At 48.6% G+C, this 120198-nt stretch overlaps 3 protein-coding genes and 1 non-coding gene across 5 annotated transcripts; 3 read left to right on the top strand and 1 right to left on the bottom strand.

Moving 5' to 3' along the window:
* The first annotated feature begins 20367 nt into the window (after positions 1 to 20367).
* On the top strand, positions 20368 to 70049 carry ZCCHC14 (zinc finger CCHC-type containing 14). Its single transcript, XM_058034292.1, has 13 exons — positions 20368 to 20944; positions 33632 to 33755; positions 54068 to 54141; positions 57240 to 57311; positions 57516 to 57625; positions 59562 to 59656; positions 59747 to 59801; positions 60262 to 60535; positions 61792 to 61883; positions 62844 to 62971; positions 63265 to 63405; positions 63475 to 64941; positions 65969 to 70049. The coding sequence occupies exons 1-13, from the start codon at positions 20381 to 20383 to the stop codon at positions 66022 to 66024; spliced, it is 3252 nt and encodes a 1083-aa protein (XP_057890275.1). The 5' UTR covers positions 20368 to 20380; the 3' UTR covers positions 66025 to 70049.
* A 145-nt stretch (positions 70050 to 70194) lies between these two features.
* On the bottom strand, positions 70195 to 78861 carry MAP1LC3B (microtubule associated protein 1 light chain 3 beta). The gene is made up of 4 exons (XM_058034396.1): positions 78746 to 78861; positions 76249 to 76304; positions 73870 to 73976; positions 70195 to 71679 (listed from the first exon to the last, which is right to left on the bottom strand). The coding sequence occupies exons 1-4, from the start codon at positions 78783 to 78785 to the stop codon at positions 71505 to 71507; spliced, it is 378 nt and encodes a 125-aa protein (XP_057890379.1). The 5' UTR covers positions 78786 to 78861; the 3' UTR covers positions 70195 to 71504.
* Positions 78862 to 87354: 8493 nt separating this feature from the next.
* TRNAM-CAU (transfer RNA methionine (anticodon CAU)) lies at positions 87355 to 87427 on the top strand. The gene has a single exon. It is a non-coding gene; the product is annotated as a tRNA-Met (tRNA).
* Positions 87428 to 87863: 436 nt separating this feature from the next.
* On the top strand, positions 87864 to 112679 carry FBXO31 (F-box protein 31). Of its 2 annotated transcripts, XM_058034229.1 has the most exons (10): positions 87864 to 88242; positions 95699 to 95770; positions 97570 to 97656; positions 101342 to 101418; positions 102773 to 102940; positions 103555 to 103629; positions 104913 to 105022; positions 105688 to 105841; positions 106395 to 106756; positions 108004 to 112679. In XM_058034229.1, the coding sequence occupies exons 1-10, from the start codon at positions 87864 to 87866 to the stop codon at positions 108224 to 108226; spliced, it is 1707 nt and encodes a 568-aa protein (XP_057890212.1). In that variant the 3' UTR covers positions 108227 to 112679. The 2 variants fall into 2 exon arrangements, with proteins under 2 accessions (XP_057890212.1, XP_057890211.1); XM_058034228.1 differs by lacking the exon at positions 97570 to 97656.
* Positions 112680 to 120198: the final 7519 nt, after the last annotated feature.

The following is a 120198-nucleotide window of genomic DNA, read 5'->3' as shown; positions in this document are numbered from 1 at the left end:
GAAGAGATGCAACTGGAGTGGGTGGAAATTTTCCCACTGAAGCATTTCTTTCCAGTAGAAAATGTCTTTGCAAACTACACCGAGTCCTGAATGCAAGAACTGTGCTCATTATACATTGGGGGGCTTTATTGTTTCCTTCCCCAAAAATCCCACACGCCAGGTGCTGCATTTTTTGGCAACTGCAAACTCACTCTTTTTTTTCCCCCCCACAGAGGGAGAATTTGGGTGGGAACCCCCAAAGTTTCCAAGAAAAAACACCAGAACTGAAGTTGCTTAAACACATATAAAAATTTTGGCAGGGAACAAAAGAAATTCCAGTCCCCTTCTGTTGCTTTCTCAGTAGTTTTAGACAGTCATAGTTGTTTTACATGTTAATTATCCAACTAATTATTGTCCAGCTGTTCTTTTGGGGGGGATTTGATGGGATCTGAGGCAGGCACCAAGGTGTGACACCCCTCTGACCAACGTGGGATGCTACTCCTCATAAAGCAGGTGCTTGAAATAACAGCAAGTTTAATGGCGCCTGGTGAAAAAGAAACTCCCAACAATCCTGCATTTCCACCATGGACAGAAAACACCCATTGCTCCCACTGCCCAATCCTCCTTTTCCTTCCCCCATCCATGCCCAGTGATTTATTATAAGCTGTTTTGCCTTTTATTGTATTTTTTCATCATTATTTTTTTCATCCCAAACTTCATCTCGCTCATCTCCTCATCCACACATGCACCAGGGATTTAAAGAATGAACCTGTCAGCCCTATCTGACACCATCTGTGTCCCTGCAATGGGTCACATCTCCTGGGGGAATCCTGCAGCCCAGCTTTCCTGACCTGCCGTGGCAGGAGGGAAAAGCCTGCTGGCACTCAGGGCTGCTGTGAAATCCAATCTGGAATCTCCCTCAGCCTCCTGCACACCAGCAGCGCTGAGGAAATGTGAACTGGTGTGCAGAGGACTCCCAGGGCTGCTCACTGGGGCCTCACCTTCTTGGTATCCCATCCTAATTAGGGATTCCCTCCCAAAATCCCATCCAACCCTTCCCTCCTTCAGTCTGAAGCTGTTCCTCTCCTGTCCATGTCCTGTACTCCATCACCTCTGGGATCACTGAGCCATTAAATCCACACCCTAACCCAGCTCCCAGTGCCTCAGGGTGCCAGGGAATTTTCCTGCTGCAGCCCTGTGTTCTATCCACCCTCTCCATCTGATTTCCACTCGTGCTTGTGGGTCCTGACCTGCCAGTCCTGCCTGGAATCCCACTGGGACTGGCTGGGAGCAGCTCTGAGTCGTTAACAACAAGGAAATAAATGGTCCACAGAGTTTCTGGATCAATATCCTGGGAAATAAAGCACGAGGCAAGAAGGGTCTGCAGCAGGGACTCGACATATTCTCGTTCTTTAAGCAGCCACATCCTTAATATCTAATAAAAACCATCCATGATATCTAATAAAATCCTTGGGATCCCTGGGGAATTCTGGCTGAGCAGTGGATGCTGGAGGTCCTGAACTGCCAATATTAAAATATCCTCAGAACTTTGTGGGGAGGAGGAAAGATAATATCCTAATGGAAAAAAATATTATCTCCAGCATGAGGGAATTCCAGATTTATCCTCACTCCAGCAGGTGAGGGTGGATTTCTCACTGTGCCAGGCATGGGCCTTTGTGGCTTGATTCTATTATATGCAAATAAAGTAAAGCTTCATGCAGTAATGTATAAAAATCTGTATATTTCCTTGCCACTTTAAAAGTGAATCAGAAAATAATTACAAGTCAGATGAATTCAGAGAAGGACTTTAAGTGAAAAATTTGTTGAAAAGGGAAAAACCTTTAAGAATATTTTACCCAAAAAACCAGCAACACAGGCAGGAATCTTTGTTAAAATAACCAACACAACTTGGAAAGGAAGGGAAAGAGCTGCCAAGACTGACACACAAAACATAAACACACAAAAGGAAGAAAAGGGAAACTGGTTGTAATTAATAAACCTCAGAAGCTGAGGAAATTAAAGACAGGAGGATATTTTCCATGAGTTCTGAGCAGTGGGGCGATCCCACAGGGAAATGGGAGGTTTATCAATGACACAGCCATGGCAGGAATGCTCAGTGAGGGATTTATCCTGGTGTTTGGTGGGAAAAAACACAACATAAGCTAAGGAAATACTGCCCAGGAGAGCCCAGGAGCATCCAGGTGATGGAACTGAGTGGTTTTAAACCAGCACATCCAAATAACTCGAGATGATTGCGAAGGAGGTGGCCAAGGAGCTGTGGGGACAAATGATGGTGGTGTCCAGGAGGTCTTGGAAGAGGCACTGGAATGCCAGAGGGCTGGGAAAGTTCAGGACTGGGAAAGTTGAGAGAATTGGGAAAGTCCAGAACTGGGAAAGTCCAGAGGACTGGGAAAGTTCAGGACTGGGAAAGTTCAGAGAATTGGGAAAGTTCAGAGCATTGGGAAAGTTCAGAGAATTGGGAAAAATCCAGCACCACACTCCAAGGGGACAGGACACCACAGGATTGAAGTGTTTAAGGCTGGGAGGTTTCTTGGACAATTATGGAACCACAAAAGCTGAGCTGGGTAATTAAAAGAGGCCAGTATAACTGGTAATTAGAGAGGGTGCTGTAGTGAGTGGCAAAGAGGATGTGAGGGAAAAGGCAGTGGAGAGCTCTGGCTTTCACCTGTGGAGTGATGGGGGTGTGAGGCAGAGATAATCACACCATGGAATTCCTCAGCCTTGCACCCAGCCCTGGGCTTGGTCCCTGCCATGGAGGGATTGGGAAAAACACCAAATCAACAGTGCATGAAATAAATTGAACTGCAAAAGTGAGAGGGCTCAAGGCTCAGCTGCAAACAGGGAGGGAGGCACCGAGCAGGACAGGTCTGGGATGGAGTGACAGGACAAGGGGGAATGGTTTTAAACCCAAAGAGGAGAGGTTTAGATCTGATATTAGGAGGAAATTCTCCCTGTGAGGGTGCTGAGACCCTGGCACAGGTGCCCAGAGCAGTAACCCTTGTGGGGATTGCTCACCTTCCACTCCACTCCTGGATTACACAGCTGGTGCAGCCACCACCAAGCACAAGAGCCAAAATATTCCCGAGGTCTCCCACCACTAGATTGAAATGTGCAGCTTTGGAAAGCAGAATGATTTTCATTTTTCCTTCCTGCTCCATCCCTCCCCCAGTGAATTGAATTCCAGGGGTGCAGCATCACCTGATGTTGCCCCTGAGTTTTCTTTTCTTCACTTGGTTTCTGGCTAAATGACCCCCAAACCAATTAAAGCCCAGAAGGATGTTGCAGCAAGCAGAACTGCTGCTAATCTTCCAGAAGATTGGAACTTATGGAAGTGATTGAGATGGTGGGAAATGACATTACTTGGACAAGGTCAGCCTTGGAGTTGTAAGCAGCATTTTTCTTTTTTAACGTGTGGCTGCTTCAATGCTAATAATCTCACAGGTCAGGAGAAGCCAAGACCTGGGTTAACCAGAAAGGAAAACTCCTGTGTGTCCTTGGGTTTTTCTGTGCAAAAAGAAGAAGAGCTGAGGAGAAAAGGATGAAACGTTTGGCTCTGTGCAGCAAGGGGAAATGGGTTTGCAAGGAGAGGAAGGATGGGGCTGGATAATGGGCATGTTCCAGGCATGTGGGCAATAAATTTCCTCAATTGTGCTCCCCGTGCTGGGCATGGGCTGAGTGCATGCCCTGGTCACTGCCTGTGCAGCATTAACCTGCTGCACAGGACGTGGCTGTTTATCCTGCCAATTACTGCCAATCTAATCAGCTTCAGCCGGGTAAAAATAGAGCCAGTTTCCGTGTGGAAATCAAGAGGCACAAAAACAGCAGCAAAGAAGCTGATCCTGATCAGCCAAGCACATGGGAGGGAAAGGTTTGCAGCAGGAAATGGGTTGGGATGGTTTCTCCTTGTGGGCAGGTGGATCTTTTCCCTCAGGGCTGGGTTTTCCCCAGCATCCATCAGGCATGAAGGAAGGGGCTTGGGAGTGTGGGAATCACTCACAGGCAGGCTGGGAGCTCCTCAGAGCAGGGATGTGCTCTCAGGAGGGAAGGAACAGGGCTGGAATCAGCTGGAAGGGACACAGAAAAGGAGGCTGATGGATGGAATGCCACCCTGGAATGGTTTGGGTTGGAAGGGATCTTAAAACTCATCCCATCCCATGGCAGGGACACCTTCCACTGTCCCAGGCTGCTCCAATGTCCAACCTGGCCTTGGATCCAGGGGCAGCCCCAGCTGCTCTGCTCTCACCACCCTCACAGAATCCTTTCCTAAAATCTCATCTAAACCTGCTCTCCATCAGCTAAAAGCCATTCCATGAGGATGGATGGATGGATGGATGGGGGATTGATGGATGGATGGATGGATGATGGATGGATGGATGGATGGATGGATGGATGGATGGATGGATGGATGGATGGATGGATGATGGATGATGGATGGATGGATGATGGATGGATGGATGGATGGATGGATGGATGGATGGATGGATGATGGATGGATGGATGGATGGATGGATGGATGGATGGATGGATGGAGGGATGGATGGATGGATGGATGGATGGATGGATGGATGGATGATGGATGGATGGATGGATGGATGGATGGATGGATGGATGGATGGATGATGGATGGATGGATGGATGGATGGAAGGATGGATGGATGGATGGATGGATGGATGGACAACGGACTTGAGTTCCTGTGTGCTGTGGACACACCCAGCAGCTGTGCTCAATAAGATGAAGCTGCTCTCCCATGTAAGGGCCTGCTGAAGGAAGTATCAGCCAAGGAGAAGAGGAGCAGGACATGGCTCTGCAGGGGCTGGGATCCCATCCTCCTTCCCTCCTTCCCTCCATCCTTTTCTCATGTTTGCTGAGGGCCAGGGGTACATTTTTTGTAATCTTGGAAGGTACAAAATTAAACCAAGGGACAACAATGGGATTTCCCCCCAACACACTTAATTTGCCCTTTTACTTTACTGGATCACCCTACAAAAAATGAGTGTTGAGCTGTCTGTCTATTAGACACCCCAGATCCATCTCAAGGAGGACACAGGGAGTGGCCCTTTGCCCTTCTCACCCCAGCTGGAAAATCCCTTTATTTACAGGGACGTGGCTTTTCCAGCCACTCCCATTCCCTGGATTTCCCACCCTCTTCCCCTGCCTGGAGCTCTGGGCCACCCTTGGCAGGGCACAAACCCCAGGGTGACCAATTTCCCACAGCTGAAAGGTGCCTGTGGATAAACCTGGGGTGGCCAGGCTTGCCCAGACCGAGGAGGGCCCTCATCTCAGGGCTCAGGATGCTCTGTCTGAGCCCGAGGAGCGGCAACGCTGCCGATAATTAAGGGACATCTGTCGCCCTGTGCTCCTGCTGGGATTGTCAGGAAATGCTGACATCATGTGAGGAGAAGAAAGCTGCTCTGGAGCAGGGCTTGGCATGCTGGCTTCCAGCTCCAGCCCTGCCACGGGCAAAGGCTGCTCCTGCCCAGGGCTGGGGGAGCTGCTGTGGGGCTCAGCCTGCCCTCCCAGGAAGGGACACGTCCCAAAGCTTTGCCAAATCTGGAGAAAAAGCCATTTCTGCTCCCTCTGCCCCTCCTCAGCCTGAAGACAGGGTTCAAGCTGCTTGAGGTTAAAAAATAAGCAGTTTGGAGGGTTTTTTTTTTTTGCTTTGAGGGCATTTGGGGTATTTCTTGCCAAGAGCTTGGAGTTTTTTTCTGGCTTAACAGATACAGGAAGTTGGGTTTTAAAATTCTGAGTGTTTTTATAATCCAGAGAAGTTGAGGTTGTGGCTGCCTTATCCCTGGCAGCGTCCAAGGCCAGGCTGGACAGGGCTTGGAGCACCCTGGGATAGTGGAAGGTGTCCCTGCCATGGCAGGGGTAAAATGGGATCTTTAGGGTCCTTTCCAATGCAAACCATTCCAGGATTCTGTGATCCCTAAGAACTCCTGGACTGTGAGAGCTGGGATTTACAAGTATTGGGCAATTGGATTTTTTAAAATTTTTATTATTTCCTCAAGCTCCCAGTGGGCTGAATCCTCAAATGTGGCATCACTGATGGGGAAACTGAGGCAGGGACCATGGACTCACTCACTCCTCGGCTGTAACCCTTTGCAAAAGGTGCTGCTCTGACCCTTGGGATTAGAATCTGCTCTCAGAGGAAGAAATAAACCTCAACCAAGTATTTTGGCACCTGATGAGAAAGCAGGGCTCCCTCTCTCAGTTTAATGGAGCTGCTGATGGACGAATTCCTGTGTGAATAATGAATGTTTGGAAATGCTCTGAGCACTGCAAATGCAAAGGACACTGTGATTTCCCTGGGCTCTGAGAGCCAGTGGCAGAAGTTCCCAGAATTGTTTGGACTGTAGCAATAGGGATTTATAATTCATAACAAAGAAGAAATGTCTCTCAGTGAACCAAGAAGACACGGGGATGTAAAAAAGTTGAGGTTACTCATATTCTTTTCTTATGAAATTCTGTCACACAAGAGTGGTCAAGGATCTTTTTTTCTGGGCAGATAAATACCTATGGAGGGATTTATTCCATATTTGATGTAGGTTTTCAAACAAGGTTTCCTCCTTGCAGTCTGTTTTGTAGGGATTTAAACAGATGCACACTTCAATCTGGAATATCATGTCTGGGCTATCCAAACATGAGAAATTCCTTTGCTTCCCAAAAGCCAGAGCAGAAAGTTATCCTACACATTTCACGCATTGGGTTTAAAGGGAAAAAAAAATAATAATAAAAAAAAAAGCAAAGCACAAAACAAACCCTCAGACAACTGCAAGGCAGATTCAGATTCGCAGGGTTTTGAGATCTGCTTAAGGAATCAGCAAGCAGGATTCAGGAGCAGTTAATAACAGCCTGTATTACATGGCACTATTAACATGGGATAATCCATGGAAAAGAAAGGGTGAGGGATAAAGGAACGTCACCCTACAACAGTGAGACCTGCAGAAATGAAGCCATGAGAATTCTAAACCAGATTAACTCAGCTGTCACTGTCAGGCACAAAGCAGGAGCAGCAGGGATGGGGAGAGGAGGGTGTTTGGATTTTCCCTGGGACGGGATGCACACCTTGGTCCTGCTGAAACAGAGGAGCCCAGGTGCTGATAAATCCCTGTGGTGAAGTGAGGGAACTTTGGGGTTTGGACTGAAATCCCTCCCAGACATGATGGGATGAACAGAGTTCCCCAAAAGGAGCAGAGCTGGAGGCTGCATTCCCTGTCCTCATCCACTTCATACCCAGCTTCACTTCCAGCCAGGAAAACAATCTTCCCTGGGTTTCCACCTCCTGGAGAACCACTTCTCACAACCACCCCAAGCTCCTCTTTTACCCTCTGCTCATATTTCCAGCATTGCTTGACCTTCCCTTCAAACTTCCTTCATGGTTTGACAGCATTTCCAAGACCCTGTGAATTTTGGCTGGTTAATTCTGGAGATCTCAGGGTGAAAGCTGGTGCCACATGAAAACCTCTTCCAATTTGCCACTTACCTTGAATGCCCCATCTTCATCAGGAGACAGGAGGACACAGGGGGATGAAATTCTAAAGTAAGGGGCCCAAGTCAAACTTTGGAGTGAAAACCCTCCAGGTTATTTGTTGGAAGAGCAAATTTGGAAGGAACTGGCTTTCAATCTGCCTGCAGGTACCCAACTGATTAGCAGAGCTGCTGAGCACTCAGATTTGGCCTTCAGCTCTGGATTTATTGACCCTGAGTGCTCACACAGAGCTCTGGAGTGCTGCAGAGCAGCCTCTGCTCCTCCTGACGTGCTGGCAGCACCATCCACCCCTAAATCTCTGTTCAAGCCTCCAAAATTCCTGTGGGGCTGAGGGATACATCCCAAAATGAGGAAATCACATCCTGGGGAAAAGCAGAACCATCTGAAATGAAACCCTGGCCCAGCTGAAGTCAATGAGAGTTTGAACAGGGCTGAGCTCTGCAACAGGAGCCTGCTGCAGTGTCCCAAAAAATCCTCCTGAAACAAGAGCAGGCTGCCCGTGGTTCTCATCAGTCTCAAGCACTTCCTATGTTTATTTTCTTGGCCCAGCCCCAGCTTTGCCAGTTGCTGCTCTGTGCTCTCTGCTGGCCTGTGCTCCCTCCCATGTCCTCACACGTCCTGTCTTCCCTTCCCTTCCCATCCCAAACTGCTCAGCTGTGCCTCTCTGAGCCCTGATCCCACCCCGGGTACCTCAGTATTTATATTTACTCCCCAGAATGCCTTGGGATCATTTTGGGAAGGGCTCCCCAGCAGTGGAAGATGAGACCATCCATTGGTGGCTCTTCCCAAGAGGATGTGGCTGCAGCCCCAGGTCCTGCTGCTCCCACCCTGGGTGCTCACAGGGATCAGGGACCACAGACAGGGTTTGTTCTTGTCCCTTGGCCACAGCAGCAAGGAAACAGCCAGGCATGGACAGCCTGTGGTCTGTCCAAGCTCCACATGGGATGCACTAAATCCCTCCTTGTGACACCAGGGATGCCACCAGGACCAAAAGGTGGCCACAGCCAACAGCAGCCAAGAGTGGTTTTATTGGAAAACTGCTGTCCCACACAAACCTCTTGCTCCTTTAGCACCCCTGGTTTTCCGTCTGTCGGCCAGAAATTATTGCCAACGCATGATTCTGACTTCTGAGTTCAGAAGCACCAAAAAAGCAGGGAAAGAGGTGGCTGTGCGTGGACACAGCCCTGACCCACCTGCTCAGGACACTGCTGCTCCTGCTTTGCCCTGAATTCCCAGTCAGGAGGGTGAGCTCAGCCCTGCTGGTGTGGCTCAGGGTCAGCCCCGGTCCCATCTGCTCTGAGTCCCCACTGGGAGCAGGGACAGGAGCAGACGGCTCCAAAGCTGAGCCACCTTGGCTGGAATCCACAGGGAAAGCTGTCAGGATGTGCTGCAGAGTCAGGCAGAGCTGGGTTTTGGGATTTAGCCATGTTCCCTTCCCCTCCCTCGCTGCTGGCACCTGTAGCTTTCCAACACTCATCCCAGGGAGGTTCCTGAGCCCTCATCAAGCAGAAATCCACATTCTCCACAAGATCCCATGCTGGACAGGCAGGAAAGGGATGCACAAGGATGGATATGCCCAGAGCAGGGCAGGGACACAGATGTCTCATCATGGTTGATGAGACTTCAGAGTTTCCCTTTGCAGCACAGAGGAACCACTGTCCACGCTGCTGGGAGGGACAGGACACAGGGAATGGCTCCCACTGCCAGAGGGCAGGGATAGGTGGGATATTGGGAAGGAATTCCTCCCTGTGAGGGTGCTGAGACCCTGGGATTTTTTGCCCAGAGCAGCTGTGACTGTCCCTGGATCCCTGGCAGTGCCCAAGGCCAGGCTGGAGCACCCTGGGACAGTGGAAGGTGTCCCTGCCATGGCAGGGGGTGAATGAGGTGAGTTTGAAGTCCCTTCCAACCCAAACCACTTCTGTGATTTGTGATTTCAGTGATTCTATGACTGACTTGTCATTTGTGGTTTCAGTGATCCTATGGCTGATCCAAATAGTTTCACTAACCCTGTCACAAAATTACAGAACTTTGTTTCTCCAAAGCTTCCAAACCAAGCAGGACACTTTAAAATCTGCTGTGCCTGCTGCAAGCAGCCAGACCTGAGGATATTCTGCTCCTCCAAAGGGGCTCCTCTGGGATGGAGATGAAAATCCATTCCATAACTGGGCTGTTTCCCGGTGTTGGGTGATTTTTGGCAGACTTGGAGTAAAAGAATGGGGCCCATCCTTTCCTGAGTGTCCTCACCACTACACCTCGAGCACAACCAGTGACAGCCATACAAACTATTGCTTTCCACCAGAACCACCACTTTTTTTGTGGATAAATCTTGTTTTCTTTAAATGAAGATTTCCTATTCACATCCAAACAGTGCCCAAAATTCCTTGGGAATGTTGAGATCTCCACATCCACTTCTTGAAATCACATCTCTGCCTGCAAAATACCCCCAGTAAAGTTTGGACAAAGCTCCCAGGCACATGGTAGGATTCTTGGAAATACCCTCTGCAAATCCAAGGGTTGGACTTGATGATGCTTTTGTGTCCCTCCCAACTCAGAGCATTCTGTCATTCCCCGGTTCTACTCTAGAAAGGGCAGAAAAATGAGAAAAATTGTCAAAAAAACGAGTATATGGCTTTGCCCAGCCCCGAAACACACGGCCCAAAGTTGTGTTTTCCACGATTCCTGGGCTCTGTAGCAACAGTAGGTTCCTGGCACCCTCTAATGGAAAAGCTCCGTCACTGAATCACCGTCTCGGGCTGCGACTCTCGGCTCCTGCCGTTCTATTTTTAATCCAATATCACAGGAATAACTAACTGCGAGCCAGGCACGATGCACGGCGTGCCAGGGAGGACCTGGAGAACGAGCAGAGCAAATGTCAGGGCTGCTCCTGGGGAAGGAGAGGCTGCCTGGGGCTCCCGGGGATTGCTGCTTTGCTTATGGAAATGCAAGGGAAGAGCTCACCAGCGCTGACATTTGGGCTTTGTTTGTGAATTTAAGGCACCTGCTCCGAGGTTAATCGTGTTGCATTGCCTGTCCTTCCCTTTCTCCCTCTTCTCCCTGGGCTGCGTTGATAGGGTGGAATTTTTTACGATATTTTTCCAAGTTTGGCATCCTGGCAGTTGCTCCAATCTCAGGTCGTGTTGTATTCATATTGCTGTATATCATATTTCTAGAGTCTCATACCTTCTCTCGGTGTTTTGGCTGCTTCTCCTCAGCTCTCAGGCTTCAGATCTCTATCACGTCGGGGTCACCAGTGGTTGTAATCATATTGTTGTTATTATATTAACTAGAATCAGGGCAGGGTCACTTATACAATGCAGAGATCTTTTACTGCAATACATACATTTACTCAGGCCCCTATAAGGTTGGACTTGGCTCTGGAGCTATTTGTAAACAGAATTCCTGGTTGGATTATGAGGTGTTTTTAAAGCTAGAAAGTGACACCCATAGCCAGGGAAGCTCTCCAAGGGTTTGTCCCCAGCTGGGGGGGACACCTGACATTTGGAGGCACAGAAAAACCGGGGTGGTGCCAAGCCCAGGGTTCCTGTCAGCCTCAAACATCCATGGCCAGGAAAAGGGGGCAGGACACAGCAGAAGCTGGGATCCAGTCTGGGGATCCCTGGGTGGATCAGGAGAAAGAATTGGATTTTCCATTGGTGGCTCAGCGAGAACCCTGCCCAGGAAAAACAAGGAATTTCTGCCAATGGAGAGTCTGGCCCTTGCTGAGCTGGGTTGAAGCAGGACCCAGCCCATCAATCTCACCCTTGTCCTTTACACTCTACACCCAGAGACAAATAAAATCATTTAAATAACTGTTTAATACAGGAAAATCCAATTTCCAGCAAACGCTGCTCCATGCCAGTCTCAAAGCTGTGGAGGGGAGCTCGGAGTCCTTAGAGAGGGGCTCTTCATCAGGACACAGGGAATGGCTTCAAAATGGGAGAGGGCAGGGTTAGATGGGATATTGGGAAGGAATTCCTGGCTGTGAGGGTGCTGAGGCCCTGGCACAGGTGCCCAGAGCAGCTGTGGCTGCCCCTGCATCCCTGGCAGTGCCCAAGGCCAGGCTGGAGCACCCTGGGACAGTGGAAGGTGTCCCTGCCATGGCAGGGATGGGAATGGGATTAATCTCAAGCTCCTTTCCAACCCAAACCATTCCATGATTCAGTGGTTGGCTGCAGTGGGCAGGAGGTTCCAGTGGCATTTCCCTTGGGAAAAGGCTGCCAAAAACCAACAAAAGCTAAAGAAGAAAGCAACCTGCCCAGAGCCTGGCAAATGTGCCATTGGTGACACCGAGGGTTTGACACTCCCATGGCCACCTGTGCATCCTTTGTCTCACCACAGAGAGCAAAAACCAGGCTGTGATGTGCCAGACCAGAAAAACCACAGGGCCAGAACTCCCCAGTGTCCCCTGAGGGTTACCTGAGCCCCTCAGGTGAATTTTACCTGTGAGTTTGAGGCATGGTGGAACACAGACCTCTGGAAGTGAAAGCCAGTCCCGAAATTCAGCAGGTCCCTTCTCAAATCCCTTCAAAACCCTTTTTACTTTTAGAATCTCAGTTTCCACAGCAACAAGACACACAGCTCTCTGCGGAGTTTGGGGCTATAAATAACCCCAAGATCCATAGTTGTGATATTAGCTATGAGGGCTTTAAAAAAAAAAAATAAAAATTGCATGTGGTAATGAAAGGAAAGGCTCAGTGCTGAAAGGAAACAAATTTAATGAGGAAAAGATGGTTCCTAACTCGCTTTAGAGAGCAGCTCTGAACAAAGGAAAGCTGCTCCTGGTAAGATCCTGCCTTTTCTGACAGTCAGATTCATTTCAGTTGGATTTTTGGGAGTGGTGCTTTACAATCTCCCTTTTACCTGTGTTGAAACGCTGAGCTGTTTAAAAAAAAAAAAAAAAAGAAGGAAAAAAAGGAAATTAGGTGTTGTTTTCCCAGCCCTGCTCGTTGAGGGGAGGCAATCAGAAGGTGACACTGAGCTGGGTTTCAGCACAGCCCGACCCCTGGCTGCCACAGCAGCCACTCCATCCCTCTTTGGGGAAAGGATGTCTCCGTGTGCTAACTTTAAACACATCTTTTAATCCCAATTGCTGCTCTGATCCGGGAGGGAAGCTGCTATTCCTCGGGATGCAGTCAGAGGGCAGGAATTCGGTCTGCTGGCCCCGGAGAAGTGCTGGCCTTCCCCCCTGACATCAGCCTGTAAACAAAGGCACAATCCCACGAGGGAAGATAAATATTGGCCGTGTTGGAAGCAAAAGAGGAAATTAAATAACCATCACATGGCATGAAAAGCAGCTCATCAGGGGAGGGGGGACTGGTGGCTTGGAGCTGGCAGAACAGATTTGTATACAGTAGTGAGGAGGAGGAGATGAGGAAGGAGAAGAAAGGAAACACAAATCAAAGAGTTATTTGGAGTTTCCTCTCTCACAAACAGAAGGTCCATGTTATTCAAACAGATGCACTGCGTGTCACCAGTTTGCTGGTGTTTGTTATTTTAAGGATGGTCTCAGGAAGAAAATAAATTCCACGCCGAGGCTCCTTTATACCCATTTTAGGCAGTCTGTGGAGAGGAGCCCAAAGAGTGGGGTTGTGGAGATTCCTCCAGGCTGAGCTGCTGCTACATCCTCTGCTCTGTCTCTCCAGGAGGGAATTTTAGTGAATTTAGTGCTGGGAAGGAATCCCAGAGCAGCTCCAGCTTGGGGCAGGCTGGGGCAGAACCCACCAGCAGCACTGTGGGGATGCAATGCTGCTGATCCTTCCCAGGGGACACAAAAACTGGGAGGAAAAAGGTGCATGGTACAGGATGGACAGGCAAAACCCAGCAAAACATGGCACTGTTGCTGCTCCTCTGCAGGGGACACAAAAACTGGGAGGGAAAAGGTTTCTGGTACAAGATGGGCGGGCAAAACCCAGCAAAATATGGAAAATGGAAGTTCTTCTCTGGCCAGACATTCCCTACACAGTCCTGAGTGCCTTGGGCTGGGGGGACAGAGGGGAATATTCATTGAAATGTGATCCCTTCAATTCCAGCTGGGATCTGAGCACCCATTGGGATCCTCTCAGGCCTCAGCACCAGCTGGAAAATCCCTGTGGATGGTGATCTGCTGTGGTGGCTCTCCAAAGGAATTGGTTTTGTAACGAAAACCAGGGAGCAGAACAACACTCTGAGCCACACAAAAATCAGGGTTTGTTTCTCCTGAAGGTGTTGGTTTGTCCATGGGGAGAAAAGTGAGATATAAACCACATTATTCTGGCCCCCAGCAAGTGGTCTGGTGGAGATCTGTTGATGTGACACAGGCACAATGAGAGAGCTTGGTGGTTTTACCTAACACTGCCACACTCAGAGCTGTAGGAATTTAGGAATTTTTGGTGGGAAAGAACCAGCGCAAACATTATCCATATACAGAAAAAAAAATTTAAAATAAAATTAAATGCCCAACTGAAATTTCTGAGCTCAGAGTGCAAACATTTAATTCAGCACCTCCTGCCCTGGTGACATTTCTGGATGGATTGTGTTTTCTGAAAGGTTTTCAAGCTTCTCTCCTCCTCTGGATAAAAGCAAAGCAAGAGGAGACATGAAAAACCTTTCCCTTCAGAGAACACATCAGGCACAGGACACGCCATGGGACTGAGGGAACATTTCTGTCCCTGTGATTAACTGATCACCACGCAGGACACCTCAGAAGCTTTTTTATTAAAGACACAATAGATTGGAATCAGTAAGAAATAGTAAAAGGAAAGGAAAACATGAGGCATTGCGGAGGGAGCAGGCACCAGGCCCATCCTCTGAGGGCTCTGTCCTGCTCCCACTGAAATCAAAAGGAGTTTCAGAGTTGGCTGCAGTGGGAACAGGAACAGTCCTTAAGGCACTAATTAGTACAGCTGGCTGAATAATGCATAATGAACAGTTCATTCAGCTAATTTCATCTCTTTTTCTATTCATGACTTGCCTGTGAACCAATCCCAATTTTCTCATTTTGGTTGTCATTCAGGAGCTATTTGTGGGTTTCTTCAGGAAATCATCCCCAGTGTGTGATTCCAGCGTGCATCCCAACATGTAAATATTGGGGATTTGCACAGAAGGGTCCAAGTGTGGGACCTGCAGGTGGCACAGGTGATATCAGCTCCCCAAAGGTGGGCTGGGAGAGCTGGGGCTGCTCAGTCTGGAGAGGAGAAGGATCCAGGGAGAGCTCAGAGCCCCTTCCAGGGACTAAAGGGGCTCCAGGAGGGACTTTGGACAGGGATATGGGATGGGGAATGGCTTCCCACTGCCAGAGGGCAGGGATGATGGATATTGGGAAGGAATTGTTACCTGGGAGGGTGCTGAGGTCCTGGCACAGGTGCCTAGAGAAGCTGTGGCTGCCCCTGGATCCCTAGAAATGCCCAAGGCCAGGTTGGAGCACCCTGGGATAGTGGAAGGTGTCCCTGCCCTGGGAATGGATTTTAAGGTCCTTTCCAACCCACACCATTGTTTCATTTCTACCCAAGCTGATTTTCCATAACCAAGAATTTCAAATGTTGCAAAGAAACACTGAACTTCACACCCACATTCAGCACACACTTGGGCACTTTCCTTTTCTTCCCCATCCTTTCTCCTCCAGCCCTTTAAAAGGATCTAGCTGGTCGTTGGAATACTGACCCAAGGCAGGGAGAGAAGGGATAGGATGTGAAAACACCCCAAGGAATGTCACTGGAATAATCAAGTAAATACTTCCAGATTTTCCTTTCCAGCTCTGAAGTGTTTTGGCCTTAGCAAGGACTAAATTAACATTGTGTAATGGACGAGGGCTGGAATCAGCCTGTGCATCACAGAGGACAACTCTGGGCTGTGCACATCCCTAATTTGGTAAAGTCACCCAAAATGTGACTTTGGTGGGGCAAGATTTAAGAAAGGGAATATTCCAAGCGGGAGTGCAAAGGAAATTGCTGCCTGTGCTGGGGCAGGGCTGAGGGACAGGGAACCCAGGGAAACCCAGGGAAAGCCAGGAGTGCTCTCTGTGGCAGCAGCTCCCCAGAGAGACGAGGAGCAGGGGAAGGGAGCTGGGCAGAGGAATGGGCAGCCAGGCCCTGTGGATTTTCACTCTGACGGAAATCCCACAGGGATTTTGGCTCTGAAGGAAGTCCCCCAGGGAACCACACAAAGCCAGAAGGGCATCCTGGCTTCTGGGGCCAGGGAGGGACATGCCAGCACTGCTGGAAGGGACACACAGGGGGCACACAGGGCAAGGGATGCTCACGCTTTGAATTTTGAAAGGTGGCAGATAAAGCAGAGAGTGATTGAGAAGGGATCTTCGCTGAGGGAGAGGTGAGCCTCTCTTTTATGCCTCCAGCTGGGAAAAATCCCTGGAAAATGCGAATTTGCAGGCAGCTGTGAGCGTGGCGGAGCCATCGGCAGAGGGCAGTGACACTCGCAGGCACAGCTCAGCCCTGGCAGCCCTCAATCCATCCATCCATCCCCTGTCACAGCAAGGACACCTTCCCCACCCCGCCCAAACCAAACCAAACCCGCCTTAATCCTTGAAAATCAGACTCCAAGCGATGCTGCAGACCCGACAGCTGGCCGCTTTTTGGTTTGAGGGTTTTTTTTTGTTTTTTTTCCCCCCTCTCTTCCCAAATCCCACGTGATATTTTTCTCTGCGCTTCAAAGCCGGGGTTTTGTTTGTTTTTTCAAGCCCGAGAGCTCCAATTCCAGCATCTGCGTGGAAGCCGACAGGAAATAACCCGTGGGCTCAGGAGTAGTTGAGAGAACATGCAAGGGCAATATTTATCTTTCTTTTCCGCGGCTCGGAGCGCAGACACGCAAGGCTCCCGCTCCTGCCTCCCACCGCAGCCCGCCTGGATTACAGGGAGGAGCCGCAGGATCACAGCATTTCGGGGAGGGTTGGGAGAGCTGCCAGGGCAGAACGGCCACGAGGAGCGAGGTTTGGAACAAAACAGCCAGGATGGGATGAGGAGAATGGGGATCAGCATTTCCCGATGATCAGCATCGCGAAATTTGGTGTGATAAGACAAGGAGTGACTCCAAAGGAGGCAGCAGCTGTGGGGTGAAAAGCACAGAGATCCCACTCTGAACACCCTTTGTCAGGTTTTATGCTCACCCATGTAGAGAGTGGGCTTTCAGATTGGATCTCCCTGGGAAGGCAGTTCAGTCCCAAAAAGAGGGAAAGCTGTTTTGGCACTGGAGGAAAGGCTGCCCATCCCAGCTGACTCACACCCCACACAGCAGTGGGTCCATCTCGGGTTTAAGAGTAATTTGGGGAGAAGGTTTGGGATCTCCAGGCTGGATTTCTGGCAGAAGTGTTGAGTTTTAAGCCACATTTAGGAGGTTTAAAATGTCAAACCTGTCATTAAATGGGCAGAGGATTTTGCAAGTGTTGAACAGCCTCCAAAAGTCTCTGAAATGTGATGGGGGAAAGCTCTGAGAAGGTCCCTGTGGAGTTCTGTGGGCTGGGAGCACTGGGCACTTGATGGATCTGGGTAATTCAACTGGTCTTTTATCCAGCAGCCTCCCAAATAAATCTCCTCCTTTTCCATGGTAGAGATTCTCATTCCCATTGTCTCTGTGGATGGACACAGAAGTGAATAATCTCCTTTCACACGGGACACAGCCACCTGCCTCACACTGAATTATTTCAGTTAATTTTTATAGGCTTTTGGCCATTCTGTGTTGCATGGAGTGAAACTCACAGGAAGGAATTATCTGTGATAATTAGGATATGACAAATCAATCCTGTGATAAAGCGTTTGGCTACAATGGCTCTGAGGTGCTGCTTGGAGGGAAAGAGGTACTTAAGCCAAGCTCCTTGTTTTAACAGGATTGAGGAAATCCAGACAGGAGAATTCAGATCTTAAAACAGCAGGGAAAACTGAGGTGTTGAAGGGCTGGACCCTCTCTCAGTCCTCAGCTGACTGCAACATCCAACAGCAGCCTCTGCACGCTCTGAAAACACAAAAAGAGGAAAATGAGTTATTGCTTACTGATTACTCCAGCAAGGAATCTTCCCCAGCTGTGCCAAGCATGCACAAAGAGAATTTTTGGGGAGAACAGGCAGGAAATGGGATGATGTGGGATAAATGAGGAGTTCTGTGCTCGCAGGAGGGACAGGGCAGCACAGGCACCCCAGAACGACCTTCACTCCCAGCCACTGCCTGGACAGGTGGAACTCGAGCTCCTTCTCAGTTGATTTATCTCCCTGAAAGCAGTTCCTGGCTCTGCCCCTGCACAGCCAGGAATTCTTGGTGACAGAATTATGTCACGCCCCTTTTGGTTTCCTCAGGCTTCACCCAAAGCCATTCTTATCAGAGAAAGGCTCCCAGTTCATCTATTACCATTCAGGTTAGGCTTTGTTTTGCTATCTGGCATCAAAGAAAAAAAAATTCTGTCTGTAAACAACACAATCACTCTTATGCAACAAAATTCTCATTCAAACATTTATTTAGACTCAGTCTTAGATGTGGTTCCCAAGCAGAAAATTTCAACCTGCTTCACCTTGCTACAGAAACCTGACTTTGAGCACAGCTTGGTGCTTTCAGGATGGATTAGTGGGTAAAGGACATGCTTTAAGGATGGATAAAAACATCAATATAAGCAGAAAGGCCACCAAAGAACTCATCATGCCCATGCCAACGGCCTGGCCCGGGGTAGAACTCAAGGCAGACCCTTCCTAAGGGAGTGAGAGCACTTCCTCTGTTTTCCACACATCCCTTCCTCCCACGGACAATGCCGGGCACGGCAGGAAAAGGAAGCACATATGGTTTGCACTCCATGAGGGATCTCTGCAAGGAAAGGACACACAGAGAGGCTCTGGGGCTGTCAAGGACCCTCTCACAGCAGGAGCTTCAACAGAAGCAGGGCTGTGTCTCTTTACAATAAATGGCATTATGCAGCCCCAGCCAGTGCTCCCTGCCTGCTGACTCCTGCATTTCACTGGGGCTCCAATAAATGCGGTCCATGGCCTGTGATATTCCACAGGGAAATAAAAAAGGATAAACTACCAGCGTTTGGAATGTTTGTGGTGCAGCAGTTCGTCTTAGCAAGGTGCATAATGAGATTTCCAATAAAGCACCACCCAGAGGAACCAGACTTTTTCTCGTCTGTGATACCAGCACAAGGGGTCACACAACTCATGTGAGAGCCCACATTTGGGCATCCCATAAAGATCAGCTCCAGACAAAATGCAGTTTTGCCTTTAAAAGCATCAATGTTGGGTCTTTTGTTTATCTGCGGCACAGCAACATTGCACTTGTGAAAACAAAACCCACGGTCCATCTTCCAAGATTACCATCACATAAAAACCAAGCCTGGATTCATTCACTGCCTGCCTGGGGCTGCATTTAAAAATGTTATTCCTGGCTTGTCCCAGCTAAATGTCTTCACCCATGTCATTTATCCAGCTGATGCACAGTCTGGCTACTGGGCTACCACAGCCAAACCGCTGAGTCTCATGGAAAAACACCACGAAAAACAAAAATTGTGTCCACCCAATGCCGTCTGTGCAAACCTGCAGCCACAATCCTGCTAGAAAATGTGCATTGCTACAGCACTGTCAATCAGAATCATGGTTTAGAATGGAGAATGGGACTGTGGGGGCCAAAACAATGATCATTTTGAGAGGTGTTTGGTGTCTCTTTTGTTTCCACACTGTATTTAAAGACCATCTGGAGTCAGGTGCCAAACTGGCAGCGGGTTGGGCTGGTGGCGGCTCAGGCAAGCGCCGCTGCCAAAGCTTTATCGGGGTTTTGGCATCACCAGGCAGCCAAAGCTTCATCGGGGTTTTGGCATCACCAGGCAGCGGCAGCAGCTCGGGCTGCATCCCCGGGGCTCTTTGTCAGCCTAAAAACAACCCTGAGGAGGGAGAGCATCGCAGCCATTCCCGCTCCTACTCCACAGGCTCCTCGTGGCTGGAATGAGGCGCTTGGACAGAAAAGGCAGGGAAATCTGCCCACCCTGGGAGCAGCAAACAGCACGGGCAGCACTCGGGCCCGGGGGACAGACTCAAAAGGCGCCGGCCATGAAGGACAGAATGAAGGAAGGAAGGTGCAAACACACGATTTGGGCAGCCAGGCTGCACGCCGAGCCTCCTCTCAAGCCTGTGGGGAGGACAGGAGCGCCAGGCCCAAACCCTTTAGCTGTGTGGGGTCAGCGGGAGCAGGGCGAGGCACAGCTGTGCCCGGAGCGGGGTCAGCGCCCCTCAGAGCCCCCCGGGCAGCGCCGGCCGCAGCCGCGGCCCCTGCGCACCCGCGGGCGGCCACACACAAAAGGCGCTTCGTCTCGCCCCTCTCCTATTTAAGGACTCCTCGACCAATCAGCGTCAGGGGCGGGGCTAAACAGGGAGGATTGACAAGCCCCCGAGACCCCGCTCCAGAGAGAGCGGAAGGGGGCGGAGAGAAGCGACCGCAGCCAATCGGCACGGGCGAGCTGGCGGCTCGGCCAATCAGCGGCGCAGGGGGCGTGTCCCGCCGCGGGGTCAGGCCGGGAGCGAAGGCGCCCGTCGCTCCCTGTTCCTCCCGCTCCGCTCGCGGCCGAGCCTCCTCACCGCGGGATCCCTCCGCCTGCGCGCAGCGGCCGGCGGGGTGTGCGCGCCGCTCCGTGCCCCTCCGCCCGGGAGGGATTATTTCCCGCGGTCGCGGCGGCGGGGCGGCCCCGGCGGGGCCGGGGGATGGAGGCACCGGGCGCCCGCCGGAGGGACGGAGGAGCCGCCCCGTGAGGGAGGAACGGGAGCGCAGCGGCCTCCTCGGGGCCGCCGGCGGGCGGGGACCCCGCGGCCAGGCCGCGCCTCAGCGCTCGGGCCTGCGCCGCCCTCAGCGGGGCCCGGCCCGGCCCTGCCCGCCCGGGGCTGCCCCAGGCCGGGTGTGCGAGCCCCGGCCGGGGCGTGCTCGGCGCGGGGCACCATGGTGGAGAAGCGGTGCCCGCGGCTGCAGCGGGACGGCGTGTACCGCTGGTTCTCCGAGCTGCCCTCCCCGCAGCGCGTGGAGTTCCTGTGCGGCCTCCTGGACCTGTGCATCCCGCTGGAGCTGCGCTTCCTGGGCGCCTGCCTGGAGGACCTGGCCCGCAAGGATTATCACTCCCTGCGCGACTCCGAGATCAAGGCCAACAACCCCGCCGACCTGGGCAGCCTCACCAACCTGACGGACGAGGTGGTGCGCAGCAAACTGCTGGTGTCCCTCGCCCTGCTGGGCTCTGCCCACCGCGAGGCCGCCGGGGTCCTGTTCCGCACCCTCACCCACATCGACTCGGTCATCAACAACTACGGGCTGCAGCTCAACGAGGGCCGCACGGGGGATGAGTTCCTGTTGCTCTTCACCATGGCATCCAACCACCCGGCGTTCAGCTTCCACCAGAAGCAGGTGCTGAGGCAGGAGCTCACCCAGATCCAGAGTCTCATGGCCAGCACCAGCAAGAATCCCAGCACCTCTACCCTCAACACCATGGCAACCTATCCTGGCTGCCATAAGGTGGGTATCCTGCTTTCTGCGCGCTGGAATGGCACCGGGCTGTGCCTCCGGCTCTCATTTTAAACCGTGCTTTAGCACAGGGCTAAATGGCAGCTACAGAAGCATTGGTTGGTGATGGGGATGGTCAGCTGAGGGCACAGGGAGAGGATGGATGGAGTTTTTTTACGAGCTTGTGGCATTTAAATGAGAAGGGGTTGACGAGCAGATCACCAGCAGCAATATAAACCCTCCCTGATTGCTTCTCAGAGCATCTGCTGGGGGAACAGTCCTGCCAGCTGCGTGGAAAACCGTGATTTAGGAAGGGGAATAAAAGCATCTCCAGATAAAAGCATCTGTTTGAAAGTTCCCCCTGAAGAAGTTGGAAAGGAGCAGTAGCTGTCCAGTGTCCAAAGCAGCTTGGTGAGACTGGGTTTTATTTAGAAGAATGTGATGGCAAACGTTTGGAGTTGCTGGTGTGGAGCTCAAAGAAATGTTGTCGTTTTGTGTCACTCTGCATCCCTCGGGTATTGATCCTGGTGTCGGGGTTCACCGTCATTAACTTGCTGTTCTTTCATTCAGTTAGGCCAGACAGGGCCGTTTTAGGATGTGCTGGAAGTCATTAGATGTGTGACTGCTTAATTGCTCTCAGCCCGCCGCAAATTAGGGAGTCAGAGTGTCTGTGCCTGATTTTAACCCGCTTGAAAGTTCAACCTGAGCCCCAGCTTAGAGGGTGCCTGTGAGAAGTGAACAGGCTGCAGCCTTTGAGGGTGAGTGCATGATTTGTTACCCTGCTCCTGGGAAAGGTGAGGAATACCCAAAAGCTGTGCAAACCCCTGGATTGGAGTAATTCCCTAAATAAAGCTGGTTCTCAGGGCTCAGTAGAGATTTCACTGAGTTGAGTGTTGAATTCCAGGCTGAGACAGAAATCTGTGCAGAGTCTTGCCCTGAATACAAATTCCCTTCCCATTTCATGTTTCTTTAAACACCTCTGCTTTGAAAATTGTGTTCAGCTTCATATTTTTCTTATCCTTCCTTTTCTATCTTGTTCCTAATCTCCTGTAGTAAGGGGGAAGGAACAAGGCATGGGAGAGCCTCTTCATTCAGCTGAGACTCCATGTGGATAAAATATAGCTGGAAAGAATATTTCACCCAGGATGTAGAAGGATATAATTCAAACCAGAAAAAAAAAAAAATCTTCTTTTCAGGTACTTCACTACTTGCAGCTCCCCTTATCCAAATGATGCAGCGACCCTGGCTTGGAAAGGAAACACTGTAAATCATATCCAAGATAAGACAAGCAAAAAATAGAGGTAAAATCAGGCAGGCAGGAAGGTTTTTGAGAGTCTTCTTTCTGAGCTGCAGGATTTATGGAGCTGAGGAACTCCAGCACTATTTCTGTCAGTCTAAGATGGACGGAGAATCCATCCTGCCATTTTTCCTGCCAGGAATGAGGCAGCCAGGATCGTTTGATTTTTTTTTTTTCTTTTCTTCTGAGCTCACTGAAGGGTTGTCTCTTTGAAAAGCACATTTTTATAGATTCTGTGTTGAAGAATCTTGGTTGCTAAGTACAGAGTAGTGAGAGGGAACACAAAGGTGACTTTGCCTTCACAGTCTCTGAATGTGCATTTTGTTTGAAGTGATGCACATTTCCTAAGGATTATTTTTTTGTTGTTGTTCTTAACTGGGTAATTCTGTTACTTTTAGAGTGAGCAGTTGGCTTAAACCAGGAGTTGGATGAAGCAAGTGGAAAAAACAATCTCTCTCTCCATTCAGCCCTGTTCTGTTTAACTATACACAAATAAATTCCAACGCCGAGTCCTTGAGGTGTTACCAAGTGATGTTGTGACAATCCTTGTGCTGTAACATCACCTGGATAAAAACAGTGTGGCTGTGGAGAGAAACTGAGTGCCCTGGGCTGCTCCTCCTGCTTGGAATTGGAGAATTCCCTCCCTGGTGCCAGCACTTTCTCCTGGCTCCTGTTGCTTTACTCCAGGGTTGGCCATGCTGAGCTGGTGCTGGGTGTTAAATGGGGGATTCTGCTTCTCTCTGAGCTCATCCTTGAGGAGCTGGAGAGCCCCCCTTCACTATTTGAGGTGCTGAAAAACTTCAGGGAGCTGGGATGGTGTGGATGTGAGGGGGGTTGCAGACAGGGAGTGTTTGTGAGCTGAGTTATCCTCAGCTTCCCCCTGGGGAGAGGGGAATTGGGTGTAACTCTTGTGTAACTGTACCTGCCCTGCTGCTACAATTTCTGATTCATGGTTAACTTGTTTAGTCAGGGAGATGCAACAGGAATCTGAGCAGTGCTCTTTGTTCTCCTTGCAGAAACCAATGACAATGTGCTGCTTCTGCCTATTGAAATATGCCCCAACCTGATATTTGCAATAACTTTTTCCAGAGGATTGGACCTTGCATTCCTTTTTCCTCTTAGTGAAATATCTCAAAATCAAATTGTGTTTAACAGTTGATACAAATTTGCTGTAACTATTTCATGATTCCTCAAGTAGCTCTGGGGTAGGTGAACACAGCTGAAGGTGGTCAGTGATACAAACTGCTTTTTGCTGTTTCCTTTTACTGCCTGCAGTTGCTGACTGTGAGATGGCTTAAAACAGCTGCCCATGTATTTTTTGTGCTTTTTCTTGTCTTAATCTGAACCTTAACTTTGCAGGAAAAGGTGGCTGTGGCTGGCTTTAAGTAGGTCAGTAATTATTAGGTTGATGGTTTCTACCTGATGGTATAAAATGAACATTTTATGAACAGGAGGGAAAATGCTGCCCTCTCTACATTGCCTTGGACTCTGTGAGGATGGAATTAAGGAATATCCTGAGTGCAGCTCCTGGTGCTGCCCAGGACATCCCAGCAATCCCTCCTGGCTCTGCACAGCTCCTGCCAGGAGGGGACAGGAACAGGGACAGGAGCAGAGGGAACAGCTCAGGCTGGGCCAGGGCAGGCTCAGCTCGGACAGCAGCAGGAATTTCCCCATGGAAAGGGGGGTCAGGGATGGGAACTGCCCAGGGAGGGCTGCAGTGCCCATCCCTGGAGGTGTCCCAGCAATTCCTGAGGTGCTCTGGGCTGGGGACAAGGTGGGGATGGGGCACAGGTTGGATTTGATCACCCTGGAGGTCTTTTGCAAGCTCAGTGGTTCTGTGATTCTCTGCTGGAGTGGATAACAGATGGGAACACAAATCTGAGCTTGAATTCTGTGATCTACATGGATGCTGGGCATCTTAATATGAATCTCTGCATGGACTTTCCCTCTCAACAACTCCACTGCCAGTAACTCTAAGGACAGAACTGCAGAGCTGGGGAAGTTATTCATGAATCTGTCACTCTGTTTCCTGGAGTTCTTTCATCTCCTCATTAAAATTGTGCTCTAAAACCAGGGAAATAAGAGAATGCTTTGGGTGCTCAGCACCTGCTCTGCTGTGACAAGAGCTCTTCAGTGCAGCCAGGGTGATGAGCTGCAGGTTTAGATCAGATATTAGGAAAGAATTCTTCCCCATGAGGGTGGGCAGGCCCTGGCACAGGTGCCCAGAGCAGCTGTGGCTGCCCCTGGATCCCTGGCAGTGCCCAAGGCCGGGCTGGCAGGGGCTGAAATGAGATGAGCCTTAAGGTCCTGTTCCACCCAAACCATTCCCTGATTCTGTGGTGATGATTCTGCTCTGGTTGTGGCCTCAGGGCTTGGAGCAGCCATGGCAGGGCCTGGAGTGAGATGAGGTTTGAGGTCCCTTCCCACCCAAACCATTCCCTGATTCTGTGGTGGTGATTCTGCTCTGGTTGTGGGCCCAGCTGCAGAGCCAGGCTCAGGAACAGCCACCCTGAGTGCAGTTTGTTTGCAGCTGAAGAGAAATAAGGGGCAGTGACCCCATAGTCATGTGCTTGTTTCAGGCTGGAATCTTGTGAATGGGAAGGAGGGTTCCTGCCCAGTCAGCTTCCAAATACTGCCCCAATGGCTATTTCAAGTTTATAGCATAAGGGACTATTTTTCACTCATGCTAATTCCATAGGCTGCTCTAAAACCTCCAAAGAACTCCAGGCTGTGCTTTGGGAGCTGTGGGGTTGCTCTGAGGGATCCATTTCAAACACTTTCACCTGTCTGCACTGTTTGCCCAGGAGCATGAATGGACAGAACTCCATTGAGAAATATTCTGATATTTTTATTTCACCAATGGAGGGATGAGTTATAAAAAAACATCTCTTGCTGGTTGGAACTGAGTTGTCAAGCCCTCCCAGAGACAGCAGTGCAGCCATTAAGTGATCTATGGCAGCTGCCTTTAGGGCTGCTTTTTGAGCTTTGTAGGGATGGAATAAATAATGACAAACTTAATTTTTAGCCTCTTTGGGGGTATTTCATGGATTTAGCAGATCCATGTTGAGAGCAGTTGCTGGCTGGGATTGGAGTGTTTACTCCCTGGTATCAGGAGCTGCTGTCTCAGAATGATCTCACTTTGCAAACCACATCAATCCAACCTCAGGAGCTGTAGGGACAGGTCTTGTAGCTTCCAGCTGGTGACATTGCCAAGCCCTGCATGTCTTTTGCGTGTCCTTTGAGAATTTTGGGTACTCCAGGCAACATGGATTGCACACACCTCTTGATATTCTACTTTAGAAATGTGAGGCTTCCCCTTCTGGCTCTTTTCTTACTCATGGTTTCATTTGAAATGTGATTAAAATGGTTCAGTCTCAAACCTGCAATATTTTCAGAGCTTTACATATAAAAGAATCCTTGGCCAGTAACAATATTAATTAGCACCAAATTCACTTTGCCTAATTGTATGTTACATGATGAACTTGAGTTTAGGAACCTGAAGGAGTTTGCTTGGGACATGCACTGTGCACCCAAACATCAGGAACAGAGCAGCCAAAAAAAGTGTGTTGAGCTAATGATGATGGTGTTTTTTCCATGAACTGTTTTCCCATTTATTTTTGCACGGGCTGAATGAAGTTTTTGTTTTAAGAGTGCATTCCACTTCACTTTTTAAAATTTGCTTATTTTTCTACCAGTTGCCTCAGAACTGTTAGTTGTCAGTGCAGAAACACTGAAGTGAGGCTCCTTCTTGTGGGACAGAGATAAAGATGTTGGATGTTTTGGACTGTACCAGATCCAAAGTGTTTTAATGGAATCTGCAGGAGCTGGAGGAGATCCTACAGCAGATCCTGAGAGGAGAAGCAGAGCCAGCAGAAGTTTAACCACACCTCACAGGCATTCCAGGGCTGACTTCAAAGGTGCTGAACAGCAGCCTTGTTTGGAAGTGTTTAACCATTTGGTTTGGTGGGTTTGGAAATGTTTGAGTTGCTAAAAAGGAGGTGCTGTCACCTTCAGTGCCAGTGGGCACAGCCCTGGCAGGCAGAGCTTGGCTTCTCCTGGCATCTTTCATATTCAAATACTCCACTCTCCATTTATTTGCTCTGCAGTGCTTTTTATCCCTAAGAAAAGCAAACGTAGTCCCAAGAACATAGATAAGATTTCTCAGAGCCCAAAGAATTTTATCATAGAAATGCTGGATATAACTTGTCTGTGGAAACAAGAACCATTGTCATACTTCCACTTGAATTTGACTTCAGTTTTGGAGGCAGTTGAATTGAAGCTGTTTCTTCCTGAGGTTTGAGATGGGCATTAACTCAAGCAAAAGGATGTTGGTATGGCTCAGATCTGTGTTGCTGTGAGTGAGCAAATTTCTAAATTCCTTGCTCTTCCATCATGCTGAACCCGAATTTTTCCACTGATTCCATTGGGATAATTATCCAGTAATCAGCATTGGGAGGGATAAACCTTTTAACAGGTGTTCAGACTATAGAGAGTTTCAGGGGTTTTGTGAATAGCTGAAGCGATCCAGAAATAATCAGATCAGTTACTTAAGAGCAAGGTCTTAATTTTAATTACAGACCTGCCAAGTCCTAATGATAAATAGTGAAAGTGAACTTTCCATGTGTATTATGAATTCTTCTCCAATGCTGCCTTCTTTTATCACCATAAGAGGAAGAAAGAAGGACATTGAGAGGCTGGAGGGTGTCCAGGGAAGGGAATGGAGCTGGGAAGGGTCTGGAGCCCCAGGAGAGGCTGAGGGAGCTGGGAAAGGGCTGGAGAATCCTGAGGGAGCTGGGAAAGGGCTGGAGAATCCTGAGGGAGCTGGGAAGGGAATGGAGAATCCTGAGGGAGCTGGGAAGGGAATGGAGAATCCTGAGGGAGCTGGGAAAGGGAATGGGGAATCCTGAGGGAACTGAGAAAGGGAATGGGGAATCCTGAGGGAGCTGGGAAGGGCTCAGCCTGGAGAAGAGCAGGCCCAGGGGGGCCCTTGTGGCTCTGCACAGCTCCTGCCAGGAGGGAACAGGAGGAGAGGGAACAGCCTCAAGCTGCTCCTGGGCAGGTTTAGGATGGATATTGGGAAAAATTGCTTCATTGTAAGGGTGTTCAGGCACTGGAATGGGCTGCCAGGGAAGTGGTGGGATCACCATCCAAGGAAGTGCTCAGAAAATGTGTGAATGTGGCACTGGGGATATGGTTTGGTGGTGATCATGGTTGGACTTGGTGTCTCAGAGGTCCTTTCCAACCTTAGTGACTCTGCTTCCATCATTCTGTGGAGTTTTATTACACTCAAGCCATGAATTTAGTGAATGTTGAGGAGGGGAAGGAGGGAGAGCTGGAATTCAGTGGATTTGTGATCTGTCAGTTGTTGCAGGACAGACAGGGCTGGTTGGCTTTTGGTGGCATCAGGTTTGTGCATCAGTGCTGGGCTGTAGAGCAGCAGTGTCTGTTCCAAGGTCTGCTTAGAAACAGGGATTTGTTTGGATTTTGAGGTGGTTTAAATGATTGGTTTGTAAAATTCAGATTTGATGAGTCCAGTACCTCTGTGGTAGATTTATGTTCCTGTTATTAACAGTGTTCACCATTCTTTAAGCAAAGGGCTTTTAGTGGGAATTGAGTCTATAAAACCCAGCCCTGACTTATTTTGGTCCATCTGTTCTCCTGAATTCATGAGCAGCCTGGGAGCAGGTGTGTGATTGTCCTGTGGTGTTTAAGTAGCACATGGCTCATTTCATTCCAGAGAGTCTCCCAGGACAGAACATCTGATCAATTATCCATTATCCCATTTCCCTGGGAATTGCCTCTTCACCCTTTGTGCTCCTCCTCCAGGAGAAAAGGTGAATTTTGTAGCTGCTGAAACGTGGAGGCACCTGGCTCTTACAGCTCATCTGGACTGTTGGAACCACTTGAATTTTAACACAAACCAAACACTTCCAGCTGCATCCACATGCCAGCCCAACAAAGCAGCTGAATTTGTGTAAATTCAAGTGCTGAGCACTTCACTGGCTATGTGGAGAGTGGGGATATTTGTGAGCACTTCTGAACCATCCTCATGGAAGAGCCTGAATCTTCCAAAGGAGAAGGTTGGAATTTTCTTCTTCTGCTGGGAGAGCAGTCAGGAGTTTGGGTATGAGTAAATGCAGGAGTGCTGCCTGAGGCTGTGGTTTCACAAGGCTGCCTTGTTACTACCCAGAGGAAGGTGTTGGCTCACTCCTGCCCCTCTGGGCTTGTCTCAGTGCATTTGCAATTCCACAATTCCACATCCCTGCGTTGGTTGCCCTCATCTCCCACTTGGATTTAGCCTGATGAGCAATGGGTGTCAGCAATGCATTTTTATTCAGATTATTTAAAACCCTGAGTTTGTCCCTTTGGTGGGATCAGCCTGAGCTTGCAGGGGCTCTGTCCTGGCCATCAAACCTCTCCTGGAGCACTGCTGCCAACAGGATTGCACCATGTTAAAGGCTTGGTGTTAACCTCAAATAAGCTGCTGTTAATGCTCAGTAATATGAACCTGGCAGCACAGGAGGTGAGTGGTTCTTACCCTGGAGTCACTGTTCCAATTCCTGGCCTCACTCACACATGTTACCTGCTCAGTTTATGGCTAAAAACTCCTTTTTAAAGGAGAATTCAAAAGCCAGTATGGACAGAAGCATTTCTCTGTGGGACTCTCAATTTATCACTGGCCATTGTTGAGAACATGGAAAAGTTTTCCTGTGTGATCAATGAGAGAATTTGTTTGTGTGGCTTGGAGCTGCAGGACCTCACTTAACTCACTCATTGCTCCTATATATTGTTTGCTGTTCCTGTGTAATACATGACCTAAATTTATTACCTAACCAGGTATAGAAATCCATATTTTGTTCCCTCAGATCCTGTATCATTGTTCCTTGTGGTGCTTTGGGTAGTGGCTCTGTTGATTTTTTTTTTTTTTTAATATTTTTGGCTCCACTTCAAACTAAGTCAGCAAATACTTTGCTATTAAACCATGTATTTTCTGTGCTCTGTTTATTTTTCAAAGGAACAGATAATTGCTGTTTTGGTAAAACTCTGACCACATTAAGTTTGACTCCTATCAGTCCTGTTATTTTTATGAAAGGCTTTGCTGTATTCAGTGTTAGCAAAGCTCACAGCTCCCCACATTCCCAGATTTCCCATTTTCCAGTGACTCCCACTATGGAGAACAGTGCCTGAAAGGGCAGCACCACCTGTGGGAAGCACCTGGGTTTATTTTCCTGTGTGCTTTTAATGGATTGAGAGCTTAGGAGAGTTCTAGAGCTGCTTTTGGTGTCCCAAGAAGATCTGACCCTGTCAGGACCTCTCTGGTGCTGGGAAGGAAATCACTGAATTAACAAGGCTGGAAAAGACCTTGGAGATCATCAAGGCCAACCCATCACTGCACTCTGGGGGGAAAAAGGTTTGGTTTGGATGATGACAGGTGAAAATGGGAGAAATGTGACAATGGCAACATTCTAGCAAGGAATTCTGCTCCCTTGGCACGTTTGTCATCAACCCCTGGGTCAGAGCAATTGTTTCTCTTGCTGGTAACTCTTGGGGGTGGAGGACTCCAGGGCAGCATTTAGTGAATATCCTTCTGAATAATCTGTGGTGGGAAGATACAAAAAGATACTTTTCGGTAGCTGGTACCAATTTTGATCCTGTCATCATTGCAATGGAGGGTGAGGCACAGAAGAATTCACTCTGAGCCTCAGCCACTAAGCAGTGATCAATTTTCTTTTTTATTTTCAGTTCTGCCTTTAACTTGAGATGCAGGAGACAGCAGGGTTTGCATCTGGAAAATCAGAAGTCCATCTGTGAGCCAGATGCTCTGCTGTGGAGGGAGCAGATCAAAGGGTCCCAGGGTGATCAAGGTTAGGAGGGACTCAAAGCTCATCTCATTCCAAGCCCCAGCCCTGGGAGCATCTTCCTCTAGACCAGCGTGCTCCAGTGAAAGATGCAACACTAAAGTGGAGTAAAAATAATTTTAAGGATCCTTTCTGCACCCACTTTCAGCTTTTAGAGGTGTTGAAGGAGCCTCCAGGCCACTGAGGTGTGGAAGGAATTCCTGAGCAGAGCAGTGAAGCTCTGGAGAGGTGCAGCACAGGGTTTTCCTTCTCCCTGGGAATGCTGGGCTGGGTACAATCAGGCAGAATATTTAACTGTGCTGCTAGTTTTGATTGCTCTGTATGGACTGTTTCTGCTGAGGCTCTCAAGCAATTTCTGTGGAAAAATCCAGTTTTATTCAAAGGTCTAATGCTGTTTTTTCTTAGACCTTGAATGATTCATGGGGACTTTTCCTGCTTTTATAAAATGTCACTCCTGTGGTTTGTTATGATGTATGGCCTGAACATTCCTGGTTCCCGTGATGCCAACTTATCCATCTTCTCTGTGGCCTGTTAGTGCCTCAGAAAACAAGCCTTGAACAGTTCTGGAGCTGCAGATGTTTATTCCTAAATGGCATCTTGGCTTTCTCAGAGATGTTACAGCTCCTAAAAGGTCCAAAGCAATTTGCTCCCTGCTTCTCCAAACCCTTATCTCCCTGGAATGCCTTGTTCTTTATTCCAAATCCAGTTTGTCCTGAGTGGCTGTGTGTGCTGAGCCTGACCCAGGGGTTCAGGAGTGTTCAGCTATGGAGAACTCTCCTTCCTGAATTTACTTGATGTTGAATTTCTGCAGCTGAATTTGGACAGGTCCTTCCTGTGAAGCTTTTCCCAGTGTTGCTCCCAACCCTCCCAGGACAATATCTCCTGCAGCTCTGAGCTGATGGGTTATTGTTCCTCTGTTTGGCTTGGCCTCAAGTTGGGAAAAAAAAAAATAAAAAGAAAGAAGGAGAAAAAAATTGCTGTTACTATTTTGGAACTTTGATTTGCAAACCACTTTTCATTATTTCACTTTCCCCTAAACAAATCCAAACCCTTGCAGTATCGTGATGTTTAAGTCAGTGGAAAAAATGATTTCAGAATTTGGAATGGAAGCTTTAAGCAGTGGGATTCAGTGGTTCTAACACCATTCAGCTCCCTAACAAAGTGCTCCATTTGGAACTAATCAGAGCTTTGTGATTTTTCTAGGCCAATTTGGAGCTGCTTTGATGTGAGACGGGATCAGATAGTATGAGCTCAGGCAGACAAGACATATGGGCTAAATTAATCCTCAGCAAGTCTAGGAAAATTAAATCTTTATGGCAAAAAAATGGAGGTTATGTATAAACAAAATGCAAATTATAAGCTGCACGCGATGCTTGTTGTAAGGAGAGTGGAGAGGAGGGAATACAAGATAAGAGGCAATAAATTGTAACAAACTGCTTGTTCAGAGATTTTTCTGGAGCTGTGGGGCTGCTCTACCCAGCTTCAATCATTCTGAGTGTTTATATTTCTGATTATTCTGAATATTTGGGACCTGGTTGTCCAGGATAAGGCAGCTCTTTTCCCAGGCTGCTCCTCTGGGCTGTCCCTTTGCCAGGAGGATGGTGCTCAGCCCTCTGGAACTTCCTCCCAGCAGCCCTGGGCTGGAGGGAGAGTTTAATGAGCTCCAGGAGAGAGGCTGTGTGAGATAAGCCCAGCTGAAGACTGACTCTGGCAAAGGAAATTTCAGCTCTTGCCCACCCTCCTGCCAAGCTGGGACTTCAATGGTTGCTCTAAGGAAAAGCTTCGTGTTAAGTTTTGTTAGTGGTGGGAAGCTGTGCTGAAGAAACAATGTATAATTAGATAAATATAACATTTTTGCATTATATATATAAAATAAACTTCATTTTTTTGTCAAGAAGTGCTGAAAAGGAAAGCAGCTCCCTGTAACCCTCTTTTTTCCTGACACTCATCTGCCATCCTGGATTGATTTCTTTACACGTAGAAGCTTTCTTAGGGATGTCAAGTATACAGAGCCTTTCACTTGTTCCACTGCCTTAAGTGTGTATAAATCTATAAATGTCACTCTTAAAATGGAGCTCACAATAGGTAATTGTGTGGAGTGGGGCTGTGCTATTTCTGACTTGCATTGTGTGTGCTGACTGACGGCACCATGGAGCACGAGGGTGTGCAAAGAATTGTTTTCTGCAAAATTGTCCCAGCTCAGGGCACTGTGTCAGGTTAGCAGGGTCTGAGGGAGCCTTTTCCCTACCAGGGACCTGGAGCTGCTGGTTCTGAGCTACCCTGAGTGAAGGAGAACTCATTTTGTTATGGCAAATGCACATTTTCTCCTGTCATTTGTGCCAGGCTAAAAATCCATGTGGAATTCTAATTACAGCTCAGGTTGATTCCAGATGGAACAATTGAATTTCAAGTCACACAGTTCCTCTGAGTAGGTACTGGGAGTGTTTTTGTTGGTCTCAACTCCCTCTTTAAAGCACCTTTCCAAGGTTTTTAAACCCTTTTTTGTTTTGATGTTTCAGCCTTCTGCTTGGGCATTGCTAGTGTCGAAGTTTCCATTGAAATATGATCACGACAGGTTATTACATGGCAAAGACAAGAAAATCAGGGTTTTGCTGAGAATTTTTCATTGCAATTTGTTGTGGAAATGCTTGGGAATGCCTTGAGTCTCATCTCTGGAGAGGTAATGGAGCCCCATGGAGCCACTTCCCTCTTCCCACTCTCTCCCATCCCAATGCCAGGGGAGCAGAACTCCTGGCTTAGGATGAATTTAATAGGGAAGAGAGAAGCCACACATGCAAGCCAAGCAAAGGAACCAATTCCCCATGGATGGGCAGAGTTTAACCATGCCAGGGAATTCTGGAATATCCCCTGGAGCAGCTGTGCTCTGCTGGCTGCCCATGACCTGTCCCAAACCCCTGGTGTCCCCATCCCCAAACCCCTGGTGTCCCCATTCCAAACCCCTCGTGTCCCAAACCTCTGGTGTCCCCCCAGCCTCTGTGCTGCTGGGGTAGAATAAGAACCCCAAAAGGCCTCATCTGTGTCAGCCCTGTTCAGCAGTGACCAAAACATCCCTGAGTTCTCCACAGCTTCCAGCACAAATCCAAACCAGCCTCACACCAGCTACTGTGAGAAAATTAACTCCAGCCCACCCAAAACCAGCACAGTGTCAGAATGTAAAAGTGACATTTTCCAGGAGCCCTTTTCCCCAGTTTTCTTGTGGAAAAGTTAAAATCTGTGGTGTGCAGAGGTTAAAGGTCTTGCAATCTCTCTGCAATTGACTGCTGGGTGAGTATTGTTTCAAAAAGAATTATGCTGTAAGGAGCTTTTTAGATTAGCCAAGATAATCTGACTTTGTGAATAGCTGCTGACTGAAAGCACTTCCCTGAACTGTTACTTGGGGAATATCAGGAGTAACACCCTCAGCTCTGAGAGAAACCAACTTCTCCTGAGTGCCTTCCCAGGGGATCCCTCACTCCAGAGGAGCTGTGATGTTTGTGTGTTCCCTCTGCTTATTTTAATGGATTTTTGTACTTTTCCTTCCAGGTCACTCCAAGGTCAGAGACCCCCATCAACAGTGTCAGTAACAGCTTGGAAAATGTGCTCCACACATCCACACATTCCATGGAGGAGTCACTACCCAAGAGGCCTTCAGGGAAACACTCCAAAGGTTTGTCCTTCTCCTTGTGCTGCTGCCTCAGATCCTTGGTGATGCTCAGTTTTATTTTCATTGGGATTGGAGGCTGGAATTTTGCTGCTTTGCTTCTGGCTTGAGCAGAGTTACACAGAAATTTGTAGGAAGAGTGAGTGTCAGGGAGGAATGGCCAGCAAGAGAGGAGTAACCTGACTTTTCCATTAGGAAATAAACAAGAAGGTTTTTGAGATACCTCCTTTTGAAATGCCAGCCTTGCTTTCAAGAAATATTCTCCAAGAGTGGGTATCTTGGACATTGCACCTCTCAGCAGGTTATTTCTTGGATAAAGCAAGAAATATTTCTTGCTTTATCAAAGGGGAAATGCATTTAAACAGTTTGGCTGCCACTTCCACCTTTCTCCTGCTTTTATAAGTATGAACTGAATGAAGAGAAGTGGAAGAGAGGAGACTTTGCACCTTTCTCTGTTACAAAATAAATCTGATTTTTCTAATGCTGTATTGGATACTGACCTGGCTAAAAACTGGCCTTAGCAAATCAGGGTTAATTATTCCATTTCCACACTCCAGGCTCTCTTTGCAAATATGAAAATGTCCAGGCTAAAATGTGACTAGCAGTATTTTTATTTAATGCATTTTAAAGATCACTGGTAATGAGGCAAGTCTTTGAACTGGGAGCTGCTCTTTGTGCAGAACAGCTTTTGTGAGCCCTGTAGGGCAGAATTAATCAGGGGAAATATCTGCCCTCATATGTTGCCTTCCAATACCATTAAAAATACTGTCAGGCACCATCTAAATTTTTTAATTTGGATTTTGTTCTCTTTTCTTCCACTGGCTTCCTACAGAACTTTGCAAATAGTATTTGATACCACAGAAATTCAGTAATTTCAAAACACATCTTCCCTCAGAAGATCTGATACAGCTCAGGAAGGGTTAAATGTCCCAGGAAATGTTGAGTTGCCTCCTTCTCAGTGACACACTCCCCTGTAATCCCAGAAGTGGAAGGAGCAGTCATTTTTTACAGCCCAGTAATGCTGCAAGGAGCCATTTCTCCAGCTGTAAAAACCATCAGGGTAGAAGAAAACGCAGCACTAAGCAGAAGCATGGCTGGGTTTGTGGCTTTCATCTGATTAAAAATAGGACAGGGTTCAACACTGTTTTCATTTGTACTCAGTGATTGCTATTCCAGTACCATATATGCTAAGATTAGTCATGGTACGCTGTGAAAATTAATTAGGTTTTGCTCTGATCTGTTTTTCTCTTATAGAATACCTGCCTGGTGTTCAGTTGAATTTACAGACTGCCTCAGTGAGGGTTGGGAAAAGGGGGTGTGGAACAAATACTGATATTCTGCTTTCTGCTTCAACAGCAGTGTTGAATTCTCCTTGATGTGTTGGAGTTCTCTTTCTTCAGCTTGGAGTGCAATTTAGGATTATTTGCCACCTGAATGCACTGTTCCTGCCTTATATTCCTCATTTTTCATAGCAAACACAGCTCTTAATTTGGCAGGACCCACCAACTTTTTAACCTGGAGCACATAAAGCTCCTGGAGCGTCGTGGAAGCACGGGATGCTTGGTTTTCATGTTGTTTTTTAGTGAGCCTGGTTTCAGGCAGCTTGACAGGACAGGATTTCTCCCCAGAAGTAATGAGCTGCCCAAGGTCAGCATTCCTCTCCTGGCAAAGCCCTGGAGCTGGAAGTGTCTCAGTTAAAAAGGCTGGAGCTGAAACATGAGAAAGAAAAGAAAAATGAGAAAGGTGCAGTATTTGTTGTGCTTAGCTGGATTAGAGACAGTTTGTATTAACCCAGGGAATGTTTTAATCCTCATTTGGAGACATGTCAGTAATTTAATTTACTCTCCACAGCTGAACAGTGACTGGGGTTGTAGTAGCTTGGGCCTGGAAGCTCTCAGTGACTGTTTTCCTTAATCCACCACTTTTGGCATCAAATGTTGGAGTTCCTGCATGGGAGGGAGGCAGGAAAGGAGAGGAGCACTCTGCTGCATCTCTCAGGGGCAGTGTGTGCTCCTGGATGTGGAGCTGCAATGTTTGTACAGCTCGTGCAGAGACTTGTCAGGTACCTGGCAGGGATTTCAGGACTGTGCTGCCTCAGGACATGAATTTCTAACAGGACTGTCAGCCTGAGAAGTGCACCAACCTTTGCTTTTACCTCAGGGGCCCAGCTCGCTGTGGGAGCACTGTCAGGCATTAAATCAGAAATTGTGGGATGGTTTGGATTGGAAAGGACCTAAAGATTGTGTGATTCCATGGGCAGGGACACCTTCCACTAGCCCAGGTGCTGGATCTGTGCTGCAATACTCAAGTTGTTGAAACCAAAAAACTCTTGGTTTTTTTATCAAAATTCCTCAAATTTTTTCCTGCTCTTTCTCCAGGCTAAACCCCTTTGTCCCTGTGCACATATCTGTGGTAAAATGGGATAAAGCAGGTGGACATTGCTTCCAAATGAAAGTTGTGGCACTGGGAAGTTCTGTGCCTGCTGGCATCAATGTTTTGGGGATCTGTGCTCTATCTGGGCTTTTCTTTTATAAAACAAAGTTTAAAAAATTGCCATATGCAAGTAGAGAAAAAAAATACAGGTGGGTTCTGACAGAAGGATGTGGAGCCCTTGTGAAATCCAGCAGCTGTAACATGCTCTGAATTGTGCTTTTTATTCCTGTTTGGACCAGTGATTAGGGCTGTTCAAAGCTGTTTCCACAGATGAGGAGTTGTTTTAACTGGAGGTACCTTTGGGAAGTGGGGGCTTTCCCTGTCCTCAGGATCTGCTGCTGTGCTGGAAGCTGCACTCAGGCTTGTTCACAGGTATTGAGGCACTGACAGATCTCACTGGTCAGAGATAAACACAGATTCTTGGGTTACATACAATTCAAATTCCAAGAGAGATCTGTTGCTTTCTGTCTCTCTTCCCACTGTTCCTAGAATGCAGTCAGGTTTTAGTAACGGTTTTAACACCGTTTGAACAAAATAAATTAAAATAGAGGTTGGGCATTTTTTATCTCCTGAGCCTTTCCCAATAGAAAGTGGTTAAAAAAGGTCATGAGGTAAAACTGCTTTTCACTGTTTTGTTTTGCTGGCAATCCTCTGCTGGTAGCACAGTGAAATTCAAGAAATTCCATTTTTATTCCAAAGTTCAGGAGGAGCTGTGTGGCCCATGGGAAGCCCTGTGCACAGAGCTAATTTTTAACAAGCCTGTGGATGTAGGGTTGGGGTAATTCCCAAAAGAGAGTAGTTATTGGTTATCACAGCTGACTGAAAAAATCAGCTTATTTTTATTTGTTCAAAAAAGCAGTAGGAATTTTCCATGCTCCAGAGATGTTGTTAATTACTCTTTTGCTGTCAGGTTCCAAGGATTTGGCCATTAGGTGGAGAGCAGTGGAGGCAAGTCCTGCTCTGTGCATGTGACATATTTTAGCAATGTATTAAACATGCTCACTGACCACAGCATATTTTCCAAAAGCACAGAGGAATTAAATGCATTAGACCAGATGTTGAAGTGCAGAACAAAAGCAGCTTTATTATAAAGTCAACATAAGTTACAAACATCCCAGGAAGAGCCTGTGCAGGCTTCATGCTGCCACTGCTCTCAGTAAAATCAGTAAAAATCTCAGTAAATCAATAAAATCCTGATTTGTCACAGCCTCTGGGTGAAGTTTCCTGCTCTGGAGGTTTAGAAGTTGCTCATCCCTGTTCATTTTGCAGGTGGCCCTTGCCCTGTCCCTCCCCAGAGCAGCCTGGACAGTGATTTCCTCAAGTGAACAAGTCTCATTTTCTGCAAAGTGACAGGAACTCTCCTATTCTTGTGTTTCCTGTGTATTTTTCTTGCCTTTTCTCTGTTGCCACACAAAACCCTCCAAATTGTCTCCACGCCAGCCTGATTTCAAATGAGGCAACTGTTGAAATCTGATCCTCCTGGAGTGAAGCTGAATCATAATTCTTGCAACACAGGATCTAAGGATAGGCACAAACTGCTTCTGGAGAGTGAGGAGTAAAGCTTTGAGATGGAAAATGGGGGCAGGAGCCTTTATTCTACAATCTCTTCTCCATTTAGCTCTGCTGAGCACAGGAAAACCAATTGCTTAATTGAAGGGATGCTCTGAGTCCACACTCAGGGTCCTGAAAGCTTTGATGTGTCCCAGGCTTGGACAAACACATGGAACAGCACATGGCTGACTGGATAAAGTCTGTGGGCATGAAGGACAGCAAGCTCTAAATGCATCTTGGGGATCTATTGATTGAGTTTTCAGTCAATATTGGGGTGTAAATCTGTCTAAAGCTTGCAGAATGCTGCTGGGCCCAGGTGGGATCACTGGGAGGTGCCTGTGGTGGCTGTCACCTTAACCAGGGCTGGGATCTGAATTATTTCATGACAATAGGCAGCAGCAATGGGTGATGTCAGCCTCCCAGAACTTCTCAGCACTATTTTTGCTGCTCTGTTTTCCTTGGCAAAATGTGTTTGTACGGTCTTGCACCTTTTTTTTTCTCTCCCACTTCCTTGACTCATTCTTTTTCCATAAGAAACCAGGCTGCAGGAGCTCTCCCAGTTTCATGGTGACCAACAGCCTTTTCCTCTTGAAATGCTTGACACCAGCAGAAAATACAGAGGGAGGAAAAAAAAAAGCTCTGAAATCTATTTTGTTCAGGTCCAGACTTTAGACAGCCTTGTTCTGCATCAGTTGTGGAGCTGGATTATTCTATTTTTAAGTAACTGCATCATCTCCAACAATATTGGGTCAACTACTGGTATGGTACAGCTTAAAGAAATATTTAGGCTATGATAATCCTTCAGGAAAAATCTCCCTCTCCCAACTGTATATAATTTTTCAGCTGTTTGTGTATGTCCTTGTTCATTTTCCTTCTGAAGGGAGAGCTCTGCTTCTAAACTTGAGCAATGTAGGTTGAGCTCACACAGCAGGCAGTGCATTCCTGACCTTCTGTCTGTGCCACATGAGTTGTTTGAGGAGTATCAAGTATTTAAAGTGAATTCTAGAAGTCAAACCCAAGGATTAGCGTGCTCCAAAAAAACATGTTTGGCTGGTGCACATTTTCCCCTGTGGTACAGGATTATTGTATGGTAAGGGATTTTTTTGGTGATGCATAAATCACGTTGCTCAATGTGGAGTTGAGAGTTCAGTTCAGGTTGGAGGTTTGATTTTGCAATGAAGGCAATACTCAAGTTCAGGGTTTTAAAAACCATCAGAAATGTATTTCAGTTCATGTTTTTATTGATAGTTCAGTTGTCCTGTGCTTACAGAAAGCCATTTCATGTCCCCAAAGCCAGGGTGAATGGTGGTTGTAGAGCAGGGAGTGGAGCTCCTCATGCTGGGGCTGCACTTGGACTCTGGCAGATTGATGTTATCAGCTGTTAATAAGATAAAAGTTAATAAGTTAAAATTTTATCTTCTCTCCAGGCTGGAATCAGTATTTTGTCACCCTCATTGCCTCCTCTTCCCTGTAATGAGCCTTGTCAGGAGAGATCTGGGATGGCTGTGATAGGATGGGAATGGAGAGGAGGCAGCACAGACACTGCTCTGATGGGTGGGGAGGAAGAGGAGGCAGCACAGACACTGCTGTGGTGCATGGGGAGGAAGAGGAGGCAGCACAGACACTGCAGTGAAGGATGCTCTGTGGGTTTTCCTGTGGCTCTTTTGGGGTTCATCTCCCAGAGCATTCTTTAATTTCCTCAGAGCAGTTTTAGTTGTGTCCACACCATCTGCCTTGATCCCATATTCCCCTAAAATGATGGATATCAAAATAATGGATATCAAGCATTTAACCTGAGGGCCTTACCCTGAAGCTGCTGAGTGATTCTCTAACTTTGGTTTGGTTTGGATTTCCTGCCTGTTTTTCCTCAGTGAGGAGGTGGAATCACTCTGCTTGGTCCCTACCTAATTAACTGCTGAGCCTGTTGATTAAATTCATTCAAATTTAACAAAGCTATTTAGAGATTTTATTTACAGTGGTGTCTGCATAGAAGAGACTCATTCATGCTTCCTCCAGGAGAAGTGAGAGCAGCTGAGGTACAGCCTGGATCTGTGGGAAATCAGGCTTTGTTTTGCTCCTTGGTAATCCATAAAATCCCAGAATTTGTGTTGGAGGAGACCTTAAAGTTCATCTCATTCTTCCACTAGCCCAGGTTGCTCAGAGCCCCATCATTCATCTTGATTTTATTTATCCTTGTGTTAAAAATAAAGATTTGTGTGCTGGGCAGTACAATTTCCTTATTAAACAGTAGGAAATGAGCAGTTTTCTGCTACAATAGGATTTGACAAAGAACACTTAATTTGGAGGAGTCCATTCAGTTTGGCTTCAGTGGGAGCTGGATGATACTTTTGTTTATAATTAATTTAATCAAGCTACTCAGAAAAAATTAAATTCTAAGAATAGGATGCTGGTAAATCCAGCTGTGCCAAGGATTTTACCTCTCTAATGCAATCCTCAGGCACATTCCTGATCTTTGGTAAGGACTATGTACTCATCAATATCTACTGTGAGATTATCAACTCTTAATTAATATTATTTGCATTTTTCCATGGCTCTCTCAGGAGGCCACACACAGGATGTGCATTCCTAGAAGGATTCTCCCATTTCCATGTCTTTGGAGTCCTGGAAGTGCCTTCAGTGGCACAGGAGTTGTTAATGAAGGTGAAATTATTGGTCATTACCTCAACAGCTCTGGAAGCAGCAGCATGACCTCCTTCCCATAATGGAAACAACAAAGCAACTCCAGCTTTTCATTAAAATCACATTAAATGGTGAAAAACAGTTTTTCTCACATCTTAATGGTAATGGTTTCATACAGCCCATCTTCTGAGGCAGAAAAAAGGTGTTGGGAGAGCTTTTCCTGTGGTGGAACTAATGCTTCAACCTGCATTATTCCTGAAAATCCTTAATTAAAAGCAGGAGATGAAAATTAAAAGTTAAGAAATTAACAAATAGGGAGGGATAACAAATATGTAATTCTAGACTGAGAAAAGAACCAAAAACCCCAAGAAGGGACATTTTAACTGCTGCTTTTTGCCTCCTGGCAGTGGCTCAGTGGGGCTGGACATTGCTGTGTCTGCAGATGGAGAGAGGGGTGTGGGAAATGCTCAGAAATGCTCAGAAATGCTCAGCTGTTCCTGCTGCCTTCAGAATGCAGCACCCTGAACATCTGGGCATTTCTGAAATAGCCCATTCTGCTGCCATCTTAAACAGGGCCGTGCAAAAATTTAGGAAAGAATTTAAGATAAATGCCTTGCTTATCCTATCTAGGCCCACATAGCCCTTAAACAAAATTGGATAAAAATTGGCACTTCAGAGAAGAAAGCAGGAGTGATTCACATGTATTCCTAGAAATGCAGCACATCCCTGCCCATTTTACATCCTGACACCACTGTACTAATGACTAAATGGCAATTTTCTGCTGCATGTCATGCTCAGGAAGCTTTTACAGCTGGTTACTTGTTAGCTGGTAAATGTTCCTTCCCTTAACAGTTTATTCCTAAATCCCCCCATTTTCCAAAGCACATTTTTCATTTCCATCTACCTTTCCATTTAGATGAATTCTTGCCTCCATATCTGAGGGTAATAGGCTTAAAGCACAACAATTTTCTCAATAGGTAGCTGGAGTTTTTAGAGGTATCTGAATATACAAGTTAAAAATGGTATCATCTCTCTCATAGTTTTGGGTCCAGAGCTGCAAATTTCTGGGTATTTAAAATAAATCTGAGGTTTCTTGCTTGCCTTTGATGTCAGCATTAGAATTCTCACTGGGGGCTTTTCTCTGCAGACATGGGAGGCTGTGAGTTTGGAAAGAATCAGACTGCAGCAGGGAAAAGATACCAAATATTGTAGGAGAAATGGGTGATGTTGGGAATTGGAAATAATAAATGAATGAAATTGGGGCTCAATAATAATTGAGCTCAATTGAACTCTTGGGAATTGGAAATAATAAATAAATGAAAATGGGGCTCAATAATAATTGAGCTCAATTGAACTCTTGGGAATTGGAAATAAATGAATGAAATTGGGGCTCAATAATTATTGAGCTCAATTGAACTCTTGGGAATTGGAAATAATAAATAAATGAAAATGGGGCTCAATAATAATTGAGCTCAATTGAACTCTTGAGAACTGGAAATAATAAATAAATGAAATTTGGTTCAGCCTGCCATGGAGCTGGGCAGGGACTCTTCATCAGGAACTGGAGTGACAGGACAGGGGGAATGGCTTCAAACTGAAGGAGAGTTGGTTTGGGGTGGATATTAGGGAGGAATTATTGGTTCTGAGGGTGGGCAGGCCTGGCACAGGTGCCCCTGGATCCCTGGCAGTGCCCAAGGCCAGGCTGGAATGGACTTGGAGCCACCTGGGACAGTAGATGATGTCCCTGCCCATGGCATGGCTGGCACTGGATGAGCTCTAAGGTCCTTTCCCACCAAACCATTCCCTGATATGAAAGAACAAATGTGAGAAGAGTCCAAGCAGTGGAATTGTGTCCATGATTCAGTTATTTTGGGGTTGTTTAAAGGAAGTTGTGTTCTCATGTTTAATGACAGCTTAATGGAGTTGTGATGAATGGTGTCTGTTGGAAAGTGCCAGAGCAGAGCCTGATCCTGGGACCTGCATGCAGACATTGCTGGGGAAGGGAAGCAGCTGGAGCTGTTCTTGGATTGGTTTGAGGGACTGAAATGAGAATGAAATCTCATTTGTGGGTTGCAGACAGTGGGAACTCAAAGTTTGAGGGGCACTGCTGCCCCAAACCCTCTGATTGTGGTCCCTTGTACTCCCTGGAGCCTTCCATGGAATTGTGGATCTCATCTGCTCCTTTGTGCCACACAAGCAGAGGAGACAGACAGTCAACTTTGGCATTGTTTAGGTGCTTGGAATTTTCATTTCTAATTTAATTTTCTTTTGTTCTTTTAAGCTGGAGAGTCACAGGCTGTAATTATGCAAGACAATGCTTTTGATTAAAGTAAATTTTCTTTCTTGGGTGCACAGAAATGCTAAGCTAAAAGGTTAATGTTTCATTTGCTTTCTGCCTTGTTCTTTTATTTCTCCCTGGATAAAAAGAAGGAGAGGGCTTGCTGTGCTGCATGACTTCCCTGCCTGGAGTGGATGCATTTCATCAGTGCAGGGTGTGGGTGCTATTTTTAGCCATCACTCAGAGGGGCAGCCCTGCTAAAATTACATCATTAATATCCCCAGTGAAAGGAAATGGCAGAAAACACCACAGGCCCTTTGGAGTTTCTCTCCCTATTGTGTTTTCCACTCCTGGGGGTGAATTATTCCAGGTGTATCATTCCAGCAGAGTTGTTTACAATCAGTTCTTGTGAAGAGGCCTGAGGAAAAGTGTAATAAGTGAATTTGTCTGCAATACCAGCAGGTATGAAATAGGTCTCAGTGGCCTGGAGAGCTCCTAGTTTGTATTCCTGTTATTAAGGAGTTCAGGGATTGGCTGGATATCCAACTTTTGCTAAAGAAGGTGAGGACCAGGAGCTTTAAACATGAATTTTTCCTACAAGTGGGGTTTGTTTCATTCTGTAGGCCCTGCTAAAGGTCTGCTAGTGAATCTGGAGATTCAGACCTTCAGGACTTGGAGATTTTTAGTGGATGGAGTCTGGTGATTTTTGCATTCTTTTAGCTCAGTTTCTGGGCATTCTTATTGCCCTGGCAATAAAATGTACTGTGGCTTTTCCCTTCCTGCTTCCTAGATGTGTTACAGTTACCCAGTAGTGGTGTGGTGTCTCCAAATCAGTTGAACTGCTGAATTAGAGCTTCTTCTGCCTCTTTGAATCACTGGTCGAGTCTTGTCTGGGATCCAGCAAGAAGGAACAATGAGTTGTACAGAAGGAGAAAAGGGAACAAGAATGTTAAAGCCTGAGAACAGAGACACGAAAATTGCCACAAAAGGGGAAGCTCACAGAAGTGGCTGTGCAGGGATATTTGTTCCTCACTGAGCTGAGCACTGAATGCATTTGTGGCTCTTGGCAAGACTGTCTGTACTCAAGGATTTTCTATTCCACATGAGTCCCTCAGTCTGGTGTTTTTACACAGCGTGCTAAGAGAATTTTTGTTGTTGTTAACAAGGCTATAATTCCTTAGAAAATAAAAATTGAAGCTGCTATAAAATGACTTTGTCCTTGCTGCTCCTGCCTGTTATTGCAGCCTTAGTCATGAGTTTCTAATGCTGAGCCTGGTCTCAAAAAATGCAGCAAACAGCACGTGCTTATTTCCAGGAGCATTAAACCCTGCTGGCCTGGAGCAGCCCTTCCAAAGCAGGCAAGCTGCTTCCTTCATGTGCCTTGGAGGCTGAAATGCTGCATTTCTGTGCACTTGGAATCCCTTAACTCCTCTGGGTAGGGACAGGAATCCTTGGAGCCATCTGATCCCGGGGCTGTGGTGTTTTAGCACCAGATGCCCTTCGAGCCAGGGCACGTTGGCTGAGCAGCTGCAGCCTCCTCCCCTCCCCTCCCTGGGCTCCAGCCATGCCGATATATGGTTACAAACTGCACCCTCAGGCTGCAAAACAAACAGCCCTGTGCTGGAGAAATGTATATTTATATATGGGGCACTCCAAGCTGAAATCCTGCCGGGCAAATCCTCCTCAGGTGCAGCTGGGGTTGGGTTCGTGTGGGGTGTTTTAATAGAGCAACAGAGATTGTGATTAGCTGAGTGGTCTAAAATCTTTATTTAATCATGAAGTGAGTAAAATCTTGGGTGATTTTAGGGAGGGAAGCTAATGGGTAGTAACAGCTTTAGCTCAGTGCCCATTTTCCTCACCTCCAGCCAAGGTGGTTTGTGGTTAGTTCAAGGTGCTTTGTATTTCCCTGGGTGTTGCTGTGAGACTCCATTTGCCCATTGGTATTTAGGACACTGCTCCACACTTCAAAGCAAGCCCCAGCTCATGTCCCCAGCTGTGGGGACCTGCTCAATGTGTCACTTCTTGCCTGGTTTCCTTTCTGAGGCTGGAATCCTCTCTCTGAGCTCAGGAGAAGCAGCTGCTCCGTGCAGAACTCAAACTTCAAAGCCCTCAGCTCAGCTGGGTTGGGATATTTGGGATTTAGGGGAGTCTGGATTTCTGGGCTTTGCTGCACTTTAGCAAAAAAAATGAAAGTTTTCTGTCAGTTTTTCCATGGAAAGTGACTTTGCATGTGTGATTTTGTAGGTGAATACAACTTTCAGATCAGAATTAATCATGAGGCTCGCCTTGGGTTTGAGGGGGCTCAGGGAATTTTATGTGCCAGAGAAAATCCTTTCTGGGGAAAAGCAGGAGATTTCTCTATGATGAGCAAAGCTCCTCTTAAGAATGAGAAACAAAGCCAACATTTTGTTTAAAAGTGCTCTAAGAATAGTAAATAAAATAAGCACTCCATCAGATAAAACCAGACTAAATATACAACTGCAGCTAGCTTACCCAGAAAGTAAAATTATTTATATCCAAAGTTGAACATTTATCTTGATTTCAGAGATGTTTTTGTTAGATAAATTCAACACAGGCAGCCTGCTTATTTAAATTTTCTGTGCAAGGCTGATGTTAATGGTTACTGGAGCTGCCCTTCAGCCCAGGCTCTGGGGCTTTGCTCACTTCTGCAGGAATTCTTTTCCATGTTTCTGAGCTAACTGGGAGAAGAAAATGAGTCAGTGAGCAAATGAAATCCAGAGCTACATCCAAAACTTACACATCTCACTTGTGTGCAAGAAGCTGATCAGCTGCAGTTGCAGTAAATGCAGTGTGCAAATGGAATTCCTGGAGCCCACAAGGCAGAACCTGAGCATGTGTTGATCCCCACTGTGGCTGATCTCTCTGACTTTGTTGTAGAATATCCTTAAACCTTCAGTGTTGCACATATTTACCTAAAATCATGATTTTTTAGGAAATGTTAGGATTGCTGTGATAGGATGGATGGGAGAGGAGGCAGCACAGGCACTGCTGTGGTGGATGGGGGAGGGAGAGGAGGCAGCACACAGGATGTGCATTCCTAGAAGGATTCTCCCATTTCCATGTCTTTGGAGTCCTGGAAGTGCCTTCAGTGGCACAGGAGTTGTTAATGAAGGTGAAATTGTTGGTCATTGCCTCAACAGCTCTGGAAGCAGCAGCATGGCCAGGCTCTGGGGCTTTGCTCACTTCTGCAGGAATTCTTTTCCATGTTTCTGAGCTAACTGGGAGAAGAAAATGAGTCAGTGAGCAAATGAAATCCAGAGCTACATCCAAAACTTACACATCTCACTTGTGTGCAAGAAGCTGATCAGCTGCAGTTGCAGTAAATGCAGTGTGCAAATGGAATTCCTGAGCCCACAAGGCACAGAACCTGAGCACGTGTTGATCCTCACTGTGGCTGATCTCTCTGAATTTGTTGTAGAATATCCTTAAACCTTCAGTGTTGCACATATTTACCTAAAATCATGCTTGAAAATGCCGTGGTATCAAATCCCATCCTTCAGGATTCCTTTTCCCCTCCTTTTGGCCTGATATCCCAAAGAGCTGCATCCATCCTTGGTTAAAGCTGTTGGAATTCAGGAATTTATTGCTGGGTTGTCCCTGATCTAAACTGCTGCAGCCTTTTCTGGCTCTGTACACAATTTTTGCACCCAGAGCACCATTCCACATTTCACAGCAGATCCTGGGGATGTTCCCAGGCCCAGCACCTGCCCAGTGGTTTGTGTTTGTGTTCAAATTCAGGCCAATCCAGCAGCCTTTGCTGGGTACTTTATTCTGCAAAAGCTTTTTCTAGCCTCAGAAAATTAAAAAAAAAAAAAGACAACTCATCAGGCATTTGTGTGCTGAGTGGCCATGGCAGGAGGAGCAGGGATGCAAAGTGGCCTCAAGGATTTGGGCAGAAAACCCTTCAGAACAGTGCTTGAAGCCATTCTCAATTCTTTTCAGAGCAGCTGAGTGGTTCTTCAGGGTTTTACATTTTCCTGTCCAGATGGGAGCTTTCTCCAGCCTCCAGCAGAGGCACTTTGGGGTTTTGGGAAGCTTTTGAATCCAGGGAAGTTGCACAAACCATCTTTAGGTTGATTGACTTTTGTGGTTGGCTGAAGTGCTGACAGGATCATTCAGGATTACTCCAAAAATGCATGAATTCAGTTAAAAGCTGAGCTATATAGGCTTTTTTTTTTTTTTATTTTAAATATCTGTTTTGGAGAAACATAAGAAGGTCACTTAGTTGGCAGCTTAAATCAGCCAAAGTGAGGAAATAGCAGGGACATGAGAACTCCTGGTTTGGTTGGGGTGAGTGATACAATCCCAGCCTGTTATTGCTGCTCTGGGCTGCCAACACTCAGCTCATGGCCTGGGGTTTCAAAAAAGTTTTGAAATTATTATTTCCTGTGGAATATTGCATTTCATAGCCTTGCTCTTCAATTAAAGCAGCATTGATTTGTCACCTGAACCTCCTGGTGGAGGGGGGTGTTGGTTTGGATCTTAAATACTCTGTACATTGGAAGAACCCTTATTTTTCAGAGAAGAAATTTATCTTACACAGGAAAATGCCAGATCTGAGAGCTTTCCTTGCTGACAGAAATTTTTCATTATGTCCATGAAACTTTAATTTCCAGGGTTTTCCTGTTGAGGAGGAGCCAGCCAGAAGATTTTCTTGCTAAGTAGTGAAACTGTTCTGTTTGCTTACAAGGTTTTTCCCAGCTGCACTTTCCTTTTCCATGGAAAAACTGTTGTCTGCTCCTTCCCTTTTAGTTTTAAGGGATAGCAGCACAAAATTGGATGGTGGATGTTGTTTTGAGGCTGAGCAGGATCCAAATGAGTCCAACTCGAATTGTATCTTCCCTTTACTGTAGAACTTCAATAATTTAAAATTTTATTTTTTGTTTTCAATCTAAACATTCAATTTAAGTATTTGACATTAAGTATTTAACATTTAAGTATTTAACACTCAATTTAAGTATTATTTACTTACAGAAAGTATTTGAGATCACTTCATTGTACAAATTAGCCCTCTTCACATAGTGTTTTCTCCATCCATAACCCATGCAGGATGTTAAAGTTAATATCTTTATAGGTTAATATCTTTATAAATGATCCTTCTGGAGAAGTCTGAGATGTCACTAATATAATAACAAAAGGTCATTTTCACGTGACAACTCAATGCAATGAGCAGCAGATAGAATTGCTTCCTACTTTTGACTTTTCTAGAAGTAGCAAAATGAGATGATTTTCAAGAAGAAACATTTGTTTCTTTGCCTGTTTTCCCTCAATATTTGAAATACTTCTCCATGCTGTTGAGTGGGAGCATTTCCCCCTCTGCTGTCTCCACAGACGAGCTCATGGCTTGTCAATGAAGTGAATGATGCTTTAATTGTTTGCTGCAGTTCCATGCCAGGGTGTGTTTGGTGGTTTGGGGCAGTTCCTGTACCTGAGCACCTCCTGTGCTCCTGCTCTGGACTCTGGCCCCTCAGCTGGTGCAGATCAGAGATCTCTGGGGAGTTTGTGCAGCTGTCAGTGTGTCATGGACACACCAAGGGGTGTTTTTGCTGGAGCAGAGTTCAGCTTGAATGGTTTCAGTGCCATCCTCTCCAGATATTGAGCGTTCAGAGCCTGCTGGGTGCAGGGCTGGAAGTTGGAAGTGAAGCTTTGGGAGGCTCTTCCAGGGAAATCTTCCTCTGAAATCACCTCAGGGACGCTCAGCAGTGCCAGCCTTTAGTGACAGATCAGATAATTAGAAGATAATATTAGAAGATCTGTTAGAATATCTGTTAGAAGATAATATTGTCATTCTGTGGTTTGTTAAAGGAGTTTCAGTAAATAAACACAATGATCTGAGCTCCTGGGACAGTCCCCATCCCTGCATGTGGCACTCTGGGCTGGTGACAAGGTGGGATCTGTCACAGCTTGGGTTTGATGGCCTTGGAGCTCTTTTCCAGCCTCAGGGATCTTGGGGATAGCACCCACACCAAGTTCTTGGCACCCTAAAGATGCTGATCACATTTAAATCTCAGTTCTCATCCTACAGATTCAAACCCTAATATTTGATTCTGCAGGTTTTCCTCAGGCCTCCATTATTCTAGTAAAAGAATAATTGAAGTTTTGAGGAGTAGGAGAAAGGGAAATCAAATTTGGTGATGAGAAAACTCAGTCCTTGTGTGTTTGTGCAGAGGAGGATCAGTGTCTGTGCTGGGAACAAGAGGGGATCCTGGGTTTTTATCATAGCCTGGATAAAAAGCATTAGAAAGATTTAAAAAGTGAAAGCAGGAAGTTTTCTGCAAAACAGCCCAAAACCCATCTCTTAAGCTGATACTTATAAGCAGTCAAAAAACCCAAACAAAAAGCCCACAAACCCCTTTAATTTCTGCTCTTTTGTTGCCATGAATGTGCTTTGCATGGAGCAAATAAATTCTTTTCTGTGTTTTCCTTCCTTCCCTCCTGCCTGTGTGTGTGGGAATATAAATCCTGGTGGGTTTGTGGGGAGCCTCTGTGGGATTTTGTTCCCAGATTTTGGCATCTGCTGGGCAGCAGGAATTGGGAAATGCTGCTTTGGAAGCATTGCTTCAGCACAAAGAGGAGATGATGATGCCTTGTGAAAGTGGTGCTGCTGCATTTCTGCCCACTTCTGTGGAAACAGGGATGTGGGAAGGATTTTATGAGGTCCCTTTTGTTCCACTTTTTCAACACAAACTCAGTTGCTTGTCATGGTTTGATGCCTCTTTCCATGAAAGAAAATCTAATAAATCTTTCAGTGCAGAGGTCTCATTTATGATTATGGCCTCCTATAGGAAGGATTTTACCTAGGATTTTTGTTTGTTAGTTTTTGGTGGTTTCTGTTTGTTTTTTGTTTGTTTTGGGGTTTTATTTTTGTTTTGTTGTTGTTGTTGTGTTTTTTTTTACCTAGTTTTTTTTATTATTTACAAATAACTTGCAGCCTTTCTGCTGTTTTTGGTCAAGTACCACAAACCAAAATTTCAGGAGATTCAGATTTTGCCACCTGGGGAGTGGCATTTCCATGGTACATCCCACCCAAACTGACCCTGCATCCTGGGATTTCATCAAAGGAAATCCTCTAGGTATGGAGTGGGGAAATATTGGATTTTCTGGAAAAGGGCTGGGCCGCAATCAACACTCCTGATTTATCTTTAATTACCTTACTTTTTTACTTTACATTTTCAGGAGGAGCACAAAATTCTCAGTTAGGACTGAGGCACTGATCTATCTAATCCTTTTATTAGGATGGATCCAGCAGCTGTAAAGAGGGAATTATTAAAAGATCAATATCTGATTGATGTGGCTTCTCAAAATGTCTCTTCTGCCCTTGCCCACATCCAGAGCAGGTTTTACCCTGACCTTTTCCAGCCAGGAATGGCAAATCCTGAAGGGTTGGAATTGCCCTTTTGCTTTGTGTTGCTGCTGACATTTTGGGAAGGGGAGGAGATCCAAGCTCCTGCTTTTTTTGGAGAGGGAAACCAGAAATCCAGAGGATTTAACACCTGGTGTGAGCAGAGGGAGGGAATTGTGTGTCCCTTCCCAGGAGCACTGAGTGAGCAGATGAGAAATGCTCCAGTATCAGCCAAAGGGGTGAAAATCCCCAGCTGGAAAACAGAATATAGGAAATATGAAAATAGGAAAAAACAGGGAAAAAACAGGGAAAGAGCCACAGGGAATAGGAAAAGTAGGGAAGCAGAGCTGAATACAGTGTCTGCAGGCTCCTGGCTGCTTTCCCTGGCTCTGGGGCAGGGTGGGAGGCAGGGCTGGAGCAGCACACGAGGTGACATCGAGGTGACATCGCTGCTGTCCTGGCTGTGCCTCAGGGCTGGAGGGTTCCACACTCAGCTTTCCATGTGGGTACCCTGAAATGGACTCCAAAACTACATGGAAAATGCTTCTCTTGTGTTCACAGAAAGCAGCAAATAATAATAATAATTTTAAAAAGCCCTTAAGGGATGATGCTGGAAGGTCCTGGCAGGTGCTGCCTCAGCCCTGATGGAGCTTCTGCACCCTGAGCTTCTCCAACCCCCTTTGTTTTCCTGTCCCCCTCTCCTGGGGGTCCCATCCAGCTGTTCCACTCACCTGCTGCAATTTCCCAGATATTTCTGGATAAATCTCCACAGCAGAAAGCCTCGTGTGCCCCTTTGCCAGGGCAAATATACTCTGGGAATCTCCTGAATTGGGAACTTGAACTTTGGGAATCTCCTGAATTAGGAATTTTAACTTTTTGTGTGCCCTGGGTTGGGAAGTTGGAGTTTTCCTGGATTCAGCATCCTGAAAAGCCATCAGTATCGTGTGTCCTTAATTCTGCACAGAGGTTTTTCTGCTCTGGACTCATTTATTGAGGTACTGAGTAGAGTCAGCTCTTTGAGCTTTTGAGAGTAAAAGCAGTAAATAAAAATCTCTTTCTTTTTTTTTTTTTTTCTTCCCTTTGTACTTGGTGGATGGCACCTTTTCTTCTGGAGTTCTGTAGCACTGATTGAATAAAGTAAAGCTTCAGGGCAGGTTTAGGAAGGTTATTTCAATAAAACCAACCAGAAGTTAAACAACACACAGAGTAGGTGAGAGGCCACAGAACACAAACATACAGCTTGATAAATTAAACAAGATTTCTTCAGGCAGATGATGTTTTTCAGGATATTTTAGGTAGCTGAGAGAAAATTCCTGGAGCTCTTAGTGTGATATGAGGAATTATCCAGTTGGTTGTCCCTAAAGCCTGTCCAGGACAGGAGCTGCATTTCCTGCTCTAGAACAGAGCTCATCTTACAGGATCAGTGCAGAAATCTCTACCTAAAGGTCCATTTTCCTAATTGCAGTCCTTTTTCAGGATAAATTCATTGCAGTGGGTTTTATTCACTGGGAGGTTCAGCCCAGACTTTGAGCAGGAAAAGGTTGTGGCACTGTCAGCACCACCAAATCCAGGGGTGATTTAAGGTTTGTCATTAACCCACAGAGTAAAACAGGAATAGCTTGGGTTTATGTCTCTGAGTAATCCAATTCTGCTGCAATTGCTGGAGATGAAAAATGAATGTCTGGAAGAGATGGGCTTTGAATCCTTTAGAAATGCCAAATGATAAGAACAGTTGCAGCAAAGTGATGCTGGGTTTGCTATAAACAACAAATGTTGCATAACACAGGCTGTGTTTTTCAAAACCAGATGTTGCAGCAGTTGACACCAGGATTTCTGCAAGTTATTTGCTCATCCTTCAGCTGCTTCACCACATTCCCCCTCTCAATACCCATTTTACACATTCTTTCTCATTATAATCCTGTAGTACTCACAATTCCAATCAATATTCAGTTTATTTTAGCTGTGATCACAACTCAGGGGGCCCTGAGTTCTCTCAAATAAGTGTACTGAGGTAGATTTTTTTTTAATTAACCTTTTCAAATCTTCATGTTCAAACCTTCATACCACTGAATATTGTGTGGATGGCTCAGCAATGTCTGGTGAGCAGATTTATCCCTGTGGTGCTCAGCATGGGGCACAAAATCATTTCAGAAGCGTGAGAGGAGCCCAGTGAAATCTTTTGAAAGGAACAAACCTCTCCAAAAAGCAGAATGTGCAGGAGAAAGCAGTAAGTAATGAATTGACATTATTCCTAAGCCCAGGGATTGATGTCATTGTAATGGGGAATTACATGGAGGAGGATCAGAACAGGAATCTTCATTTTCTCCATGTAAAAACAGCCACAAACATCTGTAGAGCTGAATTTGGGGGGCTTTCAGAATTTTCACTGTAAATAAAATTTAAATAAGAGATTTTTAAGCAGCCAAGACCCAGGTGACAGCACTAACATTTGTAAATGAGCAGGACCTGCAGAGCTGTGCCCAGCTCTGGGATTGCCAGTCAGGAATGCTGGAATGAGTCCAGAGGAGCCCAGGGAGCTGCTCCAGGACTGGGACACCTGGGGGTGCTCACCTGGAGAGGAGAAGCTCAGAAAGAGCTCAGAGCCCCTGAAGGGGCTCCAGGAGAGCTGGAGAGGGGCTGGGGACAAGGATGGAGGGACAGGATACAGGGAATGGCTCTCAGTGCCACAGGGTGGATTTAATGGGATTTTGGGCAGGAATTGTTCCCTGCAGGGTGGGCAGGCCCTGGCACAGGGTGCCCAGAGCAGCTGAGGCTGCCCCTGGATCCCTGGCAGTGCCCAAGGCCAGGCTGGATGGGGTTTGGAGCACCCTGGGATGGTGAAAGGTGTTGGGGTTGGACCTGGATGGGCTTAAAGGTCCTTTCCCACCCAAACCATTCTGGGATTCTCTGAGGACACAATAAAAGAATTTAAAAGGTCTCAATGAAACCTTCAGGCCACAGCTGTTGGGAAACAGAGGGAACTCGAGCTTGGGTGGAGCCTCCCTGGGGACAGGGACAAGGGAGGTGACACAAGGCAGGTGTTGTAATGGTGCTGCTGTAATTTCACTGCACTGTTTTCTTGGGCACTCAGGAGGGAGTTCCATGTGATAAGCATTGGGTTGAGTCTTCCTGATAACAGAAAGTTAATAATAAATAGTGCTGAAAACAGGGTAACAGCTTGTAAATGGGGATTCTGTGGAAATAGTAACAGAATTGTGGGCTCTGCTTGTGAGGACTGCTCAGTGAACACACAGCAGGCATAGCACCTGTCCCTTTGGGCACTGGCACTCACAGGTGAAATTTTACTGACTTTTGGTTGGGATAATTCTGCTTTTGAAGCTTTAAGCCAATGTAAATTGGCTTTTTGTACGAAAAAATTCATTTATGTATCCCCATGAGTGCAGTCAAAAGGCAGGAGGAATTTATAAGAGAATAGAAAGTTGATGAAATAAAGTTTTTTCGTGGTGAATTCTTATCTGGGTGTCTTGGGAAGTGGCAGTCTCCCAGAACTCAGCACACCAAATATCTGATGTGTAAGGTGACCTGTGCTGGCATTCCATCCTTTCCAAACTCAGATCCTGCTTTTACTTGCACTTTATTCCAAGTGATGTTTTCTGTGAAGCTGCAGGAAGGGAGGAGTCAGGATGTGAACAGAGCCATGAAACCACACTGAACTTGTAAAACCAGGCCCTGAAAACATGGAGAGTTCTTCCTCATGCCAGTTCCCCTGGCAGGGATGGTGTTTGTTCCTTGATGCTATTCAGATAATTCCATGTGTGTTATTACAGAGATGAGTGGGGTGATAAGAGCTTTGCTTGGAGTGGATTATTTGGGTTGAAACAGCTTGGAATGAAACTTTCCCAAGTCTGGAAAACAGCATGAAGTGGTGGTACCAACATTCCTGAGGGAGGAAGTTGGAACTGGGCACCTGGAGCACCTCCACAGGTCATGGGATGCTCTCAAAACAGGGCCTGGCACTTCCCAAAAGTCATCACTTCTGTCTGTATTTAGGAATATCCTCCTCATTCTTCTTCTCTCTTTGTTTTTCCATAGTGAGTGTTGAAAAAGTGGAATTGAAGGGGCTGGCACACAAGAAGAATGAAAGAAATGTTGAGTATTCCTTTGAGGTAAGTTTGGGTTTCCTTTCCTGTGAAAGAAGGGAGGATAAAACCTAAGGAGGAGTTGAGGAAATTTTCAAACTTTATTGTTAGATCCCAAAAATCCTTTGTGAAAGCAGAGCACCTTTGGGACTGATAGCTTTTAATCAATGATTTGAAAGTCATAAATGGCTGTAGATGATGCAGAGGTTGGTAGGTGGGGATTGGCAAAAAAATCCCCAAAAAACATTTTAATGGAGGAAATTTTGGCAGTGTTTGTTTAGGGGGAAATATGATGCCACCCTTACAGGATATTATCCATATCTACATCCAATGTCCATTCTTCTGCTGGAATGCAGAAACCAGAGGGAATTTCAGTCGTAATCTGGACAGAGAACAGTGTGGGCTCTGAGGGCACAGCTGCTGGAAAGGGGCAGGGAGGGAGTCTCTGGTGGGATGTGGCTCCAGAAGGTTGGGGAGTACAGAAAAGCTTTGGGAACTCTTCAGGGCAATGAGTGCTGGGTTTCTCTTGGAGCTCTCATAGGAACCCATCACACCTGAGATAGCCCAGCTACCCCAAACAGCATAAAGTCAGCAGGATGGCTTCTGAGGCAGTGCTGGAAACAGAAAAAGGTTTAATAAAAGGCAAAATAACAAACTCTTACAGAGAAAAACCAAGCTAGGGGCAAGAGGTTCTTGCTCCTGCTAGAACATGCCACAAAAGCAAATATTTCCTTTGTTCTCTTCCTTTTCTAGTGAATTACCTAGGTGGGACGTTTTGGCCTCTGTCCAGTTGGCAGCCCCAGGTTTGAGGTGAAGTCCCAAAGGTGCTGTGAGGTGTCTTTGGGAGAGAAACTTCTGGGCTTTCTGCCTTTTTAAGCAGACAAAGAGTAATTGAATCACTCCATCAACAGGGGGCTCATTCCTACACTTAAGGAAACCTCAGTGGAGCAAGAGCTGGGGGAGCTGACTGGAAGGGGATTTCACCATGGTCTGAAAGTGCTGTGTGAGCTGGAGGCAGCTTGGCCTGGGTGGCACTGGGAGCAGTGCTGTGGCACAGAGAGTGGCACTGACAGTGGCAGTGGGAGAAGTGCTGTGGCACAGAGTGACAGTGACAGTGGGAGCAGTGCTGTGGCACAGAGAGTGGCACTGACAGTGGCAGTGGGAGCAGTGCTGTGGCACTGACAGTGGCAGTGGGAGCAGTGCTGTGGCACACAGAGTGGCACTGACAGTGACAGTGGGAGCAGTGCTGTGGCACAGAGTGACAGTGGCACTGGGAGCAGTGCTGTGACACAGAGTGGCACTGACAGTGGCAATGAGAGCAGTGCTGTGGCACAGAGTGGCAGTGGGGGCAGTGGAATGAGTGTGCCTCAGTTTCCCCCTGCTGCAGCCTGGGTTTGCTCCCATCCCACTGCAGGGATGAGTTCATTGTTCATCCCCTGGAACCTGGGGCATTGGTGCTGCTGAGCAGCTGACAAACTGGAGTAAAGTATTCCAAAATTTGGGATGCACAGCCCAGAAAACAGCTTTGGTTTGTTTGATGAGACAAAGTGAGGGATGAGAAAAGGAGAAACCAGAAGGAACCCAATTATCCACGACTTTCACCAAGTTATTCCTTAAAACTCCTCAGCATCTGTTGGGATTTTGGCAGCATTAACCTCTGCAGGGCTGGATTCATGGAGAATGTCCCAAATTTGCTGAATCCCCCAATTGTTCCAAATGTCATCAATCACAGGATTTTTCCAAGGGCTTTTCAAGCTCTGTATGAAGCTTGCAGTTGTCTCCACTCCAATTAAGATCTCGTGAAACTTCTTTTCCTATTACAAATTTTTCTATAAATAACAGAAATTACTGTACCCAGTGTTTGCCTCAACAGCTTGAACTGAGGGAAGAGCAGAGACTTCAGCTGAGTTGATAAATTGCTGTTTGCTGGGTTAAAAACCCAATTATGGAATGGTTTTGTTTTGTTCAGGAGCTTGGGAATAGCAGGTCAATGGATGGAGCAGTTTAGTGTTTGCAGTGCTATTGTTCCCCCCATTTACAGTTCACATTATTGTTTTATAAGTATTGAAAATTCAAGTTTAAGCAGAAGTCATGACAGTTGTTGAGTTATTACAGAACTAGAAAAAAAGAGAATATTTCCTGTACTTTCTGAAATTCCTTGTGAATTAAAAACAAAAATATTTACCACAAACTTAAAAAAAACCAACCCACAAATTTGGTAAAACTGCTCAAGTTTCTGTCTTCTTTTTCCCCCCTTTTTTTTTGTGTAACAGCTCTGCTGAGAGGAAATTCCTCCCTTATGTAATATATTTTGAAATCCTCTCCTCTCCCCACTCATTTTGGCAGCCTTTGGATGGCTGGAAAAACTTTGTGTATGTTTGGAGTTGTCATTGAAACGAATGTCATGTGAGAGGCTGCTCTGTGATCCCCAAACTCCCACCCAGCTCCTTCCCCCTGGATCCAGCTGCCTCCAGATGCTCCAATGGATATTTTGGATCCATAGGGATTCACCCCTGGCCTGTCTCATGCTGATTTTCCAAAAATCCTGATTTTTGGCTTGATTAAACCTCATCTCCCAAGGAATAAATGCTTCAATATCCAAGGGTGTCATGGCTTGTGTGGGCAGAAATAGTGGATATTCCCTTTTTTTAGAGCATGGACAAGATGGAGTCTGGAGCAGGAGCTGCAGGAGGGTTTTGCCTGGATTTTTGCTGCCATTCTCAATTTTTCTGGCATATGGAGTTGATTAATTAGCAATAGGCAGCTTTGTGTGGGGGGAGCTGTTCCTGTTGGAAAGCAGATCCTACAAACCAGCTGTTTTCTTTAACAATAATGAGGGGAAAAAATTCCATTACTCCGTGGTTGCTTGCTTAACTCTGGATGTCTGCAGGGTGTAAGGGCTGTGTAAACTCTGAGGGGCTTTTCCAAGCACCCAGAGCAGTTGATAAATGCAAAAAACAGCAAGAATTGGGCAGCAATTTTGTCCTTGTGCACATAAAAAATGTGTTTCCTTCTTGCTGTCACCCATCACAACATCTGTGAGGGAGAGTTGATACCAATTAGTGGATTTTGAGGAACCAAATTAAATTAATTACTAAAGCAAATGCTTCTTGCTCCTCCCCAAGGTCCTGTGGTCTGATTCTTCGGTGACGTTGGTAACCAAATCTTCTGCTGAAGTGACTGAATTCATTTCAAAGGTAAAGACAATAAGAAAAACACCTTGAAAAGGAAAAAAATGTTTTGTCCCTCTCTCTAATTTTGTTCAATGATACTTCTCAAAATGTGCCAAGATAATTCAGATTGAATTTCATAAAATATTTGATTTATAACAGGCAATGGCCTGAACCTGATAGAAATAACAAAACTTTTCAAGTTTAATTTGTCATATCCTCCCCCTTTAGCTGTCTCAGCTGTATCCAGAAGAAAACTTGGAGAAATTCATTCCCTGCTTAGCTGGTCCAGATTCCTTTTACCTGGAACGGAACCACATGGACCTGGAATCAGACCTGAGGTATGCTGGGATCTTGTGGGGTTTTTGTCTTGACACTGGGCTTCTTTCACTGAGAAAAAGAAAAAAAACCCAGGAAATAGAAATATTATCTCCATATTCTAAATTACTTCAAAGAAATTAGAGCCTGATCCTAAGCTTTTTTCCTGGATGTTCCATTAATTTCAGTGCATAACAATTTTTCAGGAATTCTTTCTTGAGAAATACAGATGGTAATAATATTCTTTTTTAAGCTGGAGAATTGATATTTCCTCATTCCTTGTGAAGAACAAATAGAGGATCACTGGCTTTGCAAAAGTTTGTTTTGGACTCAAAAATAACCAGAATTGTTTAAAACAACCACTCAAAACTCAGGAAAAAATAGAAGCCTGAATATTCACCCATCTGTACTGAGGAATGGGTTGTGGGGATTTTTTCTCCCCTTTCACAGAGTTTTTATTTTCTCATTTTAGCTTGTCATTTTATTGAGGTGTTTATTTTACTTTAATATTTAAAAGTTAGGTATGTATTTAGCTATTATTAAAAGATTACATTTTTGGAAGCCTTTAACAGCTAAGAAATTTTTTGAAGTCTTACCTTGTACTTCCTCAAATTATCACAAATCATCTGGCCATTATTTAATATAAAGTATATTTTTAGTGTCATAATCTGTGGCAGATCACATCAGGTTTCTCTTTCTAAATATAATTTTCCTAGGAAAATAGGAGTGACTCAAATTCCTTTCAGCTTCTACTGTCTTTATCTACACAAAACAAGATTATTGTAATATTAGTATTATTCTGATCCTAATATGTTATTATTATAAAATTAAATGACACTTTAAAATATTAATTACTTATTATTTCTTAGAGCTTCTCCTTTCCACTTTTTTTTTTCCCTAAGCCATGGTGGATGTTGGTTTTCCATAGGCAGCAGCCAGCAGGTGCAAGGCTGGATTGTTTTCCATGGCAGGCAGCATTCCCAGGGCTTGCTGTGCTCCAAGGAGAGTTTGGGAGGCTGCAGGGAATGTGTGTGCCTGCTTGGGAACAGCAGCCTCTGCAAATCTGGGTTAATGGAGCAGCACCTGCCCTGCCAGGGCTCAGCTGCAGCTCTGGAGCTGGGGAGAGGCTGCTCCAAGGTGCTGCTCTGCTGTGAAATTCAGCCCTGAACTCTGGGGTTTCCAGCTGGGAAACACCTCTGGGTGTGCAAGGTGCGAAGCTTTGGGAAATTGGATTTTTTTGGTGGAATCCAAGAGTGGTTTGGGTTGAAGGGAGCTCAAAGCTCATCCCATCCCACCCCTGCCATGGCAGGGACACCTTTCACTGCCCCAGGCTGCTCCAAGCCCCAGTGTCCAGCCTGGCCTTGGGATCCAGGGGCAGCCACAGCTGCTTTGGGCACCTGTGCCAGGGAAGGATTTCTCCCCAATATTTTATCTAAATCCATCCTCTTCCAGCTCAAAGCTGTCCCTCCTTGTCCTGCCCCTCCATCCCTTGTCCCACAGCTCCCTGGAGGAGCTGGAATGCTGTTAAAGGGCTTTTTTCCCTTAAAAGAGGCACAGGGAAAACGTGACAGAAGTTTTGCCCTAAACTGCCAGACTCTGCATCTGCTGTTTATCTCCAAGAGGAGGAAATTCAATAACAGATCCATCTCTATTTTATATTCCTCAGGTTCCAGCATTTGAAAGGCAATTTTCAAGTTTACATTTGAACATTTTCTGCCTTAGGAATGTTCAGGGTTGCTGAATGAGGGGTCTTTGCTGAAACACTCACCAGAGTGAAAACAACCCCGGGGTAACAGGGTTTGGTATTAAAAATAAGAATATCCATAAATTTCCAGAATTCAGGATTGCATGGTGTGTTTCAGCTTTTCAATTTCCAATCTGATTTCCAAGTGTGTTGTCCAGAGTGCAATCTGATGGATTTGGGAGGCTCTAACAGAGCAGGGCCTTTGTTTGCTGCAGGTACCTGGCCCCGTTCCCTTCCCATGTGGTGAAAAACGACCACGTCAGGAAGTTCTTCAGCACTTCATCTCCCTCACAGCAACTTCAGAGCTCAAGTGAGTTGAAATAAAGTTTAAAAAATATATTTTTTTTTGTACTGCATTTCATAAACTGATGCCATTTGTGACTCTGTTCCTTGTTTGCAGATCCTGGCAACCCCTCCCTGTATAAAGTAGGAACTACGCTGGGAACATCTGGAAGGTGAAATATTTATCTTGTTTAAACTCATTCTCTTAAAAGGCAATTTTCATGTCCTCCAACAAAACCCAGACCCTCTTCAAGGAGCCAGTATTGTGGCTTCCATATGGAAAGATTAAAAATTTCCATGGGATTATATTTGGGCATCTTTACTTCTTTTTAATAATGCAAAGGCTGTTCTGTCAAGCTTTTGTAAATCACAGAGAGGCAGCAGAATATTTCAGATCTGTGATTAGTGAAGGAAATTATTGAGGGAAAATTCTGTTTAGGTGGAGATCAGCTTCACCCTTTGCCAGAAGTGCTCTGTTACTGAGCTGTGGAGCAGGGCAGCTACAAATCCATACCTTGGCTCTAACTGGGGTGGTTTTTCCCAGAATTTCTGTGAATTTTTCCCGATTTCTGTGGCTGATCTCTGGGTGTCACAGCTCATCCAACTAACCCCAGGCCTGTTCCTGTTTTGCAGACCTATATGTGGGGTGGCTGGAATCCAGAGTTCCCAGAGCCACGTGCAGCACGCGGGCGCTGCCCCGGTGTCGCTGGCGCACTGCGCGCACTCCGGCGGCGCCGGCTCCGCGCTGGGCTACCGCTCCCAGCTGGAGAGCTCCTCCCCTGCCATGCTGATGTCTTCCAGCCCCCAAACCCCTCAGACACAGGAGCAAAACGGGATCCTGGACTGGCTCAGGAAGCTGCGCTTGCACAAGTATTACCCCGTCTTCAAACAGCTCACCATGGAGAAGGTAGGGCAGGACATGGAGGGGAGCAGGCAGCTTTGAGTTATCCCCACCTTCTCCAGGCTGGGAAATCTGCACTGAGGGTCACACCAGTTTCTGGCACTTGCTGGGGAGGTTTTCACTTTGTGAAAGCAGTAATGAATTGATGAAAACCTTCTTGCTGTTCTCACTCTGTGTTATGTCCGGGGCTGTCCAACAGCTGCTGCTTCTCCCAGGCTTCCTCAAGGAGTGCTTGGAGATCCAGCTGGGATGCTGCCTCAGGAGCTCTGCTTGGCTCCCTGAACTTCCCTTTGTGTGCTGCAGATACCTAAATATATTGATTTTTCTTGATTTCTGCTTCTTGATTGATGTTTCTCCCAAAATATTTGGTTATCCTCATTTTAAGAACTAAATTTTCAGAGACTCGTGGTATGAATATGAACATGAGTGAGTGAGGTTTGTTTCCTGCAGAAATTCCTGTGGAAAAATCATCTCATGTGTCTTTGCATTGCAAGAGTCCCAGATCACACCTGTGTGTGCTGGATTTGATCTCAATGAGGTTTTGGAGCATTTTCCCTGCTCCAGTGGGAGATTCCTTGTCCTCTGTCTTTTGGCCTGGAACGCCCTCCAGTGGAGGGAGGGCTTGGGCTCAGCTTTGTGCTGCTTTGGAATATTTTATGGATTTAATTTCAGCCTCTTACCAGAGGCTTCTGATTTAATTTTCTTCATTATAAGAAGTGAAATATACTGTGGTTCTTTTTTCTTTAATAAAGTAGTAAAACTCTATATATTCCACTGTATTTTTAAAAAGCAAATATTACTATGCATACTTCACTGGCTTTCATTTTAATTACATTATAATATAAATGTCTGTATCTATCTCTATATTTTATTATTAAATTTACTATTGGTGTATATTTTTACTCCACTTCCGTGGTAAATGACACACTGGGAAAACTGGAGTGATTTTCTAAGGTCCTTAAATTCACTGATAGCACCAAGTTCTGTTTTAATTTAATTCTATTTGAATATGTACACGAGTTATTTCATCTTTATTGTGACTGGTTAATACAAGCACACACCTAATTAAATTAAATCTGCAGGTTTCTTCCTTTCATGTCTGTCCCCCACACTTTCCTTTTACACTATAATTGAAAACTGGAGTAGAGACTTTCTTTGAATTTAAAAATGGTTTTAAAGTTGGCTTTTGGAATTTCTCTTCACTAAAAATGGGAACAAGAATATTTCAGGGTATAAAACTGAACATATTTTTTCTTTCCAAGTTTCTGAGTCTTACTGAGGAAGATCTGAATAAGTTTGAGTCCCTCACCATGGGAGCAAAGAAGAAGCTCAAGACCCAACTAGAGCTGGAGAAGTAAGTGAGGGCTGGCTGAACTTCTTTTATGGTCAAAAAATGCTAATTTTACTTCCCAGAGCACAAACCTGCTATGATTCCCATGGAGATATGGATGATTATTATCTCCATTACTAAACAATATTTAGCACTTTCTGGTTTACTGCTGCCTGGTCAGGGTTGTGATAAGAATACCAAATCTTTAAATTACAAAATACACACATTGTGTTTAGGTGTTTTTAAACTTATATCACATTTCTTGCAAAGATTTTGGGCTTCCCATCCACTTGACATTGGTGGGAGCTGTTGGGTTTGCAAGCCCAGGGGATGCATTCCCAAAGTCAGGGCTTTATTTCCTAGCAAGTGACAATTTTCTGGCTCCCATCCATGTGGATGGAGCACAGCTACTTCAGGAGCTGCCTCAGTGTCCCACAGTGACCCCGGGCAGCTGTGACAGCCCTTTGGGGACACTGATGCAACAGATTGTCCTGGTTTTTGCATCTCCACTTACAGGAAAGTGTTTATTCTGCAGCTACTGCTGTTCCTTCAAAAGCAATTAGAAATCCAAATCTCTGCCCATTTTTCAGAGCTCCTTGGCAGCGTTTATCAGCAATCTTAGTTTTTCCAGAGTTTGTTTGGAAAAGGAGAACTTGGGGCTGTGTTTGTTTTCTCTTTGGGTTTGGGATGTGCTGACATAATATGTGACAGAATTTTAGAGTTTAGTCAGGGTTTGATGATGTTTTACCCTGGACAAATAAGAGCATAGTGTTGTAATCAGATGGCAAATAGTCCAGCCCTAACTGCTGGCAGTTCTGGTCAGCACTGCTGTGATTTCCAAGTGTTTCCATTTGAAATGGGCACAGCAGCAGTGGATTGTTCAATGGGCTTTGTCTGCTCTGGGTTCATTCAGAAATGGATTTATTTATTTGTGTTTAGCCAGTTTCTGTCTCTTCATGCTTCTCTCCATCCATCACCCTGTAGGGAGAAGTCAGAGAAACGGTGCCTAAACCCCTCCACACCTTCCTCAGTGACCAGCAGTGGGGTGGCCAGGGTTCCCCCCACTTCCCACGTGGGGCCCATCCAGAGTCTCCGGGGCAACCACGCTGCAGGTGAGGGGAGCAGGGGACACTGCTGTGCCCATGAGGTGACAAGGCTCACCTCATTCCTCTGCTGCTGCTTCCCCAAGCTTGATCTCCCAAAAGCCATTGGCTTAATGGGGAGCAAGCAAACTGTCTGATTTTGGTGATTACTGGGGGTAATAAAATGCGATTTTCCCATGGCTCTGGTGGGAACGGGCAGCCGCTCTGCTCCACCTGTGATGTGTCCCTGTAAATGCTGAGCATGGCCTCAGTGTCCTGCTGAAGTGCTGTCAGTGTCACCTCCGTGTCCCCTGTCCCCGCAGAGCTGCGAGTGGACGTGGATCAGGCAGCCCACCCCCTGCCCAGGGAGGGCAGCTCCTCCGAGTACTCCAGCTCCAGCTCCAGCCCCATGGGGATCCAGGCGCGGGAGGAGAGCTCGGACAGCGCCGAGGAGAACGAGAGACGTAAGCTGAGCCCCGCGGCCGCGCCCCCTGCCCCGCCCAGGGCTGTCCTCACCGCCCCTCTCCCCGCAGGCCTGGAGCTCCACCTGGACGCCTCGGACAAGGAGAAGCCGGTGATGCTGCTGAACCATTTCCCCTCGAGCTCTGCCAGGCCCACGGCCCAGGTGCTGCCCGTGCAGAACGACGCTGGCTCGGGCCCTGGCGGGCACCACGCGCTGCCCATGCAGATGCTGTCCCCGAGCCCCTCACACATGGCCCCCATCCGCATGCTCGGCTCCGTGCACAAACCCGAGCGCGGCTCTGCCGACATGAAGCTGCTCTCGTCCTCCGTGCACTCCCTCTTGTCTTTGGAGGAAAGGAATAAAGTGTCTCCCGGCTCGAGGGGCAGCATCAAGATGGAGAAGGGCTTTGGGAACGCCGTGGTGGATGTCATGTCCGCGTCCTCGCCGCACCAGCCCCTGCAGGTGCTGTCGGGGGGTGCCGAGAGCAGCTCCCCAACGTCCACCATGAACTTTGGGCCTCGCACCAAAGTCGTCCACGCTTCCGCTCTGGACAGAGTGATCAAACCAGCCCAGCAGCCAGGACTCATAGTGGAGACGAGCACTGCTGCCACGGTGACGTCCAGCACAGTCTTCCACGTGGCTCGTCCGCCCATCAAACTCCTGGTGTCGTCGTCTCTTCCCACCGACTCCTCCATGGCCGGACAGACTTCCTGCTCCAGTAATATGCAAATAACGGTGTCCCCTGCAATAATCAACCCCCGGACTGCTCTGTACACAGCCAACACCAAAGTTGCCTTTTCTGCCATGAGCAGCGTGCCCGTGGCGCCCATGCAGGGCAGCTTCTGCGCCAACAGCAACGCGGCCTCCTCCAGCAGCCACCCGTCCCCGTCCTTCACCACCATGGCCAACCTGCCCAGCTGCCCCGCGCCCAGCTCCAGCCCCACGCTCTCCTCTGGCGCCGACAACAACTTCTACAGCAGCAGCAGCAGCAGCAGTAGCAGCAGCAGCAGCAGCGGCTCGGCCGGGAGCGTGCCCGTCCCCAACCAGAACCACCATCACCACCACCACCAGCAGCCGCCGCCGCAGCCCCCCGGCTGCATGGTGTGCAGCTCCTGCGGCTGCAGCGGCAACTGCGGCTCCAGCGGCATGACCGTCAGCTACGCCAACTATTTCCAGCACCCCTTTTCAGGACCTTCCATGTTTACTTTCCCTTTCCTGCCCTTCAACCCCCTGTGTAGCAACGGCTACATCAACACGCAGCAGTACAACAGCAGCACCACGTTCCCCGTGGTGCACACGGCCTACAACAGCGGCCTGGCCCCCGACTCCGTCATGGCCGGCCAGTCCACCTTCGCCGTGCCCCCCATGCAGAACTTTATGGCGGGCACGGCCGGGGTGTACCAGGCACAGGGGATGATGGGCAACGGCAACGGGTCAAGCCACAAAAAGAACGGGAACCTCTCCTGTTACAACTGCGGGGCCAGCGGGCACAGAGCTCAGGACTGCAAACAGCCACCCATGGATTTCAATCGGCAAGGTAAGGGCTGGGGGGACACACGGGGTCCTTCCCTGCCTGTAGAGTTCAGGCTGATGTTTCCAGCCTTTCATTCCTTTCTTCGGGATTGTTTCCTTTGTGTCAAGTTACGGCTGATGTTTCTTCAAGTGGCTCATGGCTGCATTTGGATGACCCTTTGGAATGCTTGTCTCTGGGTTTAGAGTAGGATCCAATCCAGAGTGTGGCCTTGAGACCAGCTCCTGGGGTCTGATGGTGTCTTGGAGTCTCTGGCTTGTAAAAATATTTTGTTATTAAAAGTTGATGGTCTGAGCTATTGGCAGATTTTAGGCAGTCCCATGAGGAGGACTCAGACGAGGCCCTCAGGTGTGCTCTGTGGGGTTGGCACTGTTTTTTAGGGAGGGAAGAAACCTCAAGGAAGGGAGGGAGCTGCTGTGGACAGGTTGCAGCAGAACTGCTGTAGCTGCCTCTGCATTGTCAGCCAGATCAGCTTTGGTCATTATTGCAAGTTCCCCTGGAATTTTAGAAACTGAAATCTCTGATCCTCTTCCCTTCCTCCCAACACAATAACCTAAATGAAGAATTGCTGTTCAAACCCTCCTGTGAGGGTAGTCAGGCCCTGGCACAGGTGCCCAGGGAAGCTGTGGCTGCCCCTGGTTCCCTGGAAGTGTCCAAAGCCAGGTTGGACATTGGGGGAGCACCCTGTGCTAGTGGAAGGTGTCAGAGTTAGAACTGGACGGGCTTTAAGGTCCTTTCCCACCCAAACCATTGTGGGATCCTGTGATTCCATAAAACAAAATTGTGCCAGCCCTAAAATTGCACACTCAAGCTCCAGCAATTCATCGCACGGCTAGGAGGTTGGTTTGGGAGGCTATAGGAGGAGGCAGCAGGTTGGTTTGGGAGGCCGTGGGAGGAGGCAGCAGGTTGGTTTGGGAAGCTATAGGAGGAGGCAGCAGGTTGGTTTGGGAGGCCGTGGGAGGAGGCAGCAGGTTGGTTTGGGAGGCCAGGGGAGGGACTGCTGTGTAACCCTGTGTCCCTGTCCCTGTCCCAGGTACGTTCAGGCTGAAGTACGCCCCTCCCTCGGAAAGCCTGGACTCCACAGACTGAGCTTCCCCAGCTGGCCCCACGATGCTGTAAAGCCATGGAGAGCGACGGAGATCGAACTGCAAAACTGAGACGTCCAGTTGCTGTTAAGCTTAATGTATTTTTTAATCCAAAGGTGCTTTACTTTATTAGACTAGGTAGAAAATCTAGCGTAGGGGTGCAGCCAACCCAGTTTTGATTGCCAAATTCAAGCTTTGTTGTTGGAACTCCTGACTCGGTGTCCTCGGAGCGATGGATGGACAGATGGATGGATGGATGGATGGTGGAGCTGGCCAGCTGCAGTTCCTGCTGGAAGTACAACATCCCCTGTACTTTTTTGGCTGGAGAATGTTGCCACAAATGGACTTTTCCAAGGTGAAAGGCCTGACTCCAGGGCAGCTGTGTTCTGAGGTGGAAGGTAGGAGTGGCCAGAAGGACTTTGGCACCCCTGGGCTAGGTAAAATGTCTACTTTTTTTCAAAAGTGATCAGGCACTAATCTCTGGGATTTTTAAGGATTGCACTACAGAAGAATGTAAAACTCTTCAAGCTTTCTGCACTTTTAGCAGACAGTGTCACTCTGAGACCAGTGCAAGAGGCAAAGAAGTTCCAACCTTTACAAATTGGCACCAGCAGGCTTACGGGACTTAATTCCACAATAAAAATCCTAAAAAGTCTCTTTTTTTCCCTTCCAAAAGAACACACACGGCAGTTTCGGTTCCTTCTGGAAACAAACTCGTGCTTCATTGTCTCACCTATTACTAGCTAGTGCTGGCTTCCCAGCACTGGAATAAACTTAGTTTCCAAGGGTCCAAGTCCCAGAGACTCCAGTCATAAAAGCTTCAAGGATATTTTCCTGTAATACACAAAACCTTTACGTCCTGTTACTGTATATAGGTCTCTTTCACAGAAACCTTATTATTCTGCTTTTGTAAATGAATTTTAAACCATCCTAAAAAAAAAAAAAATCAAACTAAGAACTCTGGCAGCAGAGTTGATAAGCTTTTGCTTTACTTTATATAAAATACCCTTTGGCTCCTACCCCAGGATTCAGGAGTGGTGGGAGTCAAACATGTAAAAGGTAGTAAAAACTTCATTATTATCAAGACTTGGAAGGATTTCTTGTCGGCCTCCTTCGTTGCAGTAGGTTGTAGATGAGTAGCTTTGGTGTTAACTACTTAGTCCATCATTTGTGGGTGACAAATCTAAATTAGGACTCGAGAGGAAGCCAAACCCATCTCGAACTGCTAATTTGAAACACTTTGGTCCTGTCTGGTTGAAAGAAGATCCTAATCCTCATGGCTCTCCCCCCTGGGAATATGACAGCATTAAATGGGTGAGGCCTCCTCTGTAAAAGTGTCTGACAGAGAGAAATTTGCATCCTGTAATTTGGGAGACACCTTTAAAGTCTGAAGCCTTGTTTACACTCGGAGGAATTCCTCACGGCAGGATGAATCCATAGGATTGGCTTGGGAAGTCCTCTGGCAGCAGGAGGGTGTGGAGCTGCCCCCAGGAGCTGGGGCTGTGTCAGGGGGGAGCTCAGCCCTGCCTGGGCCCTGCTCATAGGAAAGGGACATTCTGGGCCATCCCTGTGTCCCTGCCTCTCCCAGGGCAGCCTCAGCCTGGTGGCATCACGAGCAGCAGGAGAGCCTCGGGAATGTGGGTGGGCAGAACCCAGCTGGGCCAGGGAGGGATCCAGAACCTCAATTTGCAGAACAAACAAACAAACAAACAAAAGATACTTTTATTGCTATGCAATAAGAACCCCCTGATTTGTGTATCCCCAGCCCAGCTCCCTGTTGGCTCTGCCTGCGTTTGAGGACGTTCCCTGTGTTCCCATGAACAACCTTCAGACCTACAACACTAAAGGGATGAAAACTGACAATGCAATTTACTTTGCCTTAATGAGCTCAAGACAATGGTAGGAACAGTCTGTCCCACTGCATCATGCCCAAGGAAAACGTGCAGTTCCATGTTTACTATTTGCAGCTTTGAGGGTCTCTCCAGTGGCCTGGAACATGTGCTGAAAGCCAAACTTAGTGTTATTATTATTATTATTGTTGTTGTTATTATTTTTTTCACTTTTTTTAAACAGTATTTTAAAATTGTATTTAAAGAAACTGTATTTCAACACACATGTGAGTGTTCAAAAAACCCTCTTGAAACAGCAAAAAACAGCAGCAGCAGCAAAAAAAAAAAGTCATTTCTGTACCAGTTGTGTTTTGTTTTACTGCCCAGGGCTGGGCACAGTTGTGTCTGATCTTCCTCACAGAAAAAAAATCATATCAAAAGGACTGTAAAACTGAATGTCTGTCCAGCAAATTGTTTCATTCCTTTCTCCAGAGCTTTCTTTAGGATCCTTTCCTGTGTGTAGAGTTCAGGCTGATGTTTCCAGCAAACTGTTTCATTCCTTTCTTTGGGATTGTTTCCCTTTGTGTCAAGTTCTGGCTGATGTTTCTTCAAGTGGCTCGTGGCTGCGTTTGGGTGGCGCTTTGGAACGGTTGGGTCTGGGTTTGGAGTAGGATCCAATCCAGAAGGACCTGGAGGCAACACGAGTGTCCTGAGAGGAAAATCTGGTGAGCCAGCAGCAACCTCAGAGCCTTCCCCAAATCCCAGCGAGCTGGGGCTTCAGACCTGCCAGTGAACACCCTCCACTCTGAACCCACAACAACCAAAGTTGGTAAGTCCGAACAGAGCACCTTAACTCCATAAAATTATCCTTAATCTCTTCTTCAAAGGCACAAATCCATCTTTTTACCCCTAAAAAGCAAGGCAGCTTGGGTGGGAATAGTAGAGTTCCAGCTGCCCTGCCTGAAGGAACCAGTTCTTAAACCCTATTTTTGTACATTGAAAGATGGAGATTTCAAAGAATGTTATTTAGCCCTATCTTTGTCCTGCAAGTATAAAAAGAATTAGTTCTCCAGATGGATTTCACTGTGGAATGGGAATAATTTTTCAGTGTAAGAGGGAAGGGAATCCCCAGTGATCTCCCTGCAGGGGCAGGAGAATCAGTGAGGAGCCTTTCCCAGGGGAGGGAGCAGTGGGTGGGGCAGTTCCAGCTGCATTTTCCATTTGATGATGGAAAGACTCGAAATAGGATGGAATTTCCAGTGAACTCCTCCTCACCCTGCAAATTAAGCATTAATAAATATTCTGGGCTCGACCCTAACAGGGAGTGCAGAGAGGGAGGAGAGGGAAGTGAGATACTGATCAGAGGGTTCCACCTGACTTTTATTGAAAACCACATATGAACCAATACTAAAGTTTATCAGAACTGGTTTTTATCCAAACCAGCTCTGTCACACTCAGTTTTTTGTGAAAAATTTTCATTAAATCTTCATTAAATCTTGGCAAATTAAGCACCAGACTTCCCAAAGGAAGAGTCCAGCACCAGGCCATGGCCATGTCCCCAAATCCCAGAGAAATCCTGGGATGAGCCAGGCTGGGGCACCAGGCACAGCAAAGCTCCTCCCAAAGTCCTGCAGGGGAGCAGAGCTGTGCCAGGGGGACCCTGGGAGCGCTGGACTGGGGCTAGTCTGGAACACCTGGAAATGGGATGAATATGGGCAAATCTGGACAAAAATCCACATATTGGAGTTTGTGAGAGTAGGAATCACTTTGGCTGGTTGAGGCCCACAGCTCTTGTAATAAACCCTTGGAATTACCCATTTGTTCCCTGAAATTTTCCTGATGTACACAAGAACTGTGTTGGTACTGAAGCAGAAAGCAAATCCCGTGTGTTTTCAAGTGCAGATTAACAGCTTCTCTTGGACATAACTTTCCATTAGGAATGAAGGAAATTCCTGCTCCATTTGAGCCATTTCTTTTACTTCGATCACTTCTAGTATTACAAATTCTGCATGTAACTTTATAAATATTTTAAATAGTTTTGTAAATATTTAATATTCAGCTAATTTGATTTTGAATTGTAAATGTCAAGTATTCTGGTATTGGGATTTTTATGTTTTATTATACTTTGTTAAAAGTTAAATTGTACATTTTTAGAATGTTTTTATCTGAGTAAATTTAATGTATGGAAAATAAAGAGTTAAACAGAATCCCTTGCTATTGGCTTTCCTTTTAAAGGGATTCAGCTGTGTGGGGGCTTCTCCAGCTTGGCAGTAGCAGAGAATTATTTTTAATTCCTTTAATTATTTTGCTGTGAAAACGCCTAGGAATAACCACATGAGCCGGAATTAAGTTGGGATGTAATCCATCCATATCAGCACTGTATTAATTTTAAAAAAGCAACATTTGTATCAGTCGATCACGTCGTAATTACAAGTACAGTTGTCAGTTATGAGTTAAACGAGTTCTTACACGAACAGAACTAAACAGAGAACAAGCTGCATCGAAAAGTTCACGTCGGAGTAAAAACACAAAGGACAATAAAAAACGGGCAGGGGGCCCCGGGAAAAGGAGATGCATGCAAAGAGTGGAGGAGGTACGAGGTGGAGGAGGTACAACGCGTGCACCCCGCGCAGTGCCAGGCGCTGTAGTATTGCTTCTGTCCCCGCCAGAGCCGGTGACACCGGGGACACACGGACACCGCGGGGATCCCGCCACGCCTCGCTGACAGCACTAGAGAAACACAGGTTATCCCACGGGAGAGCTCCCCTCTGCACAGCCTGCTCCCTGCCCGGGACACAGGAGCCTCCAGCCGTGCCACAAATCGTTTGTTCGGCAGCTCTGGGCAGCCGCTCCCGGCCCTGAGCTGCTCCTCCCGACTGCCGACCTCCGGGCCAGGGGCAGGATCCTATGGATCACTGGAAGCCAGCTCAGATGAACACACAGGGATTGGGAATTCATAACAGACTGGAGTTTATTTCAGTGTTACCTGTCTGGGTGTGCATTTTACAGTTAGACACTTCCTAAATCTACGATAAAGCTGTGGTGTTTGGTATGAGTATTCCAGAAAGCGGCGCCGCCCCTGAGCGTGCGGCGCCCAAAAACCGGAGACGCAAAGAGTTGTCCTTCCCCAGCTCACCCCGAGCACTTGCCTTAACTCCCTGCAGCACTGACACGAGTCTGATGGAGCTGCAGAAGAAAAAGCTCCCCTTTGGACCATTAAAATGCATTTGCTCTCATGAGAAACCTTCCCATTTAAAACCAAAACATTTAAGGAATTGTAGGGAGAATTTCCAGCAAACTCACGGGAAACACTTTAGTTCCTCCCTGGTGCCTGTTTGCTCGTTAAAAGTAAATCGAGTGTCCCTTTCTCTGCAAGTGTCACATGCACAACTGGGCTCCTTTCATCAGGTCCAGACCTGTAAATGTGCCTGTGTGGAATAATATTAGGGCAGGTTTCAAAGCTGGAGGTGCTCGTCTGTACTGTTTAATAGTCACAAACAAGGCAAGGTGAGATGAGACACCTGCTAAAGCAAGACTATGCTAAGGACTGAGAGCGTAGGTGACATCCGGTTCTTTCCCTGGGGGGTGTGTGGGGAAGAGTGGGGGTGATGGCCAAGGCTCAACCCAAACCCTGGGCCAGGCCCAGCGGCGTGTCCTAGGCGGAGGCCGGCGCTCCAAAGGTCTCCTGGGAGGCGTAGACCATGTAGAGGAATCCATCCTCATCCTTCTCGCTCTCGTACACCTCGGAGATGGGCGTGGACACGCTCACCATGCTGTGCCCGTTCACCAGCAGGAAGAAGGCCTGGTTGGAGTTCAGCTGCAGGCGCCGCCTGGGGAGGGGTGAGGGGAAAGGGGGACAAAGGACAGATGGCAACTGTCACAGACATCTTTCATGAAAAATCCTTTCCTTAGGATTTTTCCTCCTGAGAAGCTGGAGGCCTCAGGAACAAAATGTAAACAATGGAATGCAACAGGTGGATCTTTGATTGGCTCATGTTGGTTGTTTCTAATTAATGGCCAATCACAGTCAGCTGGTTTGGACACAGGGCCCGAGCCACAAGCCTTTGTTATCATTCTTTCCTATGCTATTCTTAGCCAGCCTTCTGATGAAGCCCTTTCTTCTATTCTTTTAGTATAGTTTTAATATAATATATCATAAAATAATAAATCAAGCCTTCTGAAACATGGAGTCAGATCCTCATCTCTTCCCTCATCCTCAGACCCCTGTAAACACTGTCAAAGGCAATGGACAGTCCTCAGCAGCAAGGTCAGAGCAGAGAGTCAGGGAATGGTTTGGGGTGGAAGGATTTCAATAAAGCTCATCTCATTCCAGCCTCTGTCATGGGCACCTTTCCCTGCATGTCCCCACCAGCCCTGTCCCTCAAAACTGGGCTGAACTGCTAAATCCAGGCAGGTGCATCCCCTGGCAGAGCCCTCACTCAGGGGCAAGGCTGCACTCCAGAAGGGCACTGAACTGGAGGGACTGGGAAGAAGCACCCCTGGCATAACCAGGGACCTTTGGCTGGCAGCTCACTGGGATGAAAACCCAGAGATCCTTGGGGAGATTGGGAAAGAAAGGCAGAGCTTCCTTGCAAAACCTGGGCAAGTTTTAAACTCACTTTGTCACCAGCTCTGTAATGGCCTGGCTTTAACCTTGGAGCATCTTGCTCCCTCTCCTCCTCCTCCCTTCCCAAGAGAAGCACGGTGGGAAGGGCAGGGAGCCACAGGCTGCACAAAGTGCCTGGCACAGGAAACAGCTGATTTCTGATTTCCCTTGGATCATTCCAGCTCGGGGAAATGGGTGTTCCTGCTAAACTGCCTCCTGCAGAGCAGGTCTGCAGAGAGCAGCTCTTCCCACTGGATAAACCAAGTGAGAACAGCAGCTCAGGAGTGTGCAGCTGCCACCAAAGCAAGGAAAGAATAGATCAGAAGAGTTTCCTGCTGCTTCTACTCGCTGCTGAGGGGCAGCAGCAGCTGGAAACAAGGATTTATTTAGCTCCCTGGACAGGGACCCTCCCAAAGCCGCACTAATCACTCCAGAGACAGCAGGCTGAGGGAAGGCAGCAGCTCTCCAAGGTTTGGGAAAGATGGGCTTTGCTGTGCATCACTGGAGCTGGCTGAGGCCCAAGTCTGGCCAGTACCAAATTATTTATTAACAGTAAAGCCAGAGAAAAAAGGTGAGAAAATCCTTCAGCCTGCAGTTAACCTCTTTGCCCAGGGGCTTTCATGTTCCTGAGAAACTCTGCAAGACTTGAGCAACCTGGTTCCTGTCTCCAGAGCCCTCTCTGCCTTTCTGCCTCCTGCAGGAGCTGGGATTTGCCTGTGATAGTTTTTGTTTGGACACCCTGGACAACTCCACAGCCCGTGGCCTCCACAAACCAGCTCCTGCTGCAGCCTGACCAGCACAAAACAAGCTCTGGTTTTCTGCTCACTTCTGGAGAACCCTTCCTGAGCCAGCAGAGATGCACTTCTAGCAGAATTTCTGACCACACAACTTCCACTCGGGGCTGTTCCCCTCTGCCTTTCCTGTAAGCTGAGCAAGCAGCCAGGGCAGAAACACTCTGGCCTGAGCTGGGGTTTCCCAGGCCTCAGTGCTGTCACTGAGGGAAACCTCAATTCCCAAAGGATGCCAGGACATCCCAGCTCTGGCTCTGAGCCCAAACTCCCCTTCCCAGTGGGTGGCAAGAGGCAGCCACTCCCGAGGGGGACTCCATGGCAGAAGAGAGGAGGAATCCCAAAATAGCCAAGGCAGAAGGACCCACGGCAGCCAGGGATTCACAGCCCCACACTCCTCCTACAGCTCTGGGAATGTGATTTCTCGTGGAGGCAGACTACCAGCCCAGCTCTCTTCAGAGTGGGGTTTTTCCAGCAAAGCAAAAGGAAAAGCACCTTCTCCTGATTTGTCCTAGTGCTCATTAGATGGATTTTCCATTTAGACCTCCCAAGTGCATCAGGGGGGAATTAACAGAGCATCACAGACCGAGGTTGGTCAGTTCACACTGGAATCCCAGCAATACTACCTGATAATTTTGATTAGCTCGCTCATGTTGACATGATCTGGCACCAGGAACTTGGTCTTATCCAAAACTGGAAGCTGCTTCTCCCCCTTGTACCTTTCAATGATCACCTGAGAAGAAACACAAAGAGCAGAAGATGTGAAAGGCAGGAACAGTGTCTGGTGCCCCCATCTCCCCCTCCCAGCTCCATTTCCCTTCATCTGTGAATGCAGCATCTCCAGTCTGAGAAGCAGCAATCCATGGGTGGGTGCAGTTATCGTAAAGGTCTTTTCCAACCCAAACAACTCTGTATTTCCATGAGAATTAATTACCTTCACGTGCTCCTCTGTTCTGTTTGCTAGAGCCACTGCACAGAGGGGTAACACACAGGGATTTTACAGCACACATCCACAGCTTCAGTGCAATTTTAAGAGAGTTCCTTTGCTGCAGTCATTTAACCCAGCAACAAGAAAATCCAAGGAAAGACCAAGCCCACTCCCCTCTAACACACTGAGAGGCTGCCCAGGGCTTTGTGCTGCTGTACAAGTCTGCCAGATCAAGCAGTTGTCTCTGGAATTTCTCCAGTTTCAGGCCATCTCTCCAAGATCCACCACTCCAGATGACTCTGCTGTTCCATTCACCTCCCATGGTTCCTTCTAATACATGAGAAAAAGCTACTTTGGAAGAGTATAAACCCTCCAATTTCCAAATTAAGGAGAAAATTTCCTCAAGCACGCTCAGGAACCAGTAACTCTGCCAGGACTGCTGTGCAATAACCACTTAATTCACAGAGAAACTGCAGATTTCCCAATTTAAGGAACACCCTGCCCAGCAACTGAGGGTAGTTCCTGCTTTAGAGAAGTGATCTCAGAACTCGTGTGCTCCTGTTTCCAGGGCCATGTGGGGTTTGTTGATTTCCAGTCACCAGGAGCTACGTGACACCAGTGCCTTGGATCCTCTCCATGCTCATGGGGTCTGGCTCTGTTGATCCTAAAAAGCTGCACAGGTGAAGAGATGCTGATTGAATTCTACCAGAGAAAGAGCCTTACATCACTCTAAATAAATGCTGGCTCATTCTGGGTAACAAAGCCCCACTATTTTTAAGCAGTAGATATTTCTAACAGCAGAATGGAGGATGTTGACAGCACAGGAGGGATTTATTATCTGGTGTGACATTGCCACCTTATCTCATGCAGAACTGCAGATGACAATAACGAGGCAATGACTGGCCCAGCAAGACTCCAGGGAGGGAGAGCTGGGAGTTTGCATCACCACATCTCCAGCAAGTTCCTTAGGTACCTCTGAATTTTTGGTTGGAACCTGGCCATGGCTGATTTAAAGTGAGGGTTTTGCCATAAATCCCTGGCTTTCAATCTGTGATCACAGAGCTTGGGGACTATGGCTAAGTGGTCTCTGAAAGGTGAGGGAAAAAGCAATATTTGTCAGGAAACAGATTTGCAAGGAAAGCACCTTTTGGGAAAATGAAACATTCCAAAAAAGTCAGAAAATCTCTGCTGTGAAGTATTCCTTGTTCCAGTGCCCAGCTGCACAGGGAAGCAGCAGTGGCAGCTCCAAAGTGAAGGAAGGAGTTTAAAGCCCAAGAAAAGCTGAAAACCTTTCAGTTTCTGTTTCTACAGCAGCTTCTGTCAGTGAGCTTGCTCGGGGAGTGGGGACAGTTTGCAGCAGTTGGTTCACAGCAGAATTTCCACACACTGGGGTCACCAAATCCCAACACAGAGCCCAAGGCTGAGGGTCCCATTCAGTTCCCTCTGCTGAAAAACTCATCAGTGACAGGACACAATCCATGCCTTTTGCTTGAAGGATATTCTCTGCATTTTAACTTTGAGGATGCAGTGAATAAAATAAAATACAAACTTGGGCAGCATTTGGAGCTGAGCAGCTGAGGAGTGACAGGGTGAGGGGTGACATCCAGTGTGAGCTGGACAGCCCAGCAGCATTCCTGGAGACCTAAGCACTGGCCCATCCCAGGAGAAAAGGATTTTTTCTGATAAACAAATCCATCTCTGCCTCTGCACTCCTGTCCACTCTTCTTGCTGAGCCTCTGAAGACTCTTAATTCAGAGAAGAAAACCACAGAGAGAGGAGCTGAGTGCTCAGGAGGACCTCAGGGTGCTCAGCTGGGGTGTGGTTCTGTTCCAAGTTACAAAACACAAGTGCCGAACTCCGGAAATGCCACTTCCTGCAGCCCCTGAGAGCACCTTGCTGCACCACACCAACCGTGAGAATTGCTGCTTGAGAATGCTCCTGAAATCCAGGCTGAGCCACCCTCAGCTGCCAGGTTCTCGTGTGGTCTCCTCAGGACAGCTCTTTCACAGCTTTCTAACTGCAAAAAAGACCATCAGGCTGGAAACTGAAATAAAAAAATTAAAAGAACTGGACTTACTGGTATTTTAGTGGGATGCTGATCCCGAATCAGTCGTACATCTTCCACTCTTTGTTCTGCAAGGGATTAAAAAAAAATCTGTTTAAACATTCACAGTTAATGCTGTTATTTCCTTATTTCTCCACCAGTGAACAGAGGGACCATGTGTCAGGAAAAGCCAGAAGAGGAAATTCAGGCAAAGCAATTTCCAAATGGGCCAGCATTATCAGGAGTACAACCTCTCCTGTGACAGCTGATCCCCTGCTCCTTAAGCCAAGGTGACAAGCGCTGTGTGCACCTGCCTGGCACTCCTAGAAAGTGTTAAAGGAGATCCTTTCCTGCCCACACCCCTCACTTGCTGCCCACTGAAGCACACATTTCACCTCACACAGCTAAGGCCTCAAATTACACCACCCAAATGAACAACTAAATACCCTGTGCTATTTCTGTCGGGTCCCAGAAGAGGAAATGGTCAACAATTATTTGAGCCCCGGGACTGGCCCAAGCCTGGCAGCATCAGCTTTCCTTGTGTGCTCTCCTGTTACCGAATTCCAGGTTTTATTTTGACTCGGCCTCACCCATTGTTGCAGGAGCTGCTGGACCTACACATATTCCCCCTCTCTGTGCCAGTTTTCGGGATAAAGTTCAGCTGTCCTCAGACAGGAATATTAATAGAACAGATATCATGAACCTGGCTAAAGTACACGAGGCAGAGTAAACAGCCCAGCTGCTTTCAGGGGCTGCCTCGTTTGTCTGTCCCCTGCCTACTTTCACATTCAGTGAACTCAATTTTAAGCCTCTGTTCTGCAGCAGGACGGGGCTTCCCAGGCTGTTTTCAGGTTCCAAACAACTCCGAGAGAGATGATTTAGTGTTGCATCACGGCTTGAAGGCACACCTGCCCGGGGAGAGGAGCACTCAGGCCAGCTCCTGTTGGAATGCTAATGGCAGGACACTCAGCAATAACATCCCCGTGTCCGTGTTTGTGCCCATGGAGCACATCCTGCTCGGGAGCCCGGCAAGGAATGCAGCTCCCTGAATCACCGTGGGGAGCTGCAGGTGAATCAGGCAGAGCTCAGGCAAGGAGCATGCAAAGCCTTCACCTGAAACCACCTCACATCCCGAGCCACATTCCCACAGCAGGAGCGCTGCAAGGGCACAGAGCTCCACCTCGTTAAAACACTTCTTAAGATTAACCAAAAACACAAAAGGTGCGTGGAGAGAGTGAGACCAACCATCCACCTGGCGAACACTGACTTTTCAGCTGGAACAGGTTTGTTCACAGCAATGTTATTCAGCAGAACTCCCCGGAGCAGAAGGAACATAAACCGGGCAAATCATGGAGATTATTGTGTGTGGCGTGTTCAAAACCAGGCCCCAGTCAGGCACAGATAAACACTGTTCTCTGACGACAGTAGTTGCAGTGGCAACTGCTTGGCTGCCATCCTAGCTGAACTTAATACCTGCAACAGAGGCTGCTGACAGCCGATGGGGTCAACAACAGTTTTGGAAGGCTCTGAGAAAAGGGGTGGCATAAACACAGACTTTTGTCAGACCCACATCCTCCCCTCTTCCCTGCAGGGAACTGCTCACATTTAGCACAACAGCCAAGGCAAGGGTGGGCACATCACAAAGCTCTCTTAAGCAGCTTGACTCTAACCCAAAGGCAGGAAGAAAGGAAAATCTGGATCAATTACTTCCACCAATTCCATCTCACGTACGGGATTTTATAGTTCATGCAGAAATAGGTTACGCTGCCAGTTCGCGTTACCCTCGCAGCGCTTGAGCCTCCCTCCCTGACACACATGGGCAGATCCCGAGCCCTTTGATTGCTCCGGATCCATCCTGAGCGCACACACACAAGCGTGCCACGGCTCTATCGAGCCTGCTCCTTCTCCAAAGGCACTAATCTCATTTTCCCAGCCATCATTACACAGCTCTTTTCGATGCCCTGCTCGTTTTCTGAGCCAAACAGAGACAGGAGCCACACGCCCCGGTGGAGAATTGCCCTCCCCGCGCCAGGCACCGGCTGCCAGCGGAGCTTTAACGCCGCTGCCACTGGCGCAGAGGCCGCCGGACACTGAGCAGACACCGGAGGGAAGGGCAGGCCCGGCTCCTGGCACACACACCGAGGATGTTTTCCAGGCTCCTGGGAGTTTTGCAGTCGATAACAGATGATGCCATGAAGAGATCTCCCCACCGATCTCCTCAGCCGGGCACAGCACATCTCGCCACACCACAAAACCCCCATGTCCCGAACAAACAACCCGGGTAAACAACCCCGGAGCACGGGCCGGGCTTTGACTCCGCCGCGGCCCGGAGCAGGCCGGGGCACCGGGGCAGCCCCGGGCCCGCTCCGCCCGCGGGTCCCCGCTGTCAGCAGGAGCCGCCCGCGGACCCTCGCTGCTCCCACCGCCCTCGGCCCCCTCCCCTCCCCGCCGCGGCGATCCCCCCGCAGCCCAACGGCACTGGCAGCTCCGGCTGGGCCGCACCCGCCGCGTCCCTCCCCGGGGCGCTCACCGAAGGTGCGGCGCTGCTTGAAGCTCTTCTCCGAGGGCATGGCGGCGTTCGCTCGGCCCGGGCCCGGCGGCGGCTCTGCGCGGCGGCAGCGGACACCTCCGAGTGCCGGCGCCCGCCCCCCGCGCCGCCGCGGCCGCTCGGCCGTCAGCTGACAGCGCGTCAGCCGGGCCCCGCCTCGCCCCGCCGGCATCTTGAGTGTGGCACGGGCCCCCGCCGGCATGGCCGCCCGGTGACACACAGCCATGGTGCTGGGGGAATGTCACGGTGCCCTGGCGGTGTTCCTGCTCTGCGACACACGGCCATGGCCGCCTCGGTGCCAGGCTGTGTTGTGTTTAGTGACACAGCCATGGCCGCCTCGGTGCCAGGCCGTTTCCCTCAGTGACGCACAGCCATGGCCACCTCGGTGCCCGGCAGTGTTCTCAGTGACACAGAGCCATGACTGCCTCGGTGCCAGGCTGTGTTGTGTTTAGTGACACAGCCATGGCCACCTCGGTGCCCGGCAGTGTTCTCCTCAGTGACACAGAGCCATGACTGCCTCGTTGCCAGGCTGTGTTCCTCATTCAGTGACATGGCCATGGCTGCCTCGGTGCCAGGCCATGTTCCTCATTAAGTGACACAGCCATGACCACTTTGGTCCCAGGCCGTGTTCTCCTCCATGAGGCCATGTTCTCCTCAGTGACACAGCCATGGCTGCTTCAGTGCCAGGCAGTGTTCCTCATTCAGTGACACACAGCTATGGCCACCTCAGTGCCAGGCCGTGTTCTCCTCAGTGACACAGCCGTGGCCACCTTGGTGCCAGGCAGTTTTTCCTCAGTGACACAGCCGTGGCCACCTCAGTGCCAGGCCATGTTCTCCTCAGTGAAACACGGCCATGGCCAACTCGGTGCCAGGCTCTGTTCCTCATTCAGTGACACAGCCATGGCTGCCTCGGTGCCAGGGCGTGCTCCTCATTTAGTGACACAGCCATGGCCACATCAGTGCCAGGCCATGTTCCCCTTCAGCAACAAAAAAGAGCAATGTCCCCAGGAAAGTGGTGGATTCCCTAATGTTGGGCATTCCAATATTCAGCCATCTTGTCTAGATGGTGCTTTTGCCAAGAAAGGTTGGGCCAGATGATCCTCAAGGTCCCTTCCAACCTGGTATTCCATTATTCCATTATTCCATGAACTCGCTGGATGGCTACCTTGGAGTGGCCCACAATGTCCCCTTCAACATAAACACTTTTCTCCATGCAAAAGTGGAAGTTCAATGATCTGTCACCAGTTTGCCTTCACATTGGCATGGATATGGGCAGAGTTTACACTGGAAGAACAAAATTTCAGGAGCAGGTGCTCCGATTCTCTTGGAAGGCACCCCCCGGTCTCATGCAGTTTGTGAGGAATTGATTAAATCACAACTTCAGTCACAGATACCACGTTGTGAGTAAAACTGCCCAACTGTTTCCTGCTTAGCAGCTTTCTGACACAAGCTGTTGGCTGGAGCCTTTCAGCTGCATCTCTCTTTCTCTCTCTTTCTCTCACATTCATTCCTGGCACTGTGGTTTGAATTTAAGGATGATTTTGCATCAATAGGGCACAATCTCGCTGAACAATCCAAGGAACAGGGAGCTGTGACCAGGATTGTCCTTAGGGGTACATGGAGAAGGACAGCTCTCTAACCATCTTAGAGATTGTCAGTGTTTTTGCATTTTTGGGATGGAGAGATGCATTGAAGTTGGAGTGAATCTCCACTCACACAAAGGAATGAGGGTTCATGACCTAATTTTGTGATTCAAGGTCACGCAGTTCCAGTGGCCTGTCATTACGAGGCCATTAAAGATGTGACTAACAAGGAAATACAGCCCTGAGGTGTGTGTTTGCTCTGTCCATCACATCACTGTCCAGGTATAGCAGGTGAGACATGCATGACCAGCAGAACACTGATACATCTGCAACTTAAAACACCAATCCCAAATTCCTGTGTCGACAGGACTCTTCTTTATTTAAATGCCTGCCATTGAAAAAAAAAAAAAACAACACTTTCCAGGCTGAGGAAATTCCACCATGCTCTCAGAATTGTGTCTGAGGGCTGAAGGCAGGAGGATGAAGCCACATAATGTTATTTTTGGGGTGCACAGGTGCATCCTGGTGTCAGGGCTGACAATCCCAGGCTCTGTGTGCCGTGTGGTTTGCATCCACAAGCCGACTGTTAGCAGGGCTGCAGCTCGGGCTGAAAGCATCCATATGGTGCTTGGGGAGAGCCACAATCAGAGTATCTGCTGACAGGCTGGGCTATCACATGCTCCTCTCATAAATAATCTGCAGAGACTGTGAGAAGGAAACTTAGATCCACACCGAGACTCGCCTGACCTTTCCCTCCTCGGCGCAGCCCTCGCCCGTGTCTGCGTGTCGACAGCACAGACAGTTGGCGAGTCTGGATTTGGGGAAGGTGTTAGGAGCAGTTGGAATGACAGCATGGACACAGCCTTTGGGATCAGCTCTGCCTCAGCACAGCTCCCCAGCCCTGCTGAGAAAACGCTGCTTTGGAAAATGCTTTGGCTTCAGGCTCGGCGACGGCGCTGGAACAGAGCCCTTCAAAAATGGAGCCACAGAGCGTTTCTATCCTGGCCTTAGAACACTTTATAAAGCATTTAGGCTGAGGAAGAGGAGACTTAACCCAAAGGGGACATTACACGGTCTTCAAATATGCAAAAGGTTTCTGCAGAGCGGGAGGGAATTAGCTCTTCCCTGCATGCTGTGGGACCAGGATGAGAAATAATGAGCTTACAGCTTGGAAAAGGCCATAGAAATTAGGGACTGGGATAAGGGTAAGAACTGTTGAGCACCAGAAGAAATTCCCTAGGAAAGAAATAGAATAATCACCTTTGGATGTTTTTATTTAACGAGAAATTAGTAAAACATCTGCTCTGAAGAGTTCAGGGAGAATTGTTCTGATCTCAGGGAGAAGGATGGGGTAAATAATCCCCCACAGTCCCTGTCAGCCCTAGTTTTGCATGAGGCAAAGGAGATGTGATTTCCCAAATTTACCAAGCAGGTTAGAGCACAGGCTGGGTTTGGATTCCAGCTCAGATCCTCCTGTCTGCACCTAATAAATACTAATACTTAATAAATACACCAGACTAAATACTAAGTAAAAAAAAAATGCAACACAGGTTTTCCCAACTGTTCTTTCTTCCACAAGGTTGGGTTGGTGTTTTTTTGTTAAAAATCCAGTATGAACAGTGACTTCAAACAATGGCTGATATTCCCAGCATTTCCCTTGGGAAAAACTCCCACTTTTCCTATTTTTTTCCCACATGAGCTGCCTCACAATGAAACGAGTGTATTTCACATTCAGAATAATAAATCATCCCCTCATTTTTCTGGTACAACAGGACTGAAAAGGCCTTTTTTTTTTTTTTTTTCCAAGGAGCAGACAAAGCTGTTCCTCTGCAGTGCTGCACCCTTCCTGGAAGACAGCACTCTGTGTGGGGCTGGGAGCTCAGCAGCTGTCAGCAGTATTAAATTCACCAGGAACACAGAGAGAAAAGCCCCATAAAATAAAAGGAAGGACACTGTGCTGATAATAACTTGCATTTCAACTTGAATTAAAATACCTCCCCTCGGTTCTTTGCTCACAAATTGTTCTTATCGATCCAGCTCAGCTCAAGATTAATGTGGGTTTGGTTTCTTTATAAGTGTGCAGCTATTACCCAGCTGCTATTGGAGATTTTCAGGCAGAATCTGACTGTAGAGAATTGTTTGCAGGGCCTTAAAATAACTCTTCTGGGAAGTTTTCATCTTGAATTTGCCTCAAGATGGTGGCTGCCTTTAAGAACAAATTCCCACACTTCAAATTTCACCTTCTGAGTTAGGAGAACTTAAGGAAAAAGTGGTGAGAATGGCCAAATATCTGTTTTAGGGGTAGAAAAGTGTAATTTGAGAGAAGTGAAGCTAGAGAGGAACCTCACATTTTGCCTGGGTGGGTTTTCTCTGAGGTCGGACAACAGCTGAGCCTGTCTCTCAGTGGGTTTTGGAATATCACATGTTCTAGACTTTTAGACATGCTTTTTTTGGATGGCAAATCCAAGCCAACACACAGATGTGTGCAGTGTCATCACAAAAGCATGATTTTCATAGAATGTTTGGCCAAAATCTCCCCCTGCAAGAAGAATTGCCCAAGACATTGCTGGGTACCATAACTGACGTCCGTTCCTGCTGTTCCCGCTGTTGCAGCAAACAGCTCTTGGCTGCAGGATCAGGTTCGAAATGGGAGATGTTGCTTGATGGAACACGGTGAATCAGTTGGTGTGAGCAGCACTGAGCTGTGTTTGTGTACTGATTTCACTCACAAAATCCATAACATCTTGGCGAGCAGCAGCGACAGCGCGGGAGGCAGAGCGGGGAAGCCGTGGAATAACCCAGCGTGGAACAAGGTCTTCCCCTGGATTTGATATCTCTAGGATTGAAGCAATCCCTCACGTGTTCAAATATTAGCTGAGCACTGTGTTGCCTGTGGTTCAGAAAGCACTGTCCTCACTGATGTTGAGAGGTTCTGGGGTTGCACAACCACAGAGCAGCGGCCAGGAGTAGCACCCCAACACCTGACCCCTCCAGAGCAGGAGAATCCTTCTGCCAGCTGAGCTGCTCCAGGTGTTGGACAGAGCTAAATTGTTCAGGCTGCACTGGGGCCAAATCTGGAGGGACAAGAACTGTTTGTGGCAGAAGTGTTGTGATGTCTTGGGTGACTCCAGACACTCACAGCCTTTAGATTGACTGATTCCTCATGGAAGCAAGGACAGCACATTGAAGAAAGATCATACCCTCTTCCATAAGTCATAGAATCATGGGATGTTTGGGCTTGGAAGGTTGGAAGTGACCTTAAAAGTTTGGCTTGGAAGGGGCCTTTAAACTCATCCACTGCCAACCCCCTGCTGTGGCAGGGACACCTTCAACTATCCCAGGTGTCTCCAAGGGGACACTTCTAGGCATGAGGCACTCACAGCTTCTCTGGGAACCTGTTCAGGGTCTCACCACCCTCCCAGGGAGGAATTCCTTCCCAATATCCCATCTATCCCTGCCCTCCTGCCCCTTAAAGAGAGGGCATGGAGCTCTGCTCTAAAGCAGAAGGAGGTGACCACTTCCTGAGCCATCAGCAGCTTTTCTGCACTGCTCTGGATTTCCCCTGAAGAGCCCAGCCTGTCCAATGCTGTTTATCCTGCAAATCTGGTGAGATTAATGTCCACAAATCAAGGAAGTGGGAAATCATAGACCCAGGACAAGAAGAGCTGTTTTCCAGCTTAAAATACACACATGACTAAAACAAAACTCTTCAGCCTTTCTATTTGGGATATTCTCTCTTTGATGTGTCCTCCCTCCAAGGATGGGAGCAGTTTTTTAGGAGGCAGGAGCAGTCTTTGTTTTTTATTACAAAGCAGAAATCTCAGTGTAGGCTCCTGCCAAAAAAACATGCTGCAAATACTCTCAGTGGCAAACAGGGCTTGCAGACAGGGTTTGTTCATCTGTCTCGGCCTGCCTTGCCATACTTTTCTGTCCCTCTTGCCAAATGGAAAATAAATCATTCTGCCCTCTCTGTTCTGGTTATAATTGGCTGGATATGCCATCAGCTGCCTCATCCCTGCTCAGAGCCTGGGAAGGCATAAACACTTCCAGGATTACAGAAAATGAGGACACTAACTTTGGGACCCATCCAAAGCCCTTTAGTGGGTGTGAAGACTAATTGGCTACAGCGAGAGCTGCATCAGCTCCTTAATTGCTGAGGGGAAATGAAACAATAACATTTCCCCTTTCCCTACATCCTTTTCCAAGAGCCCTGTGGTAAGGGCTGCGAGCTGCCTGCTTCAGACAGCAGCACTGGAGAGCTCCAGGCCATTACTCGGGAATGTTTTCCAAGGAAGGTGCTCAGACAGTGCCACAGAGGATGGGAGATGATGATAACGCACTTTTCCTGTTTTCCCTACTGTCACAAACAAAGCTGCTTGATTCAGATAATGGGTTTGGTGAGATAGGGGAGAAAGCAGCAATTTTAGGCTTTAATGACTGAAGTTGAAGGTGATATTCAGTTATAACCTCCCTGTTGCACACCAGGTGTCCATCTTCTGGCCCTCAAGGACCTTGGAAATTGGAGACAGCAATTGTTTCTCCTCTCTGATGTGATGAAGGGCTGGCATTCCCTCACTCTGTCCTGTTAGAAGGGAAAACACGGTGACTGGGAGCTCTGTGAGCTTTGCCTCAGGCTTTGCTGGGCTCTGGCTGGCATCGGTGTGGGATGGAGGTGGACACTGCCTTCTCCCTTTGCCCTTCCTCGTCTGCAGGAAATCAGCACGGGGCAGTGGAGCTCCGTGGGAATTGGCATGGATTTGTGATGGGCTGTCCATCACAGCCCTTTCCAACCCTGCCTTCTGCTGACTTGGACAGCAAGGGGGTCAGTGGCCCAAGGGAAGGCTGATGGATGAGAAATGTGGCTCAGCACCCATGGAGCCAAGGTGGGTGTCAGGTTGTAGGGGTCAGGTGGGTGAGGGAAAGGGGAGAAGGTTGTGGGGTGATTAGGCAGCAGGAACATTCAGTGAGAAAGGAGAAAGTTCAGATAAAAATATAAAAGCAAAAGAGGGGAAAGCATGTGTGTGCTGTAGACTGCTGTGGTTCTGCTCCAGGCAATGTCACCCAGGACATCTTTTGTTTCATTCACACAAAAATCCTTGCCATCAGTGCTTTCCCCTGTCCCCTCCATGAACCCTTCACTTCCTAAACAAACAGACGTGACAAGGCCTTTGAAAGCTGTGTCAGAACCTTTAAGTACCAGCTGAGCATAATGTAAGGTGGGGAAAGGCAGTGGTTCCCTACAGGTGGAAAACAGCTCCGGCCGTATTTCCAAAGCCCTGATGTTTGCTTTACATGACTCACTGCCCATGTGCCTTGGTGTAGATGCTTGGAGCAGCTTTTTGTAATGTAATCAGAGCTGTGGGCACTCCATTTGTCCATCACTGAGGCCCCAAAGGATTAGCACAGCACTAAAAATGACACCTCATCCTGCCTGTGGGCAGAGTCAGGGGGTGGAATGCAGAGGTTCAGCCTGGGGAAGCTGAGCATTTATTCATCCCAGGGCTGGAGCAATGTTGTTTGTACCATGAGCCAGCCTGGACTCATCATGTCATCATCCCATATCCAGATCCTTGGCAATCAGGTCCTGACCCTGATAACACCACCTGCCCATCAGACCCGTGGCAAAATCTGTGGGCAGCTCGAGCATCTCATGTGCTCTGGCGAGACCATGAAGGACTGTGAGCAGTAGGACAAGGAGGGTGATGCTCCCCTCTTCTCTGCTCTCATGAAATCCCACTGGAGCTCTGTGCCTATCCCTGGAGCCCTCAGTGTAAGGAGGATGTGGAGCTGCTGGAGAGAGCCCAGAGGAGCCAGGGAGCTGCTCCAAAAGCTGGGAAAACTCTGCTCTGCTGGGAGAGTTGGGGGTGCTCACCTGGAGAGGAGAAGGCTCCAGTGAGAGCTCAGAGCCCCTCAAGGGGCTCCAGGAGAGCTGGAGAGGGACTGGGGACAAGGGATGGAGGGAATGGCTTCCACTGCCAGAGGGCATGGAAGTATGGGATATTGGAAATAGGAATTGTTCCCTGGGGAGGTGCCCAGAGCAGCTGTGGCTGCCCCTGGATCCCAGCCAGTGCCCAAGGCCAGATTGGACAGAGCTTGGAGCACCCTGGAACAGTGGAAGGTGTCCCTGCCATGGCAGGGGGTGGAATGAGATGATTTTAAGGTCCTTTCCAACCCAAACCATTGTGGGATTCTACAGTGTCCAAAGGTGCGTTCCTCCTTCATCCTCTGCCATCTCCTTGCTCTGCAGAGCAGCCTCCCTGCAGCGATTCTCGTGGGCGATGCTCTCAGACTTTCTGCATCAATTAAATCTCTGTTTTCCCTTCTTCTGCCAGTTTGGGGATTTGTTGCTCGATTGTCATGGCGACTGCATCCGTGGGACCCTCACTGAGGGTGAGGCTCCTGCATTAGGATTCAGGGCAGCACTTCAGCCAGCATCACTGGGGACCCTCTTGTGCTCAGCACTCTCTGAGAGCAGGGAGCTCATTCCACTGCAGAAATCCCAGCTGAACAGCGTCTCTTCACAGCAAACGAGGCTGCCTCTAATTTTTGTTAATTATGTGGAAGCAATTTGATTTCTTCGTGAGCCTGTTGTCAGCACAGCCCTCACAGTCTATTCCTGGCCAGCAGGATGAGGATGCTTAAGAACCCCAAAGGACTCTGCAGCTGTTTTGCAGAACAACATGGAATACAAAAGGAGCCATTTCCAAAATAAATAAAAAAATACAAAAAAAGACAAAACACAAGATATTTCTTGCAGAGCACTGTGGGAAAGAGGAGCCATTTTCGAAAAGACATGAGGTCTGGCTGGCAGAGAAGCAGGGGAAAGAAGGAATGGGGGAAAGAACAATGAAACGATCAAAAGAGGTGCAGAAAATGAGATTTTTTGTAAGGAAAGAGGTTTCTCAGGCAGCACGCCGGGAATGGCGGTGAAGACAAGAGCACCAAGAATGGCCCGGGAAGGCGGAGGCCGAGAACAAGAGCCATGCGCGCAAGCCAGATTCTCGAGGAGCCTCGTTAGCGCAGTAGGTAGCGCGTCAGTCTCATAATCTGAAGGTCGTGAGTTCGATCCTCACACGGGGCAAAGACGGTTTCCTCCTTTTTTTTTTCTCTTCCCTCTCCCGCAGCCAGACTTTCCCAAGGAAAGGGAGTGTCTGTTTTTTTCATGGGATTGGAGCAGGAAGCGTGACGGGACGCGGCGAACACGGCCCCAGCCCCGCACCGGCCCGCAGCGCGGCGGTTACCGGGCACCGGCCCCGCCATGCGCACGGTCCCTCCGCCCGCTAGGGGGCGCGCACGCTGGTTGTGTCCGTTGTGCACCAGGCGTCCGCTACCTGCGTGGGGCGTGGCGCGGCTAGATGCGGAGGCGCTGATTGGAGGAGCCGCGCGGTGGGCGCGGCCTAGCCGCGGGGTGGGCGGTGCTGATTGGCGGAGAGCTGCAGTGGGCGGGGCCAGCGGCGGGCACGGGCAGCGGCCGGCACGGTGGCGCGCCCCGGAGCCGCGTCAGAGCGGCGGCGGCCATGGCCGTGTGTGCCCGGCTGTGCGGCGTGGGGCCCGCCCGCGGCTGCCGCCGGCGCGGCGCCGCCAGGGAACAACGCCGCGGCAACGCCGACAGCGAGCCCGACACCGATACGGACCCCGAGGAAGCGGGAGGTGGGGCCGTCACGGAGGACGATGAAGCCGCAGAACGCATTGAGGGCGGGCGGCCGCTGCCGCCTTCTGTCGAGGCCGGCCCGGCCGGGCGGGCCCCGCTGTCCTTGTTGGAGCTGCCCCCGGAGCTCCTGGTGCAGATCTTCGGCTCCCTGCCCGGTACCGACCTGCCCAGCCTGGCCCGGGTCTGCACCACCTTCCGCCGCATCCTCCGCACCGACACGATCTGGCGGCGGCGCTGCCGCGAAGGTACCGCCCGCCCGAGGGGCCGCCCGGGCCGGGGCTGAGCGGGGAGCGCCGCAGCGGCCGCGAGGGTGCGGGAGGGGATGGGCTGGGGACCCTGAGGGGCTGGAGGTGCAGGGTAGAAAGCAGATTTGGGGTGCGGGTTGTGGGGCCGAGGCTCGCAGGGCTCCATGTGTGCGGGGAGGAGACCTGGGCACGGCTCGGGTCCCCTGGGACACCGGCCCTTGGTGGTGGCGCTTGACTTGAGGCAAAGGGCATCGAGCTGGGGGTGTCCCCCGGGGGAGTGGGATGGGAGGTGATGCCTCCATGTAGAATGTCCTTGGGGAATCCCGAGGACTGGGAATGCTCAGCGCCTGCACCGGGGAGGAAAGGGGGGACCCTGGGATTCCTGGAACCACGGGGGAAGCACCGGGAGCTGCGTCCGGAGAGGCCGGGGCTGGGTAGGGGCATCTCTGGGGGAGTACAGAGCCTTTGGGGAGTACACAGTGTGGAGAGGTTCCAGGTCCAGGTGTGCGTTTTCCAGGAATGCTCCGGTGCCAGGACGCTGTGCTGCAGTAGTGTGAAGGCCTGGGAGGTGTTTATTCCTCTGTGATGCTGCGGTTCTCCCTCCTTACTCCTCATCCTCTTCCTCCCACCGCTGTGCCCTGTGTCCTCTGTTTGTTATTTCAGTCGTGTCCCGCCTCCCGAGGTCTGCCTTGCTGTGCTCATCCTCTCTCCAAGCGCTGCCATCCTGCCAGGGGCTCCTGCTGCCAGCACATGAAGTCATGTGTATTTTCCTGTCTGCTTTCTGTTTCTAATAGCAGAGAGGGCACGGGGATGAGAGGTTTGGGAATGTCAGTGGCTGCCTGCAGTGGGATCTGCTGGAATGCCTGAAACCTTGCAGGAATGAATTTGTGCCTTATCAGCACTATCCAAGAACCTTTGGACAGCACAAAGGCTGCACCTGGAAAATGTAAACCAAAGCATTATTCCATAGTTCAGCATTGTCCCAATAATTTAACATTGGTTTTAGGAGACAGGCTAATGAAATGGTGTTAATTCTTTGCTTATACTTCTCTAGTGATGTGGAGATTTGTGTGTTTGATGAATGGTTTGCAAAACTTCACTGATTCATTATTTTAATAGGTTGTGATCCTGGCCAAATGTGTATATAGAAATTTATGTCACTTGTAACTCTAGGCTAGGTTGGCTTGTAAAAAGACTTACTGAATTAGGTCTGATGGGGATTTACATTTATTTATCAAATTCATGTCTTTTCTGGGGATTTTCTTTCCAATGGATAAAGCTCAGCTGAAATTTAAGGAAATGAAGGAAACAGTGGAATTTTTATGGCTAAAACTAATAACCTGGACAGGAGGGAAGGTATCAAGACAACACTTTTGTCTATGGCCCCCTTAGCTAACTGCCAGGTGAGAGGTGTATAAACCAAATTTTGATTCTGTTGGCATGTAATGTCTCCAGTTTCCCAACATATCCATTCCAAGCAGTGTCAGAGAGAGCTTTGGTGGCTGAGGAGGATCCTGTGCCCAAGGCAGGTGCCCAAGCTGTGCTGAGCAGATAAGGGGCAGTTCCTGGCCATGGTGAAGCTCATTCTGAACCTTTTAACCAGCTCTGGTTTTCCAGGCAGTTCCTCAGCTGGACTTCTCAGGCTGTTTGTGGTGCTTTGCATTCCCTGCTGAGGTAGGACTGTAACTTTGAGTGGTTGTACACACAAGGATAAAATTGGGCATTATTTTATAGGTAAACATCAGGTGTTGGTACATAAATACACATTTAAAACTTAAAATATTCTGTGCTGTGTTTCTGCACAGCCATACCCTGTGTGATAGTCAAACATAAAATGTAAACATAAAATGTGATTTTTTTTTCGTAATATTTTCCAAAACCAATTTTAATTCCCATCTGAGCTCAGTGTTTAAGTGTGTGTGTTTGTGTCTGCCTGAGCCTTGTTGTGAGGCTGCATGTCCTAAAAACAGCACCAGAGCACGTGTGCCCTGCTGGTTTGTTCACTCTGATGATCGTGGAGTCACAGAATATCCTGAGCTGGAAGGGATCCACGGGGATCATCCGAGCCCAGCACCGTGTTCCAGGAGTGACTGGGGAGCTTCATCCTGCTGCCAGCTGCATGTGCAAAAGCACTGCTGTTTTTAGGAGTGCAGGGAAGAGCCCTGGAACAATGAGAACAGAGAGGAGCTGCTCTGGGAGAAGCTGTTGTTGCAGTGCTTTGTTGTGGCTGTGCCCCAAGCTGGATGGAGCCCTCAGTCCTTGCAGTGTTGATGTCTTGCTCTGCCCTGGGCCAGCCCAGCTGCAGATCAGTCTGAAAACGTGCTGTGATTATTCCAAGTGTCCAGAGCATTGTCTGCCTGAAGGTGGAGTGGCTTTTGTGCTGCTGGAGCCCTGGGATGCAGCAGGGGGGAATTGTGTGACACTGGCAGAGCTGTTGTCCTTTTATCATTGCAACTGTTTGGGGTAAACAATGTCTCTGGATTGCTTCCTTGGCAAGGGGAGGGTTGCAGTCACTTCCATGTTTTCTATAAATAGGAGATTGCTGATCCCTGCAGCAGGAGCAGAATTAAAGTCATGTCACCCTGGCTGGTGGCCTGACCTACCTTGATTAACACCTCATAGTCCATTTTTAATCTTTCATTTCTTTCATCTTTAACCAGAACAGGGCAAGTGCAGCAGAGCACCTGGGAACAGAGCAGCAATGCAGAATAACCAGTTCTAGAGCTTGGAGGAAAAAACTTTTGTTTGTGAAAACAACCTCCAGCAGCTTTTGGGCCTGCTGGAAAATGTCAGCCAAGGTGCTGAAGTTTGTGACCTTCAGGTTGTGTGGAAAGAAGGGTGGGAAATGTGGTTTGTGCACTCAGTGAGGAGACTTTTGGGTGAGGTTCAACTCTTAAAGACTCCAAGGCATCCATGCAGGAGTTTGATGCACAATTCTGCCACAACAGGAACCATTTCTTGCAGAGCTGTCCCCTGGTGAAGGTGGCTTTCATAGGTCACAAGGCTCCAAACTGCCTTGGTGTGATGTGTAAACGTTGTGTGCTGTGTTAGTCTGGCTTTTCTTCATCTCTGATGACTCTCCTGGCTTTTGAACCCCAGCTTGGCAGTGCTTGGCAGTTCCTCACTGCTCAGCACTCTCAGCCACCCCTCAGGGAGTCTCAGACCTGTCTGCAGCTGAAGCTGCCCCTCCTCTGCTTCAGGGTTTCCACAAATTGGGTGCATTTATTGCAGAAATGCAATATTGAAATCTCCTGTTCCTTGATGGTACCCCCAGGCCTTCCCCTGGAGAAATGTTTGGGAGAGGAGTGGATGTGTTTTAATCAGATTGCTCAACCTTTGGAAAGGGGAAACCAATTCCACATTTGTCCAGCTGGTACTTCAGAGCTGCTAACCTGAGAATCCCCCATTTTTGTGATATCTGGAATATTCCACTGAGTTTTTATCCTCTCTATTCTATGTCCAGCCTTGTGAGCATGCATTTATCCAGGGATAATTGGAAGATGTGATTAGCCAGGACACAGTGGAAGTTCAGTAATGGTGAAGGGAATCAAGCTCTGCCAGACATCCTCATTTCCTCTGAATTGTGGATGTGCAGCTTCCAGCAGCTCCCTGGGGCTGCCATGCTGGGAAAGGCAGCAGAGAAGCAGGAATTTGGGCTTTGATGTGAGCACAGAGTTATTCCCAACCTTTTAAACCCCAGACTGGTCCTTGCAGGGTGAAGGGGACACAGCTTCTGTTGGGGAGGAGCAGGGAATGTGAGGCCTGGGAGTGCTGGGGCAGGGCAGGGGATAAATGATAAATAATAAATGCCACTTGCAGAAGTGCTGGTGCAGCTCATAGCAAATGGAGATTGCTTTTCCAATCCCTAAAATCCCGTGCATGTGGCCATGGAAACAGCAGCATGTCCCTGTGTTTGGGGAATCAGCACTCCTCAAACCAGCAGCCTTTCCAGCTGGTCACTGGGAACCTGAAAACCAATTTCCATCCTTGCTTTGCCAGCAGGATTAAACAGCCATTTTCCAGGGGTGTGAATTTGGTGTCTATTAACTCCTTAAAATAAAAATACTTTACTCAGTGAGCTCTTGCACTGAGATACATTTCCTTAAAATAGATTTAATTGCACTGAAGTGGAATTTTCCAGGAAGCTCGAGCCCTTCAGAGCTTTCTTGGAAAGGGATTTCTGTTCTCTGTAAAGAAAACCTTACCAGATTTATTTTTCTCTCATTATCTTGGAGCCCTACTTGCTGTTTATTTATGTTCCTCTTGCCTTCTGGGTTAGAAGGAGATGGCCTTTCTTGCTTATGATATTTGGAGGGGGTTTTTTTTAGGCACTGTGAGCCAAAAAATTGATTTTTTCCCATAAAATGGCCATGCTGGTGTGAGCAGCTGGGTCAGAAGAGCTGCAGTAATGCACTTATGGAGCTCAGCCATCACTGGCATTTTCACTTTCTGTAGCTGTTTGCTGACCAAAACAGGATAAGAAATAGTTATAAAATGAGTCTTAAACCACATTAGGATGGGATTTTTTTTTTATAATACTCTTTTGGATATCTAGTGACAAATAATGTGTAGCAATATAAAAATCTTCAATTTTTGTATTATTTAAAGGAGATTATTTGAATCTTTCCAGGTGAGATTGGAATTACAAGCACTTCAATAACAGTTTGGCTTTCATAAAATTTCACTGCAGGTTGTCATGGAGCTGTGACATCAAATCCCTTCCCAGGTTGTTATTTGGAGGAAACTGCTGCTGGTGGCTCTCCCATGGCACTCACCTGAGGGATTTATGGATTAGGAAGAAGGTTTTGGGGAACTGTGGGAAGAGGGAATGTCACTCTTGGGGATTCCATTTGTGGAGGATCCTCCAGGTGTCTCCTCTGGGATTTGCAGTCCAAATCCCTTCCCTGCCTGCAGTGCCCAGGGCTCCTCTCACCTGTCCTGCTGATGCCTTGGGAAGGCTGAGCTGGAACAGAGGCTGGACAGAGCTACAGAATAAAGCAGGGATTTATTGAAAGGATCTCCTCAATGGCTCCACCTTGGGCAGCACAAGAGCCCAGCCAGGGATGCACCCAAGGTGAACCAAAATGGTCCCAAAATGAACCCAGGATGAACCAAAATGAACCCAAGAGGAACCAAAATGGTCCCAAAATGAACCCAGGATGGACCAAAATGGTCCCAAAATGAACCCAAGATGAACCAAAATGGTCCCAAAATGAACCCAGGATGAACCAAAATGGTCCCAAAATGAACCCAGGATGAACCAAAATGGCCCCAAAATGAACCCAAGATGAACCAAAATGGTCCCAAAATGAACCCAGGATGAACCAAAATGGTCCCAAAATGAACCCAAGATGAACCAAAATGAACCCAAAATGAACCCAGGATGAACCAAAATGGTCCCAAAATGAACCCAAGATGAACCAAAATGAACCCAGGATGAACCAAAATGGCCCCAAAATGAACCCAAGATGAACCAAAATGGTCCCAAAATGAGCCCAGGATGAACCAAAATGGCCCCAAAATGCACGAGCGCTCCCGGGGTCTCTCCCTGGGATCAGTTCTGCTCCATTTGCACCTTGCAGTTCATTGTCCCATTCCAGCTTTAGCCCCTGCAGTCCCACCCTGCTTGTTTTTCTCTCTCCAGCCCACGGTGTTTGTGCTCTGGGGCTGAGATTTGGATCATTTGTCCTTGGTGCCCAGCTGGAGCAGGAATTGTTTTGTGTCCCTGCTCTGTGCACAGAGCTCAGCATCCCCTGATGTGAGCCCAGACCCACACACTAAAGCAGCACAGAATGTGAAAAACAGAAAATCTAAAACCTGAGGCATCCCTGGGGCCAGGTGAGTTTTGTTCAGGTGCACAAGAGTTGCCTGATCCCAAGCCCTGCTGTTCTGCCCTTTTCCAAGAACTTTCCAATCAGCTGGGGACTTTGCACGCTGTTCCTGCCCCCCCTGGATGTGTTTACACCCCCCTGGATGTGTTTACACCCCCCTGGATGTGTTTACACCCCCCTGGATGTGTTTACACCCCCCTGGATGTGTTTGCCACCCCCTGGATGTGTTCACCCCTCACTCTCACGTGCAGAGGGCAGCTGGGAGCCAGGAGGGCTCTGCCAGGGTGGCTCTGCATTGCCAGGCTCTCGGTGGCTCTGCAGCACTCAGCTGGCAGAGCCCCAGCCCTGAGTGCTTTGTTTGTGCTGGGCTCTCCTCCCTGCCAGCTCAGCTCTGCTCACTGTGCTCCCCCAGCCCACCTTGGGAGCCCTCAGAGCTCCCTCCAGCAGGGACTCTGCCACTGCCCTTGGCATTTTTTGGTGGAGGGCAGCATGTTTATTGTGCCCCTCTCACCCTTGCTGCTTTGCCAGGGTGTGCACGATGGGTATTCCCTGGAGACAGGCTGTCACTAAACCTCTCTCATCCTTTGCTTGCATTTATAGACAGGAGGGGGCTGAATTAATTCAGGGAAACTCCTGCTTTTCTCGTGTTTGGAAGCTGAGTTCTCCTGCAGCAGGTTTCCAGCGTTAGATGGTGCTTCACAGCCACAGTTGTTGATTCAAGGATGCTCAGCTGAGGATAAATTTGGAATTTAATGGCTTGATGAAGGTCTGCAGAGATACAGTTTGGTGTCAAATATCTGGCAGGTGTTTGTGCTGCTGAGGAAAGCTGCTGTTTGATCTGTGCTGTTGATGTCTTTGATGTCTCTGTACTCAGATCTGTCAGGGTCACTGCAGCAGGGTGGCATTGTCACTGCTGATTTTTTGGGATCTCCCTCCTCTCAATTCCTCCCTCTGCTCTTCTGAGAATTCCTGGCATAGAGACATTAGTACTTGCTTTTATTTTATTTTTTTGAAGTTTCTTAGAAGTTTGACGTTGACTTCCTGAAAATAAAAGAAGAGAATCTCATTTTCTGCTTCAAAGCTGCTCCCAGATCTCCAAGTCCCTTTGTTTTCAGGGGGTTCTGGAAGCAATCAAAGGCATCTGACTGCACAGCAGCCCTGTCTCAATCTGATCTGCTTTCAGTGTAACCATATTTGTACATGCTGGGGCCTGTTTTATGTCTGTGTTTCATTCTTTTTTGAGCCTGTGACCTTTCCTTCAGGATCCTAATAAGCAGTTTTCCCCGTCGGGTACCTCAGTGAGGGAGGATAATTGCTGCACACAGCGGTGACTTGCTGGGAGCAGGCACACAATCCCAGCTGCAATGGGGATGTCTCCCACATTTCACACTCCTCCTGGCTGAGATGTGAGCAGCTGGCACTTTGCTGGGTGTGCTTGTGGCAGGCATTGCTTCTGAAATGTCTTTGGATCTGCAGCGGAATCACATCAGGTTTTTAAAGCGAAAATCAGATTCTTGGCGTGCTTTGGCAGCTTCAGGAAAGCACAAATCAGATCTCAGTAGTTGATGTCAAGGCTCCAGACCTTTTTGTGCCAGAGTTGACCCTTTTTTGCTGTGTTGTTGCAGAATATGGGGTGTGTGAGAACCTGAGGAAGCTGGAGATCACAGGAGTGTCCTGCCGAGATGTTTACGCCAAACGTAAGTGAGAAATCCAATCCAAACCTTGCTCAATTCCAGTTCTGAGAGCACAGAAATGATGAGTATTTATTCAGCTTTGGTGGCAGAAGTTGCCCAAACTGACTTGCAGGGGTTTCATTGGGAAGTTGATGTGTTTGGAATTTTATTTAATACCAGGAGTTGGGATTTCTGTGCCTCCCAGTTTTTTGGTGGGAAAAGAGGATGGAGTTTCATTTTTAAATGAAGTTTATTGAGGGGTTTTCATCCTGTTTTGCTGTTTTCAGATCTTGTTAAGGAATTAACTGGTATTTTTTCTAAGTCTGGAGCTCAGTGAAAGGGAATGGCTGTAGGAGAGTGGGAAAGGGATGAGCATTCCCTGAAGGAGGAGAGTCTGGCAGGAGCTGCCTGTGTGTTTGGGAATGTCTGTGGGTGTGGGACCCTTTAGAACCCTGAAATACCAATGACCCATTGATCTTAAAGCTGGGAAGAAGAAGAGGTAGAAGAGCTTTAATCCCATCTTTAATAGACTGTGCTGAGCATCCACAGGAAAATTATTTCATCACCTGATATCTGTCTTTCCCTATAACACTACACTAGGGATGGAACTGCCTCATTTTCCTGGCTGGGAGGCCTGAGTGATGCTGAGCCAGCACACAGATGTCCCCAAAGGAATCCCATTAACCCTTGAGGCCTCCCTTAATTCCCATTTAATCCCATATCTTGGTATGGTGACAGCCACGCAGCACACACCAAGTCAGATCTCAGCTCTTCATTGCCATTTTTAAGTGGCACAACACCTCTTCATGACCTGCAATCCTTTTTGCTACATATCTTCCATGGTTCAGAGATCCTAAAGTAGTATTTAGTGCTTTTTATGCACAAGTTGTGGGTAAAAATGGCTTCACTGGCTCAGGACAGTGGTGACTCTCCAGCCCAGTATCTCCCAGCCATGGCTGTGGGCAGGGAGGCTGAGGAGAGATGAGCCTGTGGGATGTTTTCCTCAACATTCCTACTGTTTCCAGCTTTCCAGAGTGTGAGCAGGTTATTCACTTAATAACCTGCAATAAATCTGTCTCACACATAAGTTTCCATGAGTAGTCTTCAAATCCATGGCATCCATTAGCAAAGGGTCACACTTGATGTGTGAGAACACCCCTGAGATGGCCTTTCCTGCCCTTCTATGTAGGATCTGTGTTTGTACCCACCCAGCAATCCCAGGCAGGGATGGTAACCCCAAAGTGGGAATGCCTGGCACCTCTTCCTGCCTTTCATGGTGCCCCAGCTCAGCTCAGCTCAGATTCTGCACTTTGTCCTGTGCCAGGAGCAGTTTGCTGCTGGTGTCGCCCCATTTCTCTACTGTCCCATAAACCTCTTTAATTGCACGGGAGTTAATTTGGGATTATTGCATTTTCCATTCCCTGAGTGTGTTTCTGTGAGAAATGCTGGGGGAGAATGGGAACTGAGCTCAGGTGCCTGAAAGCAGAACTGATGCAAGGCCCATGCAGTGACTTCTTGAGGCAGCAGTGCAGAGTTTGAGGAAGGGCTTTGATCCCACTTGGAGTTCCCTGGATGCCATTTGAGGAAGGACTTTGATCCCACTTGGAGTTCCCTGGATGCCATTTGTAAATAATGTCTGTGGGAACCTGGAGCAGCTCTGTGTGAAAAGCCCTGCTCAGTGAGGCTGAGGGTGACAGAAACAACTGGAAGCAAAGTCAGGAGAGAGCTGGGCTTCCCTGCATGCCTGATGCAGATCCGTGGAGGTGTTTGCTGGTGCCAGTGGAGCAGAGTTTGCTGGCACTCACGCTGCTCTGTCTGTTCAGGTATAAACCCCCGGGTGAAGTCGGGGCGGTTCATGCGAATCCTGCCCGACTACGAGCACATGGAGTACAGAGATGTTTACACCTGCCGTACGTACCCGCTGCTGCTGCTGCCCCCAGCACGCCAGGCTGCTGCATGGACTGTGCCCTGCCCCGGGGCAAAGCACTGGGCTGGCCCTGGGACAGCAGGGACGTGCCACCAGGGGTGGCTGGAGTGTGTCACGGGAGCACCGAGACCCCGCGGGGTGACAGCGACAGCAGGGCGGGCACTGAGGGCTGCTGGGGTGTCCTGGGGGGCTTCTTGGAGCATCTCTCACTCTGCTCATTGGGAATTGCTCCTTTCTTGGAGGAAAGAGTTCAGATAGCCAGGTGAGGCCTCCCTCTGGGCTGGTTCACTGTCACCCTGGTTTTTTAAGATTTTCTAAGCTTTCTGATGTGGACATTCTTATAGTGAACTTTCTCACACACTTTGTGTAAATAACTCATTATTTTGCATTCCTTTATGGAGGAAGAGAGAGTTGATGGACTGTTGGTTTGACCATGTCATTGGAGAGGTGTCACTGTCACCCTCCAACTGCTGTCACTTTTGTAAAACTATAAATATTGGAGTCAGAAAATAAACTTCCCTTTTTTCCTTCACCTTGAGAACGGTAGTGAGCTTATATTCTTTCATGTCCTATAGCAACAGTCCACAGTGAAATCCACAGCCCTTTCCAGGGAAAATGCTGAGTGTTCCCACAGTAATTCCCCCCCTGCACACTCAATCCTTTCAAGCACCATCTCTGTCTCTAGGAAACGTTCTGCTAATGTTTTAAACATTGTGATTTGCCTTCCTCACTTTGGATAACCTTTTTTCCCCTCCTCATGTTGTGTTGAGGGAGGAATAGTTAAACCCTTGGAGGTTAGTGTTCAGCAGGAATTGAGGGGGAAGGACTGGTTAGTTTACATCAATTAAGGAAGCCAGGACTATTTGGTGTTTATTTAGAGGGGGTGTTGAGCTGTCTCTGATGCTCCTTTGGGTCTGCAGAGTTTGGCAGACTGCAGTTCCTAACCCACTGCTGCTTGGGAATGGAGTTTTTCACACACATTAATCAGTGGATGCTGCAGAATTCCCTGTGCTGAGGGGAGCAACTGAGCAGGGACCATGCAGGGGAGGTGGTGCCTTTAGTGTGAGTCAGGATGGACCAGCAGCAGGGCTGCAGCAGGAATTGGGACAAAGTTTGGGGTTTGGCAACCTGGGATGCCTGTTCTGGAGCTGGATGGGATGGAGAAGCAAATCCAAGCTGCAGGATGGATTCCTTTGGAGACTGGATGTTTGCTCCAAACTTAAAAATGGCATTTAGTGCTGTTCCCTCAGTTGTTATTCCTTTAGCTGCAGCCCCAAATTTCTGATGTGCCCCTTTTCTCTTGGAGAGAAGCTTGGATCGTTGACATTGGTGATTTTAGAGGTCTTTTCCAGCCTGAATGATTCAGTGGTTCTGAGCCCATGTGGTTTAAGATGCAATGGCCCATTTCCCCTTTTTCCCCTCCTGTGCTGTCAGGATTTTCCATGCAACTCTTCCTTAGTTCCTGTTCATGCAGGGTCAGCCAGGTGAGCTCAGATCACTTTCCCCAGGGGTTTAAGCTCCCCTGGATTACTCTGAGCTCTTCCCACGAGCAGGTCAGGTGTCACCAACCAGGGCACTGCTTTCATTGCTCCAGCTCATTTGGCTTCTTGAGACCTTCCTGCATCCAGGAATCTGGGGGAATTGCAGTGGATTAGATCTTTCCTGGTCAGGACGTGCCCCAGGCAGCCTTTTGTCCGTGGGAGCTTGGCATTCCCTGCTTTCCCAAGGCCATTCCCAGCTGGATTCAAGCCCCCTTCCCATCTGGAGGGTGTGCAGAGCTGTTTGTGGAACGTGGGGAATATCCAGCCTGGGTTTAGGCTCTCCTGGAGCATCCAGTGGATGTGGTTTTGCTCCTTTTGGCAGGAGGCTTCTCCACGACTGAGCACAGGCAGTGGAAAAGCTTGGAGAAAAACCCAAGTGCTGTTTTCTTTCGAGGAGCAGGAAGGGAAATAGATGCCAGATCCATCCTGTGTCCTACCAGGAGCAGCCAGAGCTGGAATTCATCAGGTTTTCCCTGCAGTTAATATTAGCTGCTGTTTTGCTGGAGCTCAGAGACAGCCCAGGCCTGAAAACTGAGCTGTGTTTTGAGACTTGTTTGGGCCTTTGGCCAAGCACCAGCATTTCCCCAGTAAGTTCTGGAAGTGAATGGCATTTATTTTGGCCTCCTGTGTTCAGAACTCAGCTCTGTTTCCTGAAATTGCTGCTAACAGGAGCTGGGCTAGGAGAGACATCCCCATCCCCCTGGGACAGCTTAGTTTTCTGTCCTAAAAAATAATAATAATACATTAAAAATGGCTGGGTTTTATCAGCTCTGTGGCAGCGTAGAAGACAGAGTGTGGTGGGTGGAGCAGCTCATGCCATTAATTATCCTGTAATTGCTGAGCTGGGAATGGGGTTTGCCTGCTTGCCTTAGAGTTGTTTGTGCTGCCCTTGGTTCCCTGGGTGAAACCAGGCCAGTCTGAAATTGTTTACTGCCCAGGAAAAGGCTCCTCCAGGCCAGCTGGCACCAGCTCTGGGCATCCCTCCCTGCCATCCTGAACTCCTGTGCAAGTTCTTGCTTTTGGTGGAATAAAACCACTCCTGTAGTTGTTGCTGTCTGAAGTAATTAATGCACCCAAGCTGCTGCAGCAGCTGCACTGAAACACAATTCTTGTTTTAAATTAGTGCAAACCCAACCCTGTTATTCAAGCCAGTCCTGGAGGTTACAGTGAGTTACTGTGGCCCTCTGAGTTGGCCATGGACATTGAAAAATCAGTGAAATTTCTTCCTACCATGGAAGAAGGAATTTCTTCATGGAAGCAGTGTGCATGCTGCTGTTCCTGCCCAGAATGCCAGAGTGTGTAATCCCTTCTTTTGAGGATTGCTGGTTGTGTGAGGAAAGCAGAAGGACAAAAGGGAATTAGATGGACAGAGGAATGGCTGTGTAAGGACTGGAGGTGGATCCCATCTCTAAGCTTTCCTCACCACAGGAGGTTTAAGATCATTCTGTAAAAGCCTTTATTTCCTGCTTGCTGAAAATATTCCTCTATTTAGGTGGGATTGGAGGGACTTGAGATGAGAAACAGGGAAGCCTCAACTGCTAGAGTAGATTTTGAGTGGGTTTTGGAAGCAGCTTTTGGGCACTGCTGAGGTGTAGCTGCTTCTGTAGAATTTTTAAGGCTGTGACTGATGTGACCACACCACCAGATTCCCAAGCTGGAGTGATCCAAGTGCTTTGCCCTTGCTCCCAGTGGCTGTTTCTGAGGATGCTTAACTCTGGAGCCAATTTTGTCTACACAAGGCAGTGAAATGCTTTCAAAATCCTCCAATTTCCCTGTTCCTTCCTGCCTTCCTGCCCTTCCCTGTTTTCTGTTGCTTTGCAGTGTGGAGCATTGAGTGCATTTTTGGTAACTGGAGGTTGCAGATGCTTTTATTTGTTTTCAGCTCTGGTTATTACATCGTGTGATTTGCATTAATGGGCCTGTGTTGCAAAAGTTTGTTGGGAATTCCTGAGGTAGGTGAATTCCACAGGGCCGGGAATAAAGAACACAAATTGTGTGAGCTTGGGGGAGGGCTCAGCTTGTCCACAATCACTTTTCCTGAGTGAATGCAGCCTGGCAGCAGGGATTTCATTCCCCAAATCCCAAATTCTGGGCTGGAAGTGCTGATGAGTGTCTCCCTTTCCCCAGTGCTGCACCGCTACCGGCACATCCTGGGACTGTGGCAGCCGGACATCGGGCCCTACGGGGGACTGCTCAACGTGGTGGTGAGTCAGGGCCTCACCCTGGGCCTTTTGGGGCTGGGAGCTGCTTTTTCACACTTTCCACGCCTGCCAGTGATTCCCAGACAACCAAGAGGTCTGAACAGTCAGCCTTGAGTGGGTGATTTGGACACAGAGGGTGCTCTGTGGTTCTTTGCTGGTTTCTCTTAGGTTAGGCATCAGGAGGAATTGCTTCACAGGAAAGGTTGTTAAATACAGGAGGGGGCTGCTCAGGGGAGGAATCCTCATCCCTGGAGTGGATGTGGCACTCATTGCTGTGGGTGGGGATTGCTCACAGGCTGAACTCAATGGTCTTGGAACTCTTTTCCTGCCTGAATGGTTCTGGTATTCTCATCATCACCAGACAATTCTTTTATATTTCAGCTCCACACCAAACAGCCCCAGGAGCAGGTGGAAAACATGATCAGGCTTGATTTAGAGTTTGACACTGATATTCCAGTGGCTGGCACAGAAATCTGTTCATTTACTACATTTTCTCTGCCTGCAGCTGAACCTTTTGCAAAGGGCTTTGCAGTTGTGTGGTTGGCAAATCTTTACCCCAGCCCTGAGACTCATGCATCAGGTGTGGAGTGACACTGGTGCAAGATGTGTGGAGCCTGGCAGCTCTGGTGCTGCTGAGAGGAGTTAATGAACAACATTTGACTCTGGGCTGTGAGAGCTGAGGCAGGAGTTTGCCTGGAGCTCTCATTCTCTGCACCAGGGTTCACCAAACTGCTGGCCTGAAGTGAACAAATCACGAGGCCTTTGGGTTTTGCAAGATTCTGGGGCATGAACTGGTGTAAGAGGGCATCCAACTGCATCAATACTTCCCCTGTGACCTTGTAAAGACTTTGTCTGAGGTCTCTCTGTTTGGAGAATATCCTGCCTGTATAAGAGAAATTCCTCTATCCTGAGGGAAAGGATTGTTAGGTGTGCAGGAAGGGGCTGCCACTTGTGCCCCTCAGTAGAGGAGAGCTGCTTCCTGTGTTCTCTGAGTAATAAAACTAAATAATTCCTCATCTAAAAAGCAGGGATAGTCATGGGAAGTAGAATATCTGCCAGCAGGAGCTCTCAAACCAATTAGAGCCTGACTTGCTGTGTGGTCTTTCCCTCTGGATGCTGCACTCCAGGCAAGTCATTTGCAGCAATAAAGGCCTGAGCTTTTTCCAGTGGTGCAGGAAGCCTTGTAAAGAAACCCTCCTCACCCTGGGAGTGCATATGGTCTGGGTTAGTGGCTGGAAAGCTGTGTGGGAATGCAGCAAACTGTTCTGCAGCTCCTGGGCCACGAGAGGCCTCAGAGAGACTCCTAAGGAATCGTGCCAAGCTGATCCCCTGGGCTCTGTGTGCTGTCCCTGTGCAGGTGGATGGTTTGTTCATCATTGGCTGGATGTACCTGCCCCCTCATGACCCTCACGTGGATGATCCCATGAGATTCAAGCCCCTCTTCAGGATCCACCTGATGGAGAGGAAATGTGCCACGGTGGAGTGCATGTATGGCCACAAGGGACCTCATAATGGCCACATCCAGGTGAGCTGCTCTGCCTCCCTTGTGTGCACTTTGGCTCTGGAAATGGATCCATCAGGAAGCTGGGGGAATTTTATTTCAGAGAGATGGCTTTCACCACCCTGCTGTGTGTGTGGGCAGCAGCTTTACTCTCATTATGTGTCTGACAAGTTGTGTGGGCTGTTCCCTGCTCTGAATCTGTTCCCTGGCTGTTGTGCTGATTTCTGTTGGGCTGGGAGCACCAGGATGTGTAAGCTGGCCTTGGGCAGCTGCTGAGTGTGCCCAGGCAGACACAGACCTGTTCTGCAGCTCTCTCCATGGTGACACCTTGAGAAGGGGATGCAGCATCAATTGGATGCTTTGAAAAGCTTCCTGACAGATTTTCTTTGAAGGAGGAAGCTGAAATAGGGAAGCAGCTTAAAACTGTTATTTTCATTTGAGTGCATTGAGGTTTTATTGCTTTTATTTCTCTGTTCTGTAGCTGCTGCACTGGGTGGCAGTGAATGATTTCTCTGTTGTAGTAAATCCAGTAATGTTTGTTTTGTAAAGCATTTACTGGGAGCAGTCTTAGCTACATCATCCCAAGCATCTCTAGACAGGTGTGTAACGTGTTCAATTCTCCTCCCTGGTCACTACAGATCGTAAAGAAGGACGAGTTCTCCACCAAGTGCAACCAGACAGATCACCACAGGATGTCAGGGGGCAGGCAGGAGGTGAGTGCTCTGCCAGGGCTCTCACTGAGCCCCTTTGTGTGTCCCCCTCAGCTGCTGCCCTTCTCATTTCTGTGTGACTGGGCATGGATGAACCCCCAGGCTGGGAGCTTTTGGCTCATTCCCTGTTTCAGGCAGTTCTGTATCAAGGTGCTCTTTGATCCCCAGCACCTTCCTCCTGTTTTGGTAGCAGAGCTGTCCAGGGAGGGTCAGCAGCACTCCAGGCTCTGATCTCAGTGCCATTGCTGTCTGTTTAATTAAGATCTTTCAAACACAGTGAGCACCAGCTGCACTTGGATGCCTGCTGCTCAGTGAGGCACCTCCCCACTGCTTGCCTTGCTCGAGGGATTAAAAGCCTCATTTGGTTGTTTCTCCTGTGTGTGTCAGCTCTGCCCAGCAAGGCAGATTCCTGACTGAAAGAGCTGTGTTTAAATGCAGGTAGAAATGGCAGGATGAATACCTGTGCCAGGTACTGCTGTTTGCTTCCAGCTGGTTCCACGTGACAAATCTGATATTTCAGCCACTTTCTGAGGAGTGCTGGAAAATGTCTGTCTGCTAATGGGAAACAGCTGGGTGAAAGGTTTAGTTAAGTGTTTTCTGGTGCTGGAGCAGATGAGAAATGCTTTAATACTTTCAAAGCTCCAAGTTAAGTGTGCGTGGCTTTATGGAAATTGGAGGATCTGGCTTGGGAAGATAAAGGAGGCAGGTTTGGAATATCACTTGGCAGGCTGCTATCTCAGTGTAAGCTGTTATCACACCAACTCATGGCAGGGTATTAACTTGTCAGAGCTGCAGTAGGGGTACTTCAGGAGATGCTTTCAAAGCACCCTTTGGATTTAGATGCATCAGTATTAAATCAGCAGGATTTAACCTCCTAAACCTTCAGTGCTTTTCAAAAGCTTTTTTCTTTTATGTTGAGCATGTCAGGGCAGGGCACGGGAGTCAGCTTGTGGGCACACAAATGAGTTACTGTGAGAGGAAGAGTAGATGAGCCACTTTGCAGTGACAGGCCATGCTCATGCCTTTATTCTGAGGAGGTTTTTGCTTCTACCTGGGATTTATTTGAAGGAGAGCCTGTTTGTTGTGTGATCACCATAATCACTCTTTGTTCAGCATATTTCCAAACTTGTTCCCAAATCCAGCCACGTTTCCATGTCCTTGGCAGAGGAGGTGCCCTGTCGGTGGCTCTGCCAGTGAGATGTGTGTCACAGAGTCACACCCTGAAGCCACCCTGGGGCACATCACTGAAGTGGCCTCATCCTCCCCCTTTTCTCCTGGTGCTGCAGGAATTCCGTACGTGGCTGAGGGAGGAGTGGGGTCGGACGCTGGAAGACATTTTCCATGAACACATGCAGGAGCTCATCCTGATGAAGTTCATCTACACCAGCCAATATGAGTAAGGGCTGCTGCAACTTCACACTCTGCACACTCTGCAGCATTTTTCCCTGAGATGAGGTTTTCCATGGGCTTTCACAGCCAGGGGAATGTTGTGTCTCTGCAGTGCTTCCCAGCTGTACAGGGAGATGAGGTGGAATGACAGCAGTAGGAATAGGATTCCAAGTTCTACACAATAACTATGCACAGTAAGGTGCTTTTGAGTCATTTAACTCTGTTTAATTTGAAGACAGAGCAAATGCCTGTGATCCCAAGGAGTGTCTGGCTATTATCCATATTAGTCAGTGTGCTCTGTAGTGCAGGAATTAGAGAGTCCCTGAGAAACTGGGGATTTTAACCAGCTCTCCATGCTTCTATTAGCAGGCACCTCACTGTAGCAGATGTTTAAATATGCTTCACTCTCAGGTTCTCTGGGAATCTCAAGGGCTGAGGAAGTTTCCTTGCTGCAGGAATCTCCTGCTGTGCTCACAAGGATGGTGGGGAGAGCAGCACAGAGAGGGAGGGGGGAAATGCTTGCAGAGCTCTAAAGCAAATCCTGAGCTTGCTGCAAACACAGATCCTGCCTGTCTTGACAACATCCCCAAGCTGCTGGAGGAGCAGAATGCAAACACAGTGCTGCTGGGAAGGGTTTTTTCTTGATTTCTGTGATGTTTTTCTCTTGCACAGCAACTGCCTGACGTACCGGCGCATCTACCTCCCCCCCAGCAGCCCCCAGGACCTCATCCAGCCAGGCCTCTTCAAAGGCACCTACGGGAGCCACGGGCTGGAGATTGTCATGCTCAGCTTCCATGGCAAGAAAGCCAAGGGCACCAAGATCACTGTGAGTGCATTTTCCTGTCTCTCAGGTGCTTTGTGGAAGTGCTCTCAGTGGGTGTGCAGGAGAGGTTTCTGTCTGGGAGCTGTTCCCCGTGGGGATTGGTGGCACTGGGTGAATCTCAGCACACACACAGTGACCAGGACCTGCTTTGCAAAGTGTTCCTGGCTCCCCCTTCCTTTCCTCTCCCTTCCAGCTGCTTGCTGTGAGCAGCTGGTAGCAGGTCACTGGAGATCCCTTGTGTGTGTGTGAGGAGCAGGTACCAGATGTTGGCAGCTCTGCACTGAAGTCAGGCAGGGGAGCTCCTTTCCTCCCTGCAGGGAGGATTCTGCAGCTGCAGCTCTGACTATCTTTCACCCTTGCAAGTACAGCTTTTGATTTAAAATTCTGCTTCTGGGAAGGGTAAAGCAGAGATGGCCAAAAAGGTCCAAGCAGTGTTGTTTGTTTTTTTTTTTTATTGCCAGTTGGTGACTGTAGAACAGGGTGAACTATTAACAAGCTCAGGTGATGGCTCTGTAGCACTGGTGTGTGCAGCTGTGCTGTTCCCTCCTGTCCCTAGGGAGATCCCAACATCCCAGCTGGACAGCAGACTGTGGAGATAGACCTGGCACACCCTCTGCAGCTGCCTGACATCGAGACCCTGCGTGACTTCAGCGAGCTGTCCCGCATGGTGCTCGAGGTGCAGGAGCAGGTCCGGCGCGAGGAGCAGGAGCGGGAGCAGCGGCAGGAGGAGCAGGAGCATTCCCAGCAGGCTGCCTCCCAGCCTGCCAGCCCCCTGGGAGGAGAGGGTGCTGAGGGGGAAGAGACTGCAGCTGGGGCTGAGGGGACGACCCAGGACAAGGCCCCGGCTTCCCAGCCCTTCGTGCTGCCCACGGGAGTGATCTCGAGGAATGAGGATTATCCCCGCACCTGCCGAGTCTGGTAACTGCTGCTTTTATGGCTGATTCATTTTTGAAAGGGAGGGGAAATCTTTGAGATGTGTCCTGTATTTGTGTGCCCTTTACCTGCCTGTGGATCTCCCAGCCCCTTGGGCTCAGATTTCACAGAATCCCAGAATGGTTTGAGTTGAAAGGGACCTAAAATCCCATTTTTTTTTTTCCAGTCCTGCCAGGGGCAGAGACACCTTCCACTAGACCAGGTTTCTCCAAGCCCTGTCCAGCCTGACCTTGAACATTTCCAGGTCAGGCTGGACCTGGAACATTTCCAACCACAATCTCTGGTTCCTGCCTCTGCTGCCCAGTTTCCCAGGCTTTGGTTTGTTCCCTCTCTCACCATGCTGTCATCTGCCATCCCACTTCCTTGCTAGATTTACTTCAGAAGCTGGCACCTCTCCTCAATTCCACACGCCCCCAATTTTTTTTTTGGTGTGTTTTATGTCCCAGAGCTGCTCAGCTCATATATTTAGAACTGTTGAAGCTGCTTCCCATTCCCATGTGTGTCATTGATGTTCCTTGCCTGTGGGAACACAGTGCTCTCTCCCACCTTTCCCTGGCCTCTGGTGCCTTGGGGCAGCCCTGGCAGGTGCTGAGCACCCCAAGCAGGAGGTGCAGGCATGCAGAGAGCTGTGCTGAATGGGAGCTGGAGTTGGTGAAGCAGCACACTAAATGAAGTGTGGAAACAGAGCCCAAAAGCTGAGGCTTAGACAGGTGACCTTCAGCCAAACATCTGTGCTCATGGAAAAACCTACCCAGAGCTGGTTAATCCCAGAAGGCTCCTGCTGTCACAGCTCAGTTGTGTTTGGATAAAGCCCTGCTCCACCTGCTGCTTGCTCAGAGCTTTGCCTGCCCTTTATTCCTCCTCAGGTCCTGGTAGATTTTTGTGCTTTTTAGATTTTTTCTCTCCCTTGAATTGTGCGTGTCTGTTTGCGCTCTCAACGTGCCTGGGAGGATTGAACCTGTGCTGATCCTTGAGTTGCACAAGTTAATCTCAGATGGGTTTGGGGGCTGAACTACTGAAAAACCCAGCTTTGGTGTGCAGGTGCTAATTAGGATAACCCAAAGCAGGAACTTGAAAATAACAACGGGGAGTTCCTTGTCTCAATAGAAAAACCGAGTGTAAACCTCGCTTTTCTGTCAGAGTGCCTTCACCAGAGTTTTGTGCTGATTTGTAACTAAACACTGGGTGGTGCTGGCTGTTCTCACACCTGCTTTGTCCTCATCCCCTGGCAGTTTTTATGGCACAGGCCTCATTGCTGGCCACGGCTTCACCAGCCCCGAGAGGACGCCGGGGGTGTTCGTGCTGTTCGACGACGATCGCTTCGGCTTCATCTGGCTGGAGCTGAAATCCTTCAGCCTCTACAGCCGCATCAAGGTCTCCTTCCAGAACGCCCAGGCACCCTCCCAGGAGGCCTTTGATGAGATGCTCAAGAACATTCAGTTCCTGGCTACTTGATGGGTGTTTGTGGTGCAGGACAGGGCTCGGGGTGGCCAAGGCTGCTGCGCTCCCCAGCCGGGCTGGCCGGGGATCCTCGCTCTGGGTACCTCTGGATAGAAGCATGCACTTTGAATAAAGCCTTTGTACCCCAAATGTACACACATCCCTCTGCAGCCCTCCCTGACTGCCCTTTCCTCTGTGCCACTCCACGCTGCTTCCCAGCAGTCCTTGTTTCCCAGGCTGTGCTTTGGAGAGCTGAAGGATCCTGCAGAGGAGGGAACACACCTTCCTTAGTGCAAAACAGGAATGTATTGGGACAAACCCAACTTCTGGTCAGAGCTGGACAGAGGAACAGGCAGTGACAAAGCACATCCTCCTCTCCAGAGCCTTTCTGTGGGTGCAGCATTGCCAGGAGAGGTTGGTGTGATAACTTCATCCTTGCTCATTGCAGTGTGTGGTTTCCTCTGGAGAATCCCCTCAGCCAGGGCAGGATCCCCACTGCAGATGAGTGTGTGCAGCATTGGCCTGGCTTCTGGAGCTTGATGGATGTGCTGTCCCTGGAGCTCCAGGTCTGGCTGAGACCAGACATTATTTTTTCTCCTTTCAGGAGCTGGGTGTGGGACTGGAGATGGGTGTAAACTGCAAAAGCTCTGATGTGTTAGACTGGTTTGTACCTGAAAGGTTTTCTCTTGTAGAGTGGATCTGAAAAGGCACAGGAAGGAGCCAAAAGAAACCCAGGTGTGAGCTGAGCCCAGCAGGCTCCAGCTGGGCAGCAGAAGGTGCCACAGGTCCTGTGTGACCCCAGGGCTGCCATTCCTGCTCAGGTTTGCCCTTCAGAGTGCAGAGTGACAAGGGCTTGTCCTTGTACTGTGTGGCTTGTGGCTGCTGGAGTGGTGGGTGCTGTGCCCCACTCACAGAGCCCTTTTCCCCTTTCTTTTGCACTGTTTGATCCCAGATGGTTTTGTGGCAGACGTGAGCTCCAGTGAGAATTGTGTGCTGCAGGAGGGGAGCAGGTTCCCTTTGGCTGTGCAGGAAAATCCTGGCCAGTGAGTGGTGCTCACAGCCATCTCCAGGCTGTGAGTGGTGCTGGGAAACATCAGCACTAACTGAGCCCTTTGCTGCAGCTGCCCTCTGGCTGTGATGACAAACTCCAAGTCCCTTCTCTTCTCCCCAGATCAGTGTCTGACAAACCCCTGCTTGTTACAGCTCTGCAGTTTTAGGTCTGTGAATGTGTCTGGACCTGCTCTGGGAGGTTTCTGTGGAGAAGCTTCAGTCCCTGCCTGGTTCCAGTGCCTGTGAGCAGCTTTTGTTCTCACTCTCACAAGGGCTTTTTGCTTTTTCTGGCTCTCGTGTGTTCCCTCAGCTGTGTGAGAAGCCAGGCTCCAGCAGCAGCTCGTGTCAGTCACAGGATTCATTCCTGTCTCTCTGGACAGAGTTCTCCAAACCTCTGGGAATTTGAAGGTGATTTAGGGCACTTTTTGCTTTGTTTCCTGCAGCTTTGTGAGGAGTGCCTCAGTGTTGGGGTGAGGAGCTGTTTCAGGCTGGAGAATGAGCTGGGAAAGGCAGGGTGGTTGTGAGATTTCCTGCAGAAGGAGGAGCCAGCTGGGATCTCAGAGGGCTGGGAGGGAGGAAGGGGCTGCTCTGTGTGCCTTGGGTGGGCAGAGAGGGGCTGGAATTGGGCACCCCAGCCTTGTGCTGCTCCTGCCTGGGCTGCACAGAGGTTTCCACTTTGGTGCAGGTTTCTGGGACAGCTGGAGGTGTTCAGTGCTGGGTTAATGGTTGGACTCAATCTCAGAGGTCTTTTCCAACCTAAATGATTCTGTGATTAGGACTTTATTAGGTGTCTCAGTGGTCTGTTTATATTGGAATTTGCTGTTGGGCTGCTGCAGTTCTGCCTTGTGTCTGACAGCCCAAAGGGAGGGGAGATGTCCCCTTGGGCAGCTGCTCCCATTGCCTGTCCCTAAAGCCAGCTCTTCTTCAGCTGCATCTGTAGCTCTGATTGCAGTTTCCTCCCCACTTAATATCCCCACCAAAAAAAATCCTAAAGTTTTACACAACTGACTTGATAATTTTTGCTTTCAGCTTTTAAATTACAATTTTTTTTTTTAAATGGAGGTTAAAATCCAGATTGCATTGATTGCCCTGCAGGTACCTGAGGCTTGAGTCACTCTCCCAGGTACTGACCCGTGTGTAGCCTCTGTCCTGTGTCACCTGGGCAAGGTGTCCCCTGTTTGTTGTTGGCACAGGTTGTGCATCTGCTCTGCACCAGGCTGCCTGTCCCTTCTGAGCCTTTCCAGTGGCAGTGCCAGGGGTCTCCTGATGGCCAAACCTGCCAGGAGAGAAGGGCTTTGGTGGGGGCTGATGCCCTGTGGGAATTTTCCCAGCTCTGCCTTGCCCCTGTAGTGGCATCTCTTTATTTATAACTCACCTGGCTGGCCTCAAAATGTCAGGATAATTCCTGATTAAAGGGAAAACTGCAGCTACCCCCCTGGCTCCATTCTGTCTGGAGCAAAGGAAATAGCAAATTTTGTATTAATATTCCTCTGATGCCTTTTCTCACCTTCTGCTGCTCCAAGCCTGGCAGGCTTTTGTGGCATTTCAGAAGAAAACTCCCTCTGCTTTGGCTGAGGGTGAGGAGAGCTGAGGGGAGCATCCAGTGCAGATGGGTTTGGGGATGCTGGGATGCTCCTGTGCCTGTTCCTTTGTGCATGGCTCTGTCAGTGCTTCCAGAGCAAAGCAGGATAACATGGAATTAAAATCCAGAACCTTTGGGAAAGGGGAGGCAGATTTAGGATTTGCAGTTTGGGGATGCTCCTGCTTTCCCTGTGCTGCCAGGCCAGGCTTTGCTGTGCTGGGTACAGGCTGTACCAGCCCTGATTGCCCTCTGCTTCCCCAAGCCCCTCTTTTGCAGCCCTTGGGATCCCTGTGAGAGCTGTTGACAGGATGATGTGTGCTGGGGCCCTGCAGATGGTGAGGAATCTCTGCTGCCGCCGCCTCCCCGTCCCGGTGGCTCTGCAGGAAATCTTGGGGACAATTGGCTGGATTCCTTCAGCCCAGATGGGTGGGAAGTGCTGGCAAAGATGGAAAACAACTTGTCAGGGGTGGGAATGCTCTTGGCAGGAGCCTTTTGGATTGAACAAAGCCTTTGCAGGGAGGTTGCAGAGCCCCAGTGGCCACTGCAAGAGCTGGGGCTGAATTCTGGCCTGGGGACAGCTTGGGGACAAATGTCTGGTTCATGTGGGATGGGTTCTGCTCCATCCTGCTCCCTGTGCTGTCAGAACACATGGATTTGGCCAGCTGGAAAACAGGAACATCCAAGCCTCGCTTTGTTTGCCTGGTTTGAGAGCTGTGAATGTGCTGTGCTGAGGCTGGGGGGCACTCACTGCCCTCCACGGGGGTTTGTCAGGCTGGATTTCACTGAGGAGGAGGAAAAGGGATGGAATTGTTTGTGAATTTGGGTGTCAGCTGGGATGGGACAGCAGCACTGGGAGGGCAGCTCCTTAGGAAATGTGTGCTGGGGAAAAAGGGAATTAATTGTGTGCAAACGTGCCTGGAGGTGCCAGCTCCCAGGAAAGGCCCAGACCACAGCTGGCTCCTGTTCACTTCTCAACAAGGATGACTTCTTCTTGCTTTTTGTTCATTTAAACCTAGTGGAACTCGATGGGAGTGTTGGGTGTTGTGTGGAAATGGGTTGTCTAGGCTCAACTTGCTAGTTTAGGGAATGGTGATGTGTTAACTCTGTCTTGTAGCTGGCTGCTGACGTGGCCACTGATGCTCTGTGCTGTTCAGCCTCCAAAGGCTCCTGCTGCCCTTCCAGTGGGACAGGGAATTCATGGTTTGGGATGTGCAGTGGAGGAGAGAGGTACCAAACTGGGAGTGCCACTGACCTTTGGGTGCTTTGTGTGCTGAACTAAAACGTGTGGTTCTGGTTTTTGTTGGGATTGCAATCCCTGGAACTTCTGAGGCAAAGAGCACTTGGCTCTGACTGTGTTCATTAGCTTAATTAAAGCAATCTGCACTTTTGTTTTGTCATTGATTACTCCCCCTTCCCATGTGGATTTTGCACTCACCACTTTAACATGACACTGATGGATTAATCTGGGCATTTCCTGTAGGTTTTGAGTGTGGATAAGTCTCTATAAAAGTATTAGAAATGAAAGTGAAACATAAATCCCTGCTTTGTACAGAGGGCAGTGGGGGGAAACCATTGGACATGCACCACCACAAATATCCATGTGGAACATGAGAAATTGCATTTTAACCACCTCACCTGTCCAAGGGCTGGGGTTTTGCCTGTTCTTTTCTTGGTGGCTTTGAGAGGAATGGGATGTATAAAATGAACACCTGGCCTGCCTCACTGCGGGTTCTGGAAAGCTGAGCAAGCCCTGTGTGTTACTTTTACACCTGATCATTGTTACCCAAGGAGCCTTTTCCAGTTTCAAATAATAAAAAGCAAAGTTTTGTGAACTTAGTTCTGTTTGCTTCCTTTTTTCCCCCACTTTGTCCCAAAGGAGAATGTTGGGCCAGTTCCACCCTCCTGACGTGCAGCTGCTGGGGTAGGAAATAATTCTCCTTTTCTTGGGTGCTGGGTGAGCAGTTCTGGTTCCTGAAGACGTCAGACACACATCCCACAGCTCATGCTGTGAAATCCCAATTCCTGCCTTATCCCTATTTTCTGTCCTCTCCTTTTTGCTGCCTGTGGTCCTTGGCTCCTTCCCCAGCAGGTTTGGGGTGGCAGAAGTGACACCCAGACCCTGACAAAGCCTCCTGCCCTCCCAGGCCCAGCTTTCTCTGTCTGAAAGGAACCCTGAGGAAATCCTGGATATTTTTTCTCCCCATTCTTCCACTTGGTCTGAAAGGGATCAGCTGGCAGCAAACTGGGGATGAGGAGGGGGATGTGGTGGTGTCAGCCCCTGCTCTGTGGGGTCAGACTGAGAGTTGTCTGTGTTTCCTACCCTTTGAATTCACACCCACTCCAGCTCTGCTTTCCCAAGGGATTCTGTGGAAATGGGAGAGCTTGTGCCATGAGCTCAGCTGCCACCAAGGAGCTTTTCCTCCTCCTCCTGCTGCAGGTGCCAGCCCCGTGTTCCCTGTCCTGCCTTTCCTGGAGGGAATTTCATGCTTTGAGTTTTGCAGCCCGGTTTTGATGGTAAGTTCATGGCAGCTGATGGATTTTGAGAACAAGCCCTGGCTGTGGAGCTCTGAACTGCCCAGGTTCAGGCAGGAACTCCTCCTAATCCTTGCCCTGTGCCATGACCCAGCTGTCCTGAACCTCTGTGGGTGATGGGCTCTGCTCCAGGTTTAATGTCACCTTGTCCCTCCAGAGCCCCTGTGGGGTCAGTCCCGAGGGGTTTGATTGTTTGGGATTCAGTCTTGAGGGGTTCGGTCCTGTCCCGTGGGGTTCAATTGCGTGGGATTCAATCGCGTGGGATTCAATCCCGTGGGATTCTCCCCGAGCAGCCGCTGCCGGGCGAGGCTGAGCCGCGCTGTGTCCGCCAGGGGGCGCCTGGAGACCGGACACGGGATTGGGATTGGGATGGGAATGGACACGGACACGGACACGAGTGGGACTGGGGTGGGAATGGACGCGGACATGGACACGAGTGGGATTGGGATGGGAATGGACATGAGTGGGACTGGGATGGGAATGGACATGGACACGAGTGGGACTGGGATGGGAATGGACACGGACGTGGACACGAGTGGGACTGGGATGGGAATGGACACGGACATGGACACGAGTGGGATTGGGATGGGAATGGACACGGACACGAGTGGGATTGGGATGGGAATGGACACGGACATGGACACGGGTGGGATTGGGATGGGAATGGACACAGACATGAGTGGGATTGGGATGGGAATGGACACGGACACCAGTGGGATTGGGATGGGAATGGACACGGACACGCACATAGACACGAGTGGGATTGGGCTGGGAATGGACACGGACATGGACACGAGTGGCATTGGGATGGGAATGGACGTGGACACGAGTGGGATTGGGATCCACACAGACAAGGACATGTGTGGAATCAGGATCCACATGAATATGGACACTCGTGGGATGGGGATCCACATGGATATCACCGTGTGTCAGACAGGGATTCACATGGACACCGACACTTGTGGGACCGAGATCCACGCAGACACTCGTGAGATCAGGATCAAATGACATTTCTGGGATCAGGATCCATGTGGACATGGACCCTCAAGGGATCAGGGTCTACGTGGGCACTCGTGGGGCTGGGGGCCGCACAGACGTGTGAAATGTTGCACCCTGAGGCTCTTGGGTGAGGCCACCTGAAACCAGGAGGAACCTGTGGGACACTCCGGTGGGACTCAGCCCCTCTGTCCCTGCTCCAGCACCAATCCACTGTCCCACATCCCACCCCCCTCCAGCTGATCCCAAGGGAACCAGTTCCCATCATCCCATCTCCAGTACCTGAAGGACAACCCCAAATTCCCTCCTCTCTCTCCCTTCATATCTTACCTCTCTTGGAAGCATTTTCCTCCATGGGTCACTTCTCCCTGAAGCTTTCTGCCACCTTGTCATCCCTCTCCTCACCTCCAGGAACCCAAATTATTCCTGCCCGAGGACACCAGGGCCGCAGTCCCTCGTGTGTCCCCTGTCCCTCGATGCCAGCCCTGCTCCCAGCCTGTCAGGGAGCTTTTCCTGATCTCCCAGGACCCCGAGCTCCATTCCCGGCCTGGCTCAGCCCTGTGTGCTCCTGCTAATTAAAAACAAACGAGGGGATGCTGCTGAGTGATGAGCTGGGTGGATCCGCTCCGTTTAGGAGTTCTTGGCTAAATAACACGGAAATTTCATTTTCTGGAAAAGAGAGGCCTTGGATATTACTCGTGCGCCTTTCCAAGGGTTTTTGCTGTGAAGGGAAAACTTGGCTTTGCTTGGGACATTTCCCAAGGATTCTCACATGGATAATGTGCTTATTTCAGCCAAGATGGATGGATGGATTGAGGGAGGGAGGGAGGGAGGGAGGGAGGGATGGATGGATGGATGGATTGAGGGATGGATGGATGGATGGATGGATGGATGGATGGATGGATGGATGGATGGATGGATGGATGGATTAAGAGAGGGATGGATGGATGGATCCATGGATGGATGGATGGATGGATGGATGGATGGATGGATGGATTAAGGGAGGGACGGATGGATGGATGGATTAAGGGAGGGATGGATCCATGGATGGATGGAGGGATGGATGGATCCATGGATGTGTGGATTGATGGATGGATGGATGGATGGATGGATTAAGGGAGGGATGGATGGATGGATGGATGGATCCATGGATGGATGGATGGATGGATGGATGGATGGATGGATGGATGGATGGATGGAGGCACTGGAGCAGCACACAAGCAGCCAGAGCGGGTCCCCGCTGTGCTGACAGAGGATTTAACCCTTTCCCTTCAGCATTTTGGGGCGGGACATCAGCTCCTCCCGCTGGGTTTGAGCTCCCTCCTCTGCCCAGCCCTTCCCTGCCCATTTCCCATTGGAGAGGGCTCAGGGAGGCGAGGTGGAATTACAGCATTACAGACAAAGCTTTAACATAACCTTCCCTGCACGGAGAGCGGCGTTTCAGGGGGAGCGTTCTGCGGGGCGAGCTGCAAATGAGGCACGGGCGGTGCAGGATGTACCGGGAATTGCTCCATCACCGCTCCTAATGGCTTAACCAGCAAAATCCATATTCATAAATCACGCCAGGAGCGGGAGCCGGCCTCTGCTCAGCGGTGCAGCCAGGAATAAAGGCAGATTAGGAATTGCAGGGAGCTGCTGCAGCTGCCACGGCTCGGCCTTGGCATTAAAGGGAGACCAAGGAGAGGAGATGCAATCAAAGCTGTCTGGCGGCTGCTGGAGGATTAGCTGAGTCAAGCAGCAAAGAGCTGAGCTCATTTATCGGGCTATTTTCGGGAGCCTGGATGGAATTTTACCCTCAATTAGCGATCTCGCACTTGGGCAGAGGGGGATCATCCCAAATGGGCTTTTTCGGTGTGCTGGCTGCTGGGGTTGGGCATTGCAGGGGAGAGATGGAGCTCGCTGGGGTGAGCTGGGGAGGGCTGGAGGGGAGCCAGGGATGGAGGGAGGAAGGGATGGCTCTGTCCTCTCTGGCCGAGGGGATTGGGGCGCAGGGAGTGTCACAAATGCGTTGGCAGAAGGACATGGGGGTCTCTCACTGGGTCAGGCCAGCTGGGGCTTTTTCTGTCCCTCTCAGGCACACAGGATTCATCGTCTTCCAGCCTGAAAATGACCCCTAGAATGTCACTGGAAAACCCAGCACAAGGTCTGGCTCTGCCCCTTTGCAGCTGAGCTTTGGGTTATCACAGAATCCTGGAATGGTTTGGGTTGGGAGGGGCCTCAGAGCTCATCCCGTCCCACCCCTGCCATGGCAGGGACACCTTCCATGTCCCGGGGTGCTCCAAGCCCTGTCCTGGGGACACTTCCAGGGATGGGGCACCCACAGCCAAGGCCTCCCACCCTGCCAGGGAACAATTCCTATTCCCAGTATCCCATCCATGCCTGCCCTCTGGCAGTGGGAGCCATCCCTGTGTCCTGTCCCTCCATCCTTGTCCCCAGTCCCTCTCCAGCTCTCCTGGAGCCCCTTCAGGGGCTCTGGGCTCTCCCTGGATCTTTCTCAGTGAGCCAGCCCAGGGTGATCCTGCAGCTTGACCCAGAGCTGCCTCAGTTTCCCCTGCAGCCCATCCCTTCCCTGGGGTGTGCAGGGAGGGAAGGGGCTCTGCAGGGCTGGCTCCTCTCCAGCCCCAGCTCCCCGTGACACAGGGGCCAAACACAGAACCTTTCCAGGGAGAGGAGAGGAATTGCACTTTCCTGACACCCTGCAATGGCCTTGAGGCCGGTGATAAGCAGTTGTTTGCCTGTGCTCTGATGCAAACGTGGTTTATCTCTTCCTTGTTCCAGCCCTGCAGGAAAAACCCGGCGATTTCACTGCTGTGGGACCTCCCAGGTCTGTGTTTCATTATTTCTCTCTCTCTTCCAGCAGCAGCAGCAGCAGCAGCAGCTGGAGATTGGGCTGGAATTCCCAACCCTGGCAGGGCTCAGGATGAAAAGCCAGGAGCAGGAGGTGCAGGGAGCTCTGCAGGTTTTGGGGGAGATGAATTGTAGGAGGTGCAGGGGAGACCTGCAGGTTTTGGTGGTGAATATCTGCAGGTTTTGGGGGAGATGAATTGCAGGTTTTGGTGGGGAATATCTGCAGGTTTTGGTGGGGAATATCTGCAGGTTTTGGTGGTGATGATCTGCAGGTTTTGGTGGGGAATATCTGCAGGTTTTGGTGGGGAATATCTGCAGGTTTTGGTGGGGACGATTTGCAGGTTTTGGTGGGGAATATCTGCAGGTTTTGGTGGAGAATATCTGCAGGTTTTGGTGGAGAATATTTGCAGGTTTTGGTGGTGATGATCTGCAGATTTTGGTGGGGATGATCTGAAGGTTTTGGTGGGGAATATCTGCGGGTTTTGGTGGGGATGATCTGCAGGTTTTGGTGGTGATGATCTGCAGGTTTTGGTGGTGATGATCTGCAGATTTTGGTGGGGATGATCTGAAGGTTTTGGTGGGGAATATCTGCGGGTTTTGGTGGGGAATATCTGAAGGTTTTGGTGGTGATGATCTGCAGGTTTTGGTGGGGAATATCTGAAGGTTTTGGTGGAGAATATCTGCAGGTTTTGGTGGGGATGATCTGCAGGTTTTGGTGGGGAATATCTGCAGGTTTTGGTGGGGACGATTTGCAGTTTTGGTGGTGATGATCTGCAGGTTTTGGTGGGGATGATCTGCAGGTTTTGGTGGGGATGATCTGCAGGTTTTGGTGGTGATGATCTGCAGGTTTTGGTGGTGATGATCTGCAGGTTTTGGTGGGGAATATCTGCGGGTTTTGGTGGGGATGATCTGCAGGTTTTGGTGGGGATGATCTGCAGGTTTTGGTGGTGATGATCTGCAGGTTTTGGTGGGGACGATTTGTAGGTTTTGGTGGGGACGATTTGCGGGTTTTGGTGGGGATGATCTGCAGGTTTTGGTGGTGATGATCTGCAGGTTTTGGTGGGGACGATTTGTAGGTTTTGGTGGGGACGATTTGCGGGTTTTGGTGGGGATGATCTGCAGGAGATGCAGGGGAGCTCTGCAGGTTTTGGTGGTGATGATCTGCAGGTTTTGGTGGGGATGATCTGCAGGTTTTGGTGGGGATGATCTGCAGGTTTTGGTGGGGACGATTTGCGGGTTTTGGTGGGGATGATCTGCAGGTTTTGGTGGTGATGATCTGCAGGTTTTGGTGGGGAATATCTGCAGGTTTTGGTGGGGACGATCTGCAGGAGATGCAGGGGAGCCCTGCAGGTTTTGGGGGGTGATCTGAGGGGATCTGGCTCCTGAATTAGAGGTGATTTGGAGGCTGGGGAAGGCAGGGGTGTGAGGGCCCATCCTGGGGCTTTTCCTGCAGGAGGAAACGCTCACAGGAACCTCCACAAACAAGAGGCCCTGAGGAGGAAACGCATCAGGCTGGGGGAAATCCTGAGCTCCTCCTGCCAGGCCCAGGGCTCCAAGAGGGCATTAAATCCCAGAGAAAACTGGGGATTTGTCTCTGGGAAAAATTTTTCTCCCTCTGCTATCATGGTTCTGGGTGAGGTGGTACCACTGCCCCGTGCAGGGTTTGATGATGCTGCTTCTATTGTGGGACTTTGGTGGGCAGGAGAACCTGAAAACCTCGCTGAGACCCTTCCTAAAACACTGATATTCCATATGAAGCTGATTTTAGGCATTTTTTAGCCAGCAGCTCCTGGGGGTGATGTCTCACTTGGTGCTCTCAGCCCTGAGAGGTTCAGCCGAGCTCTTCCCTGCACAAAACTCCTCCAAATCCCCCCCTTTGGCTCCCACCTTCCCCGGGCTGATACAAGCAGAGGCTTTTCCCATCTCCGGGAAGCAGGATGACATTAAACCCGAAACAAATTACCCTGTGCATCCGAGCGGGGCTGCTCGGCTGCGTTTTCCCTCCCTGACGACGGGGGCAGCGGGAATTGCAGCCCCATTAACTCCTCGCCTCTCCCCCGTGCTCGGTAAATGCCTCATCCTCGGCTCCGATCCCTGGAATATTCCGTGCTGAACCTGGGGATGCTCTGGGGATCCCAAAGAGCTCCAAAAGGGCCACCCCGACCTTGGCATCCCACAGGGTTTGGAGCTTTTTGGGGTCTGTGATAAGGGGATGGAGCAGCTGCCGAAGCTTTTCCAGCCCGCGGGGAAATCCAGCTGTGGGAAATCCTCTCCTTGCTAAGGTGGAGGATTTCCAGCTGTGCTGCCAAAAATACTGCTGCTCAGAGGACAGTAGAGGTTATTAAATATCAGGATGGAGTAAAGCTGTGTTTCCCACAGTTTTTCCCCTGTTTTTTTCCCCCTGGTTGTGCTGTTTGTGCTGCCCTGGGGCATCCCAGATGTTCTGGGTTTGGGATGGGGATCCCTGGGGTTACTCCTCGAGCATTTTGGGGTCTCAGAACAAGTCAGGGGTGTCCAGGCCCAGCCTGGCTCAAGGACAGATTAAATGTGTTCATTCCCTGGGCAGGGCCAAGGGATTCAGCCTTGGGGTTTTATCAGAACTTTGGGGTTTTCATCAGAGCTTTGGGGTTTTCATCAGAGCTTTGGGGTTTTCATCACAGCTTTGGGGTTTTATCAGAACTTTGGGGTTTTTATTAAATGTGGGATGGGATGGGATGGGATGGGATGGGATGGGATGGGATGGGATGGGATGGGATGGGATGGGATGGGATGGGATGGGGATAACCTGTTCATTCCCTGAGCAGACCCAGGGAATTTAGCTTTGGGGTTTTCATCGGAGTGTTGGGGTTTTCTTCAGAGTTTTGGGGTTTTCATTAGAACTTTGGGGTTTTCATCAGTGTTTTGTGGTTTTTATCAGAATTTTGGGGTTTTAATCAGAACTTTGGGGTTTTCATCCAAGCTTTGGGGTTTTTATCAGAAC

The sequence above is a fragment of the Melospiza georgiana genome, chromosome 14 (genome assembly GCF_028018845.1).
Source record: "Melospiza georgiana isolate bMelGeo1 chromosome 14, bMelGeo1.pri, whole genome shotgun sequence".
Lineage (NCBI taxonomy): Eukaryota > Metazoa > Chordata > Aves > Passeriformes > Passerellidae > Melospiza > Melospiza georgiana.
The sequence above is the reverse complement of the archived record's forward strand: the minus strand, read 5'-3'. Positions and strand labels throughout refer to the sequence as shown.

Bases quoted from the DNA above. Each gene is read 5' to 3' on its own strand.
- FBXO31 (XM_058034229.1), top strand. From the start codon at position 87,864: ATGGCCGTGTGTGCCCGGCTGTGCGGCGTGGGGCCCGCCCGCGGCTGC. The intron at 101,419-102,772 runs GTGAGTCAGGGC...GTCCCTGTGCAG, and splicing joins GGGGACTGCTCAACGTGGTG to GTGGATGGTTTGTTCATCAT. The intron at 105,023-105,687 runs GTAAGGGCTGCT...TCTCTTGCACAG, and splicing joins ATCTACACCAGCCAATATGA to CAACTGCCTGACGTACCGGC.
- ZCCHC14 (XM_058034292.1), top strand. From the start codon at position 20,381: ATGGTGGAGAAGCGGTGCCCGCGGCTGCAGCGGGACGGCGTGTACCGC. The intron at 20,945-33,631 runs GTGGGTATCCTG...TTTTCCTTCCAG, and splicing joins CCTATCCTGGCTGCCATAAG to GTCACTCCAAGGTCAGAGAC. The intron at 33,756-54,067 runs GTTTGTCCTTCT...GTTTTTCCATAG, and splicing joins TTCAGGGAAACACTCCAAAG to TGAGTGTTGAAAAAGTGGAA.
- MAP1LC3B (XM_058034396.1), bottom strand. From the start codon at position 78,785: ATGCCCTCGGAGAAGAGCTTCAAGCAGCGCCGCACCTTCG. The intron at 73,977-76,248 runs GTAAGTCCAGTT...GTTTCTTCTCAG, and splicing joins AGCATCCCACTAAAATACCA to GTGATCATTGAAAGGTACAA. The intron at 71,680-73,869 runs GTAGTATTGCTG...ACCCCTCCCCAG, and splicing joins GAGCTAATCAAAATTATCAG to GCGGCGCCTGCAGCTGAACT.